Here is a 144,179-nt window from a genome sequence, read left to right as displayed (position 1 = left end):
CTCGGGGCTCTGATTTCCAGCTTGGTTTATTTCCATAATTAAGAACAATGAGTGGTAGCATACACCTATAATCCTAGCAACCCAAGAAGCTGATGAAGGAGGATTACAAATTCAAGGTCAGCTTCAGCTACTTAGTGAGGCCCTGTCTCAAAATAAAAAAGGCTGGGGTCGTGGCTCCATGGTTAAGCATCCCTGGGTTCCATCCTCAGCACCTACCCACCCCCCAAAACCAGAACAGTGACAACAATAATAAAGCCATCCCTGAAGCACTTGATACATGCAAGGCACACCCCCAAGCCTGTCAAGTATACTATTTTAATCTTATAATTAAACCCATATAGGTATTATGATGCCAATTTTGTAGATAAGGAAGTTCAGACAAAGATTCAGTGACTTGGTCCAAGAATGTCCCAACTAAGTCCAGAACCCAAACCCAGGAGGCAGTGATTCTAAGGGATCACCCAGTGATCTTGCATTAGAGCCTCATACTGAAGGTACAGATTCCCAGGGCTCCCCCTGACAAATTTAATGGGACTTTCTATGGCTGTGGCGTGGGAGGCTACATTCTCAGTTATCCCCTTTACCTTTTGTCTCCATCTCCCTCCCCACATGGGGATTCATAACACAGCTGGGCCTAGATGGCCACATCTATATGCAGATGTGCCTAGATTTATAATAGGGTTTCTTCCTGATAAACCCATCCTAAACTGAAAGTAGTATCTTAAGTCGAAAATGCATTTAATACGCTCAACCTCCTGAATGTCCTTCCTTAGCAGCACAGCACACTGTAGCATATCAGTGATTTCTCCTTGGGATCTTATGGCTGACTGGGAGCTGTGGCTTGCAGCATTGCCCAATATGCAAGAGAGCATCATGCAGCCTTTCACTAGCCCAGGAAGAGAGATCAAAACTCAACAATGTGATTGCAGAGTATTTATAGAAAAACGGAGCTGACAAAAAATTAGACAACAAGAGAACAAACAACCCAATCAACAAATGGGCCAAGGACCTGAACAGACACTTCTCAGAGGAGGACATACAATCAATCAACAAGTACATGAAAAAATGCTCACCATCTCTAGCAGTCAGAGAAATGCAAATCAAAACCACCCTAAGATACCATCTCACTCCCGTTAGATTGGCAGCCATTATGAAGTCAAACAACAACAAGTGCTGGCGAGGATGTGGGGAAAAGGGTACACTTGTACATTGCTGGTGGGACTGCAAATTGGTGCAGCCAATTTGGAAAGCAGTATGGAGATTTCTTGGAAAGCTGGGAATGGAGCCACCATTTGACCCAGCTATTCCCCTTCTCGGTCTATTCCCTAAAGACCTAAAAAGAGCATGCTACAGGGACACTGCTACATCGATGTTCATAGCAGCATAATTCACAATAGCAAGACTGTGGAACCAACCTAGATGCCCTTCAATAGATGAATGGATAAAAAAAATGTGGCATTTATACACAATGGAGTATTACTCTGCATTAAAAAATGACAAAATCATAGAATTTACAGGGAAATGGATGGCATTAGAGCAGATTATGCTAAGTGAAGCTAGCCAATCCCTAAAAAACAAATGCCAAATGTCTTCTTTGATATAAGGAGAGTAACTAAGAACAGAGTAGGGTCGAAGAGCATGAGAAGAAGATTAACATTAAACAGGGATGAGAGATGGGAGGGAAAGGGAGAGAGAAGGGAAATTGCATGGAAATGGAAGGAGACCCTCAGAGTTATACAAAAGTACATACAAGAGGAAGTGAGGGGAAAGGGAAAAATAATACAAGGGGGACAAATGAATGTCAGTAGAGGGGGCAGAGAGAGAAGAGGGGAGGGGAGGGGAGGGGAGGGGAGGGGGGATAGTAGAGGATAGGAAAGGCAGCAGAACACAACAGACACTAGTATGGCAATATATAAATCAATGGATGTGTAACTGATGTGATTCTGCAATCTGTATATGGGGTAAAAATGGGAGCTCATAACCCACTTGAATCAAAGTGTGAAATATGATATATCAAGAACTATGTAATGTTTTGAACAGCCAACAATAAAAAATTAAAAAAAAAAGAAAAAGAAAAACGGAGCTGAGAAATGGAAAAATAACTAAGTATGGTTTCTACTGAATGTGTATTGGTTTTGCACCATCAAACTTTCCGGAAAGTGTAAATCGAACCATCATAAATTGAGGACTGTCTGTAATAATCACATCATCCTCTTACTCTCAAGAGAAACCCGACTGCCAGGGCACCAGGGTCCTCTGCTGCCTCTAGTGGTGGCTCTTTTTTCTCCCACTCCCTGCTGGGCTCAGATTCTTAAGATGCATCTTTCTTGTCCTTGCTGCTTTCATAGATTAAAAGAGAAATTCCCTCGACCAATTAAACCTAGTAAAGTTTATCTGATCAAAGGAAAACAAATTAAAGTAAAAAAAGATTCTCAAATCAGGCAGCTCCTAGATCCAGAGCAGGTTTGGAGGACAGCCAACAATATAATTGGGTAGTATTTATAGAAAAATAGAGCTGAGAAGTAGAAAATAACTTAATGGGCTAGAGCTCAGTCAATCAACCAATCAATTTGTTACAAGCTTAATTAGCTAATTGGCTACAGGGCCTCCTGCAACCAACCAAGGCCCAGTTACTGTGATTAAACTCTATATTGGTCTTAAAGTGCTTGATGCAGGAACTTAGTCCAAGTCAATAGCCTCCCACAAATTTTATTTAAAACCCAGAATATTTCCTCTACTTTTTCCCTAAAATGCCCAACTCTTAATCTCATGTGATCAGAGTATATAACTCACCACCCATCAGACCAAACTTGAGGCAGAGATCAGAGGGAACAAGGCCTTAATCACCGAACTTTCATCTATTAAAAGAATAGTATGCAGAAAAGATGGAAGAGGGGAGTGTTTAAGCTCCTAATCAGTTATTTCTTCCTCATCCCTACTTCTTTCCTACATACTTTAATCTTTTTTTAAAAAAATATCTTTCTAGTTGTAGATGCACACAATACCTTTACTTTATTTTTATGTGGTCTTGAGGATCAAACTACATACTTCAATCTTATTGCAAGGCAAGTACACCAACATATTAGGTACCATAATGTCTCCAAGAATAAACTAAATTATATTGACTTGTATCTTTCACAAGAAAGAAATTTCTTGAAAAAAAAAAATCATGACTACTGGAAAATTACCAGACCCTAGCCCAGCCCAGCACCAGGATAAGAAATGGGCCCTGTCCCTTGTTCAGGAAGCAGCCTGATCTCTATCGGCACTATCATCTCCCCTCTTCTCGAGGGAGGCTATTGACTTGGACTAAGTTCCTGCATCAAGCACTTTAAGACCAATATAGAGTTTAATCACAGTAACTGAGCCTTGGTTGGTTGCAGGAGGCCCTGTAGCCAATTAGCTAATTAGGCTTGTAACCCCCCACCATTAAAGCTTTGCCTGCGTGTTCATGCTCCTTGGCTCTGTTTTCATTTCTATTTTCTCCGGGTCAGAAGTTTCTGACTGTGGCTTCAAGCCTACACAGCCATCTGTCGGCTCCTGTGGGTGGCCTTCCCTGTGGACTTCAGCTCCTGGCTCTCTGCCTTCTCCTTGACACTGTTCCTGTCATGAGCCTGGGTGGTTTCAATATCCATGTCCATAGAAACCGTGTACATCATCTTTCTAACACCTTGGCCACTCATCTCTGACTTTATTCCTCTAGTGACCTTCACCTCTTCCCTTTCCCAGGCATGTGCTCCCTTGGTCACAACATAGGAATTATTCTGTGCCTGCAAATCTTTCAAAATCTCTGATCTAAGTGCCCCACCTACAGGATGCAAGCTCCTACTCATCTAATTCCCCAAAGTTCTTCAACATAAGCCAGGCCCATGTCCTCTAATTGCACCTAATTGTTTACCCCATGGCACCCCATCCTGTTCTTACTTCTTTGTGCAGTTTGCATTTCATGGTCTTCCACTATGGTCACCTGGGTTGGAGGCCAGGAAAGTGCCTGGGACACAAAATCAAAGGAGGTCTTCACTATGCACCTGCATGACCCAAGGAGGGTCTTCTTCAATTTTGCACCCTGAATGTTTCAGAACCTGGCAAATTCCTCTTCAGGCTGGGAAAAATTCATGGCCCTTCTTGTCACGAGCCATCCATGGGCTGTGTGTGGACTATTGCTCATAGTAGCCTCATGAGGGGATAGGTCTGGCATTGGGAACTTCCCATGGCACCCCCAACAGGGATTTACTGCCTGATGTAGGTGAACTACCCTCTCAAGCTCTGCCAGAGATCCCACACAGCACCTGAGATGGGTGTGGCCTGCCAAGATGTCAATCAACCTGCTGACTGCAAGACACCATGAAGCAAGACTCTGCACCCTTGAAACCCTATCCCTGCCTTTGATGTACCCCCTTTTTTTTTAATATTTATTTTTTAGTTCTCGGCGGACACAACATCTTTGTTTGTATGTGGTGCTGAGGATCGAACCCGGGCCTCACGCATGCCAGGTGAGCGCGCTACCGCTTGAGCCACATCCCCAGCCCCTGATGTACCCCCTTAAATAAACCACTGGAGCCAATTTTTTCTTTGTCTAGTTCCGGAACCCATGTGGACTAGATCTATTAGGAGCTTTGCCTTTTGTAAATATATTTCTGAGTATTTGTATGTTGTTATTTGCTAATTATTTGATATTTTAAGTTTTAGGGTGGCTTGGATTCCCCTGCACTAGAAGAACCACCAGTGAGATACTGGCTGTCGACCACCCCCATAAGACCTATTGGAAATTCACAAGGACAGATCTCAGGTGCACTGCAGTTGGCCTGGCCATGCACCTGCTTTTCCCTAGCTAGCTCAACACTCCCACTCCCCCACAAGACCTTATCAGTCATCCTCCATGCTGCTGACTCCCCCCAGGGACGGCCACTGGACCAACACTGGGGCATGAAGAAAACCCCAGTTAGGCTGAATGCTCAACAGAGATGAGTAGAGAGGAGACTCGGGCAAATTCCCTGCACTTCAGGTCCTTAAGAACTATTGCAGCTAACAGTGCTGCCCTTGGCCCACAATTTAGCCAGAGAAGAACCCACGATCAAGGATAAATACCACTTGTTGAAGGATCTTCTGTGAAGTTGGGCATCGCAATTTCTGCTTATGCTCTCTGCACTCTCTGAGGAGAATTAAAGCAAAGAAGTGTTTGTGAACTGGGCTGAAAGTTCCATCCTTGAAAGAATTGGTCAGGAAGTCCAGGTTAGAGTGTGCATCCCGACTTGCCCAGGGCAGAACTGGCGTTCAAACTGTAAGGCCACATGCCAGGAAACTCCCTGAATCTTGAGCAACCCGGTCACCCTAGGTCCTACAGGTGTTCTGCGGAGGGTGGTGGCAGGTGGTGATAAGGATGCCACTAGAAGGGTGACAGATTGGTGCAGAGATCTTAACCATGGTTGCTTATTACAATAATCTGGGAGGTTTGAAACTATTGACATTCAGGGGCTGGGGATCCAGCTCTCAGTGGGAGTGTGCTTGCTTAGCACTACAAGGTCCTGGGTTCCGTTCCCAGCACTGAAAAAACAAAAAAGCTATCAACACTCACCACTACAGGGCAGTTGTCACAAGCTGGAGAAGCAGGGTCCGTGTTGTTATGGGAAACGGATCAAGAAGCGGCAAGCAGCACTTGGAGAGGAGAGCTCCAAATTTTATTTTCTCCCGTGGGCCCCCAAAAGAATAAATTCCAAATTCTGAGCCCTGATCCACATTTTCTCACAACATTTATAGGTTATTTGGTGTCATCTTAGATCCATCCTATTATTGGGGGCTTTCCCCTCTTTTCAAAAAAATTCCTAATCTATGTGGCTGGAGGCCTTGTGCAGGGTCTCTAACAAACAAACAAACAAACATGCTTACAGAAACACATAAGAAGAAATGGCTCTTTTCACGGGCATCTGTTAAATCTTAGCCTTGAAAACCTGGCACAGGGATATTCACATTTCAAGAGGGAGTAGTCAGACTCCTGGGACAGTCATTTACAAAAGGTAGGGACCCCGTGGTTAATTAGGATTTCTGCAGAAAGGCTGAGAGAGGGGAGGGGAACTGACCCTTTCCCCAGGCACTGGTTTCCTATCATAACGTTTTTTATAATTTCATTGTACAACCAGGTCTGATTTTGCCATCACAAAGGGGCAGTAACTTGGGCAACTCTTGGGTCTTAGGAGCAGGTAGAATGACACCCACATGGTTGGAGAGAAAGACCCTGACCCTAAATTCCAACTCACAAAGGCAATAACCTTCCTGCCAGCCCCAGTGGCCAACGTGGGATGGATTCTCACACAGAGGGCCTCTACCTAACTGCCTTACTAGATTCTTCAGGGGGTGAGTGGTTTCAAGGACCTTACTTGTTACCAGAGCACCTGGCACCTGTCCCTCCCAGCATATGAATGGTCATAGGCAGGAGGCCACAAAGAGCCTTTGGGGAAGGAAGGCAGATGTGGGCAGTCTGGAGCCCTAACTCTGTGCAGTAATGCGGTACGTTCCCAGGGATCAACACAGCTGCCAGGAACACAAATGCTCTGAGGTGTGAACTGTGTCCTGTGGGGGAAACTTCCAGAGATGCTACTTCTCCACATACACACAGCATTCCCTGCCCCAAACAGCAGGTCAGAATGAGGGACTTCCGTCCTGAGCTGGGTGTCTCAGACACCCCTCTGTGTGGGGACTGCTCTGGAGAGTCTGAGAGAAGGGCACTGAGTCCCAACTGGAACTCAGGTAGCCACCCAGGTGATGTCCTTTCCCCCAACACTATCACTTATAGCCCAGGCCTTAGCGTACCCCTCAAGTGCCTCCCAGCCAATTTGAGCTTCCAGGAGCAGGAGTGACATAGAGCTGACATGAATCTTTTGAGATTTATTCTAGCTCTTTGCTGAGCTTCCAGTAGGTTTCCATGAAGGGTGCCTCCCAACATTTTTTAATTCTATGTTGGCCATAATTGAGAGATAGATAATTGCCATTATGTCCTCTCCTCACACAAAAATTCAGGAGCCTAGTTGTCTCTGTGAAACTTGATGGGTCTCACATCAAGAAACTTCCAGAAATAGCTCTGCCTCTGAACAAGAGGTCCGTGCAGAGAAGACCAAGATAAACACTAACTCCAGAGAGTGATAAGCCTGTGGACGAGGCACCAGGCATCCGCCATCCAGCCTTCCCTTTCTTGCCTTTGTCCAGATCCCATGAGTCTCTCTGTTTGACAGGCTGTTGGTGACCAGCTGGAAGGCCACTCAGGTAGTCATGGGACATGCTGCTCAGCCAATCAGAATCATGCAGCACTTGGTTCCACAGAGACAGATTCAGTTAAACTGTCAAAGGTTCAGTCTCAACGACTCAAGACAACTTGGCCATCTTGGGACAGTCAACTGGACCCTATACTGACCTGTCCTGGTCATTCAGTCAGGGTGGAGTTGGTGGAATAGTAAAAGTCAGGAAGATGGTCAGTGGTCAGCAGGGTCAGGCCATCCAAGGACAAAGTGTGAGCCAGCCTGGGTCCTAGAGAAGGACAAACGTGGCTGCTGGTAGAGGAGCTTCTATGGATAAGAAAGTCATCTTCTGTCTGGTAAGAAGGGATGCCCCATGGTGGGGTCAGGCATGAGACCCCTACCAGGTCAGGTCATGTCCCAGGGATGGACATCCTCTGTGTAACCTGCCTCCTTCAGAGCAGCTGGGGACAGGCTGAGGATGGGGAGGAGGTGGTACAGTCGCTCTCAGGATCAGGGCAGATCCTGGACTTGAGGATTCAGGAGGAGACAGGCCCCCTCTGTCTCCAGAGAATGAGGGTAGCATCTACTATGGCTGACGTCAGAGCTCATGGTCTAAACCTTGCCTTGGGTTTTACCAGATTCCTTCCAGCAGCACAGAGGCCACGGAAACGATGGTCTGGAGGGGAGGGACCCCTGGTGCTGAGCTCAGGTTCAGCCTTGAGAGCGCACTACACAGAGATGCAAGCAGACAGACAGAAGGTGCACAGGCACAAACTAGTGTCCACACCCTCCGTCCCTCCCTCCCTCCTCTTTGCAGCAAGAAACATTGAGTGGCAGGCAGGGCCTCAGGCAGGGATTTCCAGGAGGAGGGACCCACAGGGACAGTGAGCTCCCTGTGGGCACCACTGGCCCAACAGAAGGAGCCCCTGGGAGCCAGGCAATGAGGCTGAGGAGGACAGTGTGAGAACCAGTCTAGAATTCCCTCAGAGAAGGACCAGGCCCCCAGGAACAAACACAGGGCCAGGCGTGAGGTGACACATGCCTGCAATCCCAGCTATTCAGGAGCCTGAGGTAGGAGGATGACAAGTTCAAGTCCAGCCTGGGGAACTTAGTGAGACCCTGTCTCAAAATAAATTTTTTATAAAGGTCTAGGGGTGTAGCTCAGTGGTAAAGGCTTTGTCCAGCATGAGTAGGGCCTGGTTCAATCCCCAGTACCTGAAAAATAAAAATAAAAACACATACACACATATATAAACATATTTATATCAAAACATATGAGGAGGAGAGATACAAATAGGGGAGGAAAGGGGACCCCACTTGAAAATGGGGCTCACAACCTACCACCATCAGAGCACTGAGGCCATATTAATTGGAAAGCCTGCCCAGCACTGAGAATGGGGTGCACATCATTCACCCTAACAGCACAATCCCTTGAGTCTGTGCTTCCCAAGGGCTGACATCTTGCTCGTCTTTTCCTCTAGCAATCAGCCACAGCTGCCTGGCACTGCCAACGCTCACAGTCTCCTGCTTCAGGGGCTGCTGCCCTGAGCAAAGCCACTGGAGGGACTGGGGACGAGGACCAGGACACTGTCACCTGCACCAAGGCCTCTGGATGAGCACAGAAAGGACAGAGGTCCAAACCACAGATGCTGAAGGAGGACGGTGGCCACAGGGGAAAGGAGGATGCAACCACCAGGTGTACCTGGGCTGAGGGACTCAGGGGAGGTGGCAAGGACCAGAGGACACCTCGCTCCCCCATGGTCCAGGCGGGAAAGCCACTTCTGCTTTAGGGGCTAAGTGTCCCATAGAAATCACCTTATTTGGGCTCTCCAGGCTGCAGAGGCTGCACAGCTCCCCACCCAGCCCAGCTGGGCTGCAGCCATACAGTTCAGGTGCAGGAATATGGTCATTTGCTTTTCTTCCCCTTGGGGACCAGACTAAGGGGAACAAAGTGATACTGATTACCTGTTGGTGGTCATATGCGTTCCTGTAATTCTCAAACGTTTGGAAATTGCACTTCTAAGAAGAAGGCAGAGTAATTGCAAACATCAGATCCCTGCTGAACCTCACGTTGACCCTACCCCACCAGGAGCTGGGCCCTGCTGCAAGCATCATGTGGTCAGATTCAAGAGGGACTGTCAGGAGCAGCATTCTGGAGGCTAGACCTCATGTGACTCCTGCCCAGACCCTGGCCCTGACCACTGTGGCTGGGAGGGGAGGAGACACAGGCTGGCCATGGGCCTGCGCTCCTGTCCACTTTGACCTTCTCTAGACTCCAGTTTGGAACCCAACAGGATGAACACAGAGGAACCCTGAGAGCACCAACACAGAGAACGTGCGCCACAGAAACCTGGGGCCTTTGACTCTCTCCCTTCTCCAGCCCCTGGATGCTCCATGCTGTCTGGGTGCTGTGGGTCCTGAAGGAGGGGCCTGGCGCTCTCCAGGCTGGGCCGACTCCTCCTGGAACAGGGCCCACAGCTCTCAATGAATCTCTCTGTGCTTTTGTTCTCTTCAAACTGGTGACGAGAACCCATGCTACTGACGTGTTGGGGTTTCCAGTGAGTTTCTTGTGCAGAGACCCGGGGCAGCACTGGCCATCAGCAAGGGCTGTGGCCATTCTTGTGTAGGTCACCACTGAGCAAGGAGCACCTCAGAGCCTGGCAGTCCCTGGCCACCCCTGCCTCTGGCTTGAGGCTCAGGGGAGGGAAAGGCCACGTGCTTTCTTCAACAGCCACCAGCTGGGCACATTTCAGTTCTCTCCAGAGTCTAAAATCAGAGTCCTTTTGATGTGGCCAGTGGCCCCAGTGCCCAGAGAGAATAGCTTGGTGAAGTTATCGGTGTGGCGTTTTGGTTTTGTCTTGATAGAAAACCAAAGGGCTTAAACATTTACATTTGCCCTGAAGTTGTAAGCAAGTTCTGACCCCCTGAAGATGAGACAGACCCACCTTGACAGTCAAGTTCAAGTCTAAGCCCCCCTCCCCCACCCCACTGCAGGGGAAAGTCATTGCGTGTGTGAGGGTGTTTGGAGCAGTCAGGTCCCCCAACCAATTCCTGTGCTGGGCCTGATGGGTCAATTTGGATTTGAGGACCTCTCTCTGGAAGCATTTCATGACCAGATCGTCCTGGAGATGGTATCATAGACCTTGGTCTTCCCAATATTTCTTTTGCCGATGCCTGACTTTTACCTCATTTCTTCTCCTCAGCATTTCCAGTTTTCTTTTGGGGCTCCATTACAGATAGTCCATTTGGTAGCACACGCTACTGTGATCTAGTGTTTCGCTTTCCGTCAAAACTTCTGCTTCACCTCCCAAAATTTCTTTTCTGGAATCTGCTTCTTTGTATGAGGCATGCTGATGTTTTCAAAACGAGTCCTGATAGTTCTTACCCTCTCTTTGTAATTAGGGAAAATGCCAATCCTTTTTGGCAGTTGGATTTGTTTTCCTTCTGTTTTTGAATCAGTGCCTTCTCTTCGTGGAGAAAGCTCAGGAAAAGGAATGGTGGTGGACCTCCATCTCAGAACTCCTCAAGCAAATCTGCCCACATATTAGGTGTTCAGGCGAGAGAGCCCCGAGCACTGTGTTTTTTAAAAAGAACTGCCCCCTCCACTTTCTCACAGAGGTTCACTCCGTCTTTGGTGTTTCTTAGCTCAAAGGGCATCAGATAGGCCACCCCTCTTAACTCGTCTGAACTCTCTTTAGGCACTTTCATTTCCTGGTGTTCTTTTTTCTCCAATAGGCAATGAAGGTAATTTATTTGGTACATTGCTGATGATGTTAATTCTTGTGGACATTGTCTTCTTGATCAATGGGTGTCATCAAGGCTTTTCATCCAGGTGTTAGTGGTAGGCACAGTGGGAGTCAGTAGGACATTGACCTCTGCTAGAGGGTTTGTCCTGTTTTATTAGGACTTCACACTCTGGCACTGACCTGCCACCTTCCTCATCCCCAGAGCTGATCCTCTTCCTGAAGCAGCTGTTTCCACTCTGTCTACCTCAATGTTGCCACTGTCTGAGACAGGAGAGTTAGATTTGAAGGGTTCTGGGGTGGGGGATGTCTCCAGAAGTATCAGGAGCTAGAGAGTCACTTCTTTGTGCACAGATTGCCCTTATGGTCTCAAAGGTGACAATCCAAACTTAAATCCCCTTCCCCATAACTACTTGGCCAATTTTGAATATGCCTGCCACATTTTGACTCATTCAGACCTTTGCACCCTCTCCACCCCACCTATCCTTGAAATCTCCTGTGGGCTACATGTTCTCCAGTAGCCTGTTCCAAAGGAAATCATCCCAACAATATTGCTCTTTCTCACCCCAACTCACCTCTGCACTGACCTCTGTGGAGTCAGAAGGTATCCCACATTACACAGATGAAAGAATTGTTTGCTCCCAGGGGTGTTCTTCAGAGTTTGAAATGGGGTAGAGCTTTGAAACGGGGCTCCACAGGGATAGCCTCTTTCAGGAATTCCTCATGTCCAAAAGTGAACTGTAGTGAACAAGGGCTGTCTGGCCCTCCATCTCCAAAGCCCCACCAAGTACACATGGCCTGATATTTCCATGGTGATGGTAAATAAGCCTCACCTGCTGCCTCTCTGATCACTACTGCATGTCCCCTCTCCTCCCGGTCTGTGCTAAGTGCCCGGATGTGATAAGACTCGGGAAATGGAGCTTGACCCAAGAGTGGAGGCCTTGAAGTCACACTAGGACTGGGAGCTCTGAAGCTCTGAGTTCAAGGGCTTCAAACCTTGGAAACTGGACAGCAATTCCCAGTGGAGGGACAAGTGATTAGGGTCCAAATTTATATGTGAAAGTAAGAATATAGGCTTGGTTTGTTCATACGGCAGATCTAGAACTAGCTGGAGGGAAGATGGGTGCTGGAAGTTTTGCCTTGAGAGCAGAACAGATATCAGGATAAATATGGTATTTCCCAGGCAGTGGAGGTATTTGAACAGAGGCCCAAACACTGTCACAGGGACAGTGTTGGGAATGACTCAGTTATGAGGAAGGGGTAGAAAAGACACTCCTTATCAGTTTGAAAATATGACAATTGTACATTTGCATATTTTGAATATCAAAAAAATCCCTCTTTGGCTGGGGTTGTAGCTCAGTGGTAGAGTGCTTGCCTCACACGTGTGAGGCCCTGGGTTTGATCCTCAGCACCACATAAAAACAAAACAAAATAAAGGTAATGTGTCCATCTACAACTAAAAAAAAATATATTAAATGTGTGCACTACTGCACCCGGATTAAAAAAAAAAATCCCTTCTCTATATTCACCCTACACAAAAATCAACTCAAAGTGGATCAAAGACCTGGGTATTAGACCAGAAACACTGCAACTGACAGAAAACAAAGTCATCACTCCAATATATTGGCACAGGCAGCAGCTGAAGACTCCTAAAGCTCAAGAACTAAAACCAAGAATCAGTACATGGGATGGCATCAAATTAAAAAGCTTCCACAAAGCAAGGGAAACGAGCAAGTAGAGAGCCTTCAGAATGGGAGAAGATCTTTACTGGCTACTTTGCCAACTGAGGATTAATATCCAGAATATATAAAGAACTCAAAAAACTTAACACCCTTCCCCCCCCCCCAAAAAAAAGAAATAACCCAATAAATAAATGGTCAAATAAACTATAGACAATTCTCAGGAGAATGAATAGAAGCCCAGTGTGACAACACACACCCATAATCCCAGTGGCTTGGAAGGCTGAGGCAGGAGGATCGCGAGTTCAAAGCCAGCCTCGGCAATTTAGTGAGGCCCTAAACAACTCATTGAGACCCTGTCTCTAAATAAAATACAAAAAAGGGTTAGGGATGTGGCTCAGTGGTTAAGTACTCCTGAATTCAATCCCTGGTACCAAAAAAAAATGGTCAACATTCTTAGAAATTAGGGAAATGCAATTCAAGTCTACACTCCAGTGTAAATGACAACCATCAAGAATATAAATAATTGCTGGCAAGGATGTTGGAGGAAAGTATACATTGTTGGTAGAACTGCACATTAATACAACCTCTTTGAAGAGCAGTATGGAGATTCCTCAAATGACTAGCAATGAAACCATATGACTCAGTTATCCCACTTATTGGTATTTATCCAAAAGAACTAAAACTAACATACGACTGTGATACCTGCATACCATTGTTTACAGCAATGCAATTCACTAGAGCCAAGTAATGGAAACAGCTTAAGTGCCTGACAGCAAATGAAGGAAAAAAAATATATGGCATCTATAATGGAGTTTTAGTCAAGTCATAAAAAAAAAAAAAAAATGACATTGTCATTTGCTGGTAAATGGAAATAAGCCAGATTCAGAAGGTCAAAGGTTGAACGTTTTCTCTCATATGTGAAAACTACACAGAGAGGGAAAGAGAGGGAAGAGGGGAGAGAAATAAAAAGGGGAGGGGATAACACAGAAATAGAAGGAAGACCAATAGAGTAAAGGATTAAGAGGGAGGGAGGAGAGGAGGGCATGGAGAAGTATTGGGGAATCAGATTATGCTATGTCCATGTATGAATATATTACAATGAATCCTGTGTGTATAATAATGTACTAATTAAAAATAAATAATAGAAGGTAGAATATTAGGATGGAGCAAGCAGATCAGGGGAGGAAGGAGGGAATGAAAAAGGAAGGAATGGGGAATGAGATTGGTCAAACTTTTATGTAACTATATAAATACAGCAGATTGAAGCCCGCTATTGTGTATAGTTATAATGCACCAGTTTAAAAAAGAATCCCTTCTCTCATTCTGCCTGTTCCCAGAAGAAACTATTTGCAATGATTTAAGCTTTTCCCCCCTCCCTGAGCATCACCAGTTTTCTTTTTATGCTTTTGCCCTCCTCTCTCCTCCCCAAGTTCTTGTATCTCTGTTTGATATTTGATCCATTACGTTTTTAATCTAATTGAAATTTTTTTCAACTTTTAAGTGTTACTTGTGAACTTGCTTTTCCGGTGAGTTTTCTTTCTTAGTCATTTGTTTTTACTTTATTTTAGTAATTTTGATTATATTTTTATTCTCATTATTTTTTGATGGCTCATATTTGTCCCTCTTTGTAAGAGTCATATATGAAGGAGGTCCCAGTATGTGTCATGCTTTTACATGTCTTATTAAAGTTTTTGACTATAGTTGCTATTCCCTAATTTAAATGAAATATGTATTGTAAATGAGATGTTTTATAAAGTCTATATATAGCTGGAAAGTACTAATACCAGTGTACCTATCTCTTAGCTTGAGAAATTCAATACAGATATTATCTTTGAGTCATCTGTGTGTCCTCAGCAATCATTTCCCCTTCCCTGATATTGTTATAGATTGCTTGCTTTTTAAAAAAAATAGATTTTGGGGCTGGGGATGTGGCTCAAGCGGTAGCGCGCTCTCCTGGCATGCGCGCGGCCGGGGTTCGATCCTCAGCACCACATACAAAACAAAGATGTTGTGTCCGCCGAAAACTAAAAAATAAATATTAAAATTCTCTCTCTCTCTTTAAAAATAAAATAAAATTGTTCTTGTCATGTCTTTAAAAAAATAGATTTTGTTTATACTTGTTTGCTCAAAAAGTAGTTTTGCATGTCCTTGAATATAATACTATGTAAACATTATAGCACAATGTAGCTGTTCTAGCTAACTATTGCCCAATGTTGTTCTACAACTAATGATCTCAAAATTCATTAGCATAAAATGATAATCAATCCTCATTTGTGTATTTATTGGGATCCATTGTATTGAACTGAGGTAGGTTCAGTTGGTTTGTGGTGTGAGTCCAGGCTTGGTTCACCTGGCTTTCAAGGCAGTCTCTTCTCATGGCAAAAGACCAGAGCACCAGAGAGCAAACCCAGCCATGCAAGTGTATATTTGGCATTCACTTGTGTCATGTCTGCCTGCATCTCAATGGCTAAAGCAAGTCAGAAGGCATAATCTAAAATCAATATGTGGGGATTTCATCTCTACCCTCCAGGAGGTTGGGGTAATGGTGATCTGTAGCACAACAGCAAGTCACACATCAAGTCTGTCATTCAATCTCTCAGGATAGTACAGATTATATTTGTTAAATGCTTCCATGTAGGAATACGTAGCTGTACTTGATTCATTTTAACTCATGTAGTGTTCCATTCTAATGACTAATTTTTCCATAATTCTCCCATGGACATTTAAAATTTGCCAATACAATGCTGCTTTGGACAAGCTGTGCATCCCTCCTGGGGCAAGTGTCTGAGAACTGCTGAAGATTAAATCACAGGATAGCAAAATTACCCAGAACTTTGAAGTAAAGCAAAAAAGATAATCTTTATAAAGCATTCTAGGAGAACTTTTATTAAGCCTCCAGAGGGTTATACAACTCTCTCAGGGATATAACCTTGTTGACTTATTAAGGATTATATAAAGCTCTATAAGTCAATGAATTTAGAGATGAACTTGTAGAAAAATGACAAATTGTAATGATTTTTGTACTTGATAAAGATAATGAAAAGTTAAATGTTTTGAATTTAGAAATTTTTACTCTGATTATATAAATTCTGGTTTCTCATATCCTTATTAATTTGCTATTCTTCTTCCTTTATTAAAGGATAAATAAAATTTTGACATATGCTCATCATCTATTTGTGTAAGAATTATGTTTTTAATAATTTGAGAATGCAACTGGAGTAGAATCATTGACTCATGGGATAAATCCATATTTATCACTAATTAAAAGATCAAATTGTATTCCAAAGAGATTGAGTAAAAGAGTTTCCACTACTACAAGTCCTTGTCATACTTGATAATTTTTATTTTTATATATCATGACTTCTCCTCTAGCCAGTTGTAAGCTGGTTCTCAAAGATAAGCTCCTCATTTGTCTCCTTTCCTGGCTTCCACCTTGCTGGTAGACCCTCATTTGATCCAGGAAAGCTCCCACCAGCCTGTGTGTCATGACTTGGATATGAATTGTCCTCCCAAAGTTCCTGTGTTAATGCAGGAATGTTTGGAGGTGAAACATGAAAGCTGTAACCTAATCGGTCCATCCTAGCTTAGTGGGCTGACTGGGTGGTAACTGTAGGCAGGTGGGGGTGTGGCTGGGGTCTCCCAGGAAGGGTTCATTTTCCCTGTGACCTCTTTCTCTCCCTGTTTTTGCTTCCTGGCCACCATGAATGGTGTAGTACACCTCCACCATGTCTTTCCACTACAATGTTATGCCTCACTTTGAACTGGGCCCAGAGAAATGGAGTCAGCCCACCATGGAGTAGACCTCTGAAACTATGAGCCAAAATAAACTTTTCTTCCTCTATGCCAGTCTTGTCAGGTATTTGGGTCATGGCAATGAAAAGCTGACTAACACACTTTGCAACCCATACCTCATCAGTGGGCGAATGCTCTTGGAGAAGGAGCATGTTGCCAGGCAAAATGTCTCAAATCAGCTACTCAGGAGGCTGAAGCAGGAGGATCAGAAGTTCAAGGCCAGCCTCAGCAACTTAAGGAGAACCTGCTTCCAAATTAAAATATAATAGTAAAAAGTCTGTATTGGCAAAACTTAATCCCTAGTACTGCCAAAAAGAGAGCAGGGGAAAGAGAGAAAGAGAGGGAGCAGGTAAGTTATCATGGGAGGAGTTTGTTTCTGATAAATCAATGAAATTAGGTTCCCTTCCTTCCCTCTTTTGCCTTCTCTCATCCTCTCATTTTAAAGGAAGACAGAAAAAAAATGAATGTATTACATTTTATTTCATTTATATAAAATCCTGGAAAGTGTAAACTTATATATAATGATTTAAAAAATCACTAGGTACTACTGCATAGAAAAAGAAGGGATGGGTTAAACATTTATCAAAATGGGTATTATATTGTGGGTTTAACTTGTATTTCCAAATATGTGTATATGACAGTAAATTCACTTTGTCTCTGAAACTACAATAGTAGGATACACATTGCATTTAGTTGCTCAGCTAATTGCCTCCAGTTCTGAGCATTTCCTCTACTCCTTTTTTGATACACACAGAAATACATGTAAAACACATTTTCAAATAAACTGGAAAACTGAAACACTAACTAGAAAATAAGTAGAAGAGGTACCCACTGTAGAGATTGAGCATAGATGTGGGGAAAAGTGAAGATGCAGATTGCTGAAGGAGCTGGCAGATACACTTCTCAAAGAAAAGAGGCATCCTGAGTTACAAAGCCAGTCTCTTTCCTTGCAAGATGTGGTATGGGTTGCAAAGTGTGTTAGTCAGCTTTTCATTGCCATGACCCAAATACCTGACAAGACTGGCATAGAGGAAGAAAAGTTTATTTTGGCTCATAGTTTCAGAGGTCTACTCCATGGTGGGCTGACTCCATTTCTCTGGGCCCAGTTCAAAGTGAGGCATAACATTGTAGTGGAAAGACATGGTGGAGGTGTACTACACCATTCATGGTGGCCAGGAAGCAAAAACAGGGAGAGAAAGAGGTCACAGGGAAAATGAACCCTTCCTGGGAGACCCCAGCCACACCCCCACCTGCCTACAGTTACCACCCAGTCAGCCCACTAAGCTAGGATGGACCGATTAGGTTACAGCTTTCATGTTTCACCTCCAAACATTCCTGCATTAACACAGGAACTTTGGGAGGACAATTCATATCCAAGTCATGACACACAGGCTGGTGGGAGCTTTCCTGGATCAAATGAGGGTCTACCAGCAAGGTGGAAGCCAGGAAAGGAGACAAATGAGGAGCTTATCTTTGAGAACCAGCTTACAACTGGCTAGAGGAGAAGTCATGATATATAAAAATAAAAATTATCAAGTATGACAAGGACTTGTAGTAGTGGAAACTCTTTTACTCAATCTCTTTGGAATACAATTTGATCTTTTAATTAGTGATAAATATGGATTTATCCCATGAGTCAATGATTCTACTCCAGTTGCATTCTCAAATTATTAAAAACATAATTCTTACACAAATAGATGATGAGCATATGTCAAAATTTTATTTATCCTTTAATAAAGGAAGAAGAATAGCAAATTAATAAGGATATGAGAAACCAGAATTTATATAATCAGAGTAAAAATTTCTAAATTCAAAACATTTAACTTTTCATTATCTTTATCAAGTACAAAAATCATTACAATTTGTCATTTTTCTACAAGTTCATCTCTAAATTCATTGACTTATAGAGCTTTATATAATCCTTAATAAGTCAACAAGGTTATATCCCTGAGAGAGTTGTATAACCCTCTGGAGGCTTAATAAAAGTTCTCCTAGAATGCTTTATAAAGATTATCTTTTTTGCTTTACTTCAAAGTTCTGGGTAATTTTGCTATCCTGTGATTTAATCTTCAGCAGTTCTCAGACACTTGCCCCAGGAGGGATGCACAGCTTGTCCAAAGCAGCATTGTATTGGCAAATTTTAAATGTCCATGGGAGAATTATGGAAAAATTAGTCATTAGAATGGAACACTACATGAGTTAAAATGAATCAAGTACAGCTACGTATTCCTACATGGAAGCATTTAACAAATATAATCTGTACTATCTTGAGAGATTGAATGACAGACTTGATGTGTGACTTGCTGTTGTGCTACAGATCACCATTACCCCAGCCTCCTGGAGGGTAGAGATGAAATCCCCACATATTGATTTTAGATTATGCCTTCTGACTTGCTTTAGCCATTGAGATGCAGGCAGACATGACACAAGTGAATGCCAAATATACACTTGCATGGCTGGGTTTGCTCTCTGGTGCTCTGGTCTTTTGCCATGAGAAGAGACTGCCTTGAAAGCCAGGTGAACCAAGCCTGGACTCACACCACAAACCAGCTGAACCTACCTCAGTTCAATACAATGGATCCCAATAAATACACAAATGAGGATTGATTATCATTTTATGCTAATGAATTTTGAGATCATTAGTTGTAGAACAACATTGGGCAATAGTTAGCTAGAACAGCTACATTGTGCTATAATGTTTACATAGTATTATATTCAAGGACATGCAAAACTACTTTTTGAGCAAACAAGTATAAACAAAATCTATTTTTTTAAAGACATGACAAGAACAATTTTATTTTATTTTTAAAGAGAGAGAGAGAATTTTAATATTTATTTTTTAGTTTTCGGCGGACACAACATCTTTGTTTTGTATGTGGTGCTGAGGATCGAACCCCGGCCGCGCGCATGCCAGGAGAGCGCGCTACCGCTTGAGCCACATCCCCAGCCCAAAAATCTATTTTTTTTAAAAAGCAAGCAATCTATAACAATATCAGGGAAGGGGAAATGATTGCTGAGGACACACAGATGACTCAAAGATAATATCTGTATTGAATTTCTCAAGCTAAGAGATAGGTACACTGGTATTAGTACTTTCCAGCTATATATAGACTTTATAAAACATCTCATTTACAATACATATTTCATTTAAATTAGGGAATAGCAACTATAGTCAAAAACTTTAATAAGACATGTAAAAGCATGACACATACTGGGACCTCCTTCATATATGACTCTTACAAAGAGGGACAAATATGAGCCATCAAAAAATAATGAGAATAAAAATATAATCAAAATTACTAAAATAAAGTAAAAACAAATGACTAAGAAAGAAAACTCACCGGAAAAGCAAGTTCACAAGTAACACTTAAAAGTTGAAAAAAATTTCAATTAGATTAAAAACGTAATGGATCAAATATCAAACAGAGATACAAGAACTTGGGGAGGAGAGAGGAGGGCAAAAGCATAAAAAGAAAACTGGTGATGCTCAGGGAGGGGGGAAAAGCTTAAATCATTGCAAATAGTTTCTTCTGGGAACAGGCAGAATGAGAGAAGGGATTCTTTTTTAAACTGGTGCATTATAACTATACACAATAGCGGGCTTCAATCTGCTGTATTTATATAGTTACATAAAAGTTTGACCAATCTCATTCCCCATTCCTTCCTTTTTCATTCCCTCCTTCCTCCCCTGATCTGCTTGCTCCATCCTAATATTCTACCTTCTATTATTTATTTTTAATTAGTACATTATTATACACACAGGATTCATTGTAATATATTCATACATGGACATAGCATAATCTGATTCCCCAATACTTCTCCATGCCCTCCTCTCCTCCCTCCCTCTTAATCCTTTACTCTATTGGTCTTCCTTCTATTTCTGTGTTATCCCCTCCCCTTTTTATTTCTCTCCCCTCTTCCTCTCTTTCCCTCTCTGTGTAGTTTTCACATATGAGAGAAAACGTTCAACCTTTGACCTTCTGAATCTGGCTTATTTCCATTTACCAGCAAATGACAATGTCATTTTTTTTTTTTTATGACTTGACTAAAACTCCATTATAGATGCCATATATTTTTTTTCCTTCATTTGCTGTCAGGCACTTAAGCTGTTTCCATTACTTGGCTCTAGTGAATTGCATTGCTGTAAACAATGGTATGCAGGTATCACAGTCGTATGTTAGTTTTAGTTCTTTTGGATAAATACCAATAAGTGGGATAACTGAGTCATATGGTTTCATTGCTAGTCATTTGAGGAATCTCCATACTGCTCTTCAAAGAGGTTGTATTAATGTGCAGTTCTACCAACAATGTATACTTTCCTCCAACATCCTTGCCAGCAATTATTTATATTCTTGATGGTTGTCATTTACACTGGAGTGTAGACTTGAATTGCATTTCCCTAATTTCTAAGAATGTTGAACATTTTTTTTTGGTACCAGGGATTGAATTCAGGGGTACTTAACCACTGAGCCACATCCCTAACCCTTTTTTGTATTTTATTTAGAGACAGGGTCTCAATGAGTTGTTTAGGGCCTCACTAAATTGCCGAGGCTGGCTTTGAACTCGCGATCCTCCTGCCTCAGCCTTCCAAGCCACTGGGATTATGGGTGTGTGTTGTCACACTGGGCTTCTATTCATTCTCCTGAGAATTGTCTATAGTTTATTTGACCATTTATTTATTGGGTTATTTCTTTTTTTTTTGGGGGGGGGGGGAAGGGTGTTAAGTTTTTTGAGTTCTTTATATATTCTGGATATTAATCCTCAGTTGGCAAAGTAGCCAGTAAAGATCTTCTCCCATTCTGAAGGCTCTCTACTTGCTCGTTTCCCTTGCTTTGTGGAAGCTTTTTAATTTGATGCCATCCCATGTACTGATTCTTGGTTTTAGTTCTTGAGCTTTAGGAGTCTTCAGCTGCTGCCTGTGCCAATATATTGGAGTGATGACTTTGTTTTCTGTCAGTTGCAGTGTTTCTGGTCTAATACCCAGGTCTTTGATCCACTTTGAGTTGATTTTTGTGTAGGGTGAATATAGAGAAGGGATTTTTTTTTTTAATCCGGGTGCAGTAGTGCACACATTTAATATATTTTTTTTTAGTTGTAGATGGACACATTACCTTTATTTTGTTTTGTTTTTATGTGGTGCTGAGGATCAAACCCAGGGCCTCACACGTGTGAGGCAAGCACTCTACCACTGAGCTACAACCCCAGCCAAAGAGGGATTTTTTTGATATTCAAAATATGCAAATGTACAATTGTCATATTTTCAAACTGATAAGGAGTGTCTTTTCTACCCCTTCCTCATAACTGAGTCATTCCCAACACTGTCCCTGTGACAGTGTTTGGGCCTCTGTTCAAATACCTCCACTGCCTGGGAAATACCATATTTATCCTGATATCTGTTCTGCTCTCAAGGCAAAACTTCCAGCACCCATCTTCCCTCCAGCTAGTTCTAGATCTGCCGTATGAACAAACCAAGCCTATATTCTTACTTTCACATATAAATTTGGACCCTAATCACTTGTCCCTCCACTGGGAATTGCTGTCCAGTTTCCAAGGTTTGAAGCCCTTGAACTCAGAGCTTCAGAGCTCCCAGTCCTAGTGTGACTTCAAGGCCTCCACTCTTGGGTCAAGCTCCATTTCCCGAGTCTTATCACATCCGGGCACTTAGCACAGACCGGGAGGAGAGGGGACATGCAGTAGTGATCAGAGAGGCAGCAGGTGAGGCTTATTTACCATCACCATGGAAATATCAGGCCATGTGTACTTGGTGGGGCTTTGGAGATGGAGGGCCAGACAGCCCTTGTTCACTACAGTTCACTTTTGGACATGAGGAATTCCTGAAAGAGGCTATCCCTGTGGAGCCCCGTTTCAAAGCTCTACCCCATTTCAAACTCTGAAGAACACCCCTGGGAGCAAACAATTCTTTCATCTGTGTAATGTGGGATACCTTCTGACTCCACAGAGGTCAGTGCAGAGGTGAGTTGGGGTGAGAAAGAGCAATATTGTTGGGATGATTTCCTTTGGAACAGGCTACTGGAGAACATGTAGCCCACAGGAGATTTCAAGGATAGGTGGGGTGGAGAGGGTGCAAAGGTCTGAATGAGTCAAAATGTGGCAGGCATATTCAAAATTGGCCAAGTAGTTATGGGGAAGGGGATTTAAGTTTGGATTGTCACCTTTGAGACCATAAGGGCAATCTGTGCACAAAGAAGTGACTCTCTAGCTCCTGATACTTCTGGAGACATCCCCCACCCCAGAACCCTTCAAATCTAACTCTCCTGTCTCAGACAGTGGCAACATTGAGGTAGACAGAGTGGAAACAGCTGCTTCAGGAAGAGGATCAGCTCTGGGGATGAGGAAGGTGGCAGGTCAGTGCCAGAGTGTGAAGTCCTAAAAAAACAGGACAAACCCTCTTCAGCAGAGGTCAATGTCCTACTGACTCCCACTGTGCCTACCACTAACACCTGGATGAAAAGCCTTGATGACACCCATTGATCAAGAAGACAATGTCCACAAGAATTAACATCATCAGCAATGTACCAAATAAATTACCTTCATTGCCTATTGGAGAAAAAAGAACACCAGGAAATGAAAGTGCCTAAAGAGAGTTCAGACGAGTTAAGAGGGGTGGCCTATCTGATGCCCTTTGAGCTAAGAAACACCAAAGACGGAGTGAACCTCTGTGAGAAAGTGGAGGGGGCAGTTCTTTTTAAAAAAACACAGTGCTCGGGGCTCTCTCGCCTGAACATCTAAGATGTGGGCAGATTTGCTTGAGGAGTTCTGAGATGGAGGTCCACCACCATTCCTTTTCCTGAGCTTTCTCCACGAAGAGAAGGCACTGATTCAAAAACAGAAGGAAAACAAATCCAACTGCCAAAAAGGATTGGCATTTTCCCTAATTACAAAGAGAGGGTAAGAACTATCAGGACTCGTTTTGAAAACATCAGCATGCCTCATACAAAGAAGCAGATTCCAGAAAAGAAATTTTGGGAGGTGAAGCAGAAGTTTTGACGGAAAGCGAAACACTAGATCACAGTAGCGTGTGCTACCAAATGGACTATCTGTAATGGAGCCCCAAAAGAAAACTGGAAATGCTGAGGAGAAGAAATGAGGTAAAAGTCAGGCATCGGCAAAAGAAATATTGGGAAGACCAAGGTCTATGATACCATCTCCAGGACGATCTGGTCATGAAATGCTTCCAGAGAGAGGTCCTCAAATCCAAATTGACCCATCAGGCCCAGCACAGGAATTGGTTGGGGGACCTGACTGCTCCAAACACCCTCACACACGCAATGACTTTCCCCTGCAGTGGGGTGGGGGAGGGGGGCTTAGACTTGAACTTGACTGTCAAGGTGGGTCTGTCTCATCTTCAGGGGGTCAGAACTTGCTTACAACTTCAGGGCAAATGTAAATGTTTAAGCCCTTTGGTTTTCTATCAAGACAAAACCAAAACGCCACACCGATAACTTCACCAAGCTATTCTCTCTGGGCACTGGGGCCACTGGCCACATCAAAAGGACTCTGATTTTAGACTCTGGAGAGAACTGAAATGTGCCCAGCTGGTGGCTGTTGAAGAAAGCACGTGGCCTTTCCCTCCCCTGAGCCTCAAGCCAGAGGCAGGGGTGGCCAGGGACTGCCAGGCTCTGAGGTGCTCCTTGCTCAGTGGTGACCTACACAAGAATGGCCACAGCCCTTGCTGATGGCCAGTGCTGCCCCGGGTCTCTGCACAAGAAACTCACTGGAAACCCCAACACGTCAGTAGCATGGGTTCTCGTCACCATTTTGAAGAGAACAAAAGCACAGAGAGATTCATTGAGAGCTGTGGGCCCTGTTCCAGGAGGAGTCGGCCCAGCCTGGAGAGCACCAGGCCCCTCCTTCAGGACCCACAGCACCCAGACAGCATGGAGCATCCAGGGGCTGGAGAAGGGAGAGAGTCAAAGGCCCCAGGTTTCTGTGGCGCACGTTCTCTGTGTTGGTGCTCTCAGGGTTCCTCTGTGTTCATCCTGTTGGGTTCCAAACTGGAGTCTAGAGAAGGTCAAAGTGGACAGGAGCGCAGGCCCATGGCCAGCCTGTGTCTCCTCCCCTCCCAGCCACAGTGGTCAGGGCCAGGGTCTGGGCAGGAGTCACATGAGGTGTAGCCTCCAGAATGCTGCTCCTGACAGTCCCTCTTGAATCTGACCACATGATGCTTGCAGCAGGGCCCAGCTCCAGGTGGGGTAGGGTCATCGTGAGGTTCAGCAGGGATCTGATGTTTGCAATTACTCTGCCTTCTTCTGAGAAGTGCAATTTCCAAACATTTGAGAATTACAGGAACGCATATGACCACCAACAGGTAATCAGTATCACTTTGTTCCCCTTAGTCTGGTCCCCAAGGGGAAGAAAAGCAAATGACCATATTCCTGCACCTGAACTGTATGGCTGCAGCCCAGCTGGGCTGGGTGGGGAGCCGTGCAGCCTCTGCAGCCTGGAGAGCCCAAATAAGGTGATTTCTATGGGACACTTAGCCCCTAAAGCAGAAGTGGCTTTCCTGCCTGGACCATGGGGGAGCGAGGTGTCCTCTGGTCCTTGCCACCTCCCCTGAGTCCCTCAGCCCAGGTACACCTGGTGGTTGCGCCTCCTTTCCCCTGTGGCCACAGTCCTCCTTCAGCATCTGTGGTTTGGACCTCTGTCCTTTCTGTGCTCATCCAGAGGCCTTGGTGCAGGTGACAGTGTCCTGGTCCTCGTCCCCAGTCCCTCCAGTGGCTTTGCTCAGGGCAGCAGCCCCTGAAGCAGGAGACTGTGAGCGTTGGCAGTGCCAGGCAGCTGTGGCTGATTGCTAGAGGAAAAGACGAGCAAGATGTCAGCCCTTGGGAAGCACAGACTCAAGGGATTGTGCTGTTAGGGTGAATGATGTGCACCCCATTCTCAGTGCTGGGCAGGCTTTCCAATTAATATGGCCTCAGTGCTCTGATGGTGGTAGGTTGTGAGCCCCATTTTCAAGTGGGGTCCCCTTTCCTCCCCTATTTGTATCTCTCCTCCTGATATGTTTTGATATAAATATGTTTATATATGTGTGTATGTGTTTTTATTTTTATTTTTCAGGTACTGGGGATTGAACCAGGCCCTACTCATGCTGGACAAAGCCTTTACCACTGAGCTACACCCCTAGACCTTTATAAAAAATTTATTTTGAGACAGGGTCTCACTAAGTTCCCCAGGCTGGACTGAACTTGTCAACCTCCTACCTCAGGCTCCTGAATAGCTGGGGTTGCAGGCATGTGTCACCTCACGCCTGGCCCTGTGTTTGTTCCTGGAGGCCTGGTCCTTCTCTGAGGGAATTCTAGACTGGTTCTCACACTGCCCTCCTCAGCCTCATTGCCTGGCTCCCAGGGGCTCCTTCTCTTGGGCCAGTGGTGCCTACAGGGAGCTCACTGCCCCTGTGGGTCCCTCCTCCTGGAAATCCCTGCCTGAGGCCCTGCCTGCCACTCAATGTTTCTTGCTGCAAAGAGGAGGGAGGGAGGGACGGAAGGTGTGGACACTAGTTTGTGCCTGTGTACCTTTTGTCTGTCTGCTTGCATCTCTGTGTAGTGCGCTCTCAAGGCTGAACCTGAGCTCAGCACCAGGGGTCCCTCCCCTCTAGACCATGGTTCCCGTGGCCTCTGTGCTGCTGGAAGGAATCTGGTAAAACCCAAGGCAAGGTTTAGACCATGAGCTCTGACGTCAGCCATAGTAGATGCTACCCTCATTCTCTGGAGACAGAGGAGGCCTGTCTCCTCCTGAATCCTCAAGTCCAGGATCTGCCCTGATCCTGAGAGCGACTGTACCACCTCCTCCCCATCCTCAGCCTGTCCCCAGCTGCTCTGAAGGAGGCAGGTTACACAGAGGATGTCCATCCCTGGGACATGACCTGACCTGGTAGGGGTCTCATGCCTGACCCCACCATGGGGCATCCCTTCTTACCAGACAGAAGGTGACTTTCTTATCCATAGAAGCTCCTCTACCAGCAGCCACGTTTGTCCTTCTCTAGGACCCAGGCAGGCTCACACTTTGTCCTTGGATGGCCTGACCCTGCTGACCACTGGCCATCTTCCTGACTTTTACTATTCCACCAACTGACCTCCCCTCCGACTCAATGACCTGGACAAGTCAGTTTAGTCTTGAGTGTCCCAACATGGCCAATATCTTCTGAGTCGTTGAAATACTGGACCCTCTGATGGGGTCTTTGTCAGTTTAACTGATTCTACTTCAAGGGACCACCCGCTGGATGATTCTGATTGGCTGAATTTTGTGGCCCGCCCGACCATCTGAGTGGTCCACCAGCTGGTCACCAGCTGCCAATCAAAGAGAGAAACCTGTGAAGCCTGGATGAAAAAGAAGAGAGGAAAGGAGAAAAGAAGTAGGGTTGAAGGAAGATTGGGTGGTAGTTGCCCAGAAGTCTTGACCACAGGCTGCTTGAGTTTTTTTTTTTTTTCTTTTTTTTTCTTCTTCTTTTAAAAACCAGCTATATTGAGATATGATTGACATACCATAAATTCACTCATTTAAAATGTACACTGGAGCTGATTGCAGTGGTGCATACCTATAATCTGAGCTATTCAGGAGCAGAGGAAGGAGGGTCAAGGTCAGCTTAGGCAACTCAGTGAGACCCTGTCTTGAAATTTAAAAAATTTAAAGTAAAAGACTAAGGATGTAGCTCAGTTGTATAGCACTCTTGTGTTCAGTTCCCAGTACTGAAAGAAAACGTGCGCTGGTTGTTAGTATAATCACAGCATTGATTGTGCAATTTTCATCACAATCTAATTTTAGACCATTTTCATCACCCCAAGGGAAAACTCTGTACCCATTAGCAACCACTTTCCATTTACCACAACCCGTTTACCACAACATAATGGCTAATCGATTTTGTACCTATAGATTTGCCAATTTTGAAAATATTTATTATTATGGTTTGGATCTGGAGGATTCCCACAGCAGCAAAGTACAGTGGTGGGCCTTTTAGGAAATGATTGAGTTATGAGGGCTTTAACCTTTTTAGTGGATTAATCCTTGTTAGTGGATTAATTCATTGATTTTCATAATTTGAATGGACCATTGGGAGGTGATGAAGGCTGTGGGAAGTAGGACCTAGTTGAAGGGCGATAGGTACTTGGGAACGTCCCTTGGGGACTATACTTTGACTCTTGCCCATTGAGCTCACTATCTCCACTCTGATCCCCATAAGGTGAATATCTTCCTTCTGCCATATGCTTCCCACATTGGTAGTCTGCCTTACCACAGGCCCATAGTGATGGGACCAAGCAGCCATGGACTGAAACCTCTGAAACCATAATCCCAAATAAATCTTTCCTCCTTTAAGTTGTTTTTCTCAGGTATTTGTCACAGCCACAAAAAGCTAACTAACACACACTTATAAATGGAATCATACAACAGGTTTGTGCCTAGCTTTTTCAGTTAATAGGTTTTCAAAACGTGTTCTTGTTGCATCATGTATAAGAATTTCATTTCTTTATTTCTATAAAATATTTCATGGTATACATAACCACAATTTATCCATTCATCAGTTGATGGGGAGTTGGACTCTTTCCACTTTTTCTTATGAAAAAGGTGCTATGAACATTTGGGTAGTTTGGTGTAGACATGTTTTTCATTTCTCTTGAGTAGATATCTAGGTCACGGTGTGTATTTCTGGGTCAGAGTGGAATTCTATGTTTAACATTTTGAGAAAATGCCAAAGTGTTTTCCAAAGTGCCTACACCATTTTACATTCCCATTGGCAATATATAAGGATTCCATTTTTCCTCTATTTTCATTAATATTTGTTATTTTCTTTTTTAAAAATTTGTAATTTGTTTTAAGTAGTTATACATGACAGTAGAATGCATTTATGCACTTTGATATATCATGTATAAATGGGGTATAATTTATTTTTTTATTTTTGGGGGGTATAATTTCTCATTTTTCTGATTTGTATATGTTGTAGAATCACATTGGTTCTGCAGTCATATATGTACATAAGGTAATAATGTCTGCTTCATCATACTATCCTTCCTATTCCCAAATCCCCACCCCTCCCTTCACTCCCCTCTGCCTAATCTAAGTAACTCTATCCTTCCTTAGCGCCACACCCCCCACTTATTGTGAATTAGCATCTGCATATCAGAGAAAACATTTGGTCTTAATCATTTGTTATTTTCTATTTTTTATTTCAGTCAATCTCTTGGGTTAAAAAAAAAAGTGGTATCTTGTGATTTTGATTTACCTTTCCCTAATGAATAATGGTGTTGAGCATATTGTCGTGTGTTCCTTGGCCTATATATCATCTTTAGAGAAATGTCCATGCAAATCCTTGCTTATTTTTTCCACTAATTTGATTTTTGTTTGTTTTTGCTGTTGTTGAGTTCTAAAAGTTGGTGTTTTACTTTTTCTTTCTTGTTTTCATATTTGTTCTTTGGTACTTGGAATTATACATGCTAGACAAGAGCTCTATCAGTGAGTCCCCAGAAGAGTGATTTTTTTTTAATGTACTCTAGATATAAGTCTCTTATCATATATATAATTTTCAAATATTTTCTCCATCCTGTAGGGTATCTTTTTACTTTGTTCGTGGTGTCGTTTGAAGTCAAAAGCTTTTAATTTTGATGAAGTCCAATCTATTTTTACTTTTTTTTTTTTTTTGTAGCTGGACACAGTACCTTTGCTTTATTTATTTATTTTTATGTGGTGCTGAGGATAGAACCCAGTGCCTCACACATGCTAGGCAAGTGTTCTACCACTGAGCCACAACACCAGTCCCTCGTTTTTACTTTTGGTATCTGATCTAAGAAATCATTGCCTAATACAAAATTCCAAAAATTTACTCCTATGTTTTTCTCAAAGAGTTTTAGAGTTTAGTTCCTACTTTTAAGTCTTGATTTTTTTATTTTTTATTTTTTTTAGTATTGGTGATTAATCCTAGGGCCTCAAGCATGCCAGGCAAGCTCTCTACCACGGAGCCAAATCTCAGCCCTTTGGTTCATTTTGAATTAGTTTTTGTATAATGATGTAGGATGGGGGGGGGGGGTCCAACATTATTATTTTGTCTGTGGCTACCCAGCACCATTTGTTGAAAAGACTATCCTTCCCCCATTGAGTTGTTTTGGCAGCTTTCTTGGAAAGTGATCCTAGTGGTCAAAGTATAATTTTATCTAACAATATAAGGCTTATTTCTATGCTTTCAAGTCTGCTTCGCTGATCAGTACAGCTATCCTAATGCCAGTGTTGCACTGTTTTGATTAGTGCTGGTTTATTAAGTTTTGAAATCAAGAAGGGTGAGTCCTCTACATCTTGCCTTTTCCCAAGATTGTTTGAACTATTTTGGATCCCTCAAATTTCCATGCGAATTTCAGGATCAGCTTATCAGTTTCTGTGAAGAAGTCAGCTGGAGATTTGATAGGTATTATATTGAACCCATAACTCAACTGGGGAGATGAAGTAGTCAAGATTCTCTAGAGAAGCAGGATCAATAAGATGTACATATATAGAGATGTTTATCATAAGGAATTGGCTTGCATGAATATGGAACAAGCAAGTCCAAAATCTGCAGCATGAGCTGCCACATTCAAGACCTAAGAAAGTTGACCTTCCAAAAAATCCAGTCTGAAAGTCTGCTAATGGAGATCCAAGAGGTCGTATGTTGCAGTTATAGCCAGAAAATGAGCATGCTGGAGAGCTAGAACTGAGAGTGCAGATGAAGTTTGAAGACAGTCTGCCACAGAACTCCCTTTTGCTCAGGGAGTTTATTCTACTCAGGCCTTCAGCTTATTAGAAGAGAACCACCCAGTCATTCCCAATTATGGAGGGCAATCTGCTTTACTCAAAATTCATTGATTTACATATTAATCTCACCTAAAAATATCCTCTAAGTTGCACAAAATTAGCCATCACATGAATATGGGCATATTTATACTATTAGGGCTTCTGATCCGTGAACATGGAATGTTTTCCCATTTATTTAGAATTTCTTTAATTTATTTCAACACTTTTTAATATTCAGAGCATAAGTTTGATACTGATTTTTTAAAAAATTATTCCTACATATATTATTCTCTGTGATTCTGTTAGAAACAATTGTTTTCCTTAGTTTTAACTTTTGTCTTTCATTGCTAATGCTCAGAAATACAATTCATTTTTGTATATCGATTTTATATCCTACAACCTTACTGAAATCTTGTTTTTGGTAGATTTTTTTTTTCATTTTTATAAAGGTAGTCTTATTTCTTTCTTTCTAATCTGAATTCTTCTTGTTCCTTTTTCTTGCCTAATTTCCTGGCTAGACCTTCCAATACAGTATTGAATAGACATGGTTTATTGCAAACATTCTTCTCTTGTTCCCATTCTTCAGGGGAAGATGTTCAGTATTTCACAATTAAATATGATGTTAGTTGTGGGCTTTTCACAAATGCCCTTTACCAGGAAGGGAAATGTCCCTTTTGGTCCAAATGTGTTGGCTACTGTTATGATGAAGGTGTCCTTTATCTTATTAAGTGATTTTTCTGTGTCTGTTGAGAAAATCATGTGCTTTTATCTTTTTCCTATTGATGTGGTGTGTTAGATTAATTAATTTTTCACATCTTGATGCATCTTGAACTCCTGGGATAAATCCCACATGGCTTTGGTGTCTGAACATTTTCATATGCTGCTAGATTTAATTCACTATCATTTTGTTGAGGATTTAGTATCTACATTCTTAAAACATACTGATCTTTGTTTTCCTCAATATGTCTTTGTCTTTGTATACAAGATTCAGACCACTTCCTGGGACTAGAAGATCCATCTTGGTCTCCTCTGCAAGACCCTGTAGTCTTCAGAGTCAGAGCCCAGAGTGATCTCTGGGAGCTATTTTAATGTAGACAATTTCCATAGAGACCCCCAAGTCCTTGTGGCCTGCTGCCTATGGTCATTAGTGTGCCAGGAGGGGCAGGTGCCAGGTGATCCAGTAACAAGCAGAACCTTTGAAATCAGTCGCCTTCTCAAAACTCTCCAAAAGGCGGATGAATGGAAGCCTCCACATGAGAAGCTTCCCTCCTGGAACTTGCATTGTAAGAGGGAGGGGAAACAACTACAAATAATATGTAAAGAGTGATAGTGGATGGTAGAAAATTGCTATGACTAAAAACAATAATTTTGGTGGAGGAGGAAGGTGTGGCTTATTCTTGAATACAGCCCGACAATAACCTGTTGTTTAGTGAAAACTAAATATCATGTTAATATCATGCAAAAATCCAAAATATTTGCGAGGAAGTAGCATTAGTAGGAACTCATTTTTCACTGAGTGTGCAAATTGATAAGACCACTTTAGAAAACTGTTTGGCCTTATCCAAGGAAGGAGAACATACAATTCCATGACCAAGTAATACTTTGCATATGTGTCCTTGAAAATGGGCAAATCTTGATTAAAGCAGCAAAAACATTCCATATGTATGTTAACAGAAGAATGGTGAAATAAAATATGGTAGAACTACTGCAGTAGAATACTTCATAGCAGTAAAGATATGCAAACCGGGGGCTGGGGTTGTGGCTCAGTGGTAGAGTGCTTGCCTGGGTTCAATCCTTGGCATCCTATATAAATAAATAAATAAATAAATAATCCATTTAGAACTGAAAAATATTTTTTTTTAAATGCAAACAATGACTCCATGCTTCAATGCACAAGAAAGTCGATAACAAGGGGTAGAGGTCCAGAAGGGCAATACACATAATAAGATGTGCAGAACCATCCAATGTGTGATTTGCAAACACAAAGAACTGTAAACACACTACAAAGAAAGGTAATTGATATAGAAAGGTAAAATTCCAGATAGTGGTTGCCAGGGATGTGACTGGTTGAGGGTCTAGGGGGATCTGCAGAAATAATCATGGGGTTCTGTTTCTGGAGCTGAGCAGTAGCTACCCGGGATGGATTCTTCCTTACATATACAATTTATATGTTCTTTCATATTAGCTGCTGCATTGCATTTTTTAAGATGGAGAAAAATCCCTTGCAAAAAAAAAAAATCTTGGCTTTCTAATGATAATTCATGAGAACCTGGATCACAGTGCTCCATCTTCCTCCAAATGAACTTCCTGCTAAAAGAATGATTTGGGGAAAAAATGATTTGGGAATGGGCTGGGGCTGTAGCTTAGTAGCAGAGCACTTGCCTAGTATGTGTGAGGCACTGGGTTTGATCTCAGCACCACATAAAATAAATTAAAAAAAAATAAAGGTATGCTGTCCATCTACAAATACAAAAAAATTTAAAATGAATAGGAAAATGATTACCTCATTCAGAGATAATTTAGCAAGAAAGGATGAGCTATAGACACTTTTTTAAAAAATATTACCATAAAAAACATGAGAAAGAAAGAAAAGTGCAAAGCAAGGCTTACTGGGAACCTACCAGAAAAGCATTGCCTTAGATCAGGAGCCACTGTGACCCATATTGTTGCAACAAATTATAGTGTGAAGATTCTGAGATCTACCTGCTCACAGAACAGAAGGGAAGACAGCAGGACAGCTTGAAGTGGAGCTGGCAGAGCTGGGGACAGAATGGTGGTGTGTTGTGTTTGTGTGTATGTGTGGGGGCGGGTGATAACAGGACACCAGCTCAAAGAGGAAAAGATTATTTTCTAGCAAGGCAGATAATGAGGATAGGCCAGGGGAGGGGGTTGCTGGATTTTTTTTTTTTTTTTTTTTTTTAGTTGTTGATGGCCTTTATTCATTCATTTATATGCAGTGCTGAGAATCAAACCCAATGCCTCTCACATGCTAGGCAAGTGCCACTGAGCCACCATCCCAGCCCGTGCTGTTTCTTAAAATAAGACCTCTTTGAAGTTATTCTATCCAAGTTATTGAGTATGATAAGAAATAACCCAGTGACTGGGAGGAGGCTCCAACCTCTGCTTGGTGTTGGTTTTCTAGGAAAGCCCCACAGAGGTCTTCGGTAGACAGGGCTGAGTGTGTCTTTCTAGGACCAGTTCTAGTGCTAGCTGCCAAGGACACCAGAACGTCTGACTCCTTCCATTGTCCCCAGCTTAAGCTGCTTAGACCACAATGTCCTGTGCTCCCTGTTGCTGGAATTCTGAAGCCCAGGCTCACCTTTCCTTATCTAAGTCCCCAGACTGGCCACTTGCCTGGGGGTTCCATTTTTCTGTTTCTGCTCATTACATTTGTTCTTCCTTACTCTCCTATTTCCTTTAAGAGAGTTATACTGTAATGTAACTATATTATATACTATACTAGTGTTATACTATATTATATACTTTAATAGTGTTATACTCTATTATATACTATAATGGTATTATACTGTGTTATGCTATAATATAACTATATTATATACTATAATAGTGTTTATACTGAGTCTGAGTTTTGTTTTTCTTGTACAAACATGGGCCACGTATTGACTCACACTGTACAGATGGGAGCTGACTGTGGTTAGACAGAAGTAGGAACTGGAAGAAGGGTCCCTTGGAGACTAGGATGTGGGCAAAGGAAGGCTAAGAGGCAATTCTCTGAATCAAGTTACTGGGGGAGGGGCAGAGGTCATGCAGATGGCAGAGGAGCTGAGGATTGGTCCTATGGACTCAGAGGAAATTAAAGACGAGTTGCCCAGTAGCCAGACCACAAATCAACAACAGAAAGAACAAAAAATCTCCAAAGCACTTGGAAACTAAGCAGCACATGCTAAGTAAACTATAGGTCAAAGAGGAAGTCTCAAGGCAAATTTTAAAAATGAAATTAAATGAATGAAAATGAAAACAGAACATATCAAAATCTGTGGAACATAGTTAAAGCAGTTGCCAGAGGAAAATTTATAGCACTAAATGCATACATCAGCAAAGAGGGGAAGTCTCAAATTGATAACCCAACTCTCCCTTGAGAATCTAGAAAAAGAAGAACAAAATAAACCTAAAGCTTATTATAATACAGAGGAGAAATCAATGAAATTAAAATCAAAAAACAATGTATATATCAATGGAGAATTTACTGTTTGATAAGATCTAGCAATATTGACAAAACAAATAATCACATATATCTCTCAGATTATAGATTTTAGACATTATAATGTCGATGCTGGAGTGAAACAGAGGATAACATGATGAGCCCTGCAGGCATCCAAAGGCACAATTCCACTTACCTAAGTTTGATAATGTAGCTGAAATGGACTGATTCCTTTAAAACCAAAAACTATCACAACTCACACAGTTGAACTAGATAATTTGAAAAGCCACCTAAAACTATTAGGAAACTGAATTTATAATTAATTTTCTGAAAAAGAACTCGCTAACCCAGATTTCACTGGAGAATTTTATCAAACATTCAAAAGAGAGCTAAGTCCAATTTTACAAACTCTCTTAAAGGAAATAAGAGAGCAAGGAAACTTCCCAAGTCATTCTAGGAAGCCAGCCTAACCCTCACACCCAAACCAGATAAAAATGGTAAAAAGAAGTAGGGAGGGGCAGGGATCAAAGGAGGGGAGGAAGGAAGGGAGGAAGGGAAAGGAAACTGGAGATCAACATTCATCATGAATATAGATGCAAGAAATTCATAACCGAATGTTGACAAACAGAATCATACAATTTATAAAAAGAATTATATACCATGAACAAATAGGGCTAGTTCTGGGAATGTAAGACTGGTTCAATATTTGAAAATCAATCAATAATTTAATGTAATCCAACCTATTAGTGGTCTAAATAAGAAAAATGAGCATGTTGAGCAGCGCAGAAAAACCATTTGACAAAATTCTGTACAAAAATTTATGATAAAAAAAATCTTTTATGAAAATAGAATTAAAGGAGACATTCCTCAAATTGATAAAAAATGTCTATAAAGCTGGATGTGGTAGCACATGCCTGTAATTCCAGCGGCTTGGGAGGCTGAGAGAGGAGGATCACAAGTTCAAAGCCAGCCTCAGCAATTTAGCAAGTCCCTAAGCAACTTAGCAAGACCTTGTCTCAAAAACAAATAAAAACTTCAAAATGGATTATGAACATCAATGTAAATTGTAGAGTTATAAAACTTCTAAGGAAAAAAATTGAAATCTCTAAGGTCTAGGCTTCAGCAAGAATTGTTACATTTTAAAAAAAAATTTAAAATACTTTTTGTTGTTGTAGATGGACAGAATGCCTTTATTTTATTTGTTTATTTTTATGTGGTGCTGAGGATTGAACCCGGTGCCTCACGCATGCTAGGCAAGCACTCTGCCACTGAGCTACAGCCCCAGCCCAAGAGTTGTTAATTTTTTTCCAAAATTTTGATCTGTAAAAGGAAAAAAAAAATAATCTGGACTTTACCAGAACTAAAGACATTCCATTTGCAAAAGATCCTTCTAAGAAAACAAGTCTCTTCGATTAAGAGAAAATATTTTCAAACTAGATATCTGACCAAAGATATACAGACTGTATAAAGAAAATTCATTACGGACACTGTGGTGCAAACCTGTAATCCCAGCAATTTAAGAAACTGAGGCAGGAGGATTGCAATTCCGGCCAGCCTCAGCAATTTAGTGAGATATTTCTGTCTCAAAAAAAAAGGTTGAGGGTGTAGCTCAGTGATAGAGCGACCCTAGATTCAATCCTCACTACTGAAACAATAATAACAACAACACCTACAACTATTAAAGTGAAAAAGAAAAAAATGGGCAAAAGACAGACATTTCACTAAAGAGAATATAGAGATGGCAAAATTAACATGCGAAAAGATGTTTGACACCGTGAGCCACTAGGGAAATGCACATGGAGCTCATTATGACAGATTGCTATATACCTACCAGCACAGATGAAGGAAAAAAAATAGTGACAAAACCAGGTGGTGGCAAGGAGGAGGAGCAACTGGATCGCTCATACTTTGCCGGTGTAAATACTAGCCACTCTGTAAAATTGTTTCTTTTAAAAATTAAACATGAAACTACCATAAGACCTAGTAATTATGATCCTGGAAATTTACCAAAGAAAAATGAGAATTTATGTTCATGCAAAAACTTATACAAAAATGTCTATAGCAGCTTTATTCATAAGCACACAAACAGGTCACAAGCCAGTTGTCCCTCAGGGTGAGAGTGTCCAGAGTGGGCTGAGGCAGATGCTGCAGAAGCTCACATGTGGACTGTGTGGAGCTTTCCAGAGAAAGCGCATGACTGGGGCAGACATAGGGTGTGTGTTGAGGGATGGGGAGAGAATAGTGAAGGCACACTAGCAGATCCAAAGAGTTAATCTAGAGTTGGGTACATTGTGAACTGAATCTTTAAAGTCACAGGTTTCCCAAATCTGTGAATACTGCTTCAATAGGGCAGCCTCCTTGGCGGTGAAGGGGCATGTGCTTTTCTTCTTTAGCAGGATGTGACTTGCTACCTACATATAGAACGACGTTGTGTGGACCCGTTGTGTTGTTGCTTTTGTGTGTGGGGTTATGGGCGCCTATGCAGGATGTATAAGTACATATAATATATAAGCCAAAAGGATTGGACTAACCAAGTCAGCCAAGGGACTCTGGTATATAGGACGCATGTTCCTCCAAAGTACCATAAGATGGCAGCACATGGGCACAGCATTGAAAACTTTCTTCCACTGAGAAAATGTTGAAACCGAACTTTCCGCTGGTAATTCCTCTGCCATCCTGGGAAACTCTACACTCCAAGGCTTACAGGGCATGATGATAATGTGTTGTAAGCACGTGCAGAATTTGTTGAGGTAAATACAAATATTTCAAAGATGACAAAAGATCAAGTAGTTAAAATCCTTCCGAGTGCTCAGTAAAATTTGCTCCTGAAGACGGAAGTGAATGATACTTGATAAAAGAATCTGTAATTGCTGCTGTAAATTAATAATCTGTTAATTAAGAATTTAACCCTATGTCAGGCATATATATAATCGAGTCCTTACATACATTATTAAACTTTACTGTTTTCATCTGGAATACTGATGATTATCCTCATTTTACAGACGGGGAAAAGGTGGACTAGAGCCGTTAGGAATTTCGGTAATGGAATACAGATGGTGAAGACTGAGGTATAAAGCGGTTTAACCCCGTTTGCCTGATCCACAACAATCCTCCAGTACACCGTATCTCCGCTAGGTGGTGCTCGTGTCTAACCTGTGATTGTTGGTGATCCTTGAAGTCTGTCCAACACTATTAAACCGGAAAGGGTCTTTCTCTTCATCAAAAATATTTTGCAACTAATTATTTGTATGTTCATTCCCACCACCAATTGAGAATATCCCTTAGCTTGGAATTAGTGATAACACTAATTAGCAATTTATTATCAAGAAAAAGTTTTATCTCTTGTACACTGTTGGTGGGATTGTTAATTAGTTCATCACTATGGAAATCAGTATGGAGGTTCCTCAAAAAGATTAGATATGAAATCACCATATTGACCCAGCTATACCACTCCTCAGCATTTATCCTAAAGAATTAAAGTCACCAATGGATAAAGAAAATGTGGTGTATATATACACAATGGAATATTAATCAGCTATAAAGAATGAAATTATGGCATTTGCTGGTAAATGGATGGAACTGGATACTATCATGCTAAGCAAAATAAGCCAATCCTCAAAAAACCAAAGGCCAAGTATTCTCTCTGATATGCATATGCTAACACACAATAAGAGGGGAGGGAAGAATAGAAGTTCATTAGATTAGACAAAGAAGAATGAAGGAAAGAAAAGGGGGTGGGAATAGGAAAGACAGTAGAATGAATCAGACATAACTTTCCTATGTTCATATATGAACATACGACCAATGTAACTCCACAAGAATGGGAGGTTATACTCCATGTATGTATGATATGTCAAAATACACTCTACTATTATGTGTATCTAAAAAGAATTTTAAAAAATTATAAAGATTTAAGAAGAAAATCATCATACTGAAGAAATACATGCTCCCCATGTTTATAGCAGCACAATTCACAACAGCCAAATTATAATACACCAATAAAATATACGGAAAAAAGTTCATAAGATTCTTTACAAGAGTACTTCATTTTTTGTTTCCCACTTTAATTGTGCAACTAAAATTACAAGACACCCAAAATGCCATGAATTAACAACTCCTGGAAGTGATAGATCCCAAGTAAGCATAAACAGCTATCTTCAAATGGTAGTTTCCTGCCATACATTTGGTTTGGTGTTGAGCAGAGGGAAAGTAAGATGGCTAGATACCAATAGTTACATTTTTTAAAAATTAACTTTGCAAAGCTGACTTTTTCCAATTCCCATTTCTATCTGGGAGTATAGAGGTATCAAGATGCCAAATACTCCATAGTACTTAAGGGATAGAATACTGAAAAGAATGTAAAGATAGGCAGGCAGGTAGGAGGGAGACAGGAAAAGTCTATTGGACATACATCTATTTCATCTACATACAGAAAACCCATGGGGATCCTGCCTACTCACTGCCATCCCAGCTCAGCAGTTCATGTTCATACCTCCACCCCCCAACCCAGGCAACAACTTGGTGGAAGAAGGGAAACAAGATCAATTTAGGATAAAGTAAATAGGGAATCAGAACCCTCCCCGTCTTTTTTTTTTTTAACTGAAAATGCCAAATCCTATCAAAGTGAATTTAGCATGTGAATTTTCACTAAAGACATCTCTAATTTTTGACTTGCACATTTATGATATATGTGATTTCCATATGTGATATGAAGTTATTTAAGGTGGGCATTATCTCTTTTTTACCAATCCAGAAACTTGTAGCTTTCCTAAGTGATATATCCAGGGAAACAATGAATTTAGAAAATTAGACTTTCAAGCGTAATAAAATATCATCTAGCTGGGTGTGGTAGTTCATACCTATAATCTCAGCTACTGTGGAGGCCGAGGCAGGAGGATCAAAAGTTCAAAGCCAGCCTCAACAACTTAAGGAGACCCTGTCTCAAAAAGGTGTGGTGGGGGCTGGGGATGCAGCTCAGTTGGCAGAGTGCTTGCCTTACATGCACAGGACCCTGGGTTCAATCCCCAGCACCAAATAAATAAAGTCAACATATTATTTAAAAAAAAAAAAAAGTGTGGTGGGCTGAGGATGTAGGTCAGGGGTAAAGCACCCCTAAATGGAATCTCTATTGATGAGATAAAAGTTGTGTGACTAGGGGGACTATCAGGTTTCAGACCAGCCCTGCAGATCCTCTAAGGTGAGTTCAGCCATGTGAGACCCATCAGACTGCTGCTTGCTTTCCCCCAGCTCTGTTCAGCTGTGTGGGTGCAAACCATGGCTTGGAGGTGAGATGGAAATAGAATGTGGTGAAGCAAGACAAGGCCTTGAGGGCACATACAAGGAAGTAATTCCGACAACTGGCTGGGTAATTAAAGCTGGAAGAGGCAGAAAGTGAGAGTCTGAGAGGAGGTAGCAGGCCACTGTTAAAGGGGATGGGACCAATGCATTGGTGGTCTGGCTGTGGGGAGGGTGCCAGAGGGAGTGAGCTGTGATAGAGAGCAAGATGCACAAGATTTCTGTTAGGGAAAGCTGTCAGTATTTGTCAGGACAGGTCTGGGAAATGACCATTGGAATGAATGGCTGAGAAGACAAGATCTTTGGCAGAGAACAGAGATGCCAGGATATTGGAAATGTTATTTACAAAGATATTGACATCACCAAACAGAGAGTGTTAGAGAAAGTGACAGTGAGGCAGGAAGTGAACCTTCAAGGAAGAAAGTTCTCTGCAGGCTTTGGTAGATGACTGTCACCAGGAAGGTGGTGGGAGAAATGGGGTATCATAGAAGCAGGGAGAATGTTCCAGGAAAGGAGCAATGAATGGTGAGGAAGACAGCCACCTTTAGGCCCATGGATATGCAAACAGGGCATGAAAGAAGACATCAGCATTCTGAGAGAACAAGAAGGGAAAAAGAGGTTGCAGTCAGAGCTGTGAAGTCAGCCACATCCACTACTGAACAATGGAAAGGTGACTTGTGTGACCGAGGAACTGAACTTTCAATAGAACTTAATTCAAATTCAGTTAAAAACTGAATCAGAGTAAAATATTGTATTAGTCAGCTTTCAGTTACTGTATCACAGATCTGAAGTAATCGACTTATAAGGAAGAAAGGTTTATTTTGGCTGTTTCAGAGATTTCCGTTCATGGTTGTTTGGCCCCATTGCTTTTGGACCTGTGGTGAGGCAGCATATCATAGCAGGGAGTATGTGGTGGAGCTAGCTGCTCACCTCCTGGCAGTCAGGAAGCAAAGAAAGGAAGAGAGGACCAGACAGGGTCCCACCATTCTCTTCAAGGCCTACCTCCCCAGTGACCCCAAGAACTCCTACTAGACCTCTTCAAGGTTCCAATCCCTTCCAATAGCACCAAGCAGAGAACCACACCTTTAACACATGGACCTTTGGGGAACATTCCAGATCCATACTATAACAAATGTTTTTCTCTTAAACATAGGTTTATTGATTTGGTAGGATTTCATTTCATTGTAACTGTTGGAAATCCAAACTGAGATGTGCTCTACCTATAAAATGCATTGCTGATTTCAAAGAGTTAGTGTGGGGGATATAAAATAGCTAATATTTTTATAGTTTTTGTGTGTTGAAACATATTGGGTTACATAAAATGTTATTAAAATTAATTTCACCTTTCAACTTTTTTTTCTTATTTACTACTAGAAGATTTGGAATGAGGCCTATATGGCTCTCACTACCATTCTCTTGTTCAGTGCTAGCCTAGAGAAAGATGAAGGGACCATGGAGGGGAAAGGTCGAGATTGCTTCTCAGCCTTTTGGCTAAGATCAAATGTTGTTTCTGTTCTTATCAGCTTAGTATCTGATATGTCCGCTACCCAAGGACAATACATTAAATGGATTTTTGGAAATAGGAGATGGAATAGCCTGCTCTGTATACTCCATGCATCAAACAGATTACAGTATCTCCAGGAATGATGCACCAAAAAAGAAAAGGTAGAAGACATATGGCATTTCACTGACAAATGACCAAGCAGCCCAGAGGAAGGCTCTAGGGATGGTCAGGAATGGAAGAAGGGGTCAGAGAGTTAGATGCACAGTCCTATGGGACAAGTGCCTCAAGATTGAGGGACCACCAGGGAGTCTTGGGAGTCTCGTGGTGCCTGGAATGAATAAGCAAAGGCAACAGTCAGTCATAAAGAGGTAAGTCCTGATTTTCTCAAAACAGACATGGTATTGAGGCCATGAATTTTTTCAGGTAGGTAGGAGGCCCAGTGCTAGTTGGGAATCCCAATTCACTCTGTCAAAAGGGGCAGGGAGAAGAACTCGACAGGATTTACTAATGGACTGGAAGTGGGGTCTGAAAGTAAAAGAGTCAAGGGTGACTCTAAGCTCTGACCTGAGCAAACTTGAAGGATGGAGTTGCGTGTCATCAGATAGGGGAGACAGCTGGTAAAACGCTGGGGTGCACAGAGGGAGGACATGAGTTCCCATTGGGATTTGTGAAGTTTGAGATTCCTGTTAGACCTCCAACTAGAGATCTTAAAAAGGCAATTGGCAACAGGAGTCTCTGGTTCAAAGGAAAGATGAACCTAGAGACATAGATCTGAGCATCTTCAGCATATAGATGGTATTTAAGACAATGGACTATGAATTCTGAGATCAAATAATTGTATACCAATTAGAGATCAATTCATAGTCACGTTCGTCATTTTGAATAGCCATGGCATAAATAACTCCCAATTCATTTTTAAAGGTGATTTTTTTTTGAAAGTGCATATTATCTAATGATATTTGACTTAATGTAATTTTACAATGACCGTATTTACTCCGGACACACACCAGATTATAGGTAGTACAAGAATCCAGAAACTAGACTGACGTTACCACATTTCATCATTCAGAGACACTATAGCTGCTCATCCAGAATTTTCTACCTTCTGCTCACCCTCACCTCATTCCTGTGTCATTGCAAACATTTCCCTGCACACTTGGAATCTTGTTACAATGAACAAAATGTTGAGTGAGAGGCTTTTGAACTGAACCACCCACAATACCCAGCTGCGTTAGGTCAACTGGTGAATAGGCAAATCTCCAGTTCATACCCTCAGCATAGTGCTCTCTGCCCAGAAATTAACCAACAGCCTAAATTGCAATGAGAAGGAAAAAGGGGAAATTGCATCAGATGAATCATTCTTCCTTTTTTTCCCCCTAGTTAGCTAAGAAAACACAAATAAACTCCTGATTATCACAGTTCAACCCTGGGTTGCTTCTGCATTCCACTTCCCTCCAGAAACCCCATGCCTCCCTACAGGTGTCCTGCACCCTGCCCTCAGCCAGGCTGTACCCCATTCTTCAGCACCCACTTTTCCTTGGACCCATTTGTGCCACTATACCCAATCTTGCCAGGAAAATGACTGATTCATTTTCTGAACACTCCCCTGCCAAAACCCCTACTGTGAACAACACAGAAGCTCTCCATCCTCCTCCAGGCTGGCCAGGCTCCAACCCTTCTGTGCCATCTGGACTTCCACTAAGTGCTACACCCTCCACTGTGCTTCTTGGACCAGCGCCAACAGAAATGCCTCCTTCTGTGTCTCCCACCAGACCCCCTCCAGGACCCCCAGGGCCCTTTCCTCCTTCAGGATCATCATGGCCCCCTTCTGGTGATTTTTACCCAGCCTGATCGGTACCAGGCCCTGACCCCATACAACTATATATTATATAAAATATGCGCTTTGCAGATATACCTTATGGTGCACCCAGATTCAGCAGGAGTTGGTCTTTTAGGGCCACAGGGATTCATGTCTTCTGGGCTTTGTGCATCAGAATCGGTAGGACCGTATCCTTTCCCTAATGTACTATATAGCCATCTCCAGGGCCATATCTCACTGTTGCTCCTCAGCAAGCATCAGAGGCAGCAACGCGTTTCATGGGACACGGGGCTACCAGGAGCCTGAGTACCCCCAGCACCTGCAGGATCATATCCCACACCAGAACTCTCTCCTACTCCCAGTAATCCTTTCCAGGTGTCTTGGGGACTTTCTGGTGTTCCATCAACAGCTGGTAGCTCCCCTTCCTGCCATTAAGTTGATAGCGGATGAAAAGATGGCATTTTTCAAACTGCATGCATATATGCATATTAAGGCTTGTATAAAAATTGCTGATTTCACTTTGAATGTTTTTGAAGGCATTTGTGAAAGAAGGTAGATCTTCTACCCAGGCCATTTCCTGTAGTTGCCCCCTCACACTACCCCAGTTCTTTAGAAGGAGCACATCTCTTGATTACTTCCTTATAAGGAAAACTGACACACTCTAGGGATCTGCTATCAGAACATATACCAGTTATGTTTAGAGAACTTTAGCCAAACAGACATGACTCTTCCCTTTCCACAATGTGAATCCAAAATGCACGTCTTTCAGAGAGCCTTCTAGAATGTTCCATGTCCTCTGTATGGCTTTTTGCATCCTTTAGTGTCATCTATGACCTATGGTGTCCTCTTTTCCCTGTATTTCCTGTAGAGGGAAAGGCATACTCACATTCAGTTTTAGCTGTTTAGGAAAGAACTGATAATAGATATTGTGCTTTTGCTACGGCCATGTGCCAGAAGGCACATAAAAACTTTGTTACTCTTGCTGATGCCAAAGCCAAAATGTTCAGGAGGTTCAGGCGGGGGTCACATTCATTCCTCACCATAAACTTCTCATTTTGTGGTTCAAGAATCTCTGGACAACCATTGCCTACAATTCACTGTTCCACTGATGTTTACAAGGTGACAATTTGTCTAATTCTGTCATTCCTTTTGCTTTTTTTAGTTGGAATTCTTCCATAAAGGAAACATTTTCCTTATTAACTCCTTGATTTTCCTGAAATACAACTGAAACACAAAGGGAGGATAAATGCTTGATTCTGTCCCTTTGTTTATAAACTGACAGAGAACTAGGTTAGGCTCTAGTGGCAACAAATGCAGGGTTTTGGTTGTTATTTTATTTTGTAATTGTATCAGGACGATATGTTTTAGGTCACAGACATCCATTAGTGTCAAGACTGTCCTCTCTGGAGTCTCTTTCAAATTGGCTCATCTGTTCTCACTTCATCCCTTAAGTCTTTGATGCCTTCCTTGTTTCGGGCACAAGAGGGCTCCAAGCTCTTGGGACACAGGGAATACTTCTTAGAGACTCCAAAGAGGGAAGCCCTCATGGCCCAATTTTCCCCAAGATAAACTGCAAGCTACCACTCCTGAGTCATTTAAAAGGAAGCAGGAAATTAAAAATGTTAACAGAACCATCAGAAGTATTAGTCATTAAAAATGAAGTTGTAAAATGCTAAAGAGTAATGTGGAAATTTTTCATTTTCTCTCTATATACATACATGTATACAGTAAGTTTTTTTTCGAAATAGTTTCACAGGAAGTTGCAAAGATATACCCTTCACCCAATTTTCCCCAATGGTTCCATTTAAATAATCCTAGTAGAAACATAAAAACCTAAAAATTGACATTTGGCACAAGGTTATGTAGTTAGTTCTGTGTCTTTGAATCAGACAACACAACCCTCACTACATTCAGGATCTAGAACAATTCCATCACTACAAAGGTCTCCCACCTGCTGTACTTTTAGAACCAGCTCCACCCCTTGCATGACATCCCTAACAGTTGGAAACTATTAATTTGTTTTCCACTTTTCTGATTTGTTACCTCAAAGTTATGCAAATGTAATCATATAATACATGATCCTTGAGATTCCATATTGGTTTCTGATTATTCAATGCAATGCCATTGAGATGTTTTCAAGTTGCTATGTTCTGAAGTGTCATAGTTCATTACTTTATTTTTTATTTTTATTTTTTGATGGACACCATGCCTTTGTTTATTTTTAAGTGGTGCTAAGGACCAAACCCAGTACCTCACACAGGCTCACAAGTACTCTGCCACTGAGCTACAGCCGCATCCCAGTTCATTGTTTTTTATTGTTGAGTGTTTTTTCATGGTCTAGATGTTTCAGTTTGAACCATTCACCTATAGAAGAATATTTTTGTTATTTCTAATTTGGAGCTCCTCCAAATAAAGCTGCTACAATCATGTACATGTTTTTGTGTGGATGCAAGTTTTTATTTCTCTGAGATAAATATCAGGAGTGTGATTGCTGGGTCATATTTTAATTGTATAGCTCTAGGCAATCACTAATTTTGATTTGCCTTTGTACCAGGGTTTTGCAAAATACTGCCTTGAGCTAAATTCAGTTTAGCCTATTTTTGTAAACAGTTTTATGGGAATACAGCCAAGACCATCCATTGGATGTCACCCACTGGCTAACCTAAGGTAGATGATGCTGTCTTCTCTAATTACTAGGTGCTAGAGGTACAATAAATACCTTTAGATACCTAGAGCCAGAAACAGGGTTATAGCTTAGAGGTAGAGTGCTTGCCTAGCACATGTGAGGCACTGGGTTCAATCCTCAGTGCCATATAAAAATAAATAAGTAAAGAGGTACTGTGTCCTTTACAACTAAAATTTAGAAATAAGCCAGGCATGGTGGTGCATGTTTTTAATTGTAGTGGCTTGGAAGGCTGAGGCAGGAGGATCCAGAGTTCAACGCCAGCCTCAACAACTTAGGCCCTAAGCAACTCAGTGAAACCCTAACTCTAAATTAAATATAGAAGGGGCTGGGGATGTTTCTCATTGGTTGGGCACCCCTTGGTTCAATCCCTGGTACTAAAAGAAAGAAAAAAAAAAGATAACTTAGAGGGGTGGCAAAAGAGAAAGTCTGGAAAAGGATGAAGTGGGAAGACAAGACAGGTTGGCATGAGAAGGTAAGTGTCTGCGGCTGGGTGAGAGATGCTAAGAAGATGGTTACATGCTAGAACTTTCAGGAAGCAGGTTTCTGAGGTAGAAGTGGGTCCAATCCCTTATTGGGCACCTAACTTTTTATATATTATTAGCGATGTGTAACGAGAAGTGCGTGTGTGTGTGTGTGTGTGTGTGTCTACAATCATCTCATTTAATGGACCAAAGGGCACAGATATAATGCCATAATAAGCACTCAAAACACAAAAGGGTGTATACCACCTAACAAGCCTCTCTGACCACAGCACCTGGGAGATAAAATATTCATACCATCAAAGCAATCTCATTATTCTTGGACTCAGACAAAAAGTAACAAGGCAAGCAACTATGAAGAGAAGCATAGCCAGCTACTCTGCAAATTCAGAGAGGGGAAGGAAAGGCACTGTGCTTAGGCTAGGGTATTCATAAAAGGCTCCAAGGCTATGGAGTGTCTTGCAAGGAGAGGTGAAATAAAAGAAAAACGATGGAGATGGAAGCAAAGTACAAGTGACTTTGGAGTTAGTGAGCAGCAGAATAGGACAGGAAGGCCCTGGTGAAAGATGCTGGAGACAAGGCTGTGATGCAACAGGGAAGCAGAATGCTTATGAGACAGAGCCACTCTGGCCATTCTGCTTTTAATACAGCAAGAGCACTTGAACTCACTTGAACAACTGAGTCTGCCAGTTGTTACCTCATCACCACAGCTAGTCAGATTAGAACTTACTTGAATTAATAAATGCTTCCTGCTAATACTGAGTATTACACAGATTATCTCGTGGGGAGAAAATGCAAGCTGCTGAACTGAAGCAAGTATATGAAATCCACATTTGAACATGTAAGTACCTGTAGATACATAGCTATGTCTGCAAGGGGACATATTCTATCAGCCAAGTTTTCTTGGGGATAGGCAACAGAATCTGCCTCTAAATGATATTAAAAGAAAGCAGTTTGATAGAGGGATGTGAAAGATCTCATAGAATTGGAGGTCAGAAAGGATGAGTCAAGATGATCTAATGGGTTTCATGGCAAAATTCACTTGACATCCTGGAATGGAAACAGTCAAAGTACTTGTTCTAGCTTCTGGCTGTTCTGATGAAGACACAATGATCCAGGAGAGTTCAGAGATTTAGTGGGTATGGCTCCATTGATGTGCCTAGTCCTTCGTTGGCGGAAAGGAGGGCACTTTGTCTTACAGCTCTTAAAGACTACACCCAACATGTGAGAGAGAATTCCCAAAAAGGAAATGCTGCTCCCAAAAGAAAGCAGGCACTCAACAGCTGCAGAACCACAAATCTCTCCACTACAGTTATGTTCTTAATCTGGGCTTCCTGAGGGAAGGCGGCACCCATATCACACTCCTCTAGGATGGTAGTGATTTCTAACAGTGTTATAATGATCAGAGAATCATGCCAAATAAGCACGTCTTGGGTCTGAATACACTACAGATGCATACATATGCGTCTATTAGAGTACATAGTATATAAATCTAATTTTCTTGGGTGTAAGCAACAGATTCTGCCTCTCATAGTAGAAAATTATGCCCAAGAAAAATGGACAAATTATAAAAAGATAAAACAAAATTGACCAAAATAGAATATAAAAATGTTCTTGGGCCAAAAACCAAAATGAAGCCATCTGATGACACTAAGGTGATGTGCAATGTCCCAGGTGTCCTTCACCAACTACCAGTTATAAATCATTTAACTGGGTTCAGATCGAGGTTTTGGAGCTTTCGAGTGAGGCAATCGCAAGGCAGAAGTTAGAAGAGGGAAGGAAAGAGACAAAAACACAATCACAAAATGACAACACACATGAGGAAATGACATGCTAAGAGAAAAACCAATAAAATCAACAACCTGAACATCCTGAAAAAGATTTAAAACAAAAGTTGAGGGTATTCAAAGAGATAAACAGAAGTTACACTTTAATTTAAAAAAAGACTTTGAACTATTTTTTAAAAAAAGAAAGGAATGAAATAAAATTGGATGTACATAAAGAAGAATCAATTAGAAAATTTGGAAAAAAATGTATGGCTTAATTAGTGTCTAAAATAAACAATAAACAGTATACTAGCAAATTGGAACAGAGGAAATTACCTCAAATGCAACACACAGTACACACACTTATCCCTCCTTTCAACTGAGATGTCTAATAGGCAACTCAAATTCTTATCACATTTTTACTAAAAGAAAGAGAAGAGTTTGCACAGCTTCCATTCCCATGATAATCAGGAAAAACAAAACAAAAGAAAACAAGGATGCCTGTGATTGCTACTAGCTAATGAAATAATTTTTTAAATTAGAAACAAGGGGCTGGGCTATGGCTCAGCAGTAACACACTTGCTTGGCACGTGTGAGGCACTGGGTTCGATTCTCAGCACCACATATAAAAATAAATAAAGGTCTATCAAAAACTAAAAATATATTTTTAAAAATGGAAACAAAAAAATGCATTCAGCAATGTAGCTAGAGCTATGACCAATTAACAAAAACTTACTGCTTGTAACTGAAGTATTTGAGGAAATGTAAAACAAAATTTTAAAAACCTATTTTGAGTATTATTTTAAATTCTAAGAATAGGAGGGCACAGTGGAACACACTTGCAATGCCAGCAATTCTTGTGAGGTTACAGCAGCAGCAGCTCAGTAAGTTTAAGGTCAGCCTGGGTAACTACCTGTCTGGGGGGGAAAAAAAATCTAGGGATATTGCTCAGATAAAGCACTGAGTTCAACCCTCAGTACCAAAAACTTAAAATCTAAAAATGAACTTTAAAAAGCAAACAACATCTAAACAAAAACTCATTTTACTGGAAAACATTTTGAATAAATCAGACATATGGTGTTCTGAATAGAACATCATATTTTTAAACAATCTATCCCTCATATTTTCAACATAGCCAATCAATACAAGCAGACCAAAATCCCATGGGGACTTAGATTTTTCTGTCTTTTGACAAGCTGATTCTCAAATTATCAAAGATATGTTATGAAATTTTAAAAAATAAAAAAAAATCTGGGCAACTTCCCTATCACATATCATAATACAAGGCACATTAAGAATATGGATACACTAGGAGAAAAATCAGAGAGGAGTCCAGGTGCCACAGCACAGGGGAAGGGGCGGGATGGGAGCAGAGTGATGAAAACAGGGAAGGATAAAGGGCCTCGCTGAAGTGCAGTAAGCAAGAGATGACCGCTCATTCTAAGTGGAGGTGGGGACAGGGCTGGATAGGTGAATTTGGAACTTGGGGGAGAGGTCTGGGTTGCAGAGAGACATTTGAAATCATCAGATACTGCTGAACTTTTGCTAAGCCTTTATTACTTTCCTCCCTTTGAAATTATGTCATTTGAATTTTCAAATTAGTCTCTGAAGTTCACCCACCCACATTTCTGTTTTCCATTTGAGGAAATGGATAGAAGTATATTGGATAAATATAATAGAGGACTAGACAGAATAATTAAAGTACTTCTTTTATTATTCCTGAACTATTTTCCTCATTATTTTTAAACACTTCCCCTTCATGTCACTTTCCTTCTTTAAAATCATTAACAAGCTTATTTTCTCCTACACATACACGAAGACTCTATCTGGTATTCACAGTATCTTCTCTACTGTCAAAATGGCTCCTTCATTCCTCAAAAAACACTACAACTACACCCTGGCCATAGTTACTCAAACTGCTTTCACAACTGTCCAGATCACCACCTTGTTCTGTAAGAGCTCGAGAGCTCATGAAGTCTGTTCCAACCTATGATTCCCTCTCCATTACTTCCAACACACATTTGGTATGGCAGTCTTAATAAGCTCTCTTGCATTTAAGCATCTCAAATCTGTTTCTCTAACTGTATAAGCCCACTAAGAGGTTATATTTGAATGCATTTCCAATCATGAATGCAAAAATAATAGTTTTTTTCTAATATAAATAACTAACTTTCCACCCCCAAAATACATAACCCCAGGAGTAAATCAATTATACAAGTCTAAATTAACAGGACTCCATTATCAACCTAGAGAATGAAACCAGTAATATTGTGGAAGACACAAATCAGTCACAGCTACAGAGAAATCACCAAGACAGAAAACCTGTTCCACAGGTCACACAAGTTCTAACCAAAGCAGCAACTTCTTATGTCCCACTTAAATCAATGAAATAATAAGGATTCTGGTAATTCTCCTCATTCAGAGTGAAGCAGAAATTGGGTAGGGTAACATGTCAAATACTTGACTCCAAGCAATTGGGGCAGAGGAAAAACTCCAGATGTAAATATATAAACACATGCACACACAAACATGTGAGCAGACAGACTCCAGACAATACAGTCAAGCACGCCTCACAAAACTATGTTTACTGTGAAACCACCAGAGTTAGGAAAATAGGATTGTTGCCACCACTGTTATTTATCTAGTTCATAACTAAGCATAGTAGTGCCTGCCCTTATGGGGCTTACAATCTTACTAGGGAAAGTATAGAAAGTACACAAGAGAGCTGGACTGTAAAAAAGCTCATGCCAAGTGCCACAAGACTTCAGAAGGCAGCGTAGTTTAAGAATGCAGGATTAAAAGTCATGAAATCCAGGTTCTAGTTCCAACCTTGTAAATCAGATAACCTCTCTGGTATTATTAACCCAGCAGAAAAACGTAGTAGTGAGATTTAGAGGCTGTCTGCACTTGTTTCCATCAGGATTCGGATCAAAAGCTGAGGCAAGTTTTATGGAGGAGGTGGCACCCAAGCGGGATACTGATGAAAGTCAGAGAAGGCATTTCAGACAAGGAAAGTGGCACTGTGGTAGGCGGAAGTGTGGCTTTGGAGGGGAGAAGAGACAAGTGTCACACAAAAATGGAAAGAAGTACACGGCGGCAGGAAGCCAGCTGCTGTAGCCCTCAGACACTACCCACTTTGAAGTGAACCGTGGGCCTCACATTCAGCAGTTACAGAACACAATCCCAGAGAGGAGAAAATACCAGAGAACAATGGCGGCACTTTATCAAACATTTCACTGTACTTCCAGAAACTATAAAATAATTTAACATTAACTCTACATTTCAAAATTGATATCAATAAGCTGTCCCAATTGTCAAAATGTAGACCAATTCAAAGTTTACATTCATATTAAATATAACTATGTCTCTTAATTTAAAAGGACATTTGATACAAATTGTATTAACCCAGTAATTCCATCATTTTTTTTTATCTACTATGTTCCATGTACTATGGAAATAAAAATAATTAGTAATAAAGAACCTTGCCCTTGAAGAGGCTGCAGCCTGGTAGGTGAGCAAACATCAACTACGTCTACCTAGAATGTAGTGTGAGGCACAGCATGATGAACATGAGAACGTAATATTATCTGTTGAAAAACTGGATTCCTTCCTCTGATGGGGTTTGGCAAGGGCACAGAAGGTGTATCAGGGAGAACGTGCCTGGGAAGAACAGGACTTCTGGGCAGAGGGCAGATGGGCACAGATTGGGTAATGTGGGGTCATGGTATGTGCAGGTTCTAGCCCAAGTACTACATGGCTGGAGCACAGTTTAAGCGTTAACAGAGGGTGACACAGAGGCCTGGATTCAGCCCTAAAAACATTTGTTTTAACCCTCTACTCTCACTGGTTTGTAAGTCAGGAAGAAATAGAAAATTAAATGAGTGGCTAGGAAATAAGTAAAGTGTATCATAAGTAGTTACTATAAGCTCCTCTCAGCAAATTAAATTGTTTGGCAGCACATACTCCCCTCTCCTTTCCTGACATCTCTTTTCTGCCCACCCCCATGATGATCTGCATCCCCTCTGTTCCCAAGTCATCATAGTGGAAATGGAAGTAAAGAGGCCCAGGAAAAGCAATAGGATGGAAACAGAAACACACATATATGGCCATCAGGTTCTATTAGGGAATGGTCACTGCATTGTACAAAGGTTTGCAGGTAAAGTACACTAATTACTTTAATTGTTGTGTCCAATTCACAACAAAATATTAAAAATACCATTCCATGTGGGAAATGTATATAGAATCCTTATAGACTATTTTCCACTAAATATCAATGTCAAAATACCATAGGATTTCCAACCCTATCTTTATACAACTAAGATCTAACCAAAAGTGCATTGCTTAGTTTAAAAAATAAAAAGATGATGTGTAATTTCCAAGTTCTAGGTTTTCAGACACTACCAAAATTATGTCAATGTATGAATAAACTGCCTTGTGAAAAACACACAGTAAAAGGTAGATGATTTCTCATAACATTATAAAACCATTCTAAAAAAGTAATAACTTCTTGAAATTCCATTTTATAATGAAGAAAATAAATCTGTCATTTTATTTAACATTCATTCTTAAGTTACAGATGTCAATACAATCTGCTTCTAATGAAAGCAACCTTAGTATAATCTTAAAAACATGCATAAACACTGAGTAAGATCTTCCACATTTCTAAATAAATTACATGCATGATATATATTAACCAATAAAGAAAACCAATGTAAGAATCCAGGACATTTATTTTTCTGCATGGACATTTAACTACTGTACAATATGCACACAAAATAAACCCACAAAGCAACAGTGTGAAATAGGTAGTGAGAGACTCTTAAAATAAGCATACTTTAAATGCCTTAGTTTTTTTTGTTGTTTTTTGTTTGTTTTAGGCAACAAAATATTTTCAGTCCTTGACATCTTCTCACACTTACCTAGCACCACAGATGCAAGGACTTAATAGTAAACATGTATAATTTCATGCTCAAAACCTAAAGCATGCATTGAATCAAATTTATATATTGTGATCTACTCTACTACATATGTAACACATACTTCTAATATTTTATACATTAAATTACCCTGCAGCATTTTGAAATTTTAACATTTATGCAAAACAACTTTTGAAAAATGAAATGAGTTTCAAGGCTCACCTCCAGGCTGGTTTGGTTAAGTGAGGGAAATGGCAGCAGCCTCAAGGTTCATACTGAATGAAAATGGTGTATGTGTATGTCAATCCATGTAAAAAATACCTATATACACAGATGGCACAAACATTTGTGCAGTTGGAATCACCAGTGCAAATGCATGCATTTGAGGTACTTATTTGTTCCATGGTCAGGTATAATTATGCGTAGTCACTTTCCTCAAGTGCTAAAGATTTCAGACCTGATCAAATGAAAAGCTCTAAGAGTAAATATGAAATATTTATATAGTTAATTTCAAAGTGCTATGCTTTTAATGAAGATTTGTTTAACATTATATTAACAATAAATTTTCTCCTTGTCTAGAGACTGACTGGAAATTATACCTGGCCAAGTGATTTAAATAGCATATTTGAAATTTTTGCAAGAACTGTAGTGAAAGAGTGAAATACTTCATTATTGCTTCATTGGACTGAGAAACCCAAAAGGCATAAACAATGCTCAATGATGAAAACTGATTATCCAGAACAGCGGTGCATGCCCCAAAATGGCCTATGCAATAAAAACTAAGCATTCTCCACATTATCAATGCCATTGATATCAGTCTCCCCACACAAAGAGGAGGGAGCAAAGTGGCTAACAGTGGGACACAAACAGCTCTTAAGCTCTGGCAATTCCTGCTTCAGGCGTTCCAACTGCTCCACTTGGAATATATTTGGTTGTTCAGGCATCCAATCATATATCCTATGGTGAAACAAACACAGAATACATAAAATAGTGTAATTTTATGGCTTATTTAAGAACTGCCTGACTTAACATTGTCATGAGAATTCATTTACAAAATGTCTGGAACATCCATAGATTACTGAGTTTTTCTTTTGTTTTTATTTTTAAAGACAAAAGCATCAGATCCATTTAAAATTTTTCTTCTTCCTAGTCTAGTAACCCTGAACACCAGCACTGCTTTTTCATATCCCTGATACAAAAGAGCTGATTATAAAGCAATTGAATTGGAAATGTATAGATTACTAGTGACTTTTGAAAGTATCTGCTACTTAAGTGATTCAACTGGCAATGCCTTAATTTCAAAATGGAAATGTTTGGAGAGCTAGAATTCATACCCTGTTCTGACTTCAAAGTCACTGAAGATCGAAGTGAAAAAAAAAACTGCCCAGTGTGGGAACTACCCTAACTCTATGTAGTACAGAGCCCAGAAAGAGTCTCCCATGACTCATAGGAGCACTGGCATCACCCATCAGCAGAGAAAGGATAGGATGGCCTCTCACACCACACTTGAAAGCCAAGTAACTGTACAGGGAAATGTGAGAATCTTTTACAAACATCACAGTTGGTAAGAAGTTATTAAACAAGATTTAAAAACAACATCTTTAAATATCTGATTCTAGTACAACAGATTTTGTTAATTAGACATGTGAGGGAATGAAAAGTGACCTCTGGGTCAAGGTATGAGACAGAAAGAACAGAACCATCTAACTTTACTCCCTTCCTATGTTCTGTTAAAAATAAAGGGAATTTCTGGGCTGAGGATATAGCTTAGTTGGTACAGTGCTTTTCTCACATGCACAAGTCCCTGGGTTCAATCCTCAGCACCACAAACATAAATATATAAAATTAAAAATAATGAATTTTTTAAAAAGTGCATGAGTATGCCAGATACAGTGGTGCACACTTCAGCTACTGGGAAGGCTGAGGCAGAAGGATCACAAGTTCAAGTTCAGCCTGGATAATTTAGTGAAACCCTATCTCAAAATATAAAGGGTGAGGGTATGGCAGGTATGGCTCAGTGGTAGAGCACTGAGTTCATTCCATGGTAGTATGGCTCAGTGGTAGAGCACTGAGTTCATTCCACGGTAACACACACACACACACACACACACACTCTCTCTCCATGAGTATGAGAAAAACTCAAAAGAGACAGCAATAAAACTGAAGGTTAAAAAAACCAGATGGATGAATAACAATTAGAAGTTTCTCTGTACAACCTAAAAAGACCAATTCACAAGCCAGTAGTAGGAAAAACAAAAAGGCTAGGCTAAAAGCAGCAAATTCCTCTTAAACTGAAATGAAAGGGAAGGGAGCAAAAAAAGAAAAGAAGAGGTGAAGATGTGGAGTAGCAATAAGCATTTTCTTCCTCTACTCCCAGCTGCTGAGGCTGTGCCTCCTTCACACTAGACTCTGAATTTAACTGGATGTCTCTTAGAATAGAAGATAATTGGGGCTGGGGATACAGCTCAGTTGGTAGAGTGCTGGCCTCACATGCACAAGGCCCTGGGTTCAATCCCCAGCAACACACACACACACACACACACACACACAAAGGAATATAACCAGATAAGGTGGGGGTTTGAGCATTTTATAAAACCACCACCACAGCCACAGCACCAAGGGAATTTGGAGACAGCATATTACAAATACTAAAACCAGATACATCCTCCCTCGCCCACCTGTCTTCCCTCATTTAATTCCTGGCAGCCAGTGTTGGATGCCCCAGGAATAATATACAGATTTTTCTTATGAGGAATTTGATCAGTCAAAAAGTAAAGTTCTTGCCAAGCATGGTGGCATATATCTCCCAGCAATTCAGAAGGCTGACGCAGGAAGACTTCAAGTTCAATGTCAGCCAGGGCAACTTAGCAAGACCCTGTCTCAATGGTAGAGTGTGACAGAGTTCAATTCCTAGGACTGGGGCAATGTGTGTGTGTGTGTGGGGGGGGGGGGGGTAAAGTTCTAAATCTACTGACATCACCCCACAGTAAAGACCAGGTCAGCAACCCCATTCATACCTCCAGAATGTCCAATAAGCTTTGCAAGTCCCAACCGTACCATGGAAGGAAACCTTGGATTTCCAAACAGTTTAGAAAGCTTTTAAGATGAAAGAACACGACTGGGGATACAGCTCAGTGGTAGAATCCTTGCCTGACATGTATGAGAACTTGGGTTCCATCTTTAGCACCAGGGGGATTAAAATTCTTATGGAAAATTTTCAGGATGGCACTTGTGCCTACAGAGGTCAACCAATTTTGTAGTGGCACTATCCCAGTAAAGAGAAAGGCATATTAAGGATACCATTCCAAGAGAGCCACTGCCACTCTAGCAGCCCTGTAACCTAAGGACAGGTGTCCTAGGAAGCATGAACCAGTCTTACTTAAATACAGTACATCTGCACCATGTACTGATGCAGTTTCTACAATACCTGACAGGATTAGAATGCTTGGCCCTACTCCTGAGAACTGATGGTAGGCTACAATGCAGCAGGAAATACAGAACAGCCCACTCCAGGCTGTTCCTGTTGTACTTCCAATAGTTCCTGTTGTACTTCCAATGCCTGACCCACAGGCAGATGCCTGATGGTGCTGGGCTAGAGACCTAGTGGGTCACAAAATCAGTTTAGAAGTTAACATTTGCATTTAACAAGTACATACTCATGAATATGAAATATTCAAGGCACATTTCTTTAATTTTGTTTATATAGATAAACATATGTAAATATACATATCTGTGTGTCATGGATTGAAATGCAAAATAGACTGGGGGTCAAAAAGTTCTGAAAGATATTGTCCTAGGGCTGGGGTTGTGGCTTAGCAGTAGAGTGCTCGCCTCGCAATGTGTGAGACCCAGGTTCAATCCTCAGCACCACATAAAAATAAATAAAAAAGATACTGTCCTAGAGAAACCTAATACAGGGGCTGGAGTTGTGGCTCAGCGGTAGAGTACTTGCCTAGCACACGCAAGGCCCTGGGTTCGATCCTCAGCACCACATAAAAATAAATAAATAAAATATTGTGTCTATCTACAACTAAGAAATAAATAAAAAAAAAAAAAGAAAGAAACCTTATACATATATTCCAGGAAACCTGGTTAGTAATGTTCACAGCAAGGACCAGGAATGTAGCTCAGTGGTAAAGCACTTGCCTAACATGAATGTGTGAGGCCCTGGTTCAATCTCCAATACTTCAAAAATGATGATGATGATGGTGATAAATAAATAGTTCACAGCAACACTATGCATAATAACAAAAAGTTGGAAACAACATAAATGCTCTTAAAAAGCAGAACAACGGAATGTTATACAGCCATGAAAATGAATAATAGCTATTTTCCAAATAAAGTATGAAGTTTAAAATTATGTAAAACTCAATGGCTAATTATTTAAAGAAAGAAGATTAAATTTTTAAGAGAAAAATCAGGCTGGGGTTGTCAGACTCAGTGGTAAGAGTGCTTGCCTAGCATGCATGAAGCACTGGGTTCAATTCCCAGCACCATATAAAAAAAAATAAAGGTATTGGGAACATCAACAACTAAAAATGTTAAAGAAAAAATAATTTTGTAAGTGGTTATGTATGAAGGAGAAAGAAAGGGACTGTAAAATTATAATGGTATTTATTTTAAACACAGGTATCTGTTGTATTGTTACTGTATTGTGTTCTATTTTAATCATCTAAACTGATAAATAGCCATTTACTAAAATTGGACGGCTGGGAACTCAGTGGATAGCTCAGTGGTTAAGCACTTGCCTAGCATGCATCAGGCCCTGTGTTTAAGACCCATCATCTAAAAAAAAAAAAAGAGGGCAATTCTATCAGACCAGTACTATCCTTGATCTCAAAACTAGACAACCATTTGAGTAAGGTAAATTAAAGGTCATCTCACTAATTATCAAAAATGTAAAACTCTCAAACAAAATATTAGAAAATCAAATGCAGTTTATATATCACAAAAATATGATTAAATATGAAATCTGTGTTTTAATGCCTTTGAAGAGTAAAATAGTTTTTTAATAATCTAAAACACCCACTCTTACCACGCCAATCCTAAATAGCTCCAAATCAGTAAACATTAAAAAACTGTCTTCATGTCTAAATTTGATAATGTAACTATAAGAGCAATAAACATTAATTAGAAATAGTGAGGTAAGGGCTTGGGGTATAGCTCAGTGCCTGCCTTGCATGCACAAGGTCCTTAGTTCGATCCCCAGCACCAGAGAGAGAGAGAGAGAGAGAGAGAGAGAGAGAGAGAGAGAGAGATAGGGGGTCTCCTAAAAATAAATAAATAAGGAGGCAGGGACATGGCCAGGGACAGTGAAAGGAATTGGAATAAAGGACTGAGGCTTTTTTATTATAAGCCTTACAAAACTATTTGAATTTTTAAATTATAATACATGAAGTTCTTTGGTTACATTAGAAAGAAAATCCAGAGTTAACATAATCTAATTTATCTCTTATCAGACTCTAAGAAGAAGTTGGTGCCATTCTGTCTCTCCACACTTTCAGAGTCCTACCCTGATTTATGTTCTTGCCTCTACCTAAAATGTCTATCTTATCTATCCTCAACTAACTTCTAACTTAATTCTTCTTTTAAGACTCCAAGCCAGGAAGAACTTCCTTTAGTGCCTCCTGTTTTCCATTATATGTGAACATTTGATGCCAATAACCAAGGCCCATGAGATGAAGGAGCTGCCTAAAAATTTATAAATCCATACATCTTATAAAGCCATAAATTCATAATCTCAGAGTACACTGTTCTTGCCTGAAAATATTTGAAATCACTCCTTCCTCCACATATGCACACATCTATGTGTGTACACATATACGAAATCTTCAAAGATTTGATCAAGCTAGCACTTCCTTCAAATTGTTCATTTAAAATTTTAACTTTCATCTAATTAGCTGGAAATTATTTTTAAGTTACAGAACATATTGTTTTATGCAAAATTAAACCAAACATTAACAAGGAAGGGAGGATCTTGGCTATAATTTAAAAACCAGACTAATTCAGACAAAATAGTGGGGGGAAAGCTTTATTAAGAAAGTGATATAAATTTATAGGACAAATAATAATACGAACTAAATTCAAGGAAAGGCAGGTCCAGTCAGGATTTTATTACTTCCTCTTTACATGCCTACAATTTTACCACCTTAATAACATCCTTTCTAATCCCAAACTTCTTTACATTAAAGAAATCTGTCTCTCAAGATAGTGTCAGTCAGGAAGCCAGGAAGCAGACTTAAAAAAAATATTAAAAAAGACCAGTACAATAAATATGAGTTCCTACTGTGTTACACACATCCAGCCTGTGGAGGCAGTAAATAAAACAGGGAAAAGCTTTGCCCTCATGGAGTTTATGTTCTTGTTTGTGTGCATTAGAAAGCGGGGAAGAGTTGGGGAGAAAGGGGTCAGGAAGAAAAATAGCCAAGTACCATATGATATGCATATGTGGTATGTCAGATGGTGAGAAGACATGGAGAAAAGTTAGGAAACACAGTAAACAGGTTGGAATCTTTCTCTGAAAAGAGAAACAGCAAATGGAGGAAGTTGTGGAAGAAAACGTCAGAAACAGAATGAGGAATGAAAGGTGGTACAGGGAAAGCGGGTGGGGGTCAGCTCACACAAGGCCCTTACTAAGGACTATGGCTTTTCCTTTTAGGTGGCACAGAAAACCATGTTAGCAGCAAAATGATCTGACACAGGTTTTAAAAGCCTCCCACTGGCTGCAGTGTGAGAATAGACAAATGTGGAGGCAATCACCGGGGTGCGGGCTACTTCAGTGATGTGCACACTGAGATGAGTTGATTCAGCTGAGTGACAACAGTAAACACGGTGAGGGGACAGACTCAGGATATGTCTTATTAAAGTCAGAGTCAACAAGATTTTCTGTCTCACTGGATCTGGGATATGAGGAACTGGAACAACCACACTTTTCATTTATGTTGAAATCAGGAAGATGAAAGGAGGAATAGGTATTGGTTCCTGGACATAAATGTTTAGAGATCAGGGAAACTGTCTTGAGTTGGACACATACAATGTTAGAAATATATGACGATATGAAAAGACACAGAGTATGACGAGACCACTGAGAAAGCTGTATAGACAGAAAACAGGTGGCAGACAGTAACCATTAACCCCTATAATGATTTAGTACATCTGGGTTAGGACCTACTCATTTGCATTTTTAGCAAGCTTCTCAACTGACTGATACACTTCAAAGTTTGAAAAAACTCACTGACAGACAAATGTCAAGATAAACCTCAGGCCAAACTACAGAATTTTAACTTAACTAAGTTTAATTTTATTTATAATTTTATAAGATGAAAGCTACACTTTTCCTAACATTTTGTGGAAATTTTTTATGAAAACCAAATACCTATCATAAATTAGACCATGAACTCCAAATTCCTTCAATTTCCTTCTGTTTTCAGGGTCATTGGTATCATCACCCCAGCAGAATATGACTAGTCCCTTAGCTTTTGCCTCTTGGATATAGGACGGATTTCTGAGCAGGTCTTCAGTATGTGCATTAATCCCCTAAAAGAAGAAAAGTTAGTTGTTCATGAAAAAGTAATATGTTTACTATAAATGTTAAATACTTATTCTATGGGTCAATGCTTTCTAGAGTGAAGAGGCAAGGAAAGAAAATGTTAGATTTTTTTTCTTCTAATTTCCCTTATTCTTTTCAATATATAATGCAGTTAAAACAGAGTGCTAATATATGTAAGTGATTTGTAAACATACATGTTGGCTGTATGGCTATCCTCATTTCTAAATAGAGCTACTTGCTTATGACACAGTCAAATCTTTAACCATTAGGTAGATAAACATGAAACCTTATTTACTACCACTGTAAGATACAAAACAATAGAAGCAAAACAGTGGAAGTTCAAACAACTTACCAGAAGATTTTCAAACTGTGCAAAGCTCATTGCGATGGGGGTTGTCCGAGATCTGAGATCCATAAGTTCAGGGTAAATGTCAGATTTTCCTTGAGTCAAAAATAATATGGGATATTTGTTCTGCTTCTGCCGAACCCTAAAAAGGACAAAATGATACTTTCTGTGGGGCAATAACTATAATATTGATTTGAAATTTTATAAATTATTAAAAACATGAAGAAATTGAAACAAAATAAAAACAGTCGAACTACTCAGATATATAACCACCATTAACTCAAGAAAAATATAAAATACTCTCAGGCATGAGCAACGAGAAAGCCCAGGAAGGTTTACATAAGTTAAGAAGGGCATGACACACAAGTACATGAAGCCCACAGGGTGTGAGGCTCTAGGATTTCACAGGAAACCATCAGAAAGCCATCATGAAAACACAGGGAACTTGACTGAGGCCAAATCAAGGGAAAGCCGAACAATTTCCCAACCTCCAACCACCATCTGTACTGAGTGCTAGCTACAATCTAAGAGGACAGAAGGAAAATATTGAATATTACTTACATTGTACAAATATCTGCATCAAATGAAGAAAAGACTATTCTCCTCTTTCCAGAGTTTTCTAAAACAGTTTTTAAAATTATATCCAAAAACATATTCATGTCAAAATATGTTGATAAGTTACCATCCCACATTCCATCCTATGTAGGGGGGGAAAAAAAGCCATTGCACACCTTAGAATCAGAATGCAAAAAAAAAAAAAAAAAAAGACAGCATCTAATTCATATTTTTCAAAAATTACTTACTATACTTTATTATGTTCATTTAAAGCATACTACAGAATATTATGGAATACATAAAGACAGTACAAAGATTACTAAATTGAAATAAGTTATCATATCAATCATCTCACACAGTTGCCCCTCTTCCTCTATTTTTGGAGTTAGGGATTAAACCAAGGGCCTTGAACACACATGCTACCTACCAGCCTACCACCAAGACACACCCTATACTCTTCCCTTTTGTGGCAAGAGCAGCCCAAATCTACTTATTTTGCATACATACAATATCATTACATATAGCCCTCATGTTGTGCATGAGCACTTTAGACTTGTTATTTTTATCCTTTGACTTATATCTCCCCATTGCCTCCTCCTCCTCCTCCTCTCCCCAACCCTGTAACCACTGTTTTTTCTCTTCATGTATGTGAATTTTAAGTTGTTTTCAGATCCCACATATAAATAAGATCACACAATATTTTTGTGTGTCTGGCTTGTTTCATTTAATATATAATGTCCTCCAGGCTCAACTATTTTGTGGCAAATGTGAAGAGCTCATTCTTTTCAAGGGCTGAATAATAAATATTCCAACTTATAAATGGACCATTATCCAATTGTCCATCAAAGGGCACTTAGGTTGTTTCTATACCTTGGCTATCATGAATACTATAATGAATAAATAATGCTATAATGAATAAAGGTATCTCTAAGGTAATGATTTAATTTCCTTTGAATTTGTGCCCAGAAAAGGGACTGCTGGATCATATGGTACTTCTGTTTCTAATTTCTTTAGAAACCCCAATATGGCTGCACTAATCTACATTTCCACCAACAGTATATAAGAGTTCTCTTCTAAGCATGATCTCACCAATATTTATCTTTTGACTTTTTGATAACAACCGCCCTAACAGGTATGGAGTGTTATCTCTTAATGCTTTTAACCAACCCTGATTTCACAGATGAGGAAGTCAAAGACCTGAAAAGATAAAGTAACCTGTCTAAGACTACAGTTATTCAGTGATGGCAAAGAAATCATAATTCAGGTATAGACACTCATATAAAAAGTCACTATCATTAATAGGCTTCAATTTAATGTTAAAAGATAAAATTCTAAAAAATTATAATCTACTGATTTAAAATATTATATAATCTTCATAAAAACTATGTTTCATTTGCTAAATGAGAACCTATTAATTTTACCAAAAACAACAAACATCAAAATAACCTTATACATTATAAACAATCCTTTATTTAAAAAAATAACATTTGTGATTCTTCTTCATTGGGTCTCAGACATTATCAACTATCCTTTAAAAATAGTTAAATAATTCAGGGGCAGGGGCAGGGCAAGGGGAGGTTCACCGGGTTGAACAGGGTGGAGTGGGAAGAAGGGAGGGAGACTGGAATAGGAAAGTCAATAGAATGAACCAAATATAACTTTCCTATATTCACAGATGAATGCAAGACCAGCATTTACTATGTGAACCAGGACCATCATAGCCTGTCTTAACAGCCATGATTAGCTAGGCACAGTGGTGCATGCCTATAATCCCAGTGACTGGGGAAGCTGAAACAGGAGGAGTTCAAAGCCAGCCTCAGCAACTTAGTGAGGGCCAAGCAACTCATTGAGACATGTCTCTAATAAAACATAAAAAAAGGAATGCGGATGTGGCTTGGTGGTGGTTAAGTGCTCCTGGGTTCAATCCCTGGTACCATAAATAAACAAACAGACAGATAGACAGACATGATTTGAAGAGTCACAGAATATTCTGACCAAAACAAAATACAGGACATCAATCAGTCCAACTGACCAATTATGATACCTGAATAAACTACTTTCAATACCTGTCCTCAATCTAACTCTCTCACCATGATTCTCATGTTTTCTTCAACTAAAAGATACATTCCAAGAATACAGAACCTTATTAAAGTTCACTGCTTATCCACTGTATTCAGAAAATGCCTAGACTGTAGCAGCTTTCTATTAAATATTTACTGAAAAAAAGAAATGACTAAATTTGGAAACAATTTAAAGCATAGCTGAAGAAATTTCTTTTCCTGGTAACTATTACTAACTACTGCTCCTCAACAGAAAACTGCTCAGAAAATTATTTAAAATAAACATATAGATGAAGAATTAGAAAGTATTAACTAAATCAGAGATATTGTCTACTTTATAAATCTGTCTAGAACCCATTCATTAATGTACAAATCAGGTGTATGTAAATCAAAACTTCTATTATAAATGCATCATTAATTTAAAAAGTACTCACATATTAGCTAAGTGTAACATAGGCTTTTGTAAAAAGATCTAACAAGTACTGTACTTTGATGGATAAAGTTGAAAAACTTCAGTTTAACTTAATTGCATTAAAACAAAAACACAGAAACCAAAGAACTTTAAAAATGGAAAAGGGGGAACAGGTATTGCATAGAGAATTACTTACCCTTTGTTGGCAGATCCATTTAATTTCTATGTTAAACCCTACATCTTCTGGCAAAGACTCTAAAACCTGGAGTTTTGTTTTTGGTGAAACAGATGGTAGAATAAAAACAAATAAATAAAAGAATTATTATAAGAAGCAATCAATAAGAATACTTTACTAGTAAGGATAAAGTGTTTAATGTCTTCAGTAAAAACCACTATGTTTTCTCATTAAACTGACAAAATGGTTAGTGACCACTATATTAAATAAGACAAATTAAAACAGCAAAAGGAGCAATTTCAAGCAATAAGTGTAATAACTTATAACTACCACCAGAAAGATAGATCCTTAACCTAAAATCCTTTTCACCATTCCTTTTAGAACATTCCATGTGAGTTATAGACAACATCAAGAATTCAGGAAGACATCTTTTATGTATTCTAAATTATATTCAGGTATATTGATATACTAAGGTATGATTACATGAAAACCAATGATTTTTAGCTTGTTTTGGAAGCAATAATACTTTAAAAAAAAAACATGCTGATAATTCTCTGCACCACATACAAATAAATAAAATAAAGGTCCATCAACAAGTAAAAACAAAAATCTGAATTATTTAATCTTAAAACAAATGATAGGGCAACACACAAATATGCTTAGGGCAAAATGAATCAAAATACATTGTTTTTACTTTAACAGATTCAAAACTTCAGAGTGTCATTAACACGTATAAAATATATATATTTAATTTTATAAAAGCAAATAAAAGCACACCAACAAAAAAAGTTAGTGTAAAGAGCACAGCTGGGGCAGGGGATATATAGCTCAGTTGGTAGAATGCTTGCCTTGCATGCACAAGGCCCTATATTCAATCCCCAGCACCACAAAAAAAAAACACTGCCTACCCAGGTGTGGTGGTATATCCCTGTAATCCCAGGGGCTGGGAACAGGGGTGGGCAGGCTGAGGCAGGAGGATCTTGAGTTCAATTACAGCCTAAGCAAAAGGAAGGCATAAATAAGCAACTCATTGATGCTGTCACTAAATAAAATATAAAACAGTGCTACAGATGAGGCTCGGTGGATAAGGAAAAAGTGTGTTATAGTGTTAAGACTATAAAGCATAAAATTTGCAAAAAGATTGTCCTTATACTAAAATTATATTTGATAGTTTTTTGTTAAAATTTCTTTGTGATTACATAATGATAATGGCAAATTAAGTGTGTTAGATGCATCTGAGTGTCACTTATTAGGCTAAATAAATGTTGTCAAACATTCAATACACAATTAAAATTTGTCTATTTCTATAGGGTACACATACACAATGGAATACTACCCAGCCATAAAGAGGAATGAAATTATGACACCTGCGGGTAAATGGATGGAGCTAGAGACAGACCATTAGGTGAAATAAACCAATTCCCAGAACCCAAGGCCACATGTTCTCTCAGATATGCAGATGCTGACTCACAAGTGGGCATGGGGTGAGGCAGTGGAGTGAATTTGATAGAGGAGTGGGGAGAGGAGAGGGAAGATAAAAATGGGAAAGACAGTAGAATGAACTGGATAAACTCTCCTATATTCCTATGATGTGTAACTCCACACACTGTACAACCAGAAAAGAAAGAAGTTAAACTCCATGTATGTAAGATGTCAAAATACATTCTAGTGTCATGTATAACATAATTTTTAAAAATTTGCTTTTCTTTCTATTCAGTAATTCAAAAGGTTGGGAATCATGAGATTTCTGAGAACCAAATGACTTATGGGTTCTTTTGTGACAACATTTTTGCAGAATGAATAATACTTCTTTTGGGGGGGGGTACCAGAGATGGGTACTCAACCACTAACCCATATCCTCAGACCCTATTTTCGTATTTTTCATTAGAGACAAGGTCTCACTGAATTGCCTAGAGCCTCGCTATTGATGAGGCTGGCTTTGAACTTGAGATGCTATTGCCTCAGCCTCCAGAGCTGCTGGGATTATAGGTGTTCGCCACCATGGCTGGCCAATCAATACTTTGACTACTTTAATTATTTAGATTGTTTTATGAATGTCTTCTCAGGTAATACATACCTAAGTGTTTTAGCAAAATACCTCATTACAAGGTCCTTACTGTCACTCCTTTTCTAAATTATTTATCTTCATATTTTAGCAACCAGATAACATACTAGATTAAAAAAAAAATACCCCATTAACACTATAATGGAGTTTTATTCATCCATAAAGAAAAATGAAATTATGGCATTTGCAGAAAATGGGATGAAACTAGAGACCATCATGTTAAGCAGAGTAAGTCAAACTTAGATGGTTATGGGTCATGTGTCTTTTTCTCATATGTGGAAGCTAGAGAGAAAAAAAAAAAAAAAAAGGTGGGATTGTATGTCCTAAAAATCAAAGGGAGATCAGTAGAGAAAGGGTCCAAAAGGCATGGAGGTGGGGAGGGAAGGGAAAAGTGCTAGGAAGGGATATTGGCTAAATTATACTGTTATATATAAATTATAGTGTTATATATTTACATATTGTTATATATAAATTATATTGTTCTGCATGTACAAATATATAACCACAAATCCCATTAGCATGTACAACTATAATGCACCAATAAAAAAATGTGGGGGAAAGAAGAGAATATGAAAATAAAGAATCATCATAAACTGAAAAGAAAAACCTCCACTAATAAGCCCCCATGCCTAAAACATACATTTTTCACATCATAATACTCTGTAATCACCTATTTTTGTTTAAGAAATCTACCACACCTGACATTACCAGGAAAAACAAAACAAAAAAACAAAGACAAGCCAGGCAAGATGGCACACACCTATAATCCCATCAGCTCAGGAGGATGATACAAGGGGAGTGTGTGTATAAAGCCAGCCTCAGCAATTTAGCAACGACCTAAAACACAGGAGACCCTTTCTCTAAATACAAAAATAAAGGGGGTGGGGGTGGGGCTGGAGATGTGACTCAGTGGTTAAGTGACCCTGGGTTCAATCCCTGGTATCAAAAACTCAAAACAACAAAAAAACACCACATAAGAGCAGGTATTAAGAGGCACAGTAGAAACCAAGGGAGACCCATCATCTCTTTTGCACCTATGTGGGCTTTCCTGATGCTTTCAAAAGAATTCCTGTATTAATTGCCTGGTTTTTAAAATTTTTCATCCTAATTTCTTTCTCAGTGAATTTTTGAAATCTATTGTTTGAAAACAATCATTTTTTTAAACATCTCACCCTCTTCCAGCCCTTTTTTTGCCTTCTCCTTCCTCTATATACAGAAATATGTACATATGCTATTCTTACCAAATTAAGCCATTGAGGAAATTTTTATTTATTTGAGATAAGTTATTCTTAAGATAAAAAAGCAGCACAAGTATATCACACAAAAGTACACCTTCTAGAAGCACCAATGATAACAGATTTGCATTAATCACATTATTCACACCATCTTTTTAGTACCCAAAGAACAAAATAAATTGTTCAGGCAATAAGATTAATGAGATAGACTTGTCCTAGTTTTCCTTGGAAACTTACCATCTTAAGAGAAGGAAATGGTTGATTTTCAGAAAAGGAATTTTCTTCCTCAATCATAGATTCTGAAATTTTAAATAACAAAAATTTAGTAAATAAAATGCCATTGTATCACTAAGATTTTTCAAACCCTAAAAAAGTAGAATGAACATATGCTGAAAGTATCATAAGGTCCTTTAATGTCTGAAACGTCTGAAGTCTTCTGGATTATTTTCAACATTGAAAACTGCATATTCTAAACAAGCATCCCTCATAAAGACTAGTTTGCAACATGTAGTATAAACACCATAGTCTGTGGTCTCAAGAGTGATTGTTTTTTTAAACATTGGGGATTGAACCCAAGGGTACTCTTATCACTGAGCTGTTATGCCCAACCCTTTTTGAGACAGCATCTCCCCAAGTTGCCAGGCTGGACTTCAACATGCTATCTCCCTGCCTCAGCTTCCCAAATTGCTAGGATTACAAGTGTGCATCACAGTGCCTGATCATAATACCATTTATCAATGGAATTGAGTTGTGTTATTTTGCTAAGACTTCTATTTAAAATATCAAAATCAGCTCAGAAATTAGATAAAATAATCTATAGATACCAATAAATCATCTTAAGAGATCTAGAAGACAATTTTGCTGAGAAAAAAATTAAAATATCAAACGTTTCTTAAAATACAAACACAAATCCCAATTTATGTATATTTCAAAAAACTAAAAATAAAACTAAAACTAAAATAATGCAAATTTTTCCAGTTGAATAAATTAAAGGCAAAATTAGTTTTACAGTCATTAAATATCTGTAACACTATGCATTTATAATTATGCTTCAGAGATAATCTTTTAAGTCTTAAGCACCTCACAGTTTGTTCATAAAGGCATCCATATTGTGTCAATAACACAACTGCAGACAAACTACTAAAGTGCCCATCAAATGTAGAACACTGTGAAAGTAGATCTCTAGAAATATGAAACCATTTTTCTACACTTGAGAGGCTTAATTGAAGAGCAAGAACATAAACACAAAGGATTCAAAAAGGATACAATAAGCCTCAAATGAATGGAAACCTATTAAACCCTAGGTGAGTAGAAAGCAAAGTGTAATTACAAAGAGATATGGCAGGCAACAACAAGCTTTGAGGAAATGGAGGCAGAGTGCTGAAGTAACCTGCCCAAGGTCATAGCTGATATTTGAGAGAGCTGGTTTCAAACTCTGGCTCTGTAGCCAAATTCTATACTTGATATACTCTAACAATAATGATTAGAACATTTGGAAAGATTTATAAGTACAAAAATTGTGAAGAATTCTGATGGCTTTGCTAAGAAAAATAACAGAATGGTTATTACACATGACATATTTCAGTTAAAAATTAACACATGTATAGCCATCACATCTATAAAAATACATTCAGATGGCCCAGTATTATATTCATTAAAATGACCATGAACAGGTTTCCATATTGGTGCATACCTTGTCGATCTTTAGATTTTAATGCAGTCACATGGTCAAGCTAGAAGACACAAACACACAACATGCAATGAGAAAAACAAATCCTGGTTTATGAAGAGATGGTTAATAGAACTATAACTTGAAAACTCAGGAATTTTGAAAATAATATAAAATGTAGAATTACAAGTTTATTAAGAATAAACACTACGCTAATTATTTTATATACCTAAGGTCATGGTCATTTATATACCTAAGGTCATTTGATCATAAACCTAAGGTCATGATCAAATGCCCAGGTAGGGAAGAAGAATATAAAAATTCCTGAGTCCAGAAACTGCGCATACTTAACTATTTATGTATCTAATGAGAATGGAAAAAAGAATCATGTAAAACTACATGGTACAACCAAAAATACAAAGATCCTAATCAACATTTGTACAAAACCTACTATCAAATAAAAGGCCAACTATAAAACAGAGACAGCCATAAAGAAAAGGGCTACTGCAGAACAAAAGCAATTTAAGATTATGAATGTGAAAGGCTAACCCCTATGGCCTACAAAGACTTATGGCCTAGTTCTTTCAAAAACACAAAAATCAATGACATCCACAAAAACTGTTAGAGAAAATGGATGAATCAGCATCTTCCAAATCATAGCAGAAAAGTAAAGCACACATTATGTATATTAACTAGTCAATCCTGTGTGCAGGAAAAACATAGCCATCTATCAGTAAGTAGAACTTATGAAATGGTAATATACATTTATGCTACTGTTACTACCTTTAACAACTGGAGTTGGTCAAATGTTAGTTCCTTTACTGGAATTTCAAACAATTCAACTGGATCAGCATCAAACTTCTAAAAAATACAAAAAAAAAAAAAAAAAGAGAGAGAAATGGGCCTGTTTCATTATTACTGAAATGTTTCCTCTGGATATGCCTATAATTTCAATTAACTGAATAATAAGAGTAACTATTAGAAAGCCCCATGCAGAAAAATCATTTTTACCTAACATTACCTCCCAGTTTTATACTCTTGGTTTTTTAGGCGGTGCTAGGGATCAAACCCAAGTTCTTGCACATGCTAAGCAAATGCTCTACAAATGAGCCTACCCCCAAATCCCTGCCTTTTTTTTTTTTTTTTTCCCCAAAGCAGGCAGGGAATGCCAGAACAGAAAAGCCTGTGGGGAGTAAGTTGTGGCACTGAAGACACAACTGAGGACACAAGGAAATGTCTGTCAGTCATCCTTTCCCCTGCTTTCTATCATGCTATATACTTTGTATTTGACATATAATCCATGCTACATGCCTAGGAAATCAACATGCAAATTTCTGTTTCTAAGTTTCTAAAACTTTTCAAATGTAAGTCTAGATAAAAATAGCAGCCACGCAAAGAAATTGCCATAACAAAACTGTGCAATTAGCTTTATAAGCAATACTATTTAATAAGAACTCAGATCTATCATGATTCCCCCACAAGCAAATATACTCTTCTAGATTTTAATGCCATAGCAAACATCACATTGTTAGAGGTACCATTATCTTTTGGAAATGAGTTGAGTACCTCCAATAAATAAATCATCAATTCAACAAACACGCTAAAAGTCATTAAGTACATATATATTTATTCATGTACACTGGTACGAACCTGTGTATGCCTAAAGTTTTTCTGGAAGGATACACAAGAAACTATTAAGAATAAGGGAATGAGATCAAGGAAAAGGGGAAGATTTATTTTTTCATTTCATAAATCTGAACTACTTGCATTTTTAAATAGACAAATAATTTCTATATGAAAAATGCCAGCTTAAAATTAAAATCAACCTAAAAATAATACATACACTACTTTCATTCCCCAATTAACTCATTCAGCTTCAACGTCAAAGCAAGACAGTTTGGTGAAAACTGGAGATCAGTAACTCTTCACTAAATTAACATTTTTAGAGATGGTGTTCTCCCACAGCAAAAGCTACTTGCTCCATTCTTTTTAATTATTCTACTTCTTTCTTCATCTGAATACATGTATCTCCTTCCTTCCCTCCCTCTCCTGATAACACTTAACAAAAACAGAAGTATCTTTTTTTAGCTATCATAGCAACCCAAACCCCAAGAACTCTTAAATCCACTAGCAGGCAGACCCAGGTGCGTTGTCTTTTATACAACATATCTGGTACAGTGTTCTACATTGAACCTTCCTAGGTTAAGTTCCTGAGAAATCACTTTAGTTAATTTGTATATACTGAAGCTCAGGGATGAAAAAACAATGACAATTTTGTTTGTACAATGACAACAAACTTTTAAAATTATATGGATTTCAAAATCTCATTCTGAATTCTGCTCTCCATCATATATGCCCTCTTCTCCATTCTCCCTTTCCCTACTGTACCTATGGTCCACATTACTACTTCCCTTGCCTCCAGTCTGTTTTTTCTGAAATTTCTATTTACTAAAAGATTAACCCTGGATTTTAGTTCTTGACATTTCCTTCTCAGCTAAAAAAGTCTTTCATATTTCCCTGGCTCTTAAGTCCATTCCTTCTTCAATGGGACCTTCAATTTTTTACTGTGATTCCTCTTGTTTTATACCGAACTATCCTATAAATTTGAGAAAGAGTATAAAGCAAAAACAGATGGGGGCTTAGAAAATAAACACTGGTACATATACCACCTGGAATAAAAATATAAATTGAACAAAACAGAGACTCTACTTGAGGAAATCAGTACCCATCTCTTCACTATCTTAAAGTTGCCAGAGCTAGAGACAGGAAAATACTGGCAATAATTCACCAAGAAATGAATTGAGTTGACTCCAGTTAATAAATAACTAAAAATATAACAAATGTCCTCGTTTCACACCTTTTAGCTAACAATGAGTTTAAAATAAAGGAATTTCCACATACCTTCTTCATGGTCAAACAACAGGTGAGATCATGATATACCACAGGCACAAAGTCTTTTGAAAGGTGAACATCAAATTCTACAAAGGCTGCACCCTGACAGGAGGAAGCCAAGTATTAGAAAAACATTATCTGGTGTGCAATACATCTAAAAGCACAAGAACATTAAGAAGCTTAATGTTTACTATAAAATTAATAGATCAGTACACAAAAACACCACACTAATTATTTAATACTACATATTAAGCAATTTATTACCTGCCCCCCTCCTTTGTAAAAGCACAACTTTTACCTGGCCAAAAAGAGGGGTGGACATGAATCCACTGATAAACACCCGAGGGCATGTCAGTAACAGTGACAGCATTCATGGGTATCACCTCTGCTACTGCAATTAGCAGAAACGGAATAAAATAGGAACCTAGAATACAGGGTTTCCCCTCCTTGCTGCCACTGCATACTTTAGCATTAGCTAGACCTCAGAGATGATATGAGTAAAGAGTAACCCAGAGACCCTTTGCTCTGCTTCCTAGTTCGCTTTCTTAGAGAATGTCAATAGTGTATTAAAGAAGCTACAACTATTCCTGAACAGATAAAACAAATCAGGCAACAAAAATGATGCACATGCCAAATGCCTGGATGGAGACCTAAACAAATTAGGAGGAAGACATGAATTAGCATTAAGAATATATTTTTAAAAGTCAGATTTGCTGGCCTTGGTGAGCACCTGTGATCCCAGCTATTCTGGAGGTTGAGGCAGAAAGACAGTGAGTTAGAGACTCCCCTGGGCAATATGGTGAGTCCTATCACCAAAAAAAATCCATTCTATTCTCTGAATTAATGCAGATAAAGACTGAGAACATAAACTGACATGTAAATGTATACATTCACCAAAAGTTGGGATTAAAGGAAGCAAGATTTGAGAATTCTGTATGTTACTGACTTGTGATCAACAGAAGTGTTTACAGTGCGTCTAAGTCATGAAATGGTACCTATCTTCTCAGCACATATGATTACAACCAAAGGAGCTCAAGAATTTGGCTAAAGTCTACTTCCTTGTTGATGTCTAAAGCAGAAAATGTAGCTACTTCTATTAAAACACAAACCATTTCTACCAAACAGAACAAACCCTATCACCATAAATAGTAACACCTACTTAACACTTTAATGTACATCTTTCTAGTTTAAATGTTTAATCGTACATAGCTGTACATATCATCCTTCTGGGAAAAATTTTACTAAGAGATAAAATCTAATCCCAAAATTCACGTGAGCTTTAAGAAATAATAACAGATTAAAACACCTTCAAAATTATGTTTTTAACATTAAAGCAAGTTAATAAGCAATTAATAATTAAAATAAGACATTACCAAATGTAACCCATGTGAGTTATAAAGGATTTTGTCAGAATATAGAAGGGTAAATGAAATCCTCCTTCCAAAAAAGCATGGAGACCCTGAAAATTCTTTAAACAGCAGTCAATCACGTTTTTACCGTTAGTTAAATGATACTTAGACTAGCTGGCTACAGTTAAATAAAACTGGTTCCAAATTATGAAATATATACCACAATATACATAAATAAGGGCTGTATTTACTTATTTATTTATTTTGGTACTGGGATTGAACTGCTAAGATTACAGGCATGTCTTACCACACCTAGCAATTAGTATAATCTTTAACACAAAAATAAAACTACTAAAATTTTAAATATCAAACAACTACTATAATTAATTTAGGATGCCATGAATTATAAAATGTATCATTATTATTGTACTGGTGAGGATGTTTCCAGTTAAACCATGACTCAAAGATAAACCGTAAAACCTATTCCAATTTCAGAGAGGTTAAGATATGAAAAGGTCTGTCAGAAAAGATGTTGGTTCACAAAAGTGATAAACACCCAATTACTTGCTGAACAATTTTTAAGAAGGCAAAGTTTAATTGATCTGGAGGACACTGAAACAAGTGAAAATACAAAAATGAGATCTTCCTCCATTTCCCCCTAGTTTAACTTCAGAACCTGAGACATTCTGGTCAGGCACAGAGGAAGGGGTGAAGGAGGAAACCCCAGGTTCTCAACTAAAAAATGTCAAACTGCAGGTGCTAAAAATCAGACTGGGAAAGGAGTTAAGAAATGTAACATAACCTGATAAAAAGTAAATACCAGCTGGGTGCAATAGCACATGCCAGTAATCCTAGTGTCTTAGGAAGCTGAGGCAGGAAGATTGATTCCAAGTTCAAAGCCAGCCTCAGCTGACTTAGTAAGTCCCTAAAGCAACTCAGAAATATCTTGTGTCTAGATAAAATATAAAACAGGGCTAGGAATGTGGCTCAGTGGTTAAGTGCCCCTGAGTTGAATCCCCAGTACCCCCCCCCCCAAAAAAAGGGGGAATACAAGGGACCATGATGAACTTTACAGAGCCTGCTGGGGTGCACACAATCTGTGTACCACATTCTTAGGGCATAAGTCACAGCTGCCCTGTCCAACTCCTCATGCCATATTGCTGGTCAGCTGCTTTGATCCCAGGCCCCAGAGAGGAGTGTAAAGGAGGGAACAGAACAACCACTGAGATCTCAGAAAAAAGGTCTTGTGCCAGTAGGTTCAAACTCACCCCGCCTCTATTTATAATCTTAGTATATACAATGGCCACCTGAAAGCAGTTGCCCCTTGTATTATTATATACATAGCACCAGCTGCACATACACTGTTCAGTAAATAAATATTCCAATCTGGTTTTGACCTTTAAAAAAAAGTGAATACCTGAATAAATACATCATTCAGATAGTAAATATCAATGCTTAGTGGAAATTTTTTTAAAGAAAACAACTCAAAATCTGTTAGATGAAAAAAAGATGCTTATGATCTTATTGTTCTCATCCCAATCTTTACCACGGATTGAAATATAATGCCAAGACATAGTCTTCACTTAGAAACATGTTCAAAACAAGCATAAATATTCCTCTTTAACATACTAATGTAGACTGGAGGAGATCGTCCTGAGCCACATTTTTCTAACTGAATAGCCCAAAGTATTTAAAGAAATAAGGTTACTTACATGACTAGCAGCATTTCTTAAAGAAGCAATAGTATTTTCTTGAACTTTAGCCAGCCTGAAATAAAGAAGAAACATGCTATCACAAACTACAGAAAAAGAGTCAACTATATTTTTTAAAAAGTCAACTATATTTTATTTGTCTTTTTGTGGTGCTGGGGATTGAACCCAGGTTCTTGTGCATGCAAGGCAAGCACTCTACCAACTGAGCATATCCCCAGCCCTCAAAACTGTATTTTTAACAATGGAAATAGTATTTATTCTATCTTGAAGCTAATTTTGCTATCCCCAAAATATGACTGTGGAAAAAAAAAAAAAGGACTGTAACCACACTTGGCTAATGTGTACATTTATTCCATAAATGAAAGCTCTAACAACTATAGATACTTATAAGCTGAAATATAGACACATGCTACACCACAACATATACTTCTCCTATAATAAGGATTTTCCCCCGCTTGGAACAAGTTAAGGTAACCAATTAAGGAAAACAATTGTTTTCAATGTCATGAAAAAAGAGACGTAGAAACTTGTTCTTTGAAATAAAACCTCCAGACTGTGGGGGAAACACTGATACACCAACAGGATAGAAGTATGAAAAGTTTATTTAAAGAACAAGAAAAAAAGGGAAGACAATTTACTTTGATGGAGCCTAAGGATGCTTCTTTCTTAAATGGTAGTTGATTTGTTTTATAGACTTAATCATAATCATGACCCCAAGTCCTAAAGCTATCACATCATCACTTTATTTATTTGGGATGCCAGGGATTGAGCCCAGGGGTGTTTCACCACTGAGCCACATCTAAAGCCCTTCTGATTTTTTGAGACAGGGTCTTACTAAGACTGGCTTTGAACTTGTGCTCCTCCTGCCTCAGCCTCCTGTGTAGCTGGAATTATAGGCATGTGCCATAGCACTAAGCAGCAGCAGTTTAAAATAAAAGGAATGGAATTAAAACTACCAGTAGAAAGCCAATGGCAACAAGCTAGAGTACTTGTAAATAAATAAAACTCAAAACTAGAAGGAACAACCAACTGTACCAGGCTGAAATTTGTGTGTCTGTTGAGAAGAGATGAGGCATCTTTCTGATGAGGTGTTGGCTGAACAAATAAACACACCCTGAGTTTACTTAAACTTTCTTGGAGTCATGGATACTTAACTAGGAGCAGAACACTAGGGAACATCCAAACCCTTCCATTTTAAAGAATGGCAATGTGCCCAAATCAAGAAAGACACAGATTCTCAAGAGCAAGCTTTACTTCCTGGCTTTGTGGTTCTAATGTCTTTCTCATCATCAATTCAGTATAATATCAAAGACTAATCAGAATCTTAGGAGATTAGAGTTGGGCTTTAATTATTTTGAATTGGTAATCCTGATTGTGAAATTACATTTAATTCCCCAGATGATAATAAAAGCATCATCTGACCCTTTTGTGGGTCAAACCAATCTAACCTTATAAACTACTGAATGCCAATTCTATGCAAATATTCAACCTACTGGGCAGTTGTTGTTGAGTTCCCTGCACCTCTGTGTCCAACATCCAGTGGTATTCTTGGCTTCCAATACTTAGAAAATGAAGATTTCATGTCACAGTTGTATCCTGGTAATGGCTTAATAATGATAAAGTCAACTTCCATAGGAAGAAAGAGGGAGGGACAAAGAAAAATGGTTAAAAAGTTCATTATGAGCTCAATGACATTTAAAAAGCACTTAAACCAGTTTAATTAATCTCTATCAAACAGAAAATAATCAAGTCAAAATTGATTCAAAGTTGTAGAAAATTTAATAAACATACTTAACTTCTTATTATATTAGTTAATCTAAATTCTTATGTTAATAATGTAAATTATTAATCATTACTATTCTCAAATCCTCAATTTAGAAATAATGAAAAATTCTAACTTAACTTTAGCTTTACTTGTCAGGACTTGCCTATTTTTCTAAACTTACCTCTCACTTTGCCTATTGTTTTCCTGGAATTTCTGCTCATGATGGGAAGAGTAAGAATTCCAGCACTCTTCCCACTCTCCGCAATGGTGGATGATAAGAGACAGGCTGTGCCCACATGTCCAGGAAGGGCATCACCCTGAACTACATGTTCACTGAGATCTTCCTGAAAAAATGAGATTCAGACAGAATACTCTGAATTCTTAAATGTTTTAAATTCATGATCAAAGAACTCTCTTAAAATCAACTGACAGTCTATGAAGGACTGATGAGGAAGAAATAATCAAACTTATATCCAGGTAATTTAGATAGCTTTTTTGTTCTAAATGATATATTTTCTTCACTTCTGATCTAATATGTATTAGGTGAATATAAAGCACAGTCTGAAAATCTCTAAACACTTTACAATGAAAGACCAAGATATACACTTCTAATAAATTATAATGTAAATTACGTTCTCTACCAACATGTCCACATGGTGGCCTCTAGGGATAGTAACTCCCAAGGAGACCAAGTGCCTGTTTTCAGATTACAGTTGGTATTTATCAGCCTTATCTATGGAAAAAAAAAACAGTTGTTTCTAAAAATGCCAACCAAATGAAAAGTTAGGTGTTTAAGAGGTTTTTATTGGGAAGGGTGGGAGAGAGGGGTACTGGGGATTGAACCCAGGGGTGCTTAACCACTAAACCATATCACACTGTAGTAAGGACCTTAGGGAGGTACCAGGTATTATTTGTGAGAGCATCTGAACAGCTAGTGAGATAACAAGTTTTAGTGTAAGTTAACACAAGTAGCTTTGGAAAGTTGGCAGCACTGATTCTGCATAATCTAGCACAAACTTTCTAACTAGATTTATTACACATTTATAACACTGAGTAAAATTACATAGTCCACTGTCACAACAAATCCTCGTAATAAAATACCTCAGTGAAAGACAGATTTTTACCATGAAGAGGATTCAATAATGCTAATTACATCAGATTATCTGCCAAGGGTCACACAGCCTTCCTGGCCCTCAACTTATCTTTGAAAGCTCCTTTAGATATATTTCATTTATATTTAGATTAAGAGGCATGGACAAAAACAAATCCAGTCTTGATTTAAAACATCAATTCTACTGCAGTTTTCTTAATTATTTTCCTAATAGTACTTAAAATTTGTCACCTCTGAGTTTTTAAAATCTGCTAAAATTATATTGGAGCCAACACCTAAAGAGTTCTTATAAATCATGGCTTTAGACAAATCAGTAAGCTCATGCTTGCATTCTTTTTCAACACCTTCCCTAAAACTACTCACCTCAAAAAAATCAAAGATTAGTTCCAGGTTATCTGGTTCCATTGTCTGTATGCTATACTCTGTCCAGCGATCAGGCTGTAAGCCATAACCACATTCTGGCTGTGAATGCCTGCACTTGAACTCATTGTCACTTATTAAAGATATCTCCAAGGTATTGGACATTTTGTGAAGAAGAGTGGGAGACACCCTATCATCATCATCTTCCTCTGGACCCTCTAGTGTAAGCTTTACCCTGAAAAATAGGAAAGAATAACGAAATGCAAAAGTGGCATAGAATATAACTTCATAGAAATGTTACTTAAACCTAAGTGTTCGCTGGCCAGGGATATAGCTCACTTGGTAGACTGCTTGCCTCACATGCATAAGTCCCTTGTTCCAATCCCCAGTACCACCAAAAAAAAAAAAAAAAGAGTAAGTGTCATTCCAACATGCTCAAATAACAAAAATAAGATATTACATTAAGGCTACAAATAGATTAAGGCATTAGATGTGCTTTATCTACAAATATTTCTACAAGATATTAAAATGAGATAGGTGTCCATTATGCCTACACTAAGGTTGTTTTTTATCTTTGGACAGAACAGTATAAGTTTTTTAATATCTTTTTTAATATCTTTATTTTACTTATTTATTTTTATGTGGTGCTGAGGATCAAACCCAGGGCCTTGCACATGCTAGGCAAGCGCTCTACCACTGAGCCACAACCCCAGCCTATGCCTTTTTAATAAAGGAAACAAATAATCCAAGAAGTCCTCTCACTGGGCTCACAGTAATGAAAACAAATACCAGTTATCCAGCCATAGGGGTCACAAAGATTGATCTACTCCCAATGAAAAAGCAATTACTTACACAAAATATGTGTAATACCAAAAGTAAATTCAATTCTGGAATATTTCTTGTACCAACTAAATCACATATAGATTAAACAATCTGAATGTTAATATAGGATGCAAAGTTATTACAGAGAGTAATAGGTAAACTACAACAATTTTTCATTTGACACTTAAATGAGATTTAATATAGAATGCAAATAATTACAATAGTGGCCCACCCTGACCTCCCTCCTCCTAATCACTGCTGAGGCTTTGTCTTTGTATTTTGCTGGGCTAGGGATTAAACTCAGGGCCTTATGCATGCGAGGCAAGCATTCTACCAAGTGAGCTACATCTCCAGCCCTGCTGAGGCTTTGTCTTAACAGTTTTTCCTGAGGTTTCAGACATATAGATTATTCCATTAATAATACTGTCTATAATCACTCAATAAAATCTAAAGTAGTATTTCAATAACTCAACACAAAAATCATCATCTTTCCAGAAAACAAATTGTCTTGGGAATGATTCTGGAAGATTGATTCTATTGGTAAACCTGAAGGAACATTCTCCCCTGAGGTACATGAAGAAACTACAAATGGAAAGAAATCAGTAGGCAAGACAGTCATTTTTGAAAAATAAATAAACGAACTTAAAGGGACAGGACCTATGATAAAACTTAATTCATTTTATTTGTATTAAATGTTTTCGTCAAATAGCTATATATATGTTATACTCTGCCACAAAGAGACATCTCCATTGCTTTTCATTTGCTAGTATAAATCAAAAAGAAATGTGGGGGCCAAGTACAGTGGTGCCTGTCTATAATCCCAGCAGCTTGGGAGGCTGAGGCAGGATTATTGCAAGTTCAAAGACAGCCTCAGCAATTTAGCGAGACCCTGTCTCAAAATAAAAAATTAAAAAGGGCTGTGAATGTGGCCCAGTTGTTGATTGCCCCTGGAGGGGGAGGAGGGAGAGGGAGGGAGAGGAAGGGGGCGGGGGAGAGAGAGAGACAGGGAGAGAGGGAGAGGGAGAGAGAGATAAAGAAAGAAACAGAGAAGGAAAGAGAAAGAGAAAGAGAAAGAAAGAAAGAGGAAGGAAGGAAGGAAGGAAGGAAGGAAGGAAGGAAGGAAGGAAGGAAGGAAGGAAGGAAGGAAGGAAGGGAGGGAGGGAAGGAAGGAAGGAAGGACTGTTTAAAACTTGTTGATAACAAAGTGCATGCTCACTATTTTATTCTAAAAATGCATAAGCTGGCCAGGTATAGAGGCACACATATGCAATCCCAGTAACACAGGAGGCTGAGACAGGAAAACAAAAAGGGCTGGGGACATAGCTTAATAATAGTGTGCCCCATAGTAGTAGAGTCCCCCTGGGTTAAATCCCTTGTAGCACAAAACAATAAATAAAACAAAGTATATAAGCTGTTGCCAAGTTTTTAAAATACTGAAATCCTCACAGATAAATTTTATTTCCTACTCCATGAAGGCTTAGTCTAGCACTAAAATGAATTTGGGGAAAAAGATCATTGGAACAAGCACTAATTTCTAGAATTAAGTCATTTAATAGGTAGACTCCAACTAAGTACATTTCATTTTAATTTAAGCCTAAGCAACTCAATAATATATACAAAGAATGTCCTTAAGACTCAGTATTCATTTGTATTCCAAATCAGATCCCAAACATTTGTTTTTTGTGCTGGGGACTGATGCCAAGGGCACTTTACCATTGACCTACATCCCAAGTCCTTTTTATTTTGAGACAAAGTCTCATTAAATTGATGAGGCTGGCCTCAAACTTGCAATCCTCCTCCTGCCTTAGCTCTCCAACCCCATCACTGAGAGAAGTGGCATGTGCTACCATGCCTAGCTATTAATTGCTTAACTGCATCCAAGGGAAATAAAAGTACTAATAAGCTAACCAACCAAGGTTTTTCCTTATATTGTTATTTCTATGTCTTATTCTGTTAGTCAGTTTACAGCTGTAATTTGCTTCTTTTAAAATAACAAGTAAGCAAAATACTAAAATATGTATAGATAACTATTAAAGAGTTTGAGGTCCAGTGGATCTTGTAGATTGACCATGTGGAGGACAAGGTACACACACCCCAAACCCTATACTCTATCAGAACAGCCAACACAAAGGGCTGTGAAGTGCCACCCACACTTTTCCTTGTCTATGATCGGGATAAAAGTGCTGTAATATTTAGACAGTTAAAATATTTAAGGACTTACAGACATCAGTATCATTATGAATGCTATTAAAAAGATAAACATCTTCAGTTACTTTCAACCCACTCCTGACATCTTATTCAGAAAAAGCTGTGTTATACAATCAAGCTACGGTACATATTTCAGTCCCAAAGTCACAAAAATTCAAGTGTAGGGCTCCCTGCGTCTTAAGCCAGTTCACTCATAGATATATACAATAATATCACAGAAAAAAGAAGCTACTATTTAACCATTTACACAAAGCTTTATTTCTATCTCTAAAACTGAAGCAACTTTAAAAAAAAAAATCTAGCCAGGCATAAGCACACGCCCATAATCCCAGCAACAACTCAGGAGGCTGAGGCAAGAGGACAGAGTTTTAGGCTAGCCTCAGCAACTTACTGAGATCCTGTCTCAAAGAAAAGAGAAATTTTAAAGTGTGGGGGGAGGGGAGGCTGGGGATGTGCCTTGGTGGTTAAATGCCTCTAGATGTTCAATCCCTGGTACAAAAAAAAAACAAAAACTCTGAAACTGCTACCTTTCTTCATGGAAATGTTCCACTTTCAAATCACTGTAAAGTTTAAATCTCTGAAAGATTTCCAATAATTTTTTTTCTATTTATGCTATTCCCTCCTCAGCACAAAATCATTTGTTATGTTCATTTTAAAACAAATTATTACTACACTAAGAAATATTAAATGATAGAAATTACAAAAATACACAAGCTTAGAAACCCTGATCTTTGTAAAAACTAACTTTTCTGGTTCAAGATTTTGAGATTCAACACTGATACTGTGATGGGATTACAGGTCTGTGGTAGTACACACGCGTAACCAGTATCCAGGAGGCTGAGGCAGGAGGATCTCAAGTTCACAGACAGCCTGGGCAACTTAGTGAGACCATCTCAAAATAAAATATAAAAAGGGCTTGGGATATAGTTCAGTAGAAGAGCACCCTTAGTTTAAATCACCAGTACCATAAGTGGGGGGTGGGGGAAGATACTAACATAAATATATGTAACAGTAGTGATCTATGGGGGCAAAGCAATTCACTATCACAGATCTCTAGGATTATTAGAAAATGTGACAACAGCTGTGTTATTTTATTCCCTTAAAGGCTAAAACAAAATGGATCCAAACTCTACAGCATTCTTTTTTTAAAAGGGGGGGGGGGGGGGCTAAGTAATAAAAGCACATAGTCATACCTAAATCTAGACTTTTTAAATTTTTTCTTGGTTATTGAGACTGGAGGTTTTTCAGAATAATGCAAACGTAATCTTATTTCAGTCTGACACGTCAGCCACCCAGAATCCAGAGTTTCAACACCATCTGTCAAGAGTAAACAGAAAGAATAGTAATTATTTTAATGCTAGTTCAAATTCACATTTTAATACACTGAGGTTATAAAACACTGGCCTTGTCACACACCACCTCCAAAGTAAATATACTTGTAGCCTTAAATTTGTCATTAAAAAAGAACTTTTATATGATTGGGAGAATTTAAATGACTATTAACAATGAACTATTCTTTAACAACTTTAGTAAATTAAAGCCTTTTTATCAAATCCATTATTGAAGTAATCCATATCTACAATGAAAGAGAACATGTTCCAAAATGATTCCTAACATAGCAATTGTTCCATTAGGGATCATTACATTCCCAAAGTTCCATAAGAAACTTTTAGTTGAAACTACTTATGCCACTAGTCTGGGTTTGAGATACGAGAAGGTAAGAACAAAACTTTTACAGTTTTACAGACTCCTATTTATATATCCTGCCATAAAAAAAGTCACACATTTGTAATAGTATTGTTTTACCAATTTTTAACTTGAAGTTTATATAATAAAATTTATATATAATACAATTTTCATAAATAACAAAGAAGCTGTCAACTAGACCTAAGGTTTTTCATCAACAGAACTTTTAAAAGACATATTATATATATATATATATATATGTGTGTGTGTGTAAATATATATATATACACACACACACGTGTATACACACAAAAAACATCAGACATTTCAAAATTCACTCTCACTTACTGTGGATTCCAAATTGTCCATCATCAATAATAATTTCATTTTCTAGAATTCAAGGAAAATAGAAGACATCGTTAAAATTCATAATGTTTAAAGAATGAACGACTGAGAAATTACCAACTTTAAGGACTGTTTAAAATATTAAAGTTTTTCTACAACTTAAAAGCAGCATAAAGTGAATAAGCATATTTATTGTAGCCCTCTATAAAGAATTCCCCTTTAAAGAGACTAACAAGTAGTACAGTTCTTACAGTCTTTGTCATTATCCATGATAGCATAAGGAAGTGAAAGAAAACTCCACAGAGAGGTGCTCTAGAGGCACTGGGATGAACTTCTACACCCACCAATATACAAAACAGGTTGCCGGACAATGGTAACTCCTTGTGAATTTTCAAAACAAAAGTCTTGGCACAATTAAAATGCTTATTCTTGTGCAGTGCATATTCTGAACTTGTCTAAAATGTAATTCTTCTCAAATCCCAACTATAATCTGTAGCCAGCTAAAAGCTTTACAAACAGTATAACTTACCTGCATATACAGAGCTGTGAGGAACTACCAAAAAAAGAATAAATGCTAGCATATCCCCTTCACCTAACATTCAAATAAATGAGAAAAGCTTTGAGATCCAAGCCTCTAAATACTAACTTTCTTTCCCTCCTACTTCCCTTCCCATATTCATTTAAACATGAGTTCGAAATACTTGTTAAAATATTACAGTTGCTAGTGCAAATTTTCTGGTAGATTTCACACAGCTTGTAAGTTTAAAAATTATATAGAATATATTTCTTTCTAAAAGAGAAGAAACAAAATCATTTCACTTCTCACAATAAGACAATGTATTTAACTACAAGATGCTTCAAATGCAAATTACTTCTTAAAATGTTCAATACCTAGTAAGTTCCAACCTCAGTATGGGACTATTATAATTCTAAGTATACTACCATAAAGATTCTAATTACACTATTAAAAATGCAATAAAACACATAAAAAGAAAATCCAATAAAGAGGATGGAATGAGACACCTATTTAAACAAGATGTGTCCTGATATAAGGTAAAGCAGAAACTCCCACTCCTTATTAATCTAAGCTAGTAAATTAGTAAATGAGTTATCATTCTTAGATTTTAACTGCCTAGGAACTGAAAGATACATTTTTCAGCACTAAGTTAATATATAGATGAATACAAGTGGGTAACTTAATGTATGTAAAATGAACTTCAAATTCTACTTTTAGTATGGAAAAGGAAATTCAAAAATACTTGTATGAAGAGAAATGCCATTTTTAGGCACAAGAAAGCTGAATAAAACCAAACTCTTGGGATTACCACTTCCAAAGGCAGCAGGGAATTCAAATAAACTAGCAAGAATTTAAATAAACTAGCAAGAATCTATGTCAACTACAAAGATATCTGAATTCACTCATACAAGTTTATCCAAGTATTTACTCATTTAAAAAAAGAATAATTTATTCTAGTACCTTTATTCAAAGCTAAAAGTTATGAAGTTTTTGTTTTGGATTAATTCATTCATCAAATGTTCTTTTACTAAGCTTGAGCAAGCAATCAAATAAAGCCATGGATGCTCAGTCAAGAAGAATGTTATAAACTTCCTAACCCTTCAAAATGAAAGCAAGTATTTCATAATAAACTAATCTAATCCAAGAAAACAAAAATAACTAGTCAAGCATTTCTAATAAAATTTGTAAAGGCAATTAATAACTGTTTAGTTTTGAAAATAAGATTCATGAAACGCTAAGTGAAATTTGTAGTAACTAACAATGCATTAACTTTAAACTTTAGAATAAAAATTTATTAAATCCCACTAAGCCATTGTGCAGCATATTAGTAACTTATGCATATGCCTCAAACAGATGCAGTTAATGCCCATACCTAAAGGGGTTATTGATCGTGGTTGTAGATGAGTCTCCCACTTGTGAACTATGACTTGACATGGACCACCGATAGTCTGCAATTTAAAAGTTAAACGTCTGCAATAATTTCTTATATCTTATTTTCTACCCATGACTCCATTAGATGTTTGTGGCCTAAATCTTATACTAAATATGAGACCAAGAGATTCATCTCGGTAATTATCAATATTATATGCCAAAATCAAGAATGTACCCAGGTTACAAAATATGATGTAATGCTGGAAAAAAAATAAAAAGTGAGGCAGTAAATAAAGAAAAATGAGATGAACTGGCACACAAAACTCTCTTAAACCCATTCATAAATGAGCCTACAATACTCAATTTTTTCCAAATAAATTTTCATTTTGATCTGATATTATTTCTGTCATAAGTTAATATCAAATATACTCTGGAATGTTGGCAAGCATAGGAACTGCCAGATAAAACATTCATCTCCCTCCTCTATTTAAGAAAGTGTTTGGAAAACACTTTAAACAAGACTACAATATGAGAAATAGTAGGAATGAGTACTTTGAGATCAATTATCACAAGTTACTCAAAGAATTAAAAGGCATAATAAAGTTTTTCATTACATTTATTGAAGAACACTAAGTGGGAAATAATAAGAACATCAGATTTCTGACCAGTGTCTTTAAAGAAGACAGAAAACCCGCTAAAGAAAGGACACAGGGCAGGTAAACCTGAAGAACAAGTGTGATAATAGGGGAATTAATGTCCAAATTTAATTCTTATGCCTAAGAGTTTATAAATTCATACACTGTGACAATTCCTAATACTGTCTTCTGGTATCACATTCCTTTACTAAAAAAGAAAAAATAAAGCTGTATGTGTTAACATACAACAATTTTAAAGTATATTCAGGTTCCCTGAATATATCTAAAAGACTGAAATTTTAAAGCATTGTACTCTTTAATTAAGAATCTTAGGGCTGGGGATGTGGCTCAAGCTGTAGCGCGCGCGCCTGGCATGCGTGCGGCCCGGGTTCGATCCTCAGCACCACATACAAACAGAGATGTTGTGTCCGCCGAAAACTAAAAAATAAATATTAAAAAAAAAAAAGAATCTTAAATAATTAAAATTAAAATAAAGCTGTTATAAGTACACATTTTTTAAAAATTTTTTTAATTAAAATTTTAGTTGTAGATGGACACAATACCTTTATTTTATTTATTTATTTTTATGTGGTGCCAAGGATCAAACCCAATGCTTCATGCATGTAAGGCAAGTGCTCTACCACTGAGCCACAACCCCAGCCCCTTTCAATACACATTTTAAAAGCAAAATTTCAAAATTCAAGATACTGTTATTTTTTATTTACTTATTCTAAAGAAATTTAATTACATAATTATATAAAAATCTAGTAGCACATAATTTTGGGATAATCATTATCAATATTTTCATATAAACTTTTTGAGCTCTTTCCTAGGCATATACTAAAAATATTGGAACATACAGTTTCCATCTCTAGAGTGTACATCTTTAGATGATGTCAAACACTCTTCTACATATCTTACTGGATTTTAATACTGATTGACTATATTTGATAAGTGTGCCAAATGATAACAAGTATGTAACAAATGAGGGACATTATTAATTAAACATGAGATAATTCAATCACTTCAAATAACCAGGTTAATTTTTTTTAAATTTGCAACTTTTGAAGCTTAAAAACTACAACAGCATTATTCACTGAAATTGTTAATCCTAAAATTATAAATGAAATGATCTTTCTCTAGCTAAATACCTCCTTGCTGTAAGGGTTTATTTACAAATTGGTAGACTGAGTAGATTTAAAAAAAAGTATAATAATGTTAAACTACTCATCTTAAATGTGAATATCATTTCCATTATATTAAAAGAGGAAATACATGTATTTTCCTTCCACTAGATATTTTTTAATACAACTTCTTTCCTGATATATATTTTAAATTTGTTTTTTAAACATTTAACTTTTAACCCATAAAAGAGAGAAACATATATACATTAAAAATAGGAACAAAGCCAGGCTTGGTGGTGAATGCCTATAATTCCATCAACTCAGGAGGCTGAGGCAAGAGATTAAAAGTTCAAAGTCAGCCTCAACAACTCAGCCAGGCCTTAAGCAAGTATGCAAGACCCCATCTCAAAATAAAAAAGGAGTGGGGAGGCAGGTCAGTAATAAAGCACCCACAGATTCAATCCCAAGTATCAAAAAAAAAAAAAGGAACAATTTTTTTTACTAATGAAAAACAGCCAAAATGATCTATGCCTTTACTTCACCTCTCCCCCCAAATTATATGGGATTACATTCTCATAAAAATTACTAGATTTGAAAGGCGTGCTGTTAATATGTCAACAGGAATAAAAATGTGAATACAGAAAAAGATTTTTTTTCATTTTCTTTTAATTCAAGTGTCAGGAGAACATAAAATTCAGACTGGTCTATCACGTAAGGACAGTTCTGTGTATGTATTAAAATATTTGATAGGAAACTTATTTAGTAGCAACTTTAATATTCCCACTCATCTATTTTAGTAACAAACCCATCACTCATGCCATAAAATCACCTAGAAATAATGTGGTGCTAGAGGTTGAACTCAGGGCCTTGTGCATGCAAGGCAAGCACTCTAACAACTGAGCTATATCTTTAGCCCCAGAGCTGTTTTTCTGTTTGTTTATTTATTTATTTTTTGCAGTGCCAGGAATCAAACCCAGGGCCTTGAGCATGCACTCAACCACTAAGCTACATCCCCAGTTCTTGAATAATGTGTCTGAGGGGCAGTCCATAGGTACAGCTCAACAGATGATTTTTAAGATGATGTTCACTAGCATTCACATTACAAATCCATGTTGGCTGGTATACAAAGTGATATAATAACCAAAAAAAAAAAGGGGGGGAACCTACTCTTAAAATACAGCTTAACTTCCAAAATTGATATTACTACTTTATTAAACTTGAGAAGGTAATCTTAAATTTTAGCTTTACTGAAGTCCTTTTAAAAAATAAAAGCTAAACCTAAATATTGGGAAATTCAAATTCTCAAACATGCCGTTCTTTTTAATATACTAACTATAATAATTCATTCGTCAACATTTTAGAAAACGAACAGTTCTATTCTGCAAAATACTGCAATGATTTTAAGTTTTCAGAGTAAGGTAGAAGGTGGATCTTTGGAAGAAAAAAGGAAGAATACCAGTCCAAGACAATAAAACAGTACTAATAGAGTTATTTCACATTTAGTATATCTAAAATCAGATGAATATAGGAATGTTTTTGAATATGTATGTTAACAAAAACATTTAAAATCAATTTGTTTCTGGGAAAAAAATCTTAATTATTGCTTTCTTAAACAGTGACATTACTTGGCTACATCAAGCACTGAGAAGGAAATAAGATTGTTCAACACACTGACTAGGGGTTTGTTTCTGAACAAACCAGTAAGCAAAATTATCAGTGAATTCTATCACTGCAGATATGAACTTCCAACATTTTTACCACAATTTTGTATGTAAAAGAGGACTTAGTAATTTTTATTTATGAAGTCATACAGAAGCCAAACGCACTGCTATTTTAAAAAATCACTAGTTTTTGTAAGACCAGTAAGAAAAATGGTCACTGATGAGAACTGATTAGAACTGAGGAAGCTAGGTCAACAGGTATATCTCTAAGGTGGCTCAAATCTCAAGTGGATAGCTAGGAGCAGTTAGCACACAGAACTTCACTATAGTAAGAAACCATTCCACAAAATGACAACCTAAGTATTTTAAAAATTAACAATTATTGACCTCTGACAGATGATTTTCTTGTTCAAGGATTTAAAGAAAAATCAAGGGAGATTAAGATCAAAATAAGAATTTGTATTGAATCTAACTGAATGTTAGCACCTGTAAACATTAGAAATAGATGTGTTACTGAAACATAAAGACCTACTTTCACACAAAAAAAGAACAAAGCCTTCAAAGGATAAAAAGAACAAAGCCTTCAAAGGATAATTAAAAACTGGCTAACATTTCACAATGAGAAAACACCCCTAATTCTAGTTACCAGCAAAGAGGGGTGAACATGAATAAAGAAAAAATGTTTAAATTACATGAAAATTCAAAAGTATCTTTGGTGAAGATGTGACATTAATGGGACTGTAGACTCAAATGTTTTCATTCAGGAATACTCATTACTTTTATTTGCTAAGCTTAAGTAAGATAGTAGTTTGCCTTGTCACGTGTAAAATTATTTTAAGATTCAACATATCAACACCTCACTCTAATTTTACAAAATGTAAAAATACATATCTGAGAAAAAAGGACTTAAGAGCTCAAATTCTAAACTAAAAGGAACATGCCAAAAAAAGCAAAGTATGGACGAGAAAATGTAAATGGTAAAATTTTATTTGCTCACAATAAAATTTTAGTAATGAAAGGAATCTAAGAAACCTGGAGTTCAAACCCTTCATTTTACAGTTGAAAGCAGCTAAACTATACAAGCCAAGTGACTTGTCCAAAAATAACAGATTTTTAGCTTAGGTTCTACAACTGCCTAGTTAGAGTACCCCCTAAACTTTTGATCCAATAAAATTAATATTACTTCCCATAACGGTTTTTTAATATTTTCATCATTGTTTTGCTTTCCTATCATTATTTATGATCATAAAAATATAATCCATTAATTTACATCATTTCTTGATTTAAGATTCCCTGCACATTACATTTATCATTTGACAAAACACAATTGAGACAAACTTTGATAATACTTATAGTAAAAATGTTTCATTTAAAGTGCCACAGACTTATTTTAAAATAAGTATCACTTTAAGCCAGCATGTGGAAAAATAGCCATATACATGGGATTTTATGCAGCTATTTACTCTATTCCATGAAAAACATACTTACCATGGCAGCCCCTGCATCACACGGTACATGTGTACACGATACAGAGCAAGCACCTACTTAAAGAAACACACTCACCAACACATACTGTAAACTTTTGCAAGTATTACATGGGGATAAACTTGTGTTTTTTGTTTGTTATTTATTTGTTTGTTTTACTGTTCAGGAGACTTCTTGCCAATTTTTCAAAATGGCATTTTGGACTGATTGCTATTTTGGTTACATTTTCAATGAAGTGTAGAAAATATTATAGGTTGGCTTAATTTTACCTGTTGACAATAGTCTTACTTTAGAAAACTATGTCGAGGACTTATTGTGATTTTTCTTTTCCAAATTCCAAGTAAAATTTAGTTGATTTACTATGATACAAAGCTAGATTTCACACACCAGGATTCTCAAACTTCCAAAGTCAGGAGTGTTGTGGCCTATGTAGCTAGACACAATAGTTCAATTTATACTGAAAATCTTCACCATGGTGTTGTGGCCCTATGCAAATAAATAATAGATGCTCTTTTCTTAGGTTGTTAAAGTGAGATCATTGTCAAGATAAGCCAACACAATGATCAACCATAATGTAATTTAAATTCAATTACTTAGTATTTACAAAGTACTCGGGTAATAGGTGCAAAAGACAGCTGAAATGGGGTTGTCAGTTTTCCTTCTTCTTTGTAATGGTGGCTAAGAAAATGAGGTAACAGTGACTGCTTGCATTTTTCACATGTAGCAAAAGAATCTAATGACTCCCAAGGGAAATACTTTTTTAAAAAGATCTAATCTGTGTTTTTCCTAGATCCCTGCCTAAACTCTTGTTCACATGCAGCCTAAGAGTGTCAAAGGTAAAAATCTGAAGGAAAAGAATCCTTTCAGCAAATAAGTATCTGTAGACTAAGAGAAAAAGAATCAACTTTTATTCTTATCTAAATATGAAAACAATCCCAAAATAAAAAATCACCTGAAAAGGCAGACTGAGAATTAACAGATATTCCAAAGACTTTCAGAAAAGATCCTGGCCAATCAATACTACCTTGTAAAAAAAATCTAGGAGGAATCACTTCAATATTGATAGGAGTTAAATAACACAGTCACTAAGAGATGACTGCTGGGAAATAATTTTTTAAAACAATTAACCATTTAAAGCTGGCTACGTGCTCCTCTTAATATATCTACATGGTATAAAATTAAAAAAAAAAAGAAAAAGAAAAACCTTTGTAACTGATTACTAACTTACAAAAGTTACCAAAAATGCAAACCTACAGAACATTCATCATTAAAACAAATTTCATGATAAGAATATTGCAGAAGATACTTACTATCAGTCTTTTAAAAATTCCATGGCAGACAACATCTGCCTCTGAAGTGGCTACTTACTTGGGTTTTGGTACTAAAATGTTATTGAGAACTCCATTCCTTATTTGACCAAAACAAACTCATTTTATTTTTAATGTTTTCAAAGTTAAGCTAATTGCTTTTGAAATAAGCAAATAATAAAGAAATTGGAAACTAGATAAAGAAAACATACCTTCGGTTCTAAAAAGCACCCTCTGAAGTAGCGATATTGAACTGATATGCCTCTAGTGAGTTTAATGGTTGCTTTCCATAACATGCTGTGAGGGGGGAAAAAAAAATCAAAGCAGCATCAATATCAAACTAAAATTATACATAAACAACTCACAGTTCACAAAACCTCTCAGATACAATATGTGGCCAATACCATCCATTTATTCCTACACAAAATTTAATACAGGCCTACTCTACAGCAGGTAACAGAAACACAGCAATACTGTAGGACAGCCCCATCTTTAAGGAGTTTGCTTTCCTATGTGGACAGACAAATAAGCAAACAAGATACACTGCATGGTTTGTTTGTTTTTTTGGGGGGAGGGGGTACCAGGTATTGAACTCAGGGGCACGACACTGAGTCACATCCCCAATCCTATTTTGTATTTTATTTAGAGACAGAGTCTCACTGAGTTGCTCAACATCTCACTGTTGATGAGGCTGGCTTTGAACTTTTGATCCTCTTGCCTGAGCCACTGGGATTACAGGCATGTACCACTGTGCCCTGTGATACACTCCAAGTTTTAGAGATGCCTTTGGAACAAAGGCCTCAGTGATGAAGAACTATCTGAGCTGAATCCAAGTAATGCAAAGGTGAAAGCCTATATCACAATCTTCTTGCCTTCCTACTTAGCTTGGGATGTTACATGGTTGCTAAGAGGCTTTGGGCTGAAAGGCTTTAGGTCACGAGTAAGGAGGGAACACTGACAAGTTGCACTCATATTACTACTCAGGCTCTAGTTATTCCCAAGTCACCCACTTAGTATCTGTTACTTGCTTCAACTCAATGTCTTCCTCTGAACTATGCTACAGCTGCCTCAACTGTGATTCAGGATTTTAACTGATCTTGTAGCTTCAAATGATGGACCACTGATATCCAAAGTGGAGTCCTGGGAGTATCAGTATCATCTGGAAACATGTTAGAAATGCAGATTCTCAGGACCCATCCAGACCTACTGAATTAGAAACTCACATTTTTTAATTGGTGAATATAGTTGTACATAATGATGAGATTGTTATATATTCACACATGCACACAACATAATTTGGCCAAGATTACTCCCCAGCACTTCCCCACTCCCTTCCTGTCTTCCACCCACTTGGCCCCTTTCCTCTACTGATCTCTCTTTGATTTTCATGAGATTCCCCCTATCAAACACCTTTCTCTTTTTCCTTTCCAGCTTCCAGATATGAAAGAATATATATGACACTTGAACTTCTGAGTTGGACTTGTTTTGCTTAATCACCTCTAGTTCCATTCATTTTTCTCTAAATGACATAATTTCATTTTTCTTTATGGCTGAACAAAAGTTCATTGTGTATATATACCACATTTTCTTTATCCATTCATCCACTGAGGACACCTAGACAGATCCCATAGTTTGGCTATTGTGAATTATGCTGTTATAAACATGGGTATGCATGTATCACCGTAGTATAATGACTTTTAATTCTTTGATAGATATATATATATACACACACACACACCAAGGAGTGGTATGGATGGGTCATATTTTTTGAGGAACCTCCATACTGGTTTTCCACAGTGTTTACAATCTCACCAATGTAAAAGTGTTCCTTTTTCTTCACACCCTCTTTAGCATGTATTATTTTTTGTATTCCTGATGACTGCCCTTCTGAGTGATATAGGATGAAATCTCAGTGTAATTTGACTTGCACTTCCCTAACTGCCAATGATGTTAAACATTGTTTCATATTTTTTTGGTCATTTATATTTCTTCTTTTAAGAAGAATCTATTCAACTCATTTGTCCATTTATTAATAGGGTTATTTGGTTTTTGAGTTCTTTAGATATTAATCCTCTGTCAGAAGAGTAGCTAGCAAAGATTTTCTCCCATCCTGTACATTCTCTCTTCACATTCCCAATTGCTTCTTTTGCTGTGCAGGAACTTTTTAATTTGATGTCATCCCTCTTAATGCTTGGCATTATTTCCTGTGCTTTAGAGGTTCTTCTAGTCTGTATTTTAACAAGGTTCCAGGTGACTCTGATGAACACTTAAGGTTGAGAGCCACAGTCACAGACCATTACCTAATCATTAATTCAGCATGAGTAGTTCAGTGCATACAGCAGCTCCAAATGATTTTTGTGTGTGCGCGCGTGCACGTGTATATGCCTATATGTATGCCAGCATACCTGCCAGCCTGCCTGCACAGGATCCACCCTGGGAGATTCTGACTTCATGAGTCTTTAGGTGGCACCTAGCCACACAGAACTTATAAAACTTCACAGGCCAATCAGATGTATATGGCCAGTTGCCTATCACTGCTACAAAGCAAGGATAGCAAATGCTCTACATGGGTAAGCCTCAAAATCCTTTTCAACAGAGGGCTTCAGGTAGATTCATCAACTTATTTCTGCTGCTACCATATCTAAAAAAAGGCAGAAGAGGGAAGATTTCCAGGAATATCGCATGCAGCCAGCCAGAATATATAGAACTAGCTCCAGATGTGCACAGAAGAATTAGTGATAAGCTTTGAAAAATGTGCTGGTGCTCCTCTCCCATTCACTACCTCGCAGTATACAGAAGCAGGATCTAGGCATGTGTATTTTTTTAAAAGTGATTCTGTTGTGTTCCTCTGGTTAAGAATTACTAAATAAAGCGATGGAAAAATCAATACACCACGTCTTTTTACTTCACTTCTTGAACAAAATGCTTCTTAAGTTAAAAAATGAACCAGAACTGTTTCATGAGTTCAGTGAATTCAAGATTGAACATAATCTGATTAAATTTCAGGAAAAAGGGCAATGAAATTGAGTACAGGGTTGAAATGTGCTCCTATCCTCTCCTAAAGTGTCAATAAAATATCCAAAAAAAGCAAATAAAATCATAAGTGACCCACATCTTCACCCTTCTAAGGAAACAATACTACAACCTTCAAATGATCTGTAAGTAGGAAAAAAGTTCCAACAGAGCTCTAGCTACCACCTGGCACCAAAAACTAGTAATAAGCTTAAAGAGAATGTGAACAAGAGGGACACAGAGGCCCTATAGGTAGAGCACATTGAAATCCCAAAGATATGCCATACTTCTAAAATACAAAAAAATGTCATATGGGGCTGGGGATTTGGCTCAAGCGGTAGCGCGCTCGCCTGGCATGCGTGCAGCCCCGGTTCGATCCTCAGCACCACATACAAAGATGTTGTGACTGCCGAAAACTAATAAATAAATGTTAAAAATTCTCTCTCTCTCGCTTAAAAAAAAATGTCATTTGAAGGCAAGCAGATTCTCTTGTACTCTTGAAAAGCACTTCCTTTTTCCCTGTGAAGCACTCACACTGTCTTATCTGCTATATATGACTCCCTATGACTCGGCTTTATTTTGGCATACATCGGCAATGTATAAATGGCTGGTCCCTTAAGGTTCGATAGGTTTAAGTACTGTGTCATTCGGTCCACGTCACTTTGACTAGGGTGGCTGAAATAATTCAAGACAAGCAGAAGTGTGTTTTAGAGAAAAGTTCAGAAGTTTCAATGCAGACAGGAATAATTGATGTGAAAAATCAAAGAAAAAATGGCCACTTGAAAAAAATAAACACCTTGTCCCTCTGGGAGAGTCTAACAAGGAGTATATACCAATATCATCTATGAATAAAACTTTACCTATAAAAACAGCTGAGGACCAGAAGGGAAAATGGATCACACGACTGACAAACAGGAAAAGGGGTATTCTGTGTGCTTCTGTTTTTCTTTCCTTGGCTCACAATATGGTACTGATTTACTTTTCTTTGTTGTTTTCCTGGATTTTCCCATCCGTGCTCCTGAAGCCACTACTGTAGAGGACCAGTTCTTGTCTGCTGATTTGTTTTATTCAATGTGTCCAATGACCAATACTCCACATCTACACATGTAGTTCAATGAGATGAGCCTTAGACGATGTTTACCATGTTCATTTCTGAATGCTTGTTCTCAATTTCTGCACTTTAAAATTTGGTATCAGTTCATATCACTGATTGAAAAAAAAGTCCTTTGGATAGGTCTACCAGCCATATTTTTAGTAGCATTGCTTTATGAGAAAATTAATTTTGAGCCTAAGGAGTCTTAAATAATCACCTCACCTGATGTTTCTTTTTTATTTTTTGTTAATGGGGGTTAAATCCATAAAAGCTTTCTCACTAAAATATATCCCCTGCCCTTTTCATTTTTTGTTTTGTGACAGGGTCTCACTAAGTTGCTGAGGCTGGCCTTGAATTTGTAATCCTCTTGCCTTGGCCTCTAGAGATGCTGGGATTCCAGGCAAGCACCACCACACTTGGCTTGCTTAGCTGGTATTTTTTATAGTGGCACTGGATGTATTTGTACACTATTTAAGACAATGCATAACACTTCCAAATATTGAGAAGTGGGATAAGGGCCACCTCTGTTGACTATCTACTAGTCTAACTAGGTAGATGAGCTGAGACCTACAGACATTAGACTTGCCCAAGATTAGTTAACTGAATATTGGTGACACCCAGATTCCCCTTCACATAGTTCACTGCATCTGTGCTGTTTAGTGCTACATTCCTTTTTATTAGTTAAGATATCTAAGTGTGTGTTCCATTCTCTATAATCTTTTTAATTAATATCTTGTATTTCTCAAGGATATAAATTTCATAGGTGAAAACAAAATTAATTGGATGTCTTATCTAGAACATGTACTGAGGGCTGGAGATATAGCTCAGGGGTAGAACGCATGTGAAGCCCTGGATTTGATCCCCAAAACTAAAAAAAGTTGAACTGAGAAACCAAAAAGACAATTTTGCTCTTTAGCAGTAAGTATCCAAAAAACCAGTCAAGTAAATGGTTGAGAGGAAAGAGATTGAGGAACAGAGAAACCAGTTTTTCACAAAAACTTTGTAAAACTATTTCACTCCTTAAATAGCATACATGTAATATTCTGACATAAATTAAAGAAAAATTATACACTAGTGTAAAGTATATTAAAAGTATATTAAAGTATCTTAGTAGTTCCTCCATTTATAATGTGAATGTCACAATTACTCTGTAACCTGACATTGCCATGCTTACCTTTCACCAGTCTCGTTCTCTGGAAGAAGAGCCACAGCATTTTGTGGATTCCAGTTTCCCAAAGCATCATAACTTCCACATATCGCAAAAACTTCGCCTAAAGAAATACAAAAGTCTTTTCCTAAGCAGGAAAGTTTCAAATTTCAAGTTTAGGAAACAAGAATAACCCTTTGCACTAGTTCAACTGGCTGTGTGTTCTTTGGCCAAGATAGAAAAGCTTCACATGGAAACATGGGGAAGATCCAGGGACCCACTAGCACCTATATTTTATTTAACTTGACTCACCTCTCTAGAACCAAAGTCAGAGAAAATGGGAAGGCACACGGAAGAAATTCTCTTCATTTGTTCAACTTCGTACTGAGATAGTAACAAGCACTCAAGAATACAAAGTGATCAAGCCACAGTTACTGCCTTCAAGGCAGTTTCCAATTTAAAAAGGCAAACCCTAAATGCACGTAAGCCTTCTAAAGAAATATTAACCAATGTTTTCCAAGAATTCAAATAGTGACTATTAACTATTAATCAAGAACTTTATCAATGGAACAATAGCAGCAATTTAACTATAAAACCCTCAAAACAAAGACATAGTGAAAAATCCAGTACTCCTCACTCTAATAATGACTATTTTTTCACCTGAATACTTCTCATCTATATAGGTATGCCTGCATTTTACCAATTTTACTTTGTATTTCTACTGATTCCCTGGGAATACATTTCTGAAAAAAAAAGGAAACATTTTATTAAAACAAATCCACCTCTATCTTTAACTGGCCCTCATTTTTAAGAGAGTACAAAGATGTGAATGCTAACTAAAGAGAATTTGTAGAGGACTCCCCCCCCATACATATCCTTTTTACTTGTTCCTTCCCTTTCACTTTTCTTTCTAATCATACTCCCTACTCTCCACATTCAACAGTGATCATGCTGCAAAGAGGAAATCAAGGCAATGGGATGCTATGGAAGGTAGGAGTGGGGTCTTCCCATGTCTCTTCCCTATCCCTCTACTTCCTCCTTCCCACCTATAGAGTCAATAGGCACCATTATCTACTTCATTCTAGTCCCTGAGAATGTGTCCCCCCTCATAAAGCTGAAATTCTGTGGCCAGTCCATCTGCCTGACATGGCCAGCTCCTTCAAGCTAAAACTGCCTATTCACAACTCCCTTAAAGGGTATAATATAGTTCTTCTGTCTTCTCTCCAGGAGGCTACATACAGGACCAGAGGTGAGCACTTGGCCCTCTAGAGTCAATAAGTCAGGTGACTAGCAATCTTCAAACTGCAAAATCTACCCAGAGTTAGAGCTGTACCAGATAATCTTGACAACATGAACTTGAAAACACACACACACACACACACACACACTCTTTGCCAATTGCCATGAAGGTTGCTAGAATAAAGATGTTAGCTACAGAGTGAGTCACTAATTTATTCTCTGAATACATGTTTACTATATGCCTGTCTGTGCCAAGCACTATGCTAGGTGCAGGAATTTGACATAAACAAGACCATGTTTTCACAGAGTTTACAATCTGCCCACAACAATAAAAAATTATTGAAATAATTTTAATAAAATCTTTAGAATATGCTACAAAACAGTGCCAGACATTAAGAAAATTTTGCAGGGGTCCTCACCTTGTGGACTGTGGAAGTTAGGAGTGGGGGTGGGGTGGGGACACAGAGTAGACATAGGAAACCATTTGAGAAAAACTCAAGAGGAAAGGAGAAGGAACATAGCAGATCTGAGGAACTGAAAGGTAGCCAGTATACTCAGTATTTTAAAGAAAGAAGTCCATAAACCGGATGTAGCACTGTTTTGATATGCTATCTAAACTAAAATTAACTCATAGTACTTCTACAGACTACTCATAGTACTCATAGTACTTCTACAAAACTAAAAGATAATTACAAGTATCCAAAGTTATTTTAGCTAAATATTTCACCAGCTTCTTGGACTAGCTAGCACAATTTCCCTCATTTTCATGTTAATTTAAAAATCACAGCCCAACCATTTTCCTTCTGTGCAAAATTAAATAAATCTACAGCTTTTCTCAAACATGAGAATGAGACACTTAGAGGAAGGTTTTCCCCTAAGCATTTACTGTTCTCACAGTACATTTCTGATAAGCAAGGCTATAGATATTTTCATCTAAAATTTAGGACCACTTTAATAACAACTCCATATTTAAATAATTTAGATAGGGAAAAATGCTCATTTAATTTAAAAAAATTGTTTTAAAGTAAAATGTACAATACCTGGTAAAAGATTTCCTCTTATTTCAAAGGTAACTTGAGAAGGTGTCATTTTGATGGATTTGTTTTAGGATGTCTTGCTAGGAAGAAAAAGAAAAGTTACTTACAGTACATTAAAATACTGGCATTAGACAGTTATCATCAGGAAACAAGTAAAACCAAGAACTATGTTTACATTTTGTAAAAGAACATTTAATGTCTTTGCAGCTTTACAGAGGGTTGTATACTCAAAGAAAAAAGGTCAAAAAGCAAAAAAATGAAAAATCAATCTCAACTATGACCAAAACATTCATTAATTTAGAGTCCTTATATATAAAATGACTGCATTAATTGGGAAATACCTAACAAGATTTAAAGTAAAATTTACAACAAACCTATTCTGTAAGAATGGACCCACCTAAAATATTGCTAAGAAAATTGTCCAAACTTAAGAAGAGTCAAGAGTTTCTTGCCACACATTTTCTCTTCTGATAAGCAACTGTTCTGAATTCAACCTATCTTTCCTGACCAGATTCATGTTATTAGGGAGGTGGGGGGAATATAAATACAAAAAAGTTTGACTCAAGAGGATTTCTACTTCAATAAGAAGGTGTGGAATGTAATTCTTATTCTTATTTAAGATAATGAAGATTGAATCCAGGGATGCTTTAATGCTGAGCTATATCCTCAGACCTTTTTATTTGAGTAAGTGTCTTGTGAAGCTGTTGAAGTTGACCTCGAATAGGTAATCCTCCTGTCTCAGCCTCCCTAGTTGCTGGGATTACAAACCACCCTGACCCCTGACCTGCTGACTTTAGTAACAAGGAAACAACCAAAAAAAAGTATCACTCACTGAAACTAACTAGTTTTTTTCCCCCTTTCTTTCCAGTAACACATTTTATGTCAACTAGAATATTCGTCCTTACATTCCTGACTTTGAATCACTTTGATGATTTATAGAAATCTAAATCTCTAAGATTTTGAGATCTTTTACTGTTTTCACATTTTCTAATTTTTTCCTTCTTCCCTTTCTTGGTCAAAGGAATCATCCCCTAACTTAAGTAACTTGAGGAAAGACAGAAAACAGCTTTAAATACATACATACATATTGATATCTAGATATATAAACACACACACAAATAGTTACATAGTTTAAAACACATACTCTCCATAAGGATATATCATACTATAACTTCTAATACCTCCAAGACTTATAAATCCCAATCCATCAAAGTTCCTAAAAGAATTTCAATGTCTTTATTCTGCATCATTTCCATTAACTAATCACCTAAATTTCATTAACATCTATAGATTATAAAATAATCCTAAATTATTTTCATAGCTATTCATTCCTCTATTTCTTCTCTGCTTCCTTTCCCTCCCTCTGAACAAATGCATAACTCTACAAAGGTCATTTAATAAATATTGCTACCCAACAGTTAACAACATCAAGGTATCTATTATCATTGGTTCTCACTAAAGGCAATTTTACCCTCTAGGGAATATGGGTAATATCAGGAGGCATTTTTAGTTGTCACAACTGAGAGGGTTCTTCCTAACATTTAGTGGATAGAGGCCAAGGGTGCTGCTGAACACCCCACAGTGCACAGAACATCCCTCCATGTAAATGTTCAGGTCCAAATATCAATAAGGCTGAAGTTCAGAAACCTGACCTATAATAGCTATAGAAATAGGATCAAGAGTCAGAGCTCGGGGCTGGGGATGTGGCTCAAGCGGTAGCACGCTCGCCTGGCATGCGTGCGGCCCAGGTTCGATCCTCAGCACCACGTACAAAGATGTTGTGTCCGCCAAAAAAATAAATAAATAAATAAATTCTCTCTCTCTCTCTCTCCCTCTCCTCTCTCTTGAAAAAAAAAGAGTCAGAGCTCAATGTGAGCTACAAACTATATATCATCACATTTATATCAATTATAAAATGTAATACTAAAAATACACTTTATACTTTTATAATACTGGTGTCATGATGTACTTAGACAAAGAATTCCATATTTGATGACTCTACTATTTCAGTTAATAAATTCAAGACTGGAGAAAACTTGTCCTTGATCAAAATAATTTCCAAGATATGTCACTCTACTTTCTGTGTCTAAGAGTAAACACCATCAATTTAAAGTATATACATCCAATTCTGGAATTGTCAAAGAACATTCTCAAAATAAAGAGCTCTAGATTGTTACTCCCTCATTAATTTGTTATCTGAATACTTTAATAATTTAAGACGACATCTGATATTAATCTGAGTATAACCGTAAGAGTATATTTCTTTCTAATAAAATTGTTCACTGAAGCACTACAATCTTACATTTAACATACCTCTATCATATGAAGAAGAAACCTTAAGGCTAGCAAAAAAAAAAAAAAAAAATCTTGATTTTTAAGCAACTAATTTTGAGAGCATAAACCTCATCATCCAACAAAATGGCTAAATGGCCAACTTCAATCTTAAACTGTAACTTGTACTTTTTATTTTTTAGTTATTGGTGGACATAATATCTTTATTTTATTTTATGTGGTGCTGAGGACTGAAACTTAGTGCCTCAAGCATGCTAGGAGAGCACTCTACCTCTGAGCCACAACCACAGCCCTATAACTTGTACTTTAACAGGGTTTACTAACACAATTCTCAACTAAGAACAATCTCATCTACATGATTACAGAGTTGATATATCACTGCTGACCAATTTTATTTTTTGGCTTTTTAAAAAATTTTTATTCTAATTTGTTATATATGACAGCAGAATGAATTACAGTTCATATTACACATATATAGTGCATCATTTTTCATATCTGGTTGTATATAAAGTACAGTCACACCATATGTGTCTTCATACATGTACTTAGGGTAATGATGTCCATCTCATTCCACTATTTTTCCTACCCCAATGCCCCCTCCCCTCCTCTCCCTCCACTTTGCCCTATCTAGAGTTCATCTAATATTCCCTTACTCTCCCTCCCAACCCCACTATGAATCAGCCTCCTTATATCAGAGAAAACATTCGGCATTTGTTTTTTGGGGATTGGCTAAATTCACTTAGCGTAATATTCTCTGACCAATTTTAAATAACCAATTCAACCAATACGAGAAATCAGATATAGGGCTGGGGTTGTGGTTGGTTCAGCAGTAGAGCGCTTGCCTAGCATGTTCAAGGCCCTGGGTTAAATCCTCAACACCAGATAAAAATAATTAAAAATAAAGGTATTGTGTCCAACTACAACTAAAAAATAAATTTTTTTTTTTTTAAAGAGAGAAATCAGATGTAACCATTTCTATATCTTAAAAACAACTGCTGGTACAAAACTATCCCTAGATTTCTACTACATTAAAACCAACAGGAAAGGTTGTAAATCTAATAAAAGGGAAATAAATCAGCTGATTATTAAAATTGGGCTTTTCATTCCTAAAGTTGTTTTATAAAGTGGCTATAGTAACTTGGCAGTAAACAGCTGCAGTAAATGTACTATACAAAGTTATATATACAAGCACAAAATTGCCCCACCCCAAAAAAACCTCCCCAAAACTCAAAGCATCACCTTCCATTGAACTGACAAGTCAAATCAAGCAAAGTAGTTCAAATTTCCACTCTCCAAAAATAAATATCATCCCAACAAAAGAGAGAGAGCTGCTTCTGGTGCAGGGTTGAAGCATACAGTTTTGGCACCCAGCTATCACCAAAACAGCAATGACAAAGTGCAAAACGGATCTACTGCGGACCACAAAATTTACACATCCACTGGTACTTCTTCCTCTCCCAAACAAACAAAAACCATCCCAAAACAGAGGGGGAGGTCTTCCAGATAAACAGAAAACTAGAATAAGATTAAAAAAAAAAAAAGCTAGTCACTGTATGCACCGAGCTGACTATGTAGATATTTTAAAACAATTCACTTATTACCTCACAGACTACATATACTTCCTGAGACAGGTTTTGGTTTGTTTGCTGAGTAAAAAAAAACAAAAACAAAACTGGGCTTTTAAAAGATAAACGGCAATCTCACCTGAGATTGAGTAGTGCTTAAAACTATTGTAACATTTTTAAAACTTTAGCAAAATGATATTGCAATTAATTTAAATCTTTAAAAATTTTAGAGTTCACACTACCTGTCAAAATAAATTTTACTGTATTCTTTTTACCAAACAAACTTTCCCAACACTTGACTTTACCAGTTCACAAGCTTGGGAAACAAAAGATTTAAACAAACCAAGGTACAGGAACATTTAGTTTAGAGGTAAACTGAACTCAGACATTTTTTGCTAAAGAGTGTATGTCTGGCCAAAAAGAATCTGTTTTCTTTCCAAATTCTTCAAGGAAAAAGTTATTTCCAATTAGCCTTGCTCTTCTCTAGACTCCAGCAGCTGTGATCCTCTTAACTAGCTATAGTAAAGGAACATATGAAATCCCTACAATTAATCTGTTATTTTTGGTGGAGGATCATCATGATCCCACTTTTCTGACCTCTACATACTTTAACTCGATGTTTTAATCCAACACAATGTACATATTAATGGAATTTTATTTAGAAAGCATTTCTGAAGTAGATTTCATTAAGCTACATTAACTTTCTAAACAATGCAGTAACATTTTTTTCCAAATGTTTTCCATTTCATTTTCTGATGTATATATTTCATATACTTTCATATACATGTATATTGCATATGTATTTCATATACTTTAATGTTTGAGTTATACACAAAATTTGATTCATCAACCTACTTTTTTTACATACCAAATTTTATTCACTATGAGTTTGCTTTTGTGGTCCTCATTTCTTTGAGCCCAGTTTTCCTGTCTTACTTTGCAGATTTAAATTTTGTATAGAACACTGTCTAGATCTTAAACCAGCAATGGACTGGGCTTTATGCAGTCCTGCCTCGGTTGATTTTTGTGCTATTTGTATCTAGAGCACTAAAAATAGGAAAAAGACTGATGGCTTGTATTTTTTTCTTAGTTATGTAATAACTGTTAGAAATGTAGCAAATAGAAGCAGCAGCATTAAGAGGTAGAGTAAGTTGATAGGAGCATGGCAGAAACCGGGAGGGTGACAGAAAGGAGTGTGAAAACACCCTCAGATCCAAACATCCTGCTTTTGCTTGGTTTGATCAGTTCCTCTTTGCTGGTACTACAGACTCAACAGCTGCCTCAAGGTGAAAGAAGTATCTACAATTCCTGCCAGATTTCCTTTCCAACTAGGCAGTGCGTGAGGGAGGAAGGGGCCAGAAGAAGCGCCTAACTCATGAGGCTTTTTCCGAAAACTCAGGTTTGGGGAGACATGGAATAAGCAAAGCTTAAGAGAGGTGGAGGAGGACAGCAGCCTCAAAATTTTATCGAGGGCACTGATGACTATTCCTGGAATAGGAATATTCCTAATAAAGAAAGGCACTGTGGTTCCTTGGAAGAACTTGACTTAAAAGCAAGCCCAAGACTTCTGGTCCAAATCAAATGCTCACTCTGCTACTTTGGGGAGTTTTCTTTTGTGGTCACTATTTTTAGGCAATTGGGAGGGAAAAACAGTTGTCAAGACACTGTGAGTTACTTAGGGACACAGTGGTAGTGGGCAAGGGGACTGCTGTGGGAAAGGGGTATCAGGGGACTTCTGTTGCATTTTGTGTGTTTCTTTGTTCCTTAACTTAGTACTGTGTATATTCTTGGCGGTCCTACGCTCTATAAATTCTGGCCACATGTTTCAAAAGGGAACCAAGCACTGGACAGTCCCGGGGAACCGTGGTCGCGGAACAAAAGCGGGTATACTCCCATCCACCGACTTACCACCGCAGCGAACGTCAAGGCCGCCGAGGCTCCCGACGAGGCGCCCCGGCCGCAGCCGCGGAACCCCGCCAGCCCCTCGGCCCGGCGCCCCCCGCCCGGCCGCGTCCCGGGGCTGGGACTGCCCTGACACCTCGCCTGCCACGTGAGCAGTCGCCGCGGCCCGCCCCCGGCGCCCGGCCCGCCAGCCTTACCTGCCGAGTCCCCGGGTCAGCGGTCCGCGGCACCGCCGCGCCGGAGAGCGAGGGCCGCAGGCTGAGGTGCCGGGCGCCCGCCGTCCACACCTCGCCAGCGCTCCTCCAGGCGATCCGCGGCAGCGCAGAGCGGTAGGAAGCGCCTCCGCTCAAACCGGTTTCAGCTGCTCCAGACCAAACGGCCAGGCCACCCCATGGGGCGGGGCCGGAGGGCGGCGAGGCGGGGCCTGACGTCACGCCCGGCGCTGTCCCGGCCAATCGGAGGCCGCGCGCCAGGGGCGGGCCCGCGCTTTCCTGGAAAGGGCCCGCGACGGCGGCCGAAGGTGGACGGGTATCCCCGGGTTCCCGGCGGCTGGCTTACTACTCCTATCTGGGCTGGTAAACGCGCTTGCAGAGGGAACGCCAGCTCCGGCCGCGTTCATCAAGGACCAAGGGCGGAGGCTGAAGCGGCAATTCTTCCACGTTTGAAAGTGAGGGAGATTAGAAGGCTTGATTTTTCTTAGAAACTTTCATTCAGTTACAAAGCAGTCACTTTGGGATCAAATCATTAAAGTTGAAGATAAAGATCGGGAAACCTAAAATGGTTCAGAGTTGATCCTTTGCCATTCAAAATATAGTCTACAGGCCCGCAGCATCTAGAGACAGCTCTCATCTAATCCCAGACCTGCCTAACCGAATCTGCATTCAACAACACCCCGAGGCTATTTGTATGCCAAGGAAAGTATGAAGGAACTTTTCTAAAAGTAGAAAGACCCTTTCTGAGGAAATTGTAGTCTAAAATGTTCTAAAAATAAACCCTATTAAAAAAAAAAAAAAAACTTTTCCCTCTCCTTTGATGGTCCTCAAAAAATTAATCAGTATTTATCAAACTGCTACCAGCGTCAGGGTTAATCTTTGCTTAACTTCAAGTAAAATTATGTTAACATTTAAATTTAGTGAAATACTGAAAATTAAGAACCACATTTTTGGGAGATGTTATCTTCAGTAAAAGATAGTTGTAGTTACAAGTTGATTCAAATGGGCCTTCTAAAAAGGTATTTGGCTTAAAAAAACAAAAACTCTTGCTTGCTATAGACCCAGCTTCTAGTCTTATAAATCAGATTGTTTATGGTCACATTTGATATTTGAACTTGGATTAGATCCCAGGACATTTCTGACAAAGTCATTCAGTTATTAAATAATTAATGGGTGCTTGCTTTTTGCTGGACACAAGATACAATGTTTTTTCATTTTTTATTGCACTCATTTTAATCCCAAATTTCTTGAAGAATTAAACTTTCCTCCTATTATATACCTTTATTTGTTAAAGTCCGCTGCTTTCACTGTCCTTAGATAACTTTGGAATCAATTTCATTCCTTTGCTGTTAGTCATATTTAAGTGATGAATTTTTTCATATATTTGCTTCCTTTAAGTGTTTATAGATCTTTATTTTCCTGTGCTCACCATTTAGTCAAGTTATTTTTTTAGTCAAGCTATTATTTGCCTAATTGTTTATAGTTCAATGATAGACCTAAACCATATTCCTTCCTTAAATCCTCTTGAAATAACAATTACAGTTGGCCCTACATATATGCATATTCAACTACTCACAGATCAAAAATATTCAGGAAAAAAAGTTGCATCTGTACTAAACATTTAAAGAGTTCTTTTTCTTTTCATTATTTCCTAAATAACAGAGTATACAAAATTTGCCTTGTATTGAGTACATCATCTATAAGTAACTTAGAGATGATTTAAATATAAAAGAAGATGTGGAAGATGTGCAGAAATTAGACTAAAACAGTTACATTTATATAAGGGACTTACTTAATAATTTTGTTATCCCAGGAAGTCCTGGAAACAATCCCCTATGGATATGGAGGGACAACTGTATACACATTTTGAAAAATACCCTAAGGGCTGGGATGTAGCTCAGCGGTAGAGCACTTGCCTAGCTTATGCAAGGTCCTGGATTCAACCCCCAATCCTGCAACAACTACTACAACAAAAATCCCCTGACTGGGCCAAAAATTAAGGAATTTCTAAAAGATATGAAACAAGCCAATAGCATTAGATGATTAACATAGAACATGGACCTACACAGGGAAAAAAGGATTCCTGGAGATGCTATTTTGCAGTCTTGCTTACAAACTGTTATAGAACATATTTTAGATTATGCTGTTTATTTGGTTATGATTGAGATATTGAAGTAGAACATAAATAACATATTCCTTTCTCTTGCCACTTCTGTGGAATATTGTAATTTTCTAGACACATGGTTGATGAGATTAATTTAAGTCTTACCTCACTGTTTCCAAAAAAGCTGCAGCTGAAATTAGAACTGCAAGATTAGGAGCCAGACCCCCTGACTTGTCTTCTATTTTACCTGTCTCTGACATTTTATTTTATTTTATTTTTTACTACTACGTCATTTTGTCTGTGACATTTTAAATAAAATCTTTGGTAAATTTTACTGCCATTGATAAATTTTGACAGAAAAATCTGGTGAGCCCATTTAATTTCTTAATTAGGTTATCTAGAACACATGCTTATATCTTCTATGTCTTCTAGATATGTTCCATTTTATTTGCTGAAATTATTTTTATTAGGTTCAATATTTTCATATGCATTTTACCTTTCATGTGTATTTTACCACAGAAAATTACTTTTATGTTCATACCATTATTTTTTTAAACAAACCACCAACTATAGCTTCTTCCACTGTGAGTTTCTTTTTGTGGCCATTATTTTACTGAGTTTAATTTTGCAAACATGTATTTTTTTCACAAAGTATTGATTCTTTCAATAATGTTTACATAACAGCACATTTTTATCATGGCAATTTTAGCTATTATCAGTTTTGTTGTTCTGATTCTTCTCCCAGAAACATTCATCATGACTAGATAAAACACTCACTGCTGATACTTATCTCTTGCCCAATCTATGAAATATTGTGAGTATTCCTCCAGTATTCCAGTTGCTCCACTATCAGACTCAAATGCTATCACTTTTGTGTTTTGTGCAACTCACTGGTAGCCCTGTACCTCAAAAAGCCTTTCCGCGGAATTCAGGGATTTATTTCCTCTGTTTGCCATCACAGATAATTCCCCAACTTATAATATGCACTACTTATGCTTCATGATGACAAAATGTTAGTGCTAACTATTGATTGTTCTTTCATATAAAGATCTCTCCCACACAGAGGAAATCGAAGTAACTTCTGGGTTCCAAAGCAATTCAAGTGACTTATAAGCCTTCAAGTCAGGTGTGGTGGCATATGCCTGAATTCCCAGAAAATTGAAAGGCTGAGGCAGAAGGATCTCAAGTTCAAGGTCAGTCTGGGCAATTTATCAAGACCCGTCTCAAAATAAAATAAAAAGGGCTGGGGATGTAGCTCAGTGGTAAAGCACCTCTAGGTTTGCTCCCCAATACCAAAAATAAAAATAAAAACCTGAACCCTAAAACCAATTTCAAACTGGCTACAGCTTTTTCCCATGTTGCTTTCAGAGTTCTCAAATTCACTTTAGGTTCGTTTTATTGTATTTTGATACTTAAGGGGTGCTTAACCTTTGAGCCACATCCCCTGTGTCCTTTTTATTTTTTGTTTTGAGAGAGGGTCTCACTAAGTTGTTTAGGGCCTCACTAAATTGCTGAGACTGGCCTTGAACTTGGTATCCTTCTGCCTCAGGCTTCCAAGTTCTGAGGATTACAGGCCTGGGCCACTGAACCCAGCCCATTATAGGTTTAAAATCTTTGAAACAAGAAAGATTCAAATGGCAAGATCAATTGTCAATCCTTGATTCATTTCCTCTCCAGTTAACTGTAAATTCAGGCACCACAGGATTTTTCAGATGAAGGTTGAAAAGGCACCCAGCAGCCACCTAGCACAGTGCCTGCTCCTCTATAATGCTGAGGTCCCTTCCAGGCTTCACTAAACCTCCCTTCCATGAAGGAATTGTTCTAGGGCAGAGTCTTGCCACAAAACTGAAGCAGAGCTGGGTGCAGTGGGGCACACCTGTAATCCCAGTGGCTGGGGAGGCTGAGACAGGAGGATCACAGTTCAAAGCCAGCCTCAGCAACAGCTGGGGCACTAAGCAACTCAGTGAGACCCTGCCTCTAAATAAAATACAAAATAGGACTGGGAATGTGGCTCAGTGGTCGAGTGCTCCTGAGTTCAATCCCTGTTACCAAAAAAGAAAGAAAACTGAAGCAGAAATGAAGACCCCCCTCTTCACCCTAGTTCTTGTGTTCATGCCAGAAATATTTCAGACATGTGGCTAAGAGGAGTAAGCATGAGTTTATTGAAGGGATAGGAAAAGAAAAAAGGGGACACTCTCAAGAGAGAGAGTGGGACCTCTCAGAAAGGAAAAGGGCTGCATGCCTCTCCTGCCCTCTGGTTTTATTGGGGTCTATATTAGTTAGTGTTCTCTAGAGGAACAGAACCAACAGGAGGTATGATTATGAAAGGGGGATTTGTTAGATTGACTTACACAGTCAGAGGCCGGATATTCCGCAATGGCTTTCTGCAGGCTGGAGAGCTGGAGGAACCAGCAGCGGCACAGTCCAAGATGCTGAACCTCAGAACAAGAAGAATCAGTGATGCTACCCCAGTCTGAGACTGAAGGCTTCTGGAAAGTCCCTGAAAAATCACTGGCAGAGTCTACTTTGGAAGAGTGAATGAAAGTCTGATGTCCTCAGGGAATCACGGCAGCAATCAAGAAAAACCAAGCTTCCATCTGCTGCTGCTTCCTAATTCTTCCAACTTTTATTCTGTTTAAGCCTCCAACCTCCTGGGTGGTGCTGCCCACACTTAGGGAGGGTCGACACTTCAGTTTGCTATCCCACATGCCAATCATTCCTAGACACACCCTTACTGACTTATCCAGAAGCCTCTTAATCTTCTGCATCTCTTAATCCAATCAAGTTGACTGGTCAAGTTGACCATCATAGAGTCCCAAGGAACTTTCCAGAGAGTTCTGCTCAGGTCCACCTTTTGGCTCACAGCAAAATGATATCAAATTTTCAAGTCTCCACTGTGCATGGCAGTTCTAGGTCAGTTTGACCCATGCTGATCAGTTCTAATTGGAATCGTATTTGTGGTGGCGGCTTGTTTTGTTTTTTGTTTGGTTTGGTTTGGTATTAGAGATTGAACCCAGCAGCACTTTACCACTAAGCTACAGCCCCAACCCTTTTTATTTTTTGAGGCAGTGTCTTGCTAAATTGCTTAGGATCATTATAAATTGCCAAGGTGGCCTGGAATTTGCAATCCTTCTGCCTCAGCCACCCAAGTCACTAGGATTACAGGTGTGTTTTACTGCACCAGACTGTAACCTATTCTTATGATTAGGGAGAATTATCCTTATCTCCCTGAGTTGTAGGATCTGGTCTGTGTAAGGGTCACAAAAGTCCCCTCTCTGGGGTAACTTGTATTCTTTTCATCAGCAGTTCACCTACATTTCTCCTGTGAATGAAAGGGTGTTTGCTGATGAATTTAACATATCCTGTTGACTTAAGCCAGGCAGGGATACAGGTAAATGGCTTTTAAAAAGTAAAGAGCCAGGCACAGTGGCACATGCATGTAATCCCAGTGGCTCTGGAGGCTGAGGCAGTAAAATTGCAAGTTCAAAGCCAGCCTCAGCAACTCAGCAAGACCCTGTCTCTAAATAAAATATTTTTAAAAGGGCTGGGGATGTGATTCAGTGGTTAAGCACCTTTGAGTTCAATCCCCAGTACCAAAAATAAATAAATAAAAAATAAAAAGGATTAGGAGATATGGTTTAGTGGTAAAGTGCTCCTGAGTTAAATCCCCAGTACCTCCTCCCCCAAAAAAAATATTAAGAAAGAAAGAAAAAGAAAATATATAGGGATCATTACAATAGGCCCAGTTTATAAAATTATTTCTTCAACCTCTTGTTCCCACCACTCAAATCTGTTCCCTATCAGAACCACCAAGTTCATGAAATTTGATTTGATTGTAAGATAATACTAAGAATCAAAAAGGGCTCTTCTTTATACTATACCTTTATGCTTTCTTAAAACTTAGAAAAAAATTATGAAGACCCAAGAGTAGTTGGAATAAAGTAATACCTGCTCTAAATCACAGAATTATGGCAATGAAGCTATTTGCTTAGTGAGGGAAAGAAAGAAGAAGAAAAAAAAAAAAACTCCAGTATCTACCAATTAGATTTCTTTACACTTATCTATCTATCAATTTATTTGAGTACTAGGGATTGAATCCAGTGGTGCTTTACTCCTGAGCCACATCCCCAGCTCTTTTTTATATTTTGAGACAGGGTCTCACAGAGTTGCTTATGGTCTTGCTAAATTGCTCAGGCTGGCTTTGAACTTGCCACCGTCCTGCCTCAGCCTCCTGAGCCGCTGGGGTTATGGGGATTAGCCACCTCACCCAGCTCCTTACCCATATTTTAAATCCATATAAACATAAAGCAAGAGCATGAAAGAATTTTTAAAATTTACTTAATGGAAGAATAGTCTTAAAATATTTGTCACTCTATAAAGTTTTCTTCCCCACAGAAAGGGACAATTATTTTTCATAACTGATTGGGAAAACTTTCCATTCAATTTTGACTAACTGGAAATAAGTCATTTGGGATAACTTGACCCATCAAGGTGTTAGTTCAATTGTTCATGTTTTGATAGCATTGCGGAAATATCCCAAATAGTGAGATAACATTTGTAAATGACATTTCTTATTTTATTTTTATTTTTTTGTGGTGCCACGGATTGAACCCAGGGCCTTGTGCATGCAAGGCAAGCACTCTACCAACTGAGCTATATCCCCAGCCCAGTATCAAGAAGCTTTAAAGAAACATTACTACATGTAACATAAATGAACATAACTGCAATCCTAGAACACAAGGGCCCTATGAACTCTTTAGGAGTAAAGACCTTATTAAGCCAAGAAGCAAAAGTTATACTGGAAAACACTGAACTGAGCCATTTTGTGTCCCGCCTGTTCTATTTATTATTATTACTATTTTATCTTTCCAAATGTTTCCTGGTCTTGTGCATTCCTATTCAAATAGATTCCCTATGGGAATTCCCTTTCCTGCTTAAATGGCTCCATGATTGGTCAGCCATCATTTTGTCATTTTTATGAAAATACTGATGACTGTCCACAGAATGAGCTGCTGTTCTCAGGACATATCCTTCCTGTGAACAAAAGATGTCTAATAGTCTGGGCTCAAAAACCCAGCTGCCAACTCTGGGCTGGCAGCCAGCCAAAGCGAGCTGGGACTGGAATCAGGGAGTCAGGGCTTCTTGGCACTGGTGGTGCATTAATTATGTGCCTGATTTTGATGAAAAGATTAGAGACCATGCTGCTGGTCTCTCTCTATTCTACTCCTGACTTGCCGGCTCACATCTTACCTTTGTTATTTTACCCATAAAACAAAAATGAGAGTGAGAACTAACACTTCATTGCTTTTATCTGTCATATCTGTATTTTACTCTCCCATAATCAGGTTCTGAAGGGCAAGAATTACGACTTAAGGCTCTTCCTACCCAGCACAGTGCCTGTTGCACAGCAGGTATAAACATGTTTATAGAGAGCAATGAAAATTTCAGGAAAAAGTATTAAGTGAGCTTGTCGATTCTAGGTGCCAGTTTTATTTATAATAATGAAACAACACTATGTAGCCCCACTAGAGATATTTTTTTAATGTATTTAATTTTTTTTTTTCAGTAATTAGGAATTAAACCCAGGGGTGTTCTACCACTGAGCTGCATTCCTAGCTCCTTTTATTTTTTTCATTTTGAGACAGGTTCTCACCATGTTGCCCAGGCCGGCCTTGAATTTGCCATCTAATTATCCTGCACCACCAAGAAATCCCGGCCTTCAAAATATTGCTGATTCAGCTATTTGCTAGGCTTAGCCAAACCAAGATTCCCTCATGGATGTCTCTCCTTTCATCTCTCTTTTAAAATAATAGAGGAACGTTTTCTCTGTATTTTATATGCCAAGGATATGCCATAAATTATATTATGAATACGTAGTTTCCAAACTCTTCTCCTGTGTTAGCTTCTTCAAGTAATTGTCTACTTTTAGGGCCTCAACCCAGTGTGATAATGAAGAGGAGGAGGTAAGGAACACACAGCCCTGGTTCCTCCACAGGAAGAGCACTGCTGTCCTTTTCAAATGTGTGCTGGAGGGAGCATCCATCAACAGATTGGGCTTGGAAGAAATACATTTGCTCCCTGTCTAGCTGGAAATTTCTTTCACTCCCCCCACCCTGGCACTAGGGATTGAACTACCCAGGGGTACTCCACCACTGACCTATACCCCCAGACTTTTTCATTTTTAATTTTGAGACAGAGTCTTAAATTTCTGAGGTTGACCTCCAGCTCATGATCCTCTTGCCCCAGCCTCCTGAGTCACTGGGATTATAGGTGTGGGCCACTGTCCTGGTTCTGAGGTGTTCAACTCATTCCCCACCCCCCTGCTTCTTGTGGCACTCATGAAAAATATTTAAAGATATCACTGTTTCCCTCCAGGTTCACAGTTATTAACTATACAGGGCTTTGGATGCATCACCTTTCTTAGTACTCCAACTCCAGAGAGAAATTGATGGCACATGTGAATGATGATGGCTTTATTATTACTTCTCTATTTATTTGCTTATTTATTTTTGGTATTGAGGATTGAACCCAGGGTACTTTAGCATTGAGCCATATCCCCAGCCCTTTAAAATTTTTATATTTTGGGACAGGGTCTAGCTAAATAGCTGACAGCCTGGCTAAGTTATTGAGACTGGCTTTGAACTTTCAATCCTCCTGCCTCAGCCTCCCCAGTCACGCACCACTGTGATGGCTGTAATTTATGTATTTGTGTATTTATGTATTTGTTTTTTTCTGGTACTGGAGATGGAACCCAGGGCAAGCATACTACCACTGAGCTACAACCCCAGCCCTTCTAATTTATTTTAAAAGTACTTTGTGTTCATCAGCACCTAACCTAAGCTCCCATTATAATTCAAACAGAATTGCCTTCAACAATTGCTCCAATGCTTCATCATTGAAAAAGTATTTCATGCGCTGGGATGACCCTTCATAAGTCATAATATGCCAGAACAGAATTCTGTTAGCAGTTAAAAGTATTTAAAATTTTCCTCTTTTTGGCATATTGGCATTTACTACAAGGAACATCTATTGCATTTCAGTTAGAGAATAATTCCATATTGGGCAATGTGCTAGGAATTTTACATGTTTTATATTCTTAAATATAAAGATTTTATATTCTTAAATCCTCCCAACCATCTTTGAGATACTATTATTAATCCACTTCACAGAAAAGGAAACAAAGGCCACTGAGGTTAAATACCTTACCTGGTTCAGTTTGGCTGCTTGGCTTTAAACAAACCGCTAATTCTCTTGGGATCTCAGTTTTATAGGCCATAAAACTAAGATAGTATCTGCCTCATCAAATGTAAGATTAAAAAAAGAATGCCAACTGTGAAGGAGTTCTTGTGTGAAACAACTGGTCTAGAGAAAACAGCATTTTTTTTTCTTTTTACATTCTCTGCAGGTGTCAAGTACAATTAAAATAGAGCCTTTGACAGTGGTGTGCAAGAGCTAGCTCAAATGCTGAATGAGGACATGTCCTCTGAACTTCAAGCTCACTTTCTTAGGTTTGGGGTCTTGAAATTGGCCATGATGGGGGCAGAAAGAAATCATTGCAAATCATGTCTTCTTCCCCTGGAGAGCCTGTACTTCGGTATTTATCAGCACACCATACTTCCTAGATTGAGAAATGATGGATTTACTGGTCTGGCTCAAGTTCAGGCTTTATTTATTTATTTAGGTGGAATGATTCATAATTTGGCTCTATGGGTCATGAGGCCTATTTTCCCAATGAAGGAATTCCAAGAATGGCAAAAACAGTCCCAGAAAAAAAGATTTTTTTTCCCCATTTCAGCTGTTTCAATCTGATTAGGAAAACACAATATACTACATACAGTGTGTTTATTTATTTGAACTTCTTTGTTTTTATTAAATCTCTTTTGCTGCCTGTTGTTGCCCTAAAGGGCCCAGATTAATACTTTTTTATGAATAACTTACTTTGTTTGGCATACTTGTTCTTTGGAGTGGCTAGTTCATTAACCAGACAATATTTCTTCTCCTCTAGGACCATGTTTTGTAAGAATGGCTGTCAAAAAGAAATTAAGATATTCTATCAAAATCAGACAGTTGACATTATTTCAGTGGTTGCTGTTCAACCCTGAAAAGTTTGCTTTGTGTCTTTGATAAAAATGCTGGAGACTCCCTCATTCTGGCTAAAGAAAAGGAAAAACTGTTGGTTCATTGTGGCCTTCCTGAAACTCAAGCTTAAATGCAGTCGGGGACTGAAAGTAAGATTCCAATTTCCCTACCCCCACCCTGCTTCTTCAACTGTTTCCAAAATCTTGGTCCTTATCTCTGATGTCAATCCAATAACCAGGACGCAGTTGTTTTGAGGAAAAGGAAAAAGGTTTATTGCTCTGTTCGCAAAGGAGAAGCACAGCGGACTTATGTCCCAGAGGTTGTGATTCTCCCCATGAGGGAGAACAGGGAGTATTTAAAGAAGTCTGTGGAAGGATACATTTCACATGTTCTCTTCTCGGTTGGAGATGTAATTCAGTTGTTAATTTGGAAGAGAGTAATTTCCGAGATCTTCTGGTGCCATCCCCAAAGTCTGAATTACTTCATTCCTTTGGTGGGTGTGTGCTCAAGGACAGATAACTCTGCTTAGAATGAGGAAGAAAGGTAATCCTGTTCCTTCTGAAATTTGGGAGAGGGAAAGATTAGGGAGGAGCAGGGAGAGAGGAAAAGAAAGAAACATGCCCTTTTTAAAATAAGCTGCAGTGGGAGGGGAGCAGGGGCCATATTTAAAGCATAACTTGGACCACTGTTGTACAACCCCCCTGGCCTTTCTCCTGAGGGTCCTAGCTTTCCATTCTTTGACATACAGGTCATCCATAGTAACCCAGACTAGGAAGCAAAGCTAGTTTGAGCTCTGATTGGTCCTGAGATAACCACCTGATCCGAAAGAAGCAAATCATCTTATTCAGTATATTTAGCTATGATACTGTATAGTCCTAAACTCCTGCAACAAAGTATTATAAATATAGTGGTTTAAAGCAAAAGCAATGTGCTCTCTCACAGTTCAAGAAGCCAATAGTCTAAAATCAAGTTTCAGCAGTGCTACATCCTCTCTGAAGGCCCTCAGGGAGAATCCATTCCATACCTTTCTCTTTTAGCTTTGGGTGTTGTCAATCCTTTTGGCATTCCTTGATTCATAGATGCAACACTTCAATCTCTGCGTCTGTCATCTGACAGCATTCTCCTTATGTGTGTGTATGTGTGTCTGTTTCTTCTGTTCTTCTAAGGATAATAGCCATTGGGTTTAGGTTCCATCCCGAGGACTTAATTGCATTTATGGAGACTCTATTCCAAATAAGGTCACAATCACTGATATGGGAGTTAGGACTTGAACATATCTTTTGAGGGCCACAACTCACTCCAATAACATACTAATAAGAAAGTTCTCAGAATGTATTTGAGGAAGATACTTCGTGAATAATCAGTCCAAATCCAAGATGAACCAACAGAGAGAGAAACAGAACAGATGTGGAGAGGGGAGCAGAACAGCTCTGAAAAATGGAGAGTGTGGTTTCCTCTCCATCACTTTCCTCATTCACTCACCTGTTCCTTTCTTTATTTTCATTCTCTTTCTATACTATAAAAACATTGGAACCCTGACCACAGTGACTTCTCCAAAGTTGTGTGGAATAGAAGGTGATTCCTGAAAGCATGTTCACCAGCTAGAAGAAAAATGAGAAGTTTGGCAAGGTGGGATGGTGCACACCTATAAATTCAGTGACTCTGGAGGCTGAGGCAGGAGGATTGTGAGTCTGAGACCAGCCTCAGCAATTTAGTGAGCCCTTAAACAACTTAGGGAGAACCTGTCTCAAAATTAAAAAATAAAAATGCCTGGCAATGTGGCTCAGTGGTTAAGTGCCCCTGGGTTCAATCTCTAGTGTACAACCTCTCCCCCAAAATAATTTTGTGACAGGGTCTCACTAAATTGCTGAGGTTAGCCTTAACATGGGCTCCTCCTGCCTCAGGCTTCTGAGTGTCTGAGACTATGGGTGTACATCACCAGGCTCAGATCCTCATGATGTTTTAGTTTGTATTTCCCCAAAAGCAAACTTGAGGCAAAGCCTTGCATTCAAGTAATTTGCTTGTGACATGATCTCAGGAAGTCTTGGCATGAAGAAGGAGACAGCAAAGGAGACATGCCAGTAAAGAGTATGTAAATCAGTGGTGTGATGATGGTAAATGTTTAATAGGGGCTCTCTAGGAAAAAAAAAATCTGATTTGTAGGATTTGCCAATTTTCATGGCATAAATATTTCTGCCATGGTCATTTTCCAGCCATCAATGGGACATTACTGAATGTTGATTTGAGATGAGAGGTGAGGTTGTACACCTTTATATAGTATTTCCTTGCGGGGTGGGGGGGTGGTATATAGTATTTCTGTTGAATGAATACAATAGATATGAATAACCTTAAGAGTGGTTAGGATTAATGAGTTTTCATATGTCTCCTATGGAGAGCTAGTGTACACTGGCTCTAGCACATCACACAAGAGAAACCTGCTGCTATGGGAGGCTGGGGCTCAATACTTCCAGACCTACCACAAAGCTGTGCAGACAGTTGTTAGAGGGCTTCTTAGGAAAGCATGACTTGCCTTGCTTGAGGCAATGGCCAGAGAATACTTCTGGGCAGAGAGAAAAAGCAGGAAGCCATAAATATAAAAAGGAGGTGTGTGTAGGGGTGAACTCCAGGGCAGGTTGAGGGCCACACACAGGGGCACTAACAGAATCTGTTTCCTAGAAAACAGGGATTTTTTTTTTTTTTTTTTTTTTTGAAGGGGTGGTTGTTTGTTTTTGGTACTGGGGAATTGAATCCAGAGGCCCTTTACCACTGAGCTACATCTCCAGCCCTTTTTATTTTTTATTTTGAAACAGAGTCTCACTAAATTGCTTAGGGCTTCCCTAAATTGCTGAGGCTGACCTTGAATTTCGCAATCCTCCTGCCTCAGCCTCCCGTGTCCCTGGGATTACAGGTGCACCAGAGTTGAAATACTTGTCTTGGGTTCTGTTAATAGAGAACTCTGACCAGAAAGGTCTTGCATACCTACAACTCCTAAACTGTGCTTTTCTTATGCTTCTCAGTACTTGATTTGCAGCTATTTCTCTACAGCTATTCCCAGTTCCTTGAAAATCCCACCCTACCTGTGCATTTGGGTTACTATAATAAAATACCACAGGCTGGGTGGCCTACAAACAACAGAAATTTATCCCTCACAATTCTAGAGGCTGAAAGTTCAAGATCAAGGTACTGGCAAATTTGGTGTCTGGTAAGGGCTATTTTCTGATTCATAAGTGTTTCTCTGGGGTCTCTTTTTATGAGGGTACAAATTCCTTCCTAAGGGTCCTCCTTCATGACTTAATCACCTTCCAAATGCTTCATCTCCCAATATCATCACCTTGTGAGTTAGGATTTCCCCAACCCTTTTTATTTTTTATTTAGAGACAGGGTCTTGCTAAATTTCAATGTCTGGTCTTGAATTCACAATCCTCTTGCCACAGCCTCCTGGGATTATAGGTACGCACCACTGTACTTGGCTAGGGTTAGGATTTTAACAGGTGAATTTGGAGTGGAGGACACAATTATTGAAACCATTACCAGCCAATACTTCTCCGACTTAAGCATACAGGTAAACCACCCAGAGATCTTGTTAAATGCAAGATCTAGTAGTTCCAAAATGAAGCTTGGAATTCTTCAGTCCCGAACAAATTCCAAATGATGCCATTTGCATCTGTCTCTTGAGGTTCTTGAACTGTACAATATATTTTCTCTTTTTGGTACTGGGGATTCCACCCAGGGGCCATATCCTCAACCCTTTTTATTTTTTATTTTGAGATGGAGTCTCCCTAAATTACTGAGGCTGGCCTTGAATTTGTAATCCTACTGCCTCAGCCTACGATCTCTCGGATTACAAGCACACAGCACTGCACATGATTTGAACAATATATTTTCAAGAGTTCTCGCTGATGGAGCACTGACCAAACTTCAAGGTGATGCTTGTACAAGCCATCAAAAATTAAGCCAAGCATGATGGTGCACTCCTGTGATCCCAGTGACTCAGCAAGCTAAGGCAGAAGGATCAGAAGTTCAAGGCCAACCTCAGCAATTTAGCCAATTTAGCCTTAAGTAACTTAGCAAGACACCACTGTCTCAAAATAAAAAGGCTGGGGATGGGACAGTATTAGCATCCCTGGGTTCAATTCCCAGTACAAAAAAAAAAAAAATTATATTAGCATCCAACATCATTGGGTTACTTCTTACACAAAAGTACGTCACTGCAGATTATCTGATGCTACAATCCTGGGTTTATATTTCTTCCTTAATAGTTATAGGCCAAATGACAAACTACACCCTGTAGTTATGTAGTCACTTTCACATAATGACTCATGAAAACACACCATTAGTTTGGAAAATATTTACACAGAAGGTAATATCAAACATCAAGTCTGCATCAACATCTTTGGTTCCAATTCAAATCACCTTTTCCCACATCACTTTTGTAGAAAGACCTTGAAGAAATTACCTCTTATGCTATTGCCTCTTCTTTCTCCCTGTCTTTCTATCCCCCTCCCTTTCTTCCTCTTTTCCTCCTTCCCTTTTTTCTTTCCTTCTTTTAGTACCAGGGATTGATCCCAGGTTCACTCAACCACTGAGCCACATACCCAGTCCTTTTTATTTTTCACTTTAAGATAAAATCTTGTGCTGGGTGTGGTTGCGCACACCTGTAATCCTAGCAACTCCAGAGGCTGAGGCAGGAAGATCACAAGTTCAAAGCCAGCCTCAGCAATTTAGTAAGGCTCTAAACAATTTAGTGAGATCCTGTCTCAAAATAAAATATAAAATGGGCTGAGGATTTGGCTCAAAGGTTAAGTACTCCTGGGCTCAATCTAAATTGCTGGGACTGGTTTTGAACTTGCAATTCTCCCATCTCAGCTTCCTGAGCTATTGGGATTATAAACGTGTGCCACCAGGCCTGGCCCCTCCTATGCTATTTCTATAGCTCATTGGGGCTCAGAAAACAACACCGTAAAGTGAGGATCTCAGAAGTAGCATCAGAGGCAAAATATCCCTTTTATCTCCTGCCGGTCTCTCACTCCTCTTCCCCCAAGGCAACCATAGAAATTAGAATCCTCTTTCCCAAGTCATGTTCTAGAAATCAGAATCTTTTCAGGAAAAACAGCCATAAAACCTAAAGATAGGGCTGGGGATGTGGCTCGCTTAGCATGTGTGAGGCACTGGGTTCGATTCTCAGCACCACATAAAAATAAAATAATGATATTGTGTCCACCTAAAACTAAAAAACAAATATTAAAAAAAAGTAAAAAAAAAAAAACAACAAAAAAGATATTACTCTAACCTTCCATACCTTTCTGTGTAACAGCAGCCTGTAAAAGAAATTAAGACTCTGGTCAGGTGCAATGGTACATACCTGTAATCCCAGCTAATAAGGAAGCTGAGGCAGGAGGACTGTAAGTTTAAGGCCAGTCTCAGCAATTTAGTGAGGCCCTAAGCAACTTAGCCAGACCCTGTCTTAAAAATAAAAAGTGCTGGGGATGTGGCTCAGTGGTAAATTGTCTCTGAGTTCAATTCCTCAGTACTAAAAAAAAAAAAAAAAAGAAAAAAGAAAAAGAAAAGAAATTAAGACTCTGACCAGAGTCCTGCCTGCTACTCAGAATAAAAGAATACTACAACTGAGGGGCCAAGAACTATCTGAATGGACAGGGCTTGCTGGGTTTCCCCACTCTGTCTTCCATTTGCCCAGACCCTTTTTGTCCTAGAGCCTCATGATACTTAAACATTTAGTTACAGGCGTATCATCCCAGCTACATGGGAGGCTGAGGCAGGTAGATGCAAATTGAACAGCAATATGGGCAATTTAGAAGACCCTGTTTCAAAATAAAAAAGGGCTGTTCACCTAGGGTCTTTGGATCTTCTGTCTGAAGGTTCCCATCAGGTAAAACTATGATCAAATAAATTTATTGTACTTTTCTCTTGTTGTTAACCCAAGGTCACAGGAACATTCTGTATTGTGCTGATTAAGTATAGTAGAGGAAAAAAATTATTTTTTCCATAGATATTTATATATATATATATATATATATATACACACACACACACACACACACACATCTTGAAGTTTAAACACTTGTAACAACGTATTAAAAAATGTCATCGATTGCTGGGCAAGGTGGCACACGCCTGTAATCCCAGTGGCTCTGGAGGCTGAGGCAGGAGATTCAAAGCCAGCCTCAGCAATGGCAAGGCACTCAACAACTCAGTGAGACCCTGTCTCTAAGTAAAATACAAAATAGGGCTGGGGATGTGGCTCAGTGGTGGAGAGAGTTCCTGAGTTCAATCCTTAGTGCCAAAAAAAAAAAAAAAAAGTTATCGATCAAATAGATGAGTAGATTATTAGAGTGGAAGTTAATTCGAAACTCCTATATCATACTTTTTAAAATTAATTTTAGGCCTGGGGATTTAGCTCAGTGATAGAGCCTTTGCCTAACATATGCAAGGCCTGGTGTCAATCCCCACCACTGGGGAAAAAAAAAAGCTTTAAAATTAATTTTACTTAATACTCTTATGAAGTGTTCTATAAATGACCCCAAAAAAGTTTCCCAAATTAAAAGAGTTTCACAAACTATTATATATATATATACTTCCTTTGATACAATAGGATTATAGAATTATGGCTGGAAAATGACTTTTTTTTAACCTTTTATGAAAATTAACATCAGTGTTTCCTGCTTAGATAGTAGGGTATTTACATTTTATTCTTTCTGTCCCAAATCTGTTGGGAGATTCTGGATACTTGGTGAGATTAAAATCTCCGCTCTGCAAACATCTGTCTGTTCCTCCCAGTCAATATAGTTATTGAAGGAAATCTTGGATTCTATTAGCATTTATTTTTCTCACTTCATTTTGTGAAATCACACAGCAGCTTACCAGACTGGATGGGTTCGGGCCTGTTTTAATGGTTTGGGAGTGGTGGTTGTAGAGTTGGTAACTTTCAGCAAACACCAAAACTGCTTTTATAGAAATACTAGACAACAAAATATGTCTTATGTTTTGCTTTCTAATTAGAACCGCCTAAAAATAAGGGCAGCACAAACGAAGAGAACCAACTTGAATTGTCCTGACCCCCGCAAAAGCATATCCTGAAAATAAACATCCAATTCCTTTTTTTTTTTTTTGAGGGGGAATTTGTGCATACTGAAGATTGAACTCAGGGACACTCAACCACTGAGTCACATCTGAGTTGCTAAGTATCTCACCATTGCTGACACTGGCTTTGAACTCGCGATCCTTCTGTCTCAGCCTCCAGAGTCACTGGGATTACAGGCATGTACTGCTACACCCCACTTAAATTTCCAATTCTTTACTGTTCAGGATAAGCCTAGAGCATTCAGGTATGAAACCAGGTCTCTCAAATGCAATCTCGTTGATAGTCAGAGGGCCTTGCCATAGCCTTATATTGAAAAAATTATCCTGCTAGGTGTGGTGGTACATGCCTGCCGCAGCCCGGCTGGCTGGGCAAACTAACCGGGGGGTGACGAACAACTTGTGTACATTGATACAGCAGGAGTAGGAGCCGTTTATTGTAGGACAGGAGGGGTATATATACATTCCACACAGCTTATCTTAATTAACATAAACTAGATACAGCAGTCAACCAATAAGGAATCTCCACACTTAATGGCTCCCTGGCGTTACTTCACAAACCACTCCCTCTGACAAAATGCCAGGCGCCATCTTGACTTGTTTACAGACCCTAACACATGCCTGTAATACCAGCTACTCAGGAAGCTAAGGCCAGGCAGATTGTGACTTCAAGGCCAAGTTTGGCAACTTAGTGAGACCCTGTGTCCAAAAAAAGAAAAAGAAAAGAAAATCACACATAAACCCTACCCTTCATTATCTCTGCTCCCAAACCTGAGAAACAGTTTTAAACTGAGAAAGTCACACAGCCAAACAATGGCTCGATTACAAACTGATAATCAGCAGCATTAACAAGGATTCTTAGTCTTTGCCTCTTTCATTGTGTTCATTAATTTTGCTGTAGGACACTATTCCAAAACTTAGTGGCTTAAAACAACCATTTCCTTTTCTCTCTCAACTCTGTTGTCTGGCCACACTTATCTGGGAAGATCTTGCTTAGGGCTCCTTACAGATTTGCAGTCAAATGGCAGCTGAGGCTAGAATTGGCTCAAATCCTGACTGGACAGGATGTCCAAGATGGCCTACATGTCTGGCATCTCAATTGGAACTGCTAAAACAGCTGGTACTAGTCAGGCCTCTCTCTCTTTCAAGAACCTCTCCACGTGGTTAAGTTGGGCTTCCTCACAGCATGGTAGACTAAGCAAAATCAATCATCTTTCATGGTGACTGGTTTCTCCCAGAATGGCTATTTGTTTTTAATTTTTTTTTAAGTTGTAGACGAACTTTTATTTTTATTTATTTATTTATATGTGGTGCTGAGGATTGAACCTAGTGCCTCACACATGCTAGGCAAGTGCTCTACCACTGAACTCCAGCTCCAGGAAGGTTCTCTCTCTCTCTCTCTCTCTCTCTCTCTCTCTCTCTCTCTCTCTCTCTCTATATATATATATATATATATATATATATATATATATGCTGAGAATTGAACTCAGGGGCACCCAACCACTAAGCCACATCCCCAGCCCTATTTTGTATTTTTATTTAGAGACAGGGTCTCACTGAGTTGCTTAGCACCTTGCTAAGTTGCTGAGGCTGGCTTTGAACTTGCAATCCTCCTGCCTCAGCCTCAGCCTCCAGAGCCCCTGGGATTACAGGTGGGCCACCACGCCTGGATAGAATGGCTATTTTTAATTTGCCATTATAGATTTAAAAAAATAAAAGATTTTTTTTTTTTTAAGTATAGGGAGAAAGAAGCTCTGAGCAATACAGGCTAGGAGATGTCTGATCTGAAAGCAGACTGTCAGGACCTACTTAACTCAAAACACACATATGTGCATAACAGTGATCTCATCTCCTTACTCCTGTCTTGGATTCTTCATACCAGTTTTTTGTTTTCTGAAATTTGTCAGTTACATGTCTAAATTTAAAATAATCCTCTTTAAAATACATAAACCCTTCTGGGAGGTGTGGAGCTGTTCCTAGTAATTCAGTCTTAGTGATGTATTTATTATCTATTGCCATATAACAATTCATCCCAAAACTTCTTGGATTGGGCAATTAGGGAAATGCAAGTCAAAACTACACTGAGATTTCATGTCAGTCACAGAGAATATAAACTATAATACATGCTGGAGGGGATGTGGAGGAAAAGGAACATTTTCACACTGGTGGTGAGATTGTTAATTAGTATAGACCCTGTGGAAATCAGTATGGAGGCTCCTCAAAAGACTAAGCATGGCACCATCATATGGCCCAAATATACTACTTCTTGGTATTTACCCTGAAGAATTAAAGTCACACCAGGCATTGTGGCTCACACCTGTAATCCCAGTGGCTTGGGAGGCTGAGGAAGGAGGATCACAAGTTCAAAGACAGTCTCAGCAACTTAGCTCAGTGGGATCCTGCCTCAAAATAAAAAAATAAATGGCTGGAGATGTGGCTCAGTAGTTAAGCCACTGGATTCAATCCTTGGTACCAAAAAAAGAAAAGAAAAAAAAAAAGAAGAAAAGAAAAAGAATTAAAATCGCTTTACAGTGATATATGTGTATATATATATATATATATATATATATATATATATATATATATATATATATATATATCTCCATGTTTATAGCAGCACAATTCACAATAGCCAAACTATGGAACCAGCCTAGGTGTCCATCAGCAGATGAATGGATAAAGAAAATGTGTATTTTATACACAATGGAGTTTTATTCAACCATAAAGAAAAACGAAATCATGTCATTTGCAGGAAAATGGATGGAACTGGAGACCATTATGTTAAGTGAAATAAGTCAAACTCAGAAGGTTAAGGATTATAGGTTTTCTCTCATGTGGAACCTAGAGAGGGAAAAGGAAAACAAAGGTATGGGCAGATCTCCTTAAAAAATCAAAGGGAGCTTAGTAGAGGAAAGGAACCAAGCCGTAGGGGGCAAAGAGGGAAGCGGGGAAGTGCTGGGGGTAATATTGTTCAAATTACATTGTTATATTGTGTGTATGGACAAATATGTAGCAACAACTCCCAGCAATAGGTACAACTATAATGCACCAATAGCAAAATGTGGAAAAAAATAAATAAAAAACCTTTTTGGCTTGAGGTTGAGGATGTAGCTCAGTGGTAGAACACTTGCTTATCATATGTGAGACCCTGAGTTCAATTCCTAGCACCACACAAAAATAACTAACTAACTAACTAAATAAATAAATAAATAACAAATGAAACAAAAAAACTCCTTAAAACAAATAAACATTTTATGCCATGGTTTCTCTGGGTTAGAGGTTTAGAAGGAGCTTAGTTGGGCGGTTCTGGCTCCAGGTCTCTCAGGAGGCTGCAGTCAAGATGGCAGCTGGGGCTACGGCTATCTGCAGGTTTGTCTGGAGCTGGAAGGATCCATTCCAGGGTAGCTCATTTTTGTAGTGTGGGTTATTATGAGGAATCTTAAGATCCTCCCTCTGAGAACCTCTCCATGGATTACTTCACTGTTCTCATGACATGGTAGCTGCCTTCCTCCAAAGCACACAATCCAAGAGAGACCAAAGGAGAAGCCACAATGGTTTTTGCAACCTAGACTTAGAAGTCATCCTCTACCATTTCTGTAATATCCTTTTGGTCCATATGTGGTCTTTATGCAGTGAGGAAGGGGACAATATAAGGTAGGGGAATCACTGAGAGATGAGCTAGGCCAAGGAGATGATGTTGAAGTCTGGGAGTGTAGCTCAGTGGTAGGGCACTTGCCTGAGTGGCTGGAGGCCCTGGGTTAGATCCCCAGCCTTGCAAAATAGCAATAACAACAACAATAATAATGTTGAGAGATGAGAAGAAGAAACAAACAAGGTCTGTAATATTAGAGCCAGGAACATTTTAAGGAAAAGTCATGCAATAATTTGCATCTTGGAGCTAAGAATGGACTGGAGAGGGTCTTGAAAGGTAGTGGTCACAGAAGATAAGAGGCAAATGAAGAATGTCAGATTCATTTCTCCTTTTCCAGAGTTATTCTTGCACTAACAACAGAAGACAAGCTGCCCCTGCCCTTAAAAGGTCATTTTCAATTTTCTTGGCTAAACGATAAGGAGCTCTTTCTCCTGAATAATTAACTGGATGGAAGGATATTTTCAGCTCCTAACAAAAAATCACGGTCACCAGAATACTTTTTGGTCAACAAGGGTCACAATCTTTCAGGAAGTTTATTTGTTACCGGTGTCGTGAAGAGTTAGCTTTACAGGATGATCATGTCCAGGTTTCGTGCTGGGATGAAAGGATGTAATTTTCTAGTTAGTGCTAATTGAAAATTGAAGCAAAGTGAACTTTGTAATCAAAACAGGAAGGGAAAACCAGGTTGCAGTCTAACAATAACCTCAGAGCTTTGTTCTTTCACAACACATAGGGAAGCAAAGTGTTTAAAGAACTTACATCTGAGCCAGATTTCTTGGAAGAATGCCCTCTACATGCTGTCTCCACTTCCCTCTGGCCTGACTCTTTGCCCACCACTTCACCCAACCTGCTTTCATCAGGGTCAACAAGGACACCTATGTTGCTTAATCTGACGGATATTTTTTGTATTTTCTGATCCCTAAGCAACGTGAACCAGCTGACCACCCGCTGTTTTTGGAAATACTCTCCTGTTGTTGTCTAGTATTGCATTTGGCTTGCCATCTCCTTGACCATCTGTGTATGTTCTTCCACTATCCAACCTCTACATAATGGAGATCTTGTTCATTCTTTCTCTTGTCTTTCTGTGTGATCTTATCCAATGCCAAGGCTCTGATACCATCTAGACGTCAGCATGTCAACATTTGTCTTCAACCCTGATCTCTTCCTGAAACTTGCAAGAACAATGTCCAACTGCCTTCTTGATATTTTTATTAGGCAATTTCCTAGGCATCACAATGTATCTCCAGGTGCTCTTTGTTCCTCACCTCCCCAAACTGTTGCCCTACCTCAAGCCTTACCTATCTTGCAAATGGCACCACCTCTTATTTAGTTATCCTATTGAGGAATTTCATTATATCTGGATTTATTCTTTCTCTCTCTCTCTCTCTCTCTCTCTCTCTCTCTCTCTCTCTCTGGTATTGGGGATTGACCCAGGGACACTTTGCCATTGAGATACATCCCCAGCTCTTTTTGAGACAGGGTCTCACCAACTTTCTTAGGGCCTCATTTAGTTGCTGAGGCTGGCCTCAAACTTTTGATTCTCCTGCCTCAACCTCCAGAGCTGCAGGGATTATAGACATGTGTTCAATGAACCCAGCTCTTTCCCTCACTCAATATCCAATTCCTCAGAAGTGCTACTGATTCTATCTCCAAAGCCCACTGCAAACATGTCCACCTTACTACTGCCCAGTCTCCATGCTCTATCCATCCTACTATGTGTGCAGAAAATAGATCTATGTTAAATAATAACAATCAAATCATACCACAGTCTACCTAACATCCTTCAATGATTTCCTACTACACTTAGAATTAAAAATAAAGGTGTAGTGCCTTCTAAACTCCTGCAGGATCTGACTTCTATCCACCTTCCCAAGTTCATTTCATATCACTCTTTGGCTCCCAACACCAGTCCTGCCTAACCTCAGGGACTTTGCATAGGCTGTTCCTTCTTCCAAGAAGCAATTTCCCTACTTTTTTCCTGCTGGACCTTCCTTCCTTCCCTCCTCCCTTCTTTCCTTCCTTCCTTCCCTCCCTCCCTCCCTCCTTTCTTCCTTCCTCTTTCTTTCTTTCTTTCTTTCATTTTAGCATAATTATTATCCACTCAAACTAACTTCCTCTGACCATCCTATTGAAATAATCCATTGTTCCCCTTTTGTGTCCTTCTTAACTCTCTTTCTCTTTCCACCATCATAGTTGTTTCCATAGTTGTAAAGCCAGCCCAATTTTTCCACAAAGGAGAGAATCGGGATTCATTTAGGGAACTTGTTAGACTTGAAACAAATCAAAGACAACAAAAGAATGAACAGTTTCTTTCCTAAGTGGAAATCCTGCTGCTTGTGACTAGTCATATCCAATAGCACCCATATCTAAAACCTGATAAGGCAAATCAGCACATAAAACTAAAAATAAGAATACTCTTGAGACCCCCAAAGTGGAAAGTGTTTAGCTACCCAGTTCCTGTTTAGCTGTGGTCTTGGCCCTCAATGACACAGCTGCAGTCAACTGAACTTGTAGAGGCTGGAAAAATTTTCCCATGGTAAGTCTCATTTCCTGTGTTTCTCATCAGAGTTTATTGTTATTTTTCCCTATTTTTCCTCCTTTAAGACCAAGGTCCCGTGAGATGGACATTGATGGAGTAAGAGAAAAATATTTGAACATAACTTAAGTCCTCCTATGCGTGAATGAAACTCCCAATTTTGTTCTTGAACTTTAAAATCCTTACATTCCTGGAAAATATGAACATTCTGAAAAATATATCTTTTGAAAAAGTATAGCTTCTCAATTTTCTTCCTCTTTCTTTCTTTCTTTCTTTCTTTCTTTCTTTCTTTCTTTCTTTCTTTCTTTCTTTCTTTCTTTCTCTTTCTTTCCTTCTTCTTGGGATTGAATCCAGGGGCACTTAACCACTGGGGCACATCCCCAGCCCTATTTTGTATTTTATTTAGAAACAGGGTCTCATTGAGTTGCTTAGTGCCTCGCTTTTGCTGAGCATGGCTTTGAAGCCGTGATCCTCCTGCCTCAGCCTCCCTAACCACTGGGATTACAGGCATGTGGCACCACTGCGCCCAGCTCACTTTTGTTTTTATAGCAAGAACTTGTATTATATGCACTAAGCTGACAACCTATTTAATAATGATGATGGTCTTGAAGTTGTCCTTTGGCTAACAACCTATCTAATAATGATGGTCTTGAAGTTGTCTCTTGGCCAAAACTTACTTAGGCTGGCCCGGTGGCGTACACCTGTAATCCCAGCGCCTAGAGAGGCTGAGACAGGAGGATCATGAGTTCAAAGCCAGCCTCAGCAACTTAACCAGGTACTAAGCAACTCAATGAGACCCTGTCTCCAAATAAAATACAAAACAGGGCTGGGGATGTGCCCCAGGGGTTAAGTGCTCCTGGGTTCAATCTCTGGTACCAAAAACAAAACCTCACTCAGGAATTTGGATTGTGTTCTAACACCTTAAAAAGCTTATCTTCTGTTTTGTTAACAAATCACTAAGTGTTGAGTACAAATCGACAGCAAGTTTTCAGTATAATTTAACCCACTGAAGTTCCTACTTTCCAATATTCACATAAGACATAAATCACTTTCGTCAACATAAATCCTGAAATTATAGTTCACAAAGCAGCCTATAATCCTGCTAGATGAATTCAAATCATCTCCCAAGAAGCCAAAAATGTCTCAAGTGCTTCAAAATAAATCCCAGGACTGGGGCTATAGCTCAGTGGTAGAGTATTGGCCTAGCATGTGTCAGGCCCTGGGTTCAATCCCCAGTACTGCCATAAATAAATGAATAAAATCATAAAACAGTCAGGCGTAATGGCTCATGCCTGTAATCCCAGCAGCTCAGGAGGCTGAGGCAGGAGGATCATGAATTCAAAGCTAGACTCAGCAACAGTGAGGCGCTAAGCAACTCAGTAAGACCCTGTCTATAAAAAAATTCAAAATAGGGCTGGGGATGGGGCTCAGTGGTCAAGTGCCCTTGGTACATCCCAGTCCCCCCCAAAAAATCACAAAACAGAGAATGGATAGATAGAATTCTCTGGGAAGAACTCTATTTCACAGGAAATAGGACCATGCTGGTAAATCTTCAGACAACTAAAATTATGTTTGTATACAGAAAGTGAGTCACCAGATACTTCAAGGGTCAAAGATCCTGGGCTCCTTTGTCTCTGAGGAAATGTTGAGGAGGAAATGTACCCAGCTGTTTATGTTAATTTCTATAAGAAACAAAGTTTAATTCAGAGCTGAAATAATTTCTGTATTTTCTCCTGCCATTTCAACATAGTCCCTATTCAGGATCCAAATGCAAATTTATTTATTTATTTTAGTTTTCAGTGGACACAACATCTTTATTTTATTTTTATGTGGTGCTGAGGATTAAACCCAGCGCCCTGTGCATGCCAGCAAACCTATAATGGTATAAAAAAAAACCCACTTTTGTTTTGACCATAAAGATGAGATGATGGGGTTTAGAGATTATCTTAAACTGACCAGGCATGCTATATCTATTAAGGTCATTTTTCTGGCTGCTTTGTGTGCATATGCATGTATGGCACTGGGGATTGACCCCAGGGGCACCTAACCACTGAGCCACATCCCCAGCCCTTTTTACTTTTTATTTTGAGACAGTGTCTTGCTAAATTGCTGAGGCTGACCTCCAACCTTCGCTCCTCCTGACTATGTCCCCAGCCCTATTTTTTCTTTCTCTCTCTCTCTTTCTTTCTGACAGGGTCTCAATGAGTTGCTTAGCACCTTGCTTTTGCTGAGGATGGCTTTGAACTCCTCTGCCTCCCGAACTGCTAGGATTACAGGTATGCAACACTGAGCCTGCTGCCCAGCTTCTTGACTGTCTCTAAAGAGAATTGTTTATACCAGGTTGCATTGAACCTCTCCATTTACTTCTTCTGTGTAGAAGATTACATCAGTTTAATCCCTAATTCACAGTGTCTGTTGAACTTTTGAAAGGAGTTATAAAGTGCCTTGAGACACAAAACATAGCTCTCTAATTGCTCAACAAACACAGAGAATGCATGTCAGCAGTCCATGAGTCAACCTAACTGCCCATTGTTAGCACTGTACCTTCTCCTTTAATCCTGTGGGCTTGGGCCTGCTTCAGACACCTCCACCTTCAGGAAGTAAGGCAAGTCACAGAACTCAAACATTTCAGATCTGGAAGGGATGTAAAGATCACCTCCGATAAAATCAAATTTTCCTAGTCTCAAATGAGTTAATTAGAAAATGATCACCAGATATATTTCTTGGAGGGAAATTAGAAAAAAAAAAGAAAAGAAAGAAAGAATTAATTTTCCTACTCTGAAGTATAGCCAGTCATCACATCCCAACCTAGGAAGAAACCCTGGTGATGTTGCCATTAGCAACTGTTAATCAATAGGAAATATTTAGTAAATCTCAACTCCTACTTGTGGTGACATGTATATAGAATTCGCTTCCCTATTGCCTTAACAAAGCAAGAATTTTAAAACTCCTTGTTTTTGCTTCTCTTAGCTGATTAGCTCTGATCAAAATTGTGCATGGGTCTGTCCAGTCTGCTTTTTCAGGGTTTTCTTCAGCTGGGGGTCCTGCACCCAGGCCCCTTTCAGTTCTTTCCTTTCCATCAGAGCTTATTCTCTAATAAATTCATGTTAGCCTCAATGCATGATGATGGTTCTGATATCTCTTTGGGGGATATGTGTATTTAAGCAGGAGGAAAGGATTTAGGCCCAAACATGAGGCATGGAAGCCAAGGAGATGTCCCCTAGGCGACACTGCTGGTAATGGTGGCTTGAGCTGGAGCCCTTCCTTTCCTGTCCCACACCAGGATCCTTTCTTGCCACTCAAATGTCCTGCCATGCAACATCCACCACAAATGCTCTCACATGTCACAGACATGGATATTTGCAGAATTAACCCTCTACAGAGAGCAATATCAGGTCCATTTGTAGTGAATTTCTCTTTAAGAAGTATGCAGTTCTCATCCACTAGTACAATTTCACATTGCTACCACAGGAAGTATTAAACAAATATTTTCAATTCTGTCTAGAAATGTTTGGAATGGACTTTGGATTAGAGTCTGCTCTGAAAAAAAAAAAGTTTATTTAACTCATTTATGCTTTTTGCTTTCTTTCTTTCTATTTTTTTTTTTCCAGTTTTAGAGATTGAATTCAAGGCCAACATATGCTAGGCAAGCACTCTACCTCTGAGCTACATCCCCAGCCCAACCCCCATTATGCTTGTAATTCAAAGGTCAGGTTCTGGATCCCTCAAGGGCAGCACTTTCTGTCCTACATAGAACACTCCATGGTTTCCTGACATCCACATCCTGGATCCTTCCAGCACTCTAAGTCTGAGGGTCTTATCCCTCCTTTCTCTGCCTTGGACCACTACACCCTTTTGTGACCTGTCCCCTATGTCCCATCCTCCCAAACTGCTGCTATCCACAAGGTATGCAGTCATATCAAATTTATTAAATAATGAGGAAAACTCAAACCACGTATGAAAGAAACAATTTCAAATGAGGCTAAGTGCCAGGCATGATGGCACATGCCTGTAATCCCAGGGGCTCTGGAGGCTGAGGCTGGAGGATTGCAAGTTCAAAGCCAGCCTCAGCAATTTAGTGAGGCCCTAAGCAACTCAGCAAGACCGTGTCTCTAAATAAAATATTTTTTAAAAGGTATGGGGATGTGATGTGGCTCAAGTGGTTGAGTGCCCCTGGATTCAATCCCCAGTACCAAAAAATATAAAATAAAATTTAAAATAAATTGAGGCTAAGTGAGAATTTTCCTCTAGTTCAAGGAAAAACTTTCCAGAAAGTTCAGTTTTTCACTAGGTTTCTTGTGAACGCATCCCAGTTCCTAAATCTGCCCTCCACTAGCTCATATTCCACTGTCTGTAAAAGATCCTCTTTCACTGCCACCTGTAGCTTTCCTGACCATTCAAAACCCTGGCCCTTGTCCATAGGACTTGGTCTTAGGTATTTTCCCATGTTCCTCCCTGAGCAGGATATGCACCAAGGATGATTTATGGTTCTGAAGCAAAACCTTGCTTAGGGCAAGGGTGTCAGGACAGTTCTCAAAAGTTTTAAGGCTCCAGTTTCTCCAAAGAGTGGAACATGGATATAAGTCTCCCACATCCTGATCCTGAACTCAAAATCCCTCCAGTGTAGAGTGTAGTTGTAGATACAACTCTTTAATTTCTAGTTGCTCATCAGGAAACTGAAGGATCACGCTACACCCCCCAACAACAACAACAACAGACAATGCTTAGTGTAGTCTAAACCCAAATGGAGGAAGAAAATGTTTTTCAAACACACCTTATGATTTGTGCAGTAGTCTCTCCCCATGAAATTAAAATTTCCCCTTTTATAGAAGGCAATATTTCTTTCTTTCCTTAATCTGCCTTCCCCTTTGCCCCTTTTAGATCATGTCTTCTTAGGCCTGTGTGGAATATTTTGAAAGAGGTCTGTGACAAAGCTTCTTCATTTCTCAGTAACTGCTTTCAGCTACACAGACCCAGCTAAAACTCTGAGATGACTATATAAGGACACAATGAACATAGTGTGTGTGTGTGTGTGTGTGTGTGTATGGGGGAGGGAGGGAGAGCGAGAGAAAAGAGTGTGTGTGTCTGCAGTTATTATATTAGGCTATATGTGCTGCATATATTCTATTTCCTGCTTTTTGATAAAAAAATCTTGTAACCCAAACCTGCAATCAAAGTATCCATTATTCATAGAAATAAAGAGAGTCAGTGTCATCAAATTCCACAACTGTTTCTCTGTGCTCCTGTCCCGCACTGGAGAGAGTCACTAAGAACTACAATAGAGACAATAATAGCATTTACCCCTCAGGATTGTAGGGAGTTTTCAGTAAATTCATATATATGTATATTTGTGTGTTACCAGGGATTGAATCCAGGGATGTCCTACCACTGAGCTAACATCTCCACCCCTTTTATTTTATTTCAGAGGAAGATCTCACTAATTTTCCCAGGCTGGCTTCAAACTTAAAACCCTCCTGCCTCAGCCTCCCAAGTCACCGGGATTATAGGCATGTACCACTGCACCCAGCAGGGAATTCATGTATAACACAAGCATATATATATAACTTGTAATTAATGTGCTAATCAGATATTAAGGTACAATGTGTACATAGTAAGTGCTCTATAAGATAGAATGTGAAGTTTCAGTTTTTTAAAATACCACTTCTAAAAATTGTTTGAAATTCTCAACTCTGGCTCAAACTTCAAACTACAGGTTGAAGGAAAGTACCCTTCATTCCCAGGAAGGCCCTTTGTGCCTTCAAGGAGCACATGCTTAAAGGAAACACACTGTCCTCTGTTATGTAAATAAGAAATTCCTAACATTCATGGAGCATTTTTTAATGTGTCAGATACATTGTAAATTTATTTGCTAAAACATCCCCATGAGGTAGGTTATAGCATTATTGAAAGATGAGGAACTTGAAGTTGGCTTAGATAATAAAGTGAGTTTATTGGTTCACAAATTGAGAAATCCAGAATTCTTGATCCGGATGAGGTTGGGCAAGCATAGTTTGAGCCACTGGTAAAATCTTGTGATTACTTCTCACCTCCATTCTCCCAAATTGCTACAATCTCGCAAGCTTCTCCTTCTATCATCTTAAGATGTCTGTCAGTAGCTCAAGAGCCACATACATATCAATCACACCCAATAACAGAAAGCATCACTTCTGGGAGATCTTCTGATATAGTAGGGAAGCTTGTTTTTCTGTTCTAATTTAGAAATCAGTGTGGCTGGAAATGGAGAAAAAGATGATTTTTTTCCTGATATCTTAAGTCTGACACTGAGTCTGGAATAAATCACCCCAAAACTTCACTGGAAGATAGCAAAGGAATGTAGTCCCAGCAGTGTGGGAGGCTGAGATAGGAGGATCACAAGTTCAATGCCAACCTCAGCAACTTAGTGAAGCCCTAAAACAACTCAGCGAGACTTTGTCTCTAAATTTAAAAAAATAAAAATTTAAAATTAAAAAAATGTATATATATATATATATGTATATATAATATATGGCTGGGGATGTTGCTCAGTGGTTGAGCACTATTGGGTTCAATCCCTAGTACCCTGGTACAAAAAAAAAAAGTAAAGGGAAATCCCCGAAGGAAGTTGTTGCAGATTTGTATTCTGGAAAGGTGATTTTCAGATGGACAGTTATGAACAGTGTATTAGGGAGAGCCCTATAACTAGCAGCTGAGCAAAGGGTTGGGCAGAAGGAGAGAAATGTGAGGTAGCCTTAAAGAGGGCCCCAGTCAGGTGGGGTGACCCTTTGGAGGTATCCTGAGCTGGAGAAGGGTCAGTGGGAGTGTGAGGGCTGGCTCTTTCTGCGCTCCCTACCCCATGACCCAGGTATAATCTGTGGGACACTCAGGAAGAAGGGAGGCCCTGGGTGGGCAGCTCTTTTTAGAAGAAGGTAGTCCTAGAGAAGCATTCAGCTGTTGGCTGACACAATAGCTGGGACAATGAATCCCAGGGTGAAGAGGAATCTGAGCAGCATGTGCCAGTCATCAGGAAGCAGTTGTTAAAAATATTACCCAGCACTATGGCTTGAATAAAGTTTGTCCCCTCTAAAACTCATCTTGGGGCTGAGGATACAACTCAGTTGGTAGAGTGCTTGCCTTGCATGCACAGAGCACTGGGTTCAACCCCCAGCACCACACACAAAAAAACCAACTCATCTTGAAATTTCCTCCCTTTATGAGATATTAAGAGATGGAACCAAGAGTAACTTTTAAGAACTGATCAAGGGTCTGCCCTCATGAATAGATTAATCCATTCATGTGATCCATGGATTAACAGGTTGATGGATTATCCTGAGAGTTGGTGAGCTGTAAAGGCCTGTTAAGCCAGTTCTCTGGCACGCTGTGCTGTCTCACCATGTGGTGCCCTTGGAACAGAACTGTGAGCAGCCCAAATAACCCTCTTTTCTTTCTTTTTCTTTTTTCTTTTTTGGTACTAGGGATTGAACTCAGGGCACTCAACCACTGAACCACATCCCCAACCCTATTTTGTATTTTATTTAGAGACAGGATCTCACTGAGTTGCTTAGCACCTCGCCATTGCTGAGGCTGCCTTTGAACTCTCGATCCTCCTGCCTCAGCCTCCTGAGCCTCTGGGATTACAAATGTGCACCACTGAGCCTGGCCCCCTCTTTTCTTTAAAGCTTACCCAGTCTGTGTTATTGTATTAACTAACAACAAAAAAAGCAGACTAGCACGACTGCTTCTAAGAGGCAAAGCTCAGAGGTGATCTCAGATCTTCTAGATGCTATTTGCTAACTGTTCAGTGTGTGCTGATTTTCACATTCTGACTTGCTGTAGGGCATTTCTGGAAAGACTCCAAGACACCCAGTCTCCTAAGTAGCAGCTGTCCATCCATGTGTATCATGTGAATACCTAAGAGGGCCAGACACAAGGAGGAAATGATGATACACCTCATTGGGTGGTTAAGGAGACAAGATGTCTGGTCAGACTCTCACCATAGAACTGTCCACTTTGAACAAATGAGGAATGTGAAGAACATGGAAAGGTTGCAGAGAAGTCACTACAATGATAAATGTTTCTCTGAATCAGCACAGTCAGGAAGAGGAAAGACTAGCATTAAGGAAGGCCTTGCTGATCTCTCAAGATCTTCTCTTTATCCTATGATGCAAAATTTAGTGTGCACAAGTATAACATTTGCAATTACAGCTTCTTTCTGGCAAATGTGCCAGATTATTACTGGCAAAATAATCAAAATCCTACAAATACTATGCTCGTTTTTATCTCAGCTGTTTTAGGTGTTCATGAATAATGATAATAAAATCACAGAGATTGGAAGAAACACCCCGGAAGCTCCAAAACTCCTGAAGTCAGGGTACAACCCAGATCCAGCTTAAGAAGATGGGACCACAGAAGTTGCATCCAGTAAACCACTTAATCGCGTCTGGTTCCCAAGGCAACAGACACAGAAACAGCTCCACTGAACAAGACTGAATATGATCAATTGCCAACACGGAAATATAAATCCTGCCCTGTTCTCTCATTTTTCCGCATTTCTTTCTCTGACATGTTCCGTGTTACTAAGTGGGATGTGGAGGACTCCTTGGGTCTCCCTCTGTCTGTAGTCACCAAATTCCAAGGGCAAAATCCCCTCTCTGCTGTGTTTTCAGTGTAGAACACAGAAGTGTGGGAGGGGAAAGCATTGCATACATCCTAAAAGGCAAGGATAGTGATTTCAAATTGTTCCTTTCCCATCCATGTCCCTCACTAAGAGCTCTGGTTTTTCTCTCAGGCAGTGATGCTTTTTTTGGTTGGATTAAAATCAGAGCATATTTGTGTTCAAGAGCAAAAAAGATTTCCTAAGTAACAGGGAAGCTATTTTTAGAGGATCTCAGGAGGGGGAAGATCTCAGAATCCACCTAAACTTAGATTTGGGACAGAGTGTCTCCTAGGGACATAGTCTGCATGTGCACAAACATTTTGCCCCTCTGACTACAGACTCCCTGTGCTGTTCTTGAGTGCCACCTGGAGAGCCAAACATCCTTTCCCTTCCCTCCATTTAAGTACAGCACCTTAGCCAGGCATGGTGGCATAAGCTTATGATCCCAGCTACTTGGGAGGCTGAGACAGCAATTTCAGGGTCAGCCTGGGCAACTTAGTGAGACCTTGTCTTAAAATAAAATGTTTTAATTAAAAAATTTTTTGATGGAACCCAGGGCACTCCATCTTTGAGCGACATCTCCCAGCCCTTTTATTTTTTGTTTTGAAGCAGGGTCTCACTAAGTTGCCCAGACTGGCCTTGAACTTGTGATCCTCCTGCCTCAGCTTCTTAAGTCACTGGTTAAAAAAAAAAAAAAAAAAAAAAAAAAATTTAAAGGGCTGGGGATGTAGCTCAGTGACAGAGCACTTGCCTAGCATGCATAAGACCCTGGATTAAATCCTCAGTATTAAAGAAAAAAAATAATTATCAGTTTTCTTTTTCTTTATAAGAGAGATAATATTTAATATTTATTTTTTGGTGGACACAACATCTTTATTTTTTATTTTTATGTGGTGCTGAGGATCAAACGCCAGCGCCCCGCACATGCCAGGCGAGCACGCTACCGCTTGAGCCATATCCTCAGCCCTCCTTATCAGTTTTCTAGCTCTTTAAGAGCCCTATATTAGCCAGACACAGTAGGGCATGACTGTAATCCCAGCAGCTTCGGAGACTGAAGCAGGAGGATTGCAAATTCAAAGCCAGCCTCAACAACTTAAGTGAGGCCCTAAGCAACTTAACAAGACCCTATCTCAGAAGAAAAAATAAAAAGGGTGGGGATGTGACACAGCAGTTAAGCATCCTGGGTTCAGTCTCCAAAACAAAACAAAACAAAACAAACACACCAAAAAATCCCCCTACACTACAATTAGGTCAGGTTGTGCTGAAAATCACCACATTCTTGGTATATCTGACTGAATGAGGTAGCTTTAAAGGAAACAATGTCAATATTCATGAATTTTTGGTTAAGGTTTGATTTATAAATATAAATGTGGACTATGAATTTGTATCCCAAGTTTGTGATCTGGGACGAATACTTTATAGTTGAATCATTTTGGTAAGAGATAAGCTATGGATTAATGTTATATATAATAATTCCATGGAAAAAGTTAAGTATTATTTTGCAATTGTAGACATTGAATTGTGACTCAAAACATTTTTTTCTATTTTTTTGGGGTACAAGGGATTAAATTCAGGGACACTCGATCACTGAGCCACATCCCCAGTCTTATTTTGTATTTTATCTAAAGACAGGGTCTCACTGAGTTACTCAGGGTCTTGCCATTGCTGAGGCTGGCTTTGAACTCGTGATCCTCCTGCTTCAGCCTCCTGATCAAAACAAATTTTTCTTCCCACTGGAGATTGAACCCAGGGATGCTTTATCACTGAGCCATATCCCCAGTCCTTTCTATTTTTTTTTTTTTTTTTAAATTTTGAGACAGGGTCGTGCTAAATTGCTTAGGGCCTTGCTAAATTGCTGAGTCTGGCCCCAAACTTGCAATCTTCCTGCTTCAGTCTCCCAAGTAGCTGGTATTATAGGCATATGCCATCATGTCTAGCATAAGTAAACTATTAAAATTAAGTATGAGACCTAGAAGAAAAAAAATAGAATAGTAGTCACTAGAGGCTAGGAAGGGTAGGGGGTTGGGGGTGGGTAGAGGAAATTTGGATAACAGATACTAAAATACAATTAAGAGGAACACATTCTAGTGTTCTACTACACAGTAGGGTAGCTATCAATTACAGCAATTTATTATCTTTTTTCTAAAATATGACTTTGTAGAAAATGTGAAGTCTGTTGGTAACACATGTGCTTTATTTATTTGTTTATTTTGCAATGCTGGGGGATGGAACCCAGCACCTCCCGCTTTCGAGGCCAGAACACTACCACTGAGCAATATCCCCAGCCCTGTTATCTTTGATAAAGAACTAGAAGAGAGGAATTCTAAAGCTCTTGGCACAAAGAAATGATAAATGTTTAAGGCACTAGAAATACTAAGTATCCTGATTTTATTATTATACATTATTAGTATGTATCAGATGATCATATTGTATTCCATAAATATGTACAGAGATTTTGTATCAACTGAAAGTTTAAAAATATTTATGAGACAATTAGGGGAATTTATTTGAGGATTTCCATCTCAAGCAAGATCAGATGATAGGTGTATGAGGATTTATGGTACTATTCTGTCTGCCATGGTTTATGGTAAGCATAAAAAGCATATATTGCCAGCCCTGAGGTTTATCTGGGGAGGGGTCCTCTAAACTGAGGCCTCAAGGATGAGGGGAGCTAGCAGGCACAAACTGAGGGTGAAGGGATGAGATATGAGGTGTAGGTTGGGTAAGTGTTTTAGGTAGAGGAGATCACAGGCCTGAAGGTGAAGGAAGAGTTAGCTTCTTGGGACTGATAGAAACTCAGTAGGATTTCATTGACATTTAGCAAGAAAAGAGGATGAGCAATGGAATCAGAGGTTCTTAGGCAACAATAAAGGGCTGAGCATTCTCTCAAGAGCAATGGGAAACCAGTGAGCAAGGGAATCACCTGACTTAAGTTATAGTTTAAAAAACTTACTCTTGAGCTTCACAATCCCAAAGAAGTCCTAACTTTAGAAGTCCTCCTTGAGAACCCAGCCCTTCTCATTTTGATCTATAGATCCTTACTTGTTAACTATTGCTTCATGCAAGATGGCTTCTATGGTAGGTAAATTTCAAGTTCCATGCAGAGACAAGGAGAGGGGCTGCTTACTCTTTCCTATGGACTGAATGTATCCCTCAGTATTTATAGGTTGAAACCCTAGTACTCATCAGTGTCTGTATTTGGAGACAGGGATTTTAGGTGATAATTCAACGAGGTCATTAGGATAGATCCTAACCTGAAAAGATTGGTGGCTTCCTAAAAGAGGAAGAGGGTGAGAGATTGCTCTATTTGTTTGCATATAACAAGGAAAATCCATGTGAGCACACAGTGAGAAGATGCTCAATCTGTAAGCTAAGAAGAAAGCTCTCCTCAGAACCCAACCATGCTAGTGCTTTGATCTTGAACTTCCAGCCTCCAAAACTGTGAGAAAATACACTTTTTGTTGGTTAAGCTACTCAGTCTATGGTATTTGTTAGGACAACTAAGAAATTCTCCTAAATCCCTCTCTTTCCAGATAATATGGGTTGGAATAAAGCTTTGACACTTCAAAAGCTTTTAATCCACTGACCTTGATTAGTCATTAAAGATCATCAACATTAAATCCTCATTATGATAAAAGTTTCATATTTATTGAGTAATACCTCCCCATGATCTCACTTTTCACACTTTCAGTTACCCATGATCAAATACAGTCTGAAAATATTAAATGAAAAATTCCAGAAATAAATAATTAATAAATCTAAAGTTGCATGCCATTCTGAATAGTATCATGTAATCACTAGCCATACCGCGCTGTCATGCCCAGGATGTGAACCATCACTCTATCTAATGTGTCTAAGCTGTGTATGCTACCCTTCCTTTAGTCACTTAGTAGCCATCTCAGTTATCACATTGACTTGTGGTATTATAGTGCTTGTGTTCTAATAATCCTTTTTACTTAATAATGGCCCCAAAGCATAAGAGTAGTGATGCAGAGAGGTAGCACCACGGCATAAAACATGGAAGGGCAGATTAATTTTGTTACTGTATGGTAATGCTTCAGGACATGTAGGGAAAACATAGTATATATATTCAGAACTATCCAGGCATTCAGGTACCCACCAGGAGTCTTGAAATGTATTCCCCAAGTATAAGAGGAAACTACTGTATTTGCAAGAAATCTTCTCTACTATGGTGAAGGCAAACTATAGTAGGAGGAGATAGTTCTACTACAGCAATAAATGCATATCATAATCTGATATTGCTATATTTATTTATTTCTCTAGTTCCCATCCTGGGTTTACAGAAAAGACACAGCTGAGATTTATAGGGTTCTTTCCTACTTGAAAGATTACAATCATTATATCAACATGCAAGTGCTGACTCCCAGGGCTGAATGAGCTACATGTGGTATTCAGGGCATGTGTTTATAAGAAGCTAGGCTTTGTTTATATTGATGCAATATAATATTATCTTCTGCTGGCTGCCTTTCATAGACAAGGCAACTGTTCAAAACAAATTGCCTGGCAAATGACGGTCTTTGCAAATTTGGACATGATTGCTTATGTTGACTATCAATCTCCTACACTACTGACTACCAAAGTATGTTTCTTTGCAAATTCTCTCAGTCTGAGGAAAAGAGCCTTTTAAGAAAGAGGGTGAGCCAGGCACTGTGGTGAATGCCTGTAATTCCAGAGACTTGGGAGGCTGAAGCAGAAAAAAAAAAAAAAATCTCAAGTTCAAGGCCAGCCTTGGCAACTGAGAGACTGAGTCTCAAATTACAAAATAAAAGTAGCTCAGTGGTAGAGCACCCCTGGGTTCAACACCCAGTGGCTCTGGGGAAAAAAAAAGAAAGAAGGAAAGAAGGAAGGAAGGAAGGAAGGAATAAAGGAAGGAAGGAAAGAAAGAAGGGATGAAAAGGAAAGAATTAAAAGCATTATCCTCTTTGGTAAGATCCAAGAGGACCCAGGGACTTCTCCCACCAACTCCTGCAGTAATGGACCACCTTTGGCAGTCCTTTATTTTGGATATTACATCTTCTATAATAGCTTTGTGATAATATTATTTTATGAATATGCATAATATATATGTATGTGTATATACATGAATCTATATGGATTTGTTCCATGAGAGTTCAACTCAAAAACTGTCAATTTTTTGTTTATTCCTAAATGAAATTAAATCTGGCTCAACTTCTATTGGCTTTAAAAAAATTCAATCCTAAGATTTCGGTGAAGAGGCCCCTTCACACTCCCTTAGGATCATATTAGCACCCAGGGATTACACAGTCCATACACTTTGCCATCTGATCCATTGAGATAGATAGGATTCCACTACTTCCTTCCAGTATCTCCTCCTCTCAAGTTTGAGTGGGGGGTCCTTGCCAAGGCTTTTATTCCCCCTATTTGGTATTGAAGATTGAATCCAGGGGTGCTTTATCACTGAGCTATATCCCCAGCCCTTTTTATTTTTTGTATTGAGACAGGATCTCACTAAGTTGCTGATGTTGGTCTTGAACTTGCTATCCTCCTGCCTCAACCTCTGGAGTCGCTGGGATTATAGGTGTGCATCACTGAACCCATCCTGCTTCTTGCCATGGGTCTTGAGAAACACTCAGGGCCCCAAACTATTTCCATACATGTGGCCATCCCACTCAGAGACACTAACTGCAGAGCTGAAAACCTTTCCTGTCAGTTTTTAGGGGCACCAATACCATCCATTTACTCTGCCCTCATCCTTGTGCAGTATGACTCTACCCTTCAACAATCTCATTATTACTATGTCCACTCATAATACCAAAGAAGATATGTCAAAGCCAGGGCATGTATGGATATGGCATGGATGCTCTTCTAATGGAGAAACTTCCTTCCTATGGTCTTTCTTCTTGTGAAATAAGAATGAGAAAGTGGCCTTGTTGGTGGAGGAGCACACGGATTGGTGCCAAGTGATTTGGGTTTGTAATATCAACAGCAGAATGAAGTCTTCCAGGAATTCCAGGAGCCTTGCAGCTAGAGTAGATGGAGACCCTGTAGTCCATGGGCTACTGCATTCCCCAGTCCAAGAGGCACCTGAGCTTCCATGCTGTCCTTTCACAGAATGAGCTCACACTATGCCTGATAATTGTTCTGGCTCTGACAGATTGCTCCTTGCTTTGATGAGAGACCGAAGACCAGGTGTAACTTTGTCTTGCTACCCTGACCTATGGATCTTACCTTTTCAACAAATAAATCCTTTCCCCCAATTAGTGCTATTTAGGTGAAATGTGCCCAATCTATTGTAGAAGGAATGGAAGCCCCTAAAGGGCCCAAGGTGAGGCAGCACATCATGGAGGAAGGGCCCAACATAAGAAAGCTGCTCAGCTTATGGTAGGCTCAGGAAGGAGGGGGTGGGGCACAGGGAAGATGCACTCTTCTAGGGCATGTTCTAGTGACCCACCTCCTCCAGCCATGCCCGTCTGACTACATTACCACCCAGTTAGTCCATTCAAAGTAGGACTGATTAGGTTAACGCTCTCACAATTTAATCATTTCATCTTTGAATATTTTTGCATTAATAGGAGCTTTTGGGGGACACCACATATCCAAACCATACTGGGACCCATCAGGTGCCACAGATAAATTTCAACACATAGTTAGGTGTGAGATAATCAAAAAAGCATGAAGCATAGGTGAACATTTAATGGTCACCCAGAGTCTATCTCTGTTTTACTGATAATGTATTTGGAGTATGCATTAGCCCTCTAACACTTATCATTCATTTCCCCATTCTGGAAAGCCATTTAGCAGCAAGAATATAGGGTCAGGAATCTGAGCCTCAAGAACTTTGTTTCTACGAGTTTTCAAAACTTGAGGGACTCTTTTGGAATTCAGGAGTACTAAAAGTGTTTTGAGCACATATTCCAAACGCATTTTCCTTTGCCTCTCTGTAGAAGTTACTGTGTATATGAATTATTCATGCATTTATTGCTGTTAGCAACCCAATCCTTTTATTTGGTGATGATTCTGTGAGTCAGCCTTTGGATTGGGATACACTGGTAGTTCTGATGCTTTCACCTGGGGTCATTCTGGTAGGTAGAATAATGGTCTCCGCAAGGATGTTGACACTCTAATCCCTGATGTTAAGCCTGTGCGTGTTATACTGCATGGTGAAAGGGACTTTGAAGTTACAATTAAGTTTATAGACCTTTGAATAAGGAGATTATCTTGGATGGTCTATGTGCGTTCTTTGTAATCATACAAATGCTTAAAAGTAGAAGAGGAAGAACTAGGTGCTATGATGCACCCTGTAATCCCAGCGACCCAGGAGGCTGAGCCAAGAGGATCACA

The 144,179-nt window shown here is 39.0% G+C and overlaps 1 protein-coding gene and 1 non-coding gene across 5 annotated transcripts; one reads left to right on the top strand and one right to left on the bottom strand.

Annotated features, from left to right (window-relative positions):
- The first annotated feature begins 41,144 nt into the window (after positions 1-41,144).
- Positions 41,145-41,330, top strand: LOC114081287 (U2 spliceosomal RNA). The gene has a single exon (XR_003580767.1). It is a non-coding gene; the product is annotated as a U2 spliceosomal RNA (small nuclear RNA).
- Positions 41,331-52,639: 11,309 nt separating this feature from the next.
- On the bottom strand, positions 52,640-104,940 carry Gpcpd1 (glycerophosphocholine phosphodiesterase 1). 4 transcript variants are annotated; one of them, XM_027955058.3, is made up of 20 exons: positions 104,744-104,940; positions 98,791-98,867; positions 96,539-96,635; positions 91,472-91,556; positions 85,049-85,124; positions 83,163-83,204; positions 82,322-82,445; positions 78,102-78,333; positions 76,809-76,971; positions 76,356-76,488; positions 74,863-74,917; positions 71,811-71,903; positions 69,693-69,770; positions 68,934-68,973; positions 67,478-67,539; positions 63,962-64,027; positions 61,300-61,436; positions 60,745-60,880; positions 60,219-60,379; positions 52,640-53,800 (listed from the first exon to the last, which is right to left on the bottom strand). In XM_027955058.3, the coding sequence occupies exons 2-20, from the start codon at positions 98,837-98,839 to the stop codon at positions 53,623-53,625; spliced, it is 2,007 nt and encodes a 668-aa protein (XP_027810859.1). In that variant the 5' UTR covers positions 98,840-98,867; positions 104,744-104,940; the 3' UTR covers positions 52,640-53,622. The 4 variants fall into 4 exon arrangements, with proteins under 4 accessions (XP_027810859.1, XP_071464865.1, XP_071464866.1 ...); XM_071608764.1 differs by having other exon boundaries at positions 98,791-98,863; XM_071608765.1 differs by lacking the exon at positions 104,744-104,940 and adding an exon at positions 102,319-102,333 and having other exon boundaries at positions 98,791-98,863.
- Between the last annotated feature and the right edge of the window lie 39,239 nt (positions 104,941-144,179).

This window comes from Marmota flaviventris, chromosome 2 (assembly GCF_047511675.1).
Source record: "Marmota flaviventris isolate mMarFla1 chromosome 2, mMarFla1.hap1, whole genome shotgun sequence".
Taxonomy (NCBI): domain Eukaryota; kingdom Metazoa; phylum Chordata; class Mammalia; order Rodentia; family Sciuridae; genus Marmota; species Marmota flaviventris.
Note: the sequence above shows the minus strand (reverse complement) of the source record. Positions and strands in the feature narration are given on the sequence as shown.

Bases quoted from the DNA above. Each gene is read 5' to 3' on its own strand.
- Gpcpd1 (XM_027955058.3), bottom strand. From the start codon at position 98,839: ATGACACCTTCTCAAGTTACCTTTGAAATAAGAGGAAATCTTTTACCA. The intron at 78,334-82,321 runs GTATGACTATGT...CCTATTTTTCAG, and splicing joins TTTAAAAAGTCTAGATTTAG to GGTAAAGCTTACACTAGAGG. The intron at 68,974-69,692 runs GTAGTAACAGTA...TGTGTCTTCTAG, and splicing joins ACCAACTCCAGTTGTTAAAG to CTTGACCATGTGACTGCATT.